This window comes from Gopherus evgoodei, chromosome 1 (genome assembly GCF_007399415.2).
Source record: "Gopherus evgoodei ecotype Sinaloan lineage chromosome 1, rGopEvg1_v1.p, whole genome shotgun sequence".
Taxonomy (NCBI): domain Eukaryota; kingdom Metazoa; phylum Chordata; order Testudines; family Testudinidae; genus Gopherus; species Gopherus evgoodei.
Window position 1 is genome coordinate 282,782,310 of NC_044322.1, and position 114,007 is coordinate 282,896,316.

At 41.7% G+C, this 114,007-nt stretch overlaps 2 protein-coding genes and 1 long non-coding RNA gene across 4 annotated transcripts; 2 read left to right on the forward strand and 1 right to left on the reverse strand.

The window, feature by feature from the left end:
- Window positions 1-1,205: 1,205 nt before the first annotated feature.
- On the forward strand, window positions 1,206-27,264 carry UBE2N (ubiquitin conjugating enzyme E2 N). Its single transcript, XM_030548556.1, has 4 exons — window positions 1,206-1,450; window positions 22,336-22,582; window positions 22,800-22,940; window positions 23,617-27,264. Exons 1-4 carry the CDS (start codon window positions 1,421-1,423, stop codon window positions 23,655-23,657), a joined length of 459 nt encoding a protein of 152 aa, XP_030404416.1. The 5' UTR covers window positions 1,206-1,420; the 3' UTR covers window positions 23,658-27,264.
- Window positions 27,265-31,182: 3,918 nt separating this feature from the next.
- NUDT4 (nudix hydrolase 4) lies at window positions 31,183-93,393 on the reverse strand. 2 transcript variants are annotated; one of them, XM_030548555.1, is made up of 5 exons: window positions 93,118-93,393; window positions 66,142-66,252; window positions 46,119-46,163; window positions 39,672-39,759; window positions 31,183-34,938 (listed from the first exon to the last, which is right to left on the reverse strand). In XM_030548555.1, the coding sequence occupies exons 1-5, from the start codon at window positions 93,214-93,216 to the stop codon at window positions 34,736-34,738; spliced, it is 546 nt and encodes a 181-aa protein (XP_030404415.1). In that variant the 5' UTR covers window positions 93,217-93,393; the 3' UTR covers window positions 31,183-34,735. The 2 variants fall into 2 exon arrangements, with proteins under 2 accessions (XP_030404415.1, XP_030404414.1); XM_030548554.1 differs by having other exon boundaries at window positions 39,672-39,756; window positions 93,118-93,275.
- Window positions 92,406-103,957, forward strand: LOC115644346. Its single transcript, XR_003998481.1, has 4 exons — window positions 92,406-92,808; window positions 98,292-98,403; window positions 102,851-102,934; window positions 103,875-103,957. It is a non-coding gene; the product is annotated as an uncharacterized LOC115644346 (long non-coding RNA).
- The last annotated feature ends 10,050 nt before the right edge of the window (window positions 103,958-114,007 follow it).

The following is a 114,007-nucleotide window of genomic DNA, read 5'->3' on the forward strand; positions in this document are numbered from 1 at the left end:
CAAACTCTAATAAGTTCTCAAGCAGCATTTTTTGTACTTTACCTATCTGTAAATTTTGATTATCAATGATGGAAATATTTTTTAATCAGTTTCTGTGTGTACAGGGAAATCAGCATTTACCAATAAGAGTCTAATCCTTTCAAGCTTACTTATAATGTGCTCTTTTTACTTAACATTACTGATAATAAATTCACCCACAGAACACGGTTGAAGCAAATTCAGTTAAATATTTAAATGATTATTTGTGGAAAATCTTTGTATCCTATGTAACAGAACTATACATTGCCACAATTCCCCTATCAATGTGAGACTAGGATGACATGGAGGTAGATAAGAAAGGCCTGGAATAACAAAGAAAACTGCAGGTTTCAGAGTGGTAGACGTGTTAGTCTCTTTCAGCAAAAACAACAAGGAATCATTGTGGCCCCTTAGAGACTAACAAATTTATTTGGGCATAAGCTTTTGTGGGCTAAAACCCACTTCAACAGATGCATGGAGTGGAAAATACAGTAGGCAGGTATAAATACAGAGCCATATATATAGAAGAACCTATAGCTGCATGGATGAGTCTGTGGTTGACTTGGTGTGTTGGGGGAACCTATAGCTTAGGGGCAGGAAGTCTTTTCTTGGGTGTTGCTGGTTGCCAGCATCTGTGGGTCTTGGTGTCTAGGTATAGCTATATGTGTGTGGATTGGGTGCGCCTGTGTGTATGCACAGCTGTTTGGCTGTGTTATGTATTGCTGGGTGTTGCCGTGCGTATGTGTCTGGGATCTGACTGGCATGGGGGCCTGGGCGCTGCAGGGTGTGTACAGCAGACAGTCAGGAGGCTGATGGAGTGTGGGGTGGGAGCTGGTTGCTGCAGGATGTGGTGGGAGCTGGGTGCTGAAGGGTGTGTATGGGGCGTGTGAGAGGGTTTCGGGGCTAGTGAGGGGGGCTGAGGACTATAGGTCGGTCTGGGGGCTTCAGACAGGTGGGTTTGGAGGCTGTAGGGTGTGGTGGGGGTCTAGGCACTGCGGTGAGGGGGAGAAGCGATAAGTCCGCGGATCTCACGGCAGTTACGCCCCACTCGCCCGGTTACGAGTCCTAGTGGCATGCAGCGGGGGTGGGCGGGCAAAGCCCGCCCACTTCTAAAGGGCCTTCCCCCAGCCTAAGGGGAGGACCCACAGGTCTGGGACACCAAGTAATTACAGGGGGACAACTAATGAAAAAACAGGATTGGGAGTGAGGTCATGGGGCTTTACGGCAGCGGTCCCTGAACCAGACTCACCTCTCGCTCCTCCCTGCTGCCGTGACTACATTTCCCAGAAGGCTGTAGGTAGTGGAGTGACGTCAACGGAAACAGATCACGCGTTCCTTCCGGTTGTGCGTGTGTACCGAGCGGAGCCGAGACCCAGCGGAGCCTGAATCCCGATAAGACAAGATGGCCGGGCTGCCCCGCAGGATCATCAAGGTAACCACTGCCCCCCCTCCCCCACTCAGCCGCTATCTGCCGCCATCCCCCCGCGCCGGGCGCAGAGCGCGGGGTTTCCGGTGCGCGGAGCTGGGTAGAGTGCGGGGAGGCGGGTTCAGCCGCTCCGTTGACCAGGAGAGCCACGGGCAGGCCCGGCGGGGCTGGGAGCGGCGCGGGAGCGGGTGGGGCCCGTGCCTGTGGAGCCGCCATTTCGCCCCCCCGCCCCCGGGCTGCGTGAGCGAGGATGGCGCCGCCGGAGGCCCCGTGTGGCGGCGGCGGCGAGAGGAGCGTTTGCGGGGCCCGGGCGGAGTCTTGGCGCCGCTGCTGCCGACGCGGCGCGGGGAATGAATGAGCAGGTGAGGCCGCGGCCTGTGCGCCGCCTCTGGGCCCTCTGTCCCTTGGCCCCGAAGTGGTGTTAGCCGCGGCTCCCCCGGCCAGCCCCACCCCGGACTCGGTGCCTCCGGTCCCCCTCGCGGCAGGAGACGCTCAGTTACTGCGCAGAGCGTCCTGGGCTTCTCAGCGGGGCAGGGCCCGGCAGTGGATTTCGCAGGGGGCTGCACCTTCTGTGACAGCGGCAACGAGGAAAATGCGGTACCAGGCTGAATGAAACAACGTGCTCCAGTGCGTCGTGCGCCAGCATCCTGCTCCCACCCGCGTTTCCTAAGGAAGACTGGGACACACACACACCCCATTGAAGCCCATCTTCAGCCTGGCAGTTAGGGCTTTCTGGTTTGCGCTAGTGGCGATTTGTTAATATTTGATGACTCAGGACTGACTGTCTGTCTGAGGAAATAAGGTTACACCAGTTAGGATGACTGCCCCAAATAGGAATTGTTAACGTGTTGTCTAGACTGTTCACAGTATCTGTGAAGTATGTGTGTTGCTTGAATTTTAACTGTAAAAGCTTTTTTAATAACCCCAGCAAATTAGCTCTTTCCGCATCTTTAACACTTAAGAGTAGGTCTGATATTGTTTTAATTGTAGGTGCGTCTTCCTAACTGGATGGTAATTTATAGGTAGTGAGCAAGATAATTCTAAAAGGAATTTCTCTAGGCATCTAGTGTAGTAAACAAGTAATCTTTAAACTGTATATGAATTTGAAACTCAGAACAATGAAGACCCCTTGAATTCCGGATATTTGGTTTGTGTGTACATCAAATTGTATATGGAATAAGGGCTTAAAATATTTTTGAATATTGTGGATATTGTAAGTAGAGTTCTTTTAGTAGTAGTTATCTAAACCAAGCAGTATGTTAATATCATCTGCCTCACTTCTCAATTTGTAACAATACATTCATGCAGTGCAATGTGAATCCAACAAATTTCTTGGATCACACTAATATGTTTGCTAAAATATGTAATCATGATTACTTCAGAACTACTCTGGTTAGTTCAAACCACTGAGTACTCTGAGTCTGATAAACTTCTTTGATATCAGCTTATATAAATATTACAGGAGATGGAAGTGAAATCACACAATAAAAATTCACGAATGTAGCACAGTATTGATCTGATATGGCTCTGTCCCCTCTTGTTAGTACAACATAAATATCCTTCTTACTACCTACATCTACAACTCCAACTTTTCAGAAGTGATGTAATGACTAGTTCTATAAAAGTAACAAGTTTATTCAAGTAACAAGGTCCATTTGATGGGAAATGACACTGTTTTTCCTATTTAATTGAATGAATGTTATACAAATAATTTATAATGCTGTATAGCTGTTCTTGGCTGAACACACTAAAAGTTTGCAACCATTGCAAACAGCAGAGAACAGGAAAATATGCACGTTAGATTGTCTTAAAATGAAAAGTTGCATAATAGCTGGGATAATGAAATTAGAATAGGAAAAAAACACACTAAAACTATGCAAGGGTATTATTAAGATTATAAAATTTATTAATTTCTTAATGTTGACAGGTCATGTTGAGAATTAAATCAAATTGTATTAATACAATTTTGTCCTTATCACTCATTCAGCCATCTCAATGAACAACAACCACTGGAAATGTTACTGAAATGTGTAAGGGTAGAATATTTAGGATTACAAAATAGTGGAAACAAGATTATTGGGGTTGATAAAAATCATTGATTTTGATGATGATTGGATTTTTATTTAAATAAACCTAATTAAAATTAAATATGAAATTGACAACCTGTTAAGGCCTAAACATATAATCGAGTACAATCCTATATACTATTTATTTTGTGATTAATTTATAGTTGCTATCATGTTTTTAAAGAAAGTCTAATCAATGAACTGGTGGAAGTTACTGGCAGAGCATCTAGAGTCAGAATTTGTTGAATGCTAAATCAGCTTTTGATAACACTAGCCTCTTCTGCAGGTGTAGAGATTATTTTCTTCACTTCTGTGTGTTCAGTTTAGTTAAATAACTAGTTCACTCAGAGTTAAGCAACTAATTGGGAATTGAGAAAGCAAGGAAGCTACTTTTTCTCTTTCAATATGTGAATGAAAACTAGGTGTGAGGGGATGAAATCTACTAGATCTAAAATCTTGAAGGAGATGGTAACCAGATACAATTGGTTCAACTCACTGACTAGAGTTAAACTGATTTAACTGAGTATTACATGCAGAACATGTTTTGATGAAGTTTGTTTCCAGCACATTTAAGATAGTTTTATTTAATCTAGAAAAGTTCACATTTAAATATATAAAATGTGTTTATTCATTTGTAATTGAATTTTCATCCAAATAAAACTAGGCACATCACAAATGTAGTAATTGTCTAGTAAAGAATGCAGTATTAATCATTGTCAAACAATAAAACATAAGAATCTGAATAAATGTAAGTTAAGCCATATAATTGCTTAAATAAATGTGTAGTTATAGTGTATCCTGGTTAACAAAAAGAATACAAGTTTGTATAAAAGCTTTATTTATTGGTAAATCAACATGTTTTAATTGTTACCAACCAATGAGAATCCATTTTTTCCTAAAGAAAAGGTTAAAGTACAAATACAAAACACAGAATTGAAGATTTAAGTAAGTCTCCTGCTTGCTGATTAAAATCCATGATTTTAATTGCTTGGCTTTAAATAAGCCCACACTGTTTGTTATGGAGAGCTGTAGCAAAAGCTCTATAGTTAAGCTGAATCTCCCATTATGTTTTAGGTGTCTTTGGATTCACCTCTTTATCGTCACCAAAAAATAATGAAACTGCCTCTAAGCTGGTAACAAGTTCCTCTCCCTGAGATGTTTTTGCTTTCTTTTCATGAGCTTTGAAGCAAATAACAATTTCTTTCCAAGGTATAGATGGAAGTGTGTCATCTAGAAAAGTATCCCAGTGCTTTTTTGCCCCTTGCAGCTTAAAACTAGACACTGGATATTTGTCTGATTTTTGGAGGTGTTGCTTGATCTTTTGGAAAGTGCTAATTTATTAAGAGAATAATGCATGCTTTAGGTTAAGTATATAGAGAAATATATTCTGATGCTTCCATAGACTCCAGAGCTTTTGAATTTTGGATTGGTTATTATGGATTGTAGTGGTCCATTTTGTAATGTTCATACTGTGCCTTAGAATGGGGGTGTCAGACATACAGCCTTTGGGTCACATTTGGCCTACATGACTAAAATTGCGCAGTCTGTTTATTTTTCTAAATGAAAGTTTCTATCCACCATGGCTGCAGAGAGATCCTTCCGAATCTAAACTGGTTGTGTCTGTCTGAGTCTGCAGACGTCTGAAACAAAAAGCTATAGTGAATTCCGAAAGCCAGTGATACTTGAATGTCAACATCAAATATTCCATTGCTGATTGTTTTGATGGCATAGGAAAGAGAGTGGGAGTGAAGCCCTTGGTGGTCAGATTTTGGAGTTGCAGGGAAGCAAATGCAGAGAAAATAATAGAGAGAAGACAGGTCAGAGGGAGAGAAACAGAAGGTTGGAAATAGTGGTGGCCTAAAAGAGAGTATATATTTTTTTACCAAATGTGAGTGTATGAATAAATAAAAGTTTAGTTACTAAATAAAGACTCTACTCTCCCTTTGATATCTTTGCAAGCCTTCCACTGATATCTGTGGGGGGTCTGCTCTGGATTGAGGAGAGTATGAAGTTCTAAATATATGTTCTGGCTGATGGGGCATATGGAATCCAGTCCTCTCTTCAGCAGGGGATTGACCACCTTCCTATTGGTCTGGTGTCTTCAGGTTGGCCAGGGCAAGGTCTCACTACTCTTCAGTCTGCTGCTTCATGATTTTGTACAGGCTGGGTCTCCTCCAAGAGGAGGGTAACCTGCCCCATGCCTCCTCAGCAGAGGACTCTACATGTATGTGGGACTTCGTGCTACTCCAGTAAAGGATTTTGGATGGTAGCATAAAATGATTTAATGGTACTACTGCCAAGTATTAATGTATTATAGGGGGTAAAATTAGTTGATTTGCTGTATGTATGTGTGCTCACCAGCATTAGCTGGGAGCACTGAGTTCAGGCAGCAGGAGAAACTGATCTGTTTGGGCCTACACAATGGGAGTTGGAGACAAGGCTAGATGTAGCTTGAGGCTAGTGTATTTCAGCTGGGCAGGTAATTTTTTCAAATCCTGAGCTGAAGACATGGTCTATTAGAGAAACGTGCACCAGAATAACTACATTGATGCAGTGTGTCTGCATTAGGGATTTCACACTGAATGTAAATGTGCCATTTACATTAATGATTTAATTCAGTGAATTTCATTGGAGTAGTGCATCTGCATTGGAGAAATTTACACCAGTATAACTACACCAGTGCAACCCATCCCCAGTGTAGAAAGGAACTCCGCTTCATTGTATAATACTTCTGGGGAATGGTCCTCTGTGTGGTCACTTTTGGTGAAGAGATGTAAAAGACTGTTTCCAGTAACACTGATCTTAAAGAACTGTTTTGCTACAGTGAGATGGCAGGTGTAGTCTAGCGCAATTGAGCAACTTTGCAATCTTCAGCATCACTGGTGTGGTGGTGATGAGCCTTAGGATAGAACTATCTTTTGGTTTTTGATGGTTTTGCAGGTGATGGTAGGTGCCTAATTTTGGATAGTTGACCTTCATTGTGTGCGTTCATACATACATTTCCATGCTGACATTTTCCTTTGAGAAAAGTACCACACTCTGTCCAGTGATTTTCTTAAAAGTAACTAATGGAAGTTTACAATCAACTCAGATGTTTTTTACTAAAATGTTTTTTAAAACTTGAGAATATGCCATATTGTATTAAGATCTTAGCAAATAAAATAAAACCAGTTTGGTTCATATCATACAGTGCTGGCTATGGCTACTTTGTTTTCTTCATGGGCCATTACTTATGCATCTGATAAACTCCTTTTCTAGACTTTGTGTGAAAATACAGAAGATAATGCACTGATATATGAAGTCAGTGAAATAGGTCCACAGTTGCATCTCCTCAGACCACAATTTTTGAGAAGTCGCCTGCTTCAGATATAAAATGTGCTATTTATTATGTATTTTGATGTGCTGAATTCAAATATGACAATTAAAACAACTGGCTACTGTTTCTAAAATATTTAAGTTTTTACATTTTATGTCTATGTATATTGTGTAGATAGTAGAGTTTTAATCATAAATTGTAAACCTAGGTCTTTTCATGTGTTTATGGTTGCTTTACATGATTTCACCTGTCCTGTTTATGTAACACTTTAAAAATCAGCAGAAGGGTTATATAACTAAAATTTATTATGAAACAAAAGGCAAAAAACTATTATGTACATAGTTTAGTCCTATTCAGTGTCTACTCGGCCCTTCTTGGCTTGTCTCTTGTATTCATTAAATGGAGCATCTCTTGTCCCTGTCCAGCAATAGTCTGCAAGCATTGATGGGCTCCATTTGCCCTGATAGCCTGCCAGGAGATTCCACTGCTGTAGTCTGGAGCCCAACAGCTCTGCCTTACTCTTGGGTAGTTCCAAATCCCTGACAAGGTCATTCAGTTCACCTTGTGTTATGAGGTGTGGTTCAGAGGAGGAGGATGGGAGAAAATGTGGGTCCTGTGGCATTGATGGTTCAGGACCAGAAGTTTCTTCCTCTTCCTCCTCTGACTCAAGTGAAAATGATTCTGGTGCATCAGGAACCGGCAGTCCTTCTCCGTGGGGTACTGGGCGTATAGCTGATGGAATGTTTGGATAATGCACAGTCCACTTTTTCTTTGACACACCTTTCCCAACTGGAGGCACCATGCAGAAGTAACAATTGCTGGTATGATGTGTTGGCTCTCTCCAAATCATTGGCACTGCAAAAGGCATAGATTTCCTTTTCCTGTTCAACCACTGGCCAAGATTTGTTGCACAAATGTTGCAGCATATGTGTGGGGCCTACCTCTTGTCCTGATATCCAATTTTGCAGCCAAAATAAAGGTGATAGGCTTTCTTAACCATAGTGATTATACTGCGCTTTTGTGATGCAAAAGTCACTTCACCACAAACATAGCAGAAGTTATCTGAACTGTTCACACAAGTACGAGGCATCTCTGCTCACTTTGGCTAAACAGAAATGTGTCCCTTTGCAAAATCAAACATTGACAAATAAGAGAGCACCACACTGGATGATTTCTAGAGCTGATATAGGGCAGTTTGTTCAGCAGAGTGATTGCATCATCCATGACTTCTAGGAATAACATGATGCAATTCATATCATGTATGATGCAATACCAGCTTCAGATTGCATCATTCATTGTTTTGCCTCAAAAGCAAGTACTGTCCAAACCCAGTCATAGATTTATTCATAGATCCAGTCAAAGATGTATTTTACTCATTTCTGGTTTAAATTGAGATTCCTTCCCTTTATAACTCACTCATCCTCCGCCATTCCCAAGCCAAGGGTCGTATATACTGACCCAATAGCATATCTTGAAAACTAGAGCCAATCAACAATTTTAAGCATCATTTTCGTTCTCAGTGACCCAGAATTAGTAAAGTTGGACTACATTTACTTCAGAAGCATTTTGGCTGTAGAGCAGTGTAATTAGATGAGGCTCTCCTTCAGCCCCTTCCCCCCCCCCAATTTACCTTTTTACATGGAGCCAATCTGCCCTGGAGAGGGAGAAAATCATTTTCCCACTCTGATAGGGTATGAAAAAATGAATGTTCACTCATGTCATGCAGCTGGCTGTAATGGCTTTTTTTTTTCTTGTCCACGTCATTATGCTGCTTAATTGTAACCCCAGCTGCTCTCTAAGCAGCTATAATTTTTATTCTGTATACTTCAGTTTAATTTTCCAACTGTGTGATCAGGACCGGCTTTAGGCCGATTCCCCTGATTCCTGTGAATCAGGCCCTCCAAGGTAAGGCCACGGAAGACAGCTGCTGCCGGGGAAGGACTGTCCGCCAAAGTGCCGCCAGAAACAGCAGCAACCAGTTGAGCCGCCGCTGAATTGCCACCGCTGTCTTCGGCGGCAGCTTAATCGCTGTCGCCAGCGGCATTTTGGTGGCCGCCCTTTTGAATTGAGCCCCACACGTCCTAAAGTCGGCCCTGTGTGTGATAGATAGATAGTGGTAGAACATCTTAATTTACTTTATTCCAGATTCTAACTAACCACAGGCAAATTTTTGATATAATACATTTGTTAGTTTTAATTCAAACAGGTCCTGGCAAAATACATGGTTTAATGTTAATATCTATGTTGTAATAAGATATGTAGATGAGTGATGATTACATTGTTTTACCAGTGTATTGACTAAGGTGAGGCAAGGAGAAATCCCTGGACATTTATGCTCAAGTCAGTCATGTGCACGTGGGAAGGAAATGGTGACATGCCAATACTGGGAAACAGGTCCATGACTTGCCTGAGCATAGCCAGGATGAAATAGGCCCGTGACTCAAACTGAAATTGCAGGGAGAAGAAGAATGGGTCTGACTCAATGCGGGAGTCAGTAGTTGAAGGCAGGGTAGAATAAAAGAAATGATTTGTCCTGCATGGTTGGTAGGTGAGTGATAATTTCAGGTTCTTTAAATGGTCACTTGACTAATCTCTGATTACTGGCTAAGACTTGCTGCTTCTATCTCCTTTAGCCATTTTTCTGGAGAGCAGGGATCACACCTATATCTCAGCTAGAGAGCAGATATTAAAGAAACAAACCAGTAGGCATTTTAAACTAAAAGCCATTTCTCTTCATTCTCATCATTCCTGCATTTTTACCCCAACTATTTGCATGGCATCCTCCAAGTACAAAATGTCATCCTTAGACTCTTGCAGAAAGTGAACTTGAAGAGAGCCAGTCTTGAGTCATAATATTTTCCATTTCAATTCAGTTGAATTTTGCAATAAACCTTTTTAAAAAATCATAATTTTCAATGGCAGTAGTCTCCAGAACCTGACACTTACATGTGCAACATTAATAATAGGCTTTTATGTATACTGGTTAATTATATTTGAAATTTATTTTGGTGATTTACACAGATCTAGTATCAGAGGGGTAGCTGTGTTAGTCTGGATCTGTGTAAAGCGACAGAGTCCTATGGCACCTTATAGACTAACAGAAGTATTGGAGCATAAGCTGTTCTATAAGGGACTCTTTGTTGCTTTACACAGATCTAGTTACTGCTAGCTTAGACCTGGTGTAAACACAGGTTGTACCATTTTAACTAAATCAGTGTCTAAACAGACTTAATATGGTGCAACCCCCTTTTCTGGGCACTCTGGTTTGAGTGCTTTATATTGACTGACTGTAACTTGTCTGTCTTTTACGCTATTTTAAGAGTGCCCATTTGAGGTTTACTGATGTAACTAAATCAATTCCTAAATTTGATTATATCAGAATTTTTGTGGGTAAACAAAGTCTTTTACTATAGATCTCTTTTACTCAGATGTGTGCTAGGGAGGGACGCATGCTGATAAATCTTGATCTGGAGTTTGTTTTAAACTTCTGCTAAAAAGTAGCACATCCATCTACCATTTAAAGTATTTTAATTGTGAACACTAATATAAACTGGAAACAAATCTAATAAGGAAGAAGTTTACAATATTCACGTATTTTTGGAAACTGGACTTATTGGATGGGTTGTGACAATTATTTTTGTGGAAGTTGTTGGAGCTATATTTTTTTGCCATAAGATCTCCCTTTGAATGACTGTAAAACAAAAAATATAATATCCCTTTCAAATTTGGGTGAGCCTTCTTGTCATAACTGCCACTCAATATGTAATGAAAGGAGGAAAAATGTAAAATGGCTCTCTAACCACCTGCTTTGTAGATGTTTTTGCTAACTACATAGTGGCTAAGTGACTATTCACCCATCAAAGCATAACATTAAACATAGTGAAACCCCTTTAAAATAGGTAATGAGGCTGAATAGAAGAGGTGAGATCGGTGTAGAGGTAGTGGCTTAAACGCTTGTGGGGGGGATGTCATAAACAGATAGTTAAGGGTTAATGTCTCTTTTACCTGTAAAGGGTTACAAGCAGTGAACCTGGACCACCTGACCAGAGGACCAATCAGAAGACAAGATACTTTCAAATCTCGGTGGAGGGAAGTCTTCGTGTGTTTTCTTTGTCTGTTGTTCTCTCTGGGTTCTAAGAGTGACCAGACATACCTACAGGCTCTCTAATTTTCTGTTCACATAGTAAGTACAAGTAGAAGGGCAGTTCAGTCTTTTTGATTGTTTTCTTTATTTGCAAATGTGTATTTTGCTGGAAGGATTTTAATTTGTATTTGTGCTGGGGGGAAGGCTTCTCTCTAGTGTCTATAAGCTAAAAGACCCTGTAACATTTACCATCTAAATTACAGAGACAACTTTTACTTTTTTTCTTTCTTTTATTAAAAGCTTTTCTTTTTTAAGACCTGATTGATTTTTTCCCCTTGTTGAGGCTCAAGGGAATTGAGTCTGTACTCACCAGAGAATTGGTGGGAGACAGGGAGAGAGAAGGGAGGGGGGAAGGTAGAATCCCTCTGTTTTAGATTCACGGAGCTTGAATCTGTATTACCTCTTAGGAGTGCACCTTGCCCCCTCCTCTTCCCTCCTCCCTATCTGTTTTAGATTCAAGGAGTTTGAATCACAGTGATCTTCCAGGGTAACCCAGGGAGGGAAAACTTGGGAGAGGCAACGGTGGGGGAAAGGGTTTACTTTCCTTGTGTAAGATCCAGGGGGTCTGGGTCTTGGGGCCCTCTGAGAAGGTTTTGGGGGGACCAGAGTGTACCAAGCACTGCAATTCCTGCTTGGTGGCAGCACTACAAGATCTAAGCTGGTAATTAAGCTTAGGGGGATTCATGCTGGCACCCCATCTTTTGGACGCTAAGGTTCATTGTGGGGATTTATACCATGACAGGGGATATATTCAGAGTGAGGAGAAAGGATCCAGGAAAGGAACCATGAGGAGAACCAGTAGATGAGGGTGAGGTGCCATTAAAGAATGAGCCAAAAGACAGAACCAGTAAAACACAAGCAAAAAAAGCCAAGAGAGGAGTGTATAGAAGATGAGTACAGTCAGTAGCTACAGAAACAGGCAGATTAAAGAATTCTTGTATTGTAACTCTACACTATTCCAGGTTTTCCTGAAGATGGGAAAACTTCACAGATAATAACTAGAGGTGTAGGATTTACAGCCACCAACCAATTCTTGCCTTTACACCTGCTGGTTTGCTAGTCATTCACAATAAGATCAAGCTGTTTGCATGTACAGTAGGTGGAGTTGATTTAACTTTCACCTTGATAGGTTTTAACAGAGTACATGTATACTTTTTTATAGTGTTTATCCTGTAAAGACTGGGAAGCTCAAATGGGAAAGCATAGAGTGTGTAAAAGGACTTCCATATTGGCTCTGCAGATCAGGGAAACAATTATAATCATTATAAAAGGCACTACGGAAATACATGTAATTATTGTGGCTCAGTTTCCCCTCTAAAATAAGAATACTTTCCCATCTTGGTCAAATGTTTTGGGATCCTTTGATGTAAGGTGCTTCAGCACTCTGCAATAATCTGTATATACCCTTGTGTATATTTTAGTAGCTTCAGCATGCTGTTGCTTAGTGGTATAAATAGGAGATACTGATCTTCTCTGATCTCATTTGTCATTCTCTAAACAATGAGAACAATGCTGTGGAGCTTAACCACACAGAATAAAATCTGTCCCACTTTGCTGAGTTTCACTTTCTATATGTTGGGAGAATCTTCTTTTCGCTCTGCTATCCTCCCTTTCTCCCAACCCAAAACAAAAAAGCCACACACCTCCATGGGGTGGAGTATTTCTTTTGGCTATAGCAGTTAACTGGATTAACTTAAAAAGAAACCAAACAAATCATGTACTCCTTGTTCTTAAAATAAAATAGTTGACCCTTTCTCCTTCCAACACCCTTTATCTAATCTAATCTAATCTATCTATCTAATCTTATTTTTTGCATGGCTTCCATCCCCATCCTGTTCCCTGTACATCTCTTCCCCTTCCCCATTAATCCCCCAGGTTCAATCGGTCCCTCTTCCTTTAGGGAGGTGATCCCAGTAAATTCCCCCAATCAGTGGGACTCTCATGATCAATGAAAGCTGGAATCCTTTGTTCCAGAGCCCATCATTGTGTTCAGCCAGCCTGGAGGATCAGAAAGCAAGATAAGGTGCCCTTTCTACAAGGGAGAATACTGCTCCTTTTGGCTTGAAGAGAAAAGGATCAAGCTGAAGTTTGTACTGTTTAATCACTGACCCCAAACCTACCTTCCTTTAGGAAGTTCCCTGTTTCTCTCCCTCTTTCTTCTCAGTGGACATCTTTCTGTTTCTTAGTCAGCCCTGCAGCAGGGAATTGTGAATCTTCTCCTGTTGTTGGTGAAACACTAGATGCATGAACATATACACCTCTACCCCAACATAACGCTGTTGTCAGGAGCCAAAAAATCTTACCATGTTATAAGTGAAACCGCGTTATACCGAACTTGATTTGATCCACTGGGGTGCGCAGCCGTGCCATCAGTTTACCCCCCCCCCCTTCCCGGAGCGCTGCTTTACCGCGTTATATCCGAATTTGTGTCATATTGGGGTAGAGGTGTATCCGGTTCTCTCCTAGTTTCAGAAATTCTTTGTGGGTAGAGAAGAGTGGGCTATTCAATCACCCATAGCATGTAAATACCTATGATTGTGTGAACATTCACAATTAGAAAAGCTCTGGCTTAGTCACACACAACTGGGGTACTTTTCTAAGTCTTGCAAAGTACTGGTGAATTTGGGAGGGGGGAAAATGGTTCTCATGCTTTTGTTTTTGCAGAGGTGCTAACCTTGTCCAGTGTGTGTGTTAGGGTTTTTTTTGCTGGATGGGAGGAGCTGTACTCTGGTGCTCCACTTACGAGAACGTGGTGAGGTGTTTTAACTGGCTTCTTGGCACAGAGGTTTTTTTGTTTGTTTTTTGTTTGTTTTAATCTCAGTAGCGCAGTGGAGTAGTCTCCTTTGTATGAACTAACGTGTCTCTTGAGTCTTGGCCAAAGGTGTTAGAATTTTAAGCCAGTAGAGCAGCCTGTCTAGTAGAATGCTCCATAGTGCATCTGGGAATCTTCAGTCAGGCAAATTGCTTGATTGGTTGAGATTTCTGTGTAGCAAGGCTTTCACTACTAGCAATTATGTATTTTGGTGAAGTCATTCTCTTGTGACTCTGGATTTTAAAGAAAAGGAAAAGTAACAGTTTAAAAAAAATACTCGGTGTTTCTAAAGTTTATAACTGAGTTGTAAAATTTTTTTCTTTTTGAGTTAGGGGGTGTTTCATTAATGTTCAAATTAACAGGCTGTGGAAATGTGAAAATTAATCACTTGTGTTGAGAGATTTTCAGCTGCTCAGATGATACTGCCACTTAGTACTGAGCTGATTCAGTACTTAAAACAAGGCAGAGGAAGAACTTTCAGAACACCACTCTCATTATATAGCATTAAATGACCTACAGCCAATAACATTAAATCGCATTTTCAAGGCCCATTCTTTCTGTGACTTAGTTTCCAGTAGGCCTCAGAGCCAAATTTTCTAGGTCTTGCTAAAATGTTTTGTTCCGAATTGCTAGATGCCATTTCTGGCTTTCAGTGATCAAAAAGCTAATTTTGTACAGACGTTTATATTGGGATTTAATGTGTTTTTTGCAGCCTGCCTGTAAAATGTTACACGTAAGACTTTCCTTAATTTGCAATATTGTGGATCCCACAATATTAGGCTTACACCATAATTTTGTCAGCTGTGCAGCGCTGGATAGGAGCCCTGGCTACGGGTCCTACACATTAATGACTGTAATATACTTGCAGCAAAATGTCTGGTCACCACAAATTTAGCGGGCATAACATAATACTTGAGTATTGTTCCAGCAAATTTTTCTTCTCTGGCTTTTCCAAATTACTACAATTAATAAGAGTCCATTATTACTTTTCTGCAACTTTGTGTGTCTTGTCTGCAACTCAGCTGCAATTATTTGACAATCATCCCATGATTCAAATAGGGCCATAGTTATATATTTTTGCAATAACAATGGAGAATACTGCATATTTTTTTCTGTCTTGTCTGAACTCCCTATTTTATACATAAAGTATTTATTTAGGCTGAGATTTTTAAAGATACTTGATTGGATTTAGACTCCTGACTGCATAAATACCTTTTGAAAATGACTTAGGCTCCTAAATCAGTTAAGCATTGTGATGCTGAGCACAGAGATGCCTAAATACCTGTAAAAAAAAATCTTGGTCTGAGTCTTATTTTTCTGTGAATAAGTCTGATATCCAATAAAATTTTGTGTTAATTGTAAATATAGGACTTTCTTAGGTCCTGATCCAGTAAAGTACATAAGTACATGCTCCAAGTTTTTGAGCAGTTCCATTGATTTTATTGGCACTACTCACGTGCTGAAGTGCTCTGGAGGGTCAGGGTCTTGTTGAGTTGAATTTAAAGGACACTGGCAAATACTTAAAGTGGGGGCAAATCAAATATCCTTATTTTCAAATGGCAAGGACAAGATGGGCTTTCAACATTTGTTTGATAACTTTATTTTCTAATATAATTAATCTAGGCAGCATTCTCTAAAAGATAATGGTTAATAACCTTTGTATTTTTAATGCCTGGCTTCATATTCCAACAAGCTTATGTGTTATAGTGCCTTGCTCAGGTGTGTTGTTCAAGTATGAGAGCCCAGAAATCGGAGTAACAAGGGACAAAATTTACTGTACTTAGATGCTGCATAATGTCCCAGTGTGGTGTCACTACTCCTGTGCCTATACCCAACATTTTGCTTCCCTTCAAGAAGTTTAAAAGCTCCACAAGGCAGAAAGCACTGTAATGGGAGCTCTGCTGCTGCAACAGCAAACATTGAGTTAACAAGCAGAGTCTGCAAGAAATATATGAAGTGCATAAAAGTTGTACTGATGTAGATAAAACAGTTATAACCCACCTCATGTGGGCATAGTTAGCACAGTTTTATTGTGTTTATACAACTATAGTTAATTCTAGAATGGGAAAGGGAGTAAGCTATCCTGGTGTAAGACATCTCTCTACTGGAGTAATTGTTTTCACATTAGGGATTGTACTAGTATTGATCTAAAAATAATCCCCACACCCTTAACCAAAGTAGCTATAGTGTTACAGCTCTCAAGTTCAGACCTGGGCAAAGACTACAGCCTGGTCTGCATCATACGGTTAGGTTGACATAGGCTGCCTTGCATCAACCTAGCTGTGAAAGTGTCTTCACTTAAATTTGGCTCTGCTGACATAAGTGCTTCTTTGTGCCAGTTTAGTAATACCACCTCCCTTAGAGGCAGAGTCATGGTCAATGCTGCATCAGTGTAGACATTGTGTTGCTTACATCAGCTGTTATTGGCTTTCAGGGGTTATCCCACACTGACAATACAAGCACTTCCAGTGAGGTTGTGCATCACTGACACAAGGAGACAAGTGTGTGCACGCAGAAGTGATTTAATAACTATGGTGGTTGTATGCCAGAGTAAGTTAGGTCAACATAATTTTGTAGTGTAGATATGGCCTAAGGATATGTCTTCACTGCTCTCCGCCTCCACCAATTGCGCGCACACACACGCAGTGTTTGGAGAGGGGGTTGGTTTTTTTTACATAAATAACTAATGCAGATTAGCTCTCTTGCTTTAAAATCCTAGCCGAGACCAGGCTATTTGATGTAGCTGGGTGAAGTCACCCTAGGTGGGGGTGTAGTATTGATCTTGCCTCGCTACCTCCTAAAACTAGCTGTCCCCTGTAAAATCCTGGTAGACATAGCATCATAACTAACATGAATTAGTTTTATTTCTGTTTAAAACAAAAAAAACACCTTTTTTGGTAGTGAATACATAGCCTTACACCAAATTTATGAAGCAGTCCATACTTTCAGTAGGTGAGGCCTGGCTTTTCTCCCCTACATCTGATTGGCAAAATTTTGTTAATGAAAGTTGGAAAAAAGCAAAATTTAATGAACACTTCTGTGAAAAGCTTCCCACCATTTATGCCTAGTTACTGTCACTCAGGGCTTTAATCTGGTGGATACACCAAAAAAAGTGTTTACTGTCTCTTCTAGAAAAAGACAATTACTACATTTGTTGATACAAAATAAGTAGTAGTCATACAACATATTTAGCCAAAAATTAAGGTCATAAGTGTTATATAACTTAGCAGGAGTTTTTATATATTTAATTAAGTAACGTGGTGGTGGTGGTGTGGACTGTCTGTGATCTATTCTCAATTCTATTTTCATTTAAGACTCAATTTATTTTTTCTCATTTTGTGGGTATTATCTGCTTAATCATAGCTGATTAAAAGTGGTTCTAACTGTGATCTTTGAATAAAACATTTGTATTATCTTTGTCTTTTATAATACAGCTTGTGGCAGATTTTTATTTGGCAAGTGCTTTACAGCTAATTACTGTATGAGATAAGTAAACTGATAGTACTCGCCTTTAATGATTGTGGTGCTTTACTTTCTTTGTGATCTGATGCTTTTCTATAAATGAGGTTTTTCTGCTCAAAGTAATGGTTGTCCTTTTGGCTCTGAGACACACCTGTGTCAAAATGGTAAATATAGCCTTTAAATATTATTAGTTTCCGTGTTAATTTAATAAGTGTATTTTATCTAAACAGTACTTTCATGTACTCCAGTGCAAAGAGGCACATCCATCTTGTTTTGTAATGTTGCTGATTTGCAGCTGTAGTAGTGCTTCAGTCTTTGGGGTTATGTTTTGTGGGCACCCAACATAAAATATTTTTATAAACATCATGTGTGCACTGCATAAGCTTTAATTCTTGTAGTTGTACAAGTTTTTACTTCTATAATTTTCTCTCCCTTATTGCTTTGTGAACGATTCAGAGGGGAAATAGTGAAACTGACTAGATAGAAGTAGTAAACACAAAGTAAAGGAGAGGGACAATAGACGTTTTTCTAGTAATCTTAAATATGGTAATAGTCACAGTTTCAGGGTTAACTACATCTTTGATCCTCTCTTGGGTAGAGTGCACTCGCTCGCGCACTCTTTTTCTTCTCTTGTCCTCTCCCCCTTCAGATCAAGGTCCCTCTGTACCTCACTGTGATTTTTTTCCCCCAGTAGATCTGAGCATGGTCCAGCATTTGTGGTTAACCTTTCTGCACCACTTATCAAGCAGTCTTCACAAAGTAAAATACACTTAGTTTTAGGATAAAAGCATTGCATTAAAAAATATACATAGGAACTTTCATTGTTTTCTGTATGTGCTAAAAGCTTACCAGAGGTCACGTTGTGCCCCCTGTCCAACATAAGGCTCTGGTATATATCAGTCCGTCAAATCCCTCAACTTGGTCTGCTCTCCTGGTTACCAGTTTGTGTCAGGTTTCGGACCCAGAACCCTTTGGATAGTATAACTGTTTCTTTATCAGTTTGATCTTTTGATCTCTGACCTCCTGTAGCAGGTAGTATAAGTCAGTGGTCCTTTCCTCCCCGGGAGAGTTTCAAAAGGCTGTTTTTGTTTTGTTTTCCTTTCCCACCTGCACTAATCGCCCCTTAGGGATTCTAGGTTCCACAGGTTTTCATGTTTTAAACATAAAATAAAGATGCTGCATGTGTTTGCAGTATCAGTAACAGAAGCAGATTAAAAATGCTTTAACATAAGGATGGGTTTCTCTTTAAATTGATAATACTGCATAAACATAAAGCTTTCTTTCAGTAATGCAGAAGAATGGAATTGTGCAAGTTCAGTCTGATAACTTAAATTTGGTTTATGGCTGTGAATACATTGCACGTTTGTTTTATTGAATCATTCTAAAGTCCTCTCCCTACTACATAGGAAAACTTGAACATTTGAAATAGCTCTTCCTTCTGATTCTTTGGCCTGGTCTACACTATGCATTTAAACCAAATTTAGCAGCGTTAAACCGATTTAATGCTGCACCCGTCCACACAATGAAGCCCTTTGTATCGCTATAAAGGGCTCTTTAAACTGATTTCTGTACTCGTCCCCAAGAAGGGGAGTAGTGCTGAAATCGGTACTGCCATGTCGGATTAGGGTTAGTGTGGCTGCAAATCGACGGTATTGGCCTCCGGGCGGTATCCCACAGTGCACCATTGTGACCACTCTGGAAAGCAATCCGAACTCGGATGCACTGGCCAGGTAAACAGGAAAAGCCCCGCAAACTTTTGAATTTCATTTCCTGTTTGCCCAGCGTGGAGCTCTGATCAGCACGAGTGGCAATGCAGTCCCAAATCCAAAAAGAGCTCCAGCATGGACCGTACGGGAGATACTGGATCAGATCGCTGTATGGGGAGACAGATCTGTTCTATCAGAGCTCTGTTACAGAAGACGAAATGCCAGAGCATTTGAAAAAATCTCCAGGCTATGATACAGAGTCCACAGCACAGTGCTGCGTGACAAGCGTAACGGAAAGCCAAAGAATCAAATGAATGCTCACGGAGGGAGGGAGGAAGGGAGGGTGTACTGAGAACTCCAGCTATTCCGCAGTCTCCGAAAAGTATTTGCATTCTTGACTGAACTCCCAGTGCCTGAAGGGTCAAAACCATTTTGCCTGGTGTTTCAGGGTATATGTTATCAATTTACACCCTCCCCTCTGCCCCCACAAAAGGAAAGTGGGGGAAAAAAATTTCTCGCCTTTTTTCAGTGTTGCCCTATGTCTACAGCATGCTGCTGGTAGATGGGGTGCTGCAGCACTGAACACCAGTATCCCTTTCCTGGTGGCAGATGGTGCAATATGACTGATATCCGTCTTCTTCATCAGCCCGTGAGTGCTCCTGGCTGGGCTCGGTAAAAATAGGAATGATTCCCGGCCGATGGTACAAAACGGCTGGTAACCGTCCTCATCTTAGCAACTGGAGACTGAGCTCCATCAGCCCCCGCCCCCTTCATGTCTAAAGAAAAGATTCTGTACTGCCTGGACTATCATAGCAGCTGGAGGCTTCCTCCCCCTCATTTTATCTCACTAAAAAGTCAGTGTTTCTTATTCCTGCATTCTTTATTCATCACACAAATGAGGGGACACTGTCACGGTAGCCCAGGAGCGTTGGGGGAGGAGGGAAGCAATGGGTGGGGTTGTTGCAGGGGCACCCCCTAGAATGGCATGCAGCTCATCATTTCTGCGGGATTTCTGGGGCTCTGACATGGAGCGGCTGTGCTCTCTGGTTCTCTAGTACACTTGCCCCGTATTCTAGGCAGGACTGACTCTATTTTTAGACAAAACGAAGGGAATGACCTGGGGAGTCATTCCCATTTTTGTCCATGCGCCCTTGGCCGACCTCAGCGAGGCCTGCCAGGAGCACCCATGACAGCAGCAGATGGTACAAAAGACTGAACTGTCATCTCATCACCAATTTACAATGGTAGATGGTGCAGTGGGGATGGTAACAGTCTCTGCTACCTTGCAAAGGCAAATGAATGCTGTTGTGTAGCACTGCAGTACCGAGTCTGTCAGCGGCATCCAGTACACATACAGTGACGAGGCAAAACGGGTTCCATGGTTGGCATGCTATGGCGTCTGCCAGGGCAATCCAGGGAAAAAGGGCGCGACATGATTGTCTGCTGTTGCTTTCATGGAGGAAGGATTGAGTGACAACATTTACCCAGAATCACCTGCGACACTATTTTTGCATTGGGCTCTCAACCCAGAATTCCAATGGGTGGGGGAGACTACGGGAACATGGGATAGCTACCCACAGTGCAACGCTTCGGAAATCGACGGTAGCCTCGGTACATGGACATACACTGCCGAATTAATGTGCTTAGTGTGGCAGCGTGCACTTGACTTTATACAATCTGTTTTTAAAAAAACGATTTATGTAAAATCAGAATAATCCCGTAGTGTAGACATATCCTTTGTTTGCTAGGCATTTTTATGTAGTGCACATTGGGAAGCACTTTCCTCAGCATAATGGTGGTGGGGTTTTCCTTGGAGAGTTCTCTGTAGTAATCCAGCTTGTTCATAGGTTCATCGCTTTTAAGGCTGGATGGGACTATTGTAATGATCACTGTGGATTTGATTTAAATCACTAGTCAGGAAGACTTGAATTAATCATGGTTTTTTACATAAAAGTGCATTCTTGTTGGTTGTTATAACCTTAATACATATTCTTCACAACTCACAGATAGATGTAGGCTTCATTTTCAGAAGGTACACACTATACATTTTTAAACAGTGATTTATTTTGGAAACTTTTCAGATTAGTTTTACAGCTATATCAGAAAATGACTGATTTGTTTGTTATTTCATTTACCAAAGGTAATTGAAGCAGATAGTTCACTTCCCAATGACTTCATAAATATCTCCAATTCAACAGGTTAATCATTAATATTTGGAGGATTTTTTTGCTATGCTGTATTAAGAGAACATCACCAGACAGACATTTACATTTTTAGTTAATTTAAACAACATTAAGTATTCTGTATCTTTTTCTTCAACAGCAAACCATATAATATTTTAACAAACCAAGCATATGTCCCTCGCTTCTCACCTTTATCTCCAGACTTCTTCTCCTTGTCCAGATCTATTCTGCTCCCAACAATCTTCTATTCATTGAACTTCTTGAGATTTTGCATTTGTAGAGAGAGGTAAGGGATTGACTCTGTGTACCCAAATTTGCAGAGGGACAATAGAGTTGAGGTCTGTTGTTTCTCACCTCTAAACATTTATTTAAAAACATTTTTGCTGTTAACAAACATGTTACCTCTGGAGACACAAATCCACAGTTTGAGAACTGCAAAACTAAGCATCTCTGATGGTATCTTCTAGACTGAGCACTTAGTCACATTGGGTAGATAGAAAGATTAACCTAAATAATATATACAGAAGCCTGTGGAACCCCATAAGATTGGGTCCCTAATCCATGAACTATTGGAACTCATTTACAAAACTTTTCTTAAACATTACATGGATATATTGTCTCATACTATAGAATTAGAATTTATAATCCGTATTCCATGATGAGATACATTATAGCTCAAAGATATCTTAATTAAAGATTAAACCATCTTTGGATAGGTTTTTCCTCAAAAAGCATTTTATCAAAAAAATCAGATTTAAATTAAAAAATGGTTTTTTAAAATTTTTTCTTAAAAAATCATTGATTTTTATCCACCCTGGTAATGATCTAGTATGACCTCTGTATAGCACAGTCCATAGCACTTTCCCAAAATAATTCCTAGAGCAGATCTTTTAGAAGAACGTTCAACCTTAATTTAGAAATTGTCAGTGATGGAGAATCCACCACGACGCTTGGTACATTGTTCCATTGATTGATTACTCTCATGCCTAATTTCCATTCTGAATTTGTCTCGCTCTTCCTATGTGATTTTTGTTTTTGTTTTTATACTTCACCTAATATGATACTTCACCATTTTCTATGGTTTTGCCTAAATCTACTTAAAATGAATATTTGGTATCCTGGTACAAATTTTGTCTAAATACATTTGCTGTGTTTTAAATAGCTTGTCTTTGTTACACCATGACTCTTTCTTCCTCCTCCAGGAAACTCAGCGCTTGCTGGCAGAACCAGTCCCTGGGATAAAAGCAGAGCCAGATGAGAGCAACGCACGTTATTTTCATGTGGTCATTGCAGGTCCACAGGATTCCCCCTTTGAGGGTGGGACATTTAAACTTGAACTATTCCTTCCAGAAGAATATCCAATGGCAGCTCCTAAAGTACGTTTCATGACCAAAATTTATCACCCTAATGTAGACAAGTTGGGAAGAATATGTTTAGATATTTTGAAAGGTAAGTGTCATCCTTTCCACTAAATACATTTCTCTTAAGTCATCTTAAGCAGGGAAAGCTGACAATTTAGATGTTAAAAGGATTACAAACTTTTTTTAATTTTAGCTTGCTCACAAGCCTGGTTTAAATGGCTTTAATCTGAGAGGAAAACACATTAAATCTGGGGGTGGTAATAAAGAATGTGGTATTTCATACTACTGTAAATCTGTTTCTTTAGATAAATGGTCCCCAGCTTTGCAGATCCGTACTGTTCTGCTATCAATCCAGGCTTTGCTAAGCGCTCCCAATCCAGATGATCCTTTAGCAAATGATGTAGCAGAGCAGTGGAAGACCAATGAAGCCCAAGCCATAGAAACAGGTAGTGTATCACACAAGTCATTACTTTTGTATTTGTGTGAAATTTTATGAAAACTAGATCACGAGTGTGTTTTCAATTTAAACTTAATTGTAAAACCTGACCTCCAGTTTTGTGCTTGTGACTTGCAAGAACAATAGTTTGCCTGTGCAGTTGATAGCCTTGAATGCAGGTGCAGAATCAGAGCCAGAGTGGAGGTCTGTTTTTCTTTTCTGAGGATCCACTTAGTTTGCACGTTTTACATTGACTGAACTCTTATTGAGAAAGAGAAACCATTACTTTCTGTACTTGTATCCATATCCTTATCAGTTCTTTAATAAATTGCAGTTTAGGTCCACAGAGCTCTGCAGCATCTCTAAATCTGCTTCTGGTGCAGGCTATAATAGAATGTAGTTTCCGTGGTAATAGAATAAATAGGCTGCATTACGCTTTCCCATTACGGGATCCTCTGCAGCCAGGCCATCTGTTTCGGTGAATCTTGTGGGCTTGGATTGTGACTAACATTCCACAGCTAACATGCTTATATTTGTGAAACAGTAACATAAAAATTAATTTAAAATACTCAGGTGCCTCTGCTTAACAAGCTCTTCTAATCAAAAGTTTGGGAAATGGAGTATATTGAAATGAATAAAATGAGATTTATTTCACTTTAAGAGTGTGCCTTTTTTTTTCTTTACAGCCAGAGCATGGACTAGGCTATATGCTATGAATAATATTTAAATTCGCTCTGAACATCAAGTGTGCATCACTTCTCCTATTCTGCCAAGACCTCTTCTGTTTTTTCTTTTGTTTGCATTTAATGGACACAGTCTTAGAAACATTACAGAATAAAAGCCCAGACATCTTCAGTCCTTTGGTGATTAAATGCACATTAGCAAATCTGTGTCTTGTCCTAATTCACTGGTGTAACGCATGAGCAGAGGCTAGAAATATCATCTGGATTGTTGTGAAATTGTTTAAAAGCAGCAGCACATCTCTGCTTTTAATAACTTTTTCCATCATGGTTCAAGTATAAGCACTGTGAATGAAGGTAGTCAAGGTTAGCTGCAGGGGTTTTTGTTTCAATTTTGTGAGCTCTTCCTCTTCCCTTTTTTTATGGCGATGCTAAACGCATTGGTTAAAGCAGCTAACCAGATACACTTTAGAATATGCTCTCTAGCCAAGTCTAACTTAGATGCTGTAGATGGACAGGCTTGATTGTTTGAACAAAAATGGGAACATTAAACATCCATCACCTTCACTAATAATATTGTGATTCTGCTGTCAAGTGTAGAAACCTCCTTTCAAGAAAAAGCTTGTGACCATTTTGTATGGCTTGTCTGGAAAATCTTCTGTAAATCTTATGTTTTAGTAAAATATTTTTTGTTATTCTACTTTGCCGTTGTACAGTTTATTTTTCTGTGGTTTTCACTTCTCTACTGTGACAATTGTATTTTAAAAAATTGAAACCAGAACAGAACAATTTGTCTTCTCCAGTCTGACAGATTAAATAGTAAAAGGAAGAATTTTCAAATTCCCTTACTTTTGTTGTTGCTGCTTTGTATTACTAGCTCATGCCACAGTGTGTTCTGAAATTGGCCAAGATAGTTCAAAATTATATTAGTAACTGATTCTTTCAAAATGAGCCTCTGATAAGTATAATTTATCACAGTTAGAAAGGTTTGACAATGCATTAACATGTATATACATAAGATGTTACGTATATACATCTCTAAAGCAGGAGGATAACACAGCAAATGACAGCAGTAACTGGGTAAATGTCACTTGTCTGTTTTGTGCTGATTATCAGGTATTACAGTATGCTCTTTAATTCTAACTCATGTCTCAAAAAAAGCATATAAAACACCAGTGTACAATACAGCTGTTACAGACCAGCTAATCAGTCAATTGATATTTGCTAAGCTACTTTCAGCTAGCCCCAACTGATCTTACCTATAAGCCTAAGTAAGCTGAATATCGCAAGAAAGGTTTGTTCATTTGGAGGAAGTAAATAATAGCTTCTTGCTTCCTTGCTATTACGTTTATAATTTTTTTTCATGTCTCTTGGAAGCCCATTTTAATTTCTTCTTCAGTTCGACTTCATATCCTTTTAAATACGTTTTTCCTTCCTAGTTGCCTCCACCCCCACCCTCTAGGAATGTTTTCTGATCTCTAAGCTTTCAGTGTGGCCAGTCTGAACTGTATAAATGACAGCCTACAATGGGAATGTATGTCTTGCAATTTACGGTGATGGCTATGTAGTCTGGTGGTATTCTCTGCCTCCCACACTCCTATTCTAGTATCATCTGGAGTTTCTATAGAATGTGGTGTATTTATTGTGCTCTTATGTAAGATGAAGATTATCTATTAAAGTTACATTTTCAACATACAAATGCTTTCAGTGACTGGTAACTGATATTGTCTCTCAAAGTGCACTGCATAGTAACATCACAGAACTTGGTTCAGAATAATTTAGTTCAGCACAAGATTTAAGGCACTTACAAAGCTGGGTTTAAAGTTTAGATTTCCTTACTGGATGTAGTTTCTCACATCTGTGGCTTGCAGCAGATCTTTAGTCTTATTCAGGTTGAGCAGGCCTCTTTACTGTAACTAACAAATCAGGTTTTTTGTTATTGAGATGAACATTTGTGCAGTTTAGTTGGTGGAAATTCTCTTGCATGTCATCATTTAGGTGACTAGTTAACTGAGCGTACATCTACCCTTAATTGTACAGTAACTGATAACACGGTAGATGGCTCTTCTGAATTCTTCTAAAATGAATCTAGCTAAAGATACACTTTAGTAGTATTAAAAGGTTGGTTTTTTTTTTTTACTGTTCACATTTATCAATGGATGCCTTTATTAGTATACTCTGAATATGTAACTGAATGGAAAAAGTACTCCTCCAGTCAAGCCATGGTAAAGGAATGGGAGTGCAGTAAATTTCATTGTGTGTGTATAGAGGCGCCAATGTATCCCCAGGCTTTTAAAGATTCTTAGTAAGTCTGGAATGTAGCTGAGAGATCTACTGGTTGAGTGTTGAATAGCTTCCCAACAATGTAAAGGTGTGGGGAAATAGCCTTGATGTGTCTACAGATTTAAGTTGTTTAGAAGGACATGCCTGTAAATGCTTATTTTAAAAACAATTGTAGTCTAAAAACTTCTCATGGCATAACTTCAATGATATCCACCATGATTTTAAGAATCCATAAGTATGGACTTCAAGGCCAAAACAAAGCAAAGTAGGATCTATGAAAATATAATTGTATATTGCAATAGTCACTTAACATCTGAATCTTGTGCTTTTAATTAAACTTAAAATGCAATGTCAGATATTTTCTGCATTGTGTCAAGTGATGCTTGCAGATATTTGACTTCCTGACTCGTATTTGAGAATGTTTTAAGTTCTTAGCTCATCTGTATAGTTGCCTGAATTATCTGAACCCAGATTAATGGAATTTATTTTTCAAATGGTGGTTAGAGATGCCCCACTATGTTTTGTTATCTAATGTTTCATTCCATGACCTCTAGAATTAAAATTTGCCACAAGTACAAGTGTGGTTGCCTTACCATAATGAGTACTAGTTAGAATTGTTAACCTTTACAGAAGAATTACAGTAAGTGTTTCCTTTTTATAGCTTTCCTTCAGTGCTATTGGTGCTAAGAGCTAACTGGCCTGAAAGCCTAAACAAGATTTGAAGCTGTATTTTAAATATTAGTTTATGGATGAAGTTTGTATAGGTAGAAGGCATGCATTGTAAACCAGACCCTACATTTTTATTTTTTTGCAATAACTAACTTTAGTCTAGGTCAAGGAAATACACTGGAAGGTCCTTTTGTTCTTGCATTTAAAAATGACAGTTCAGATTTCAGAATGTTAAACATTTAGCCATGATTTTACATGGAAATGAGATAGTGTATAAATCACTTAGAACTGATAGAATAAATGTCTTGGATATTAGGTGACTTCTGTAGCCTAAAAACAGTGGTGTTGCTTCTATAGCTTTCAAGAAAGCGTATTTCCCAACACATTATGGTTACTGTAAAACATCTTAATGGAATAGTAAAATCAAAAGTTGTGAAATTTCTCTCAATCTGTGTGTTCCGACTTGGAATTATTTTGAGGGTTACTTTAAAATAAAATGTCTGCGTTATAAACAACCTGTCGTGACTGTAATGTAATGGACACTTGAAATAAAAGGAAGCGTGATTATTCATTGCATATACACTGAGCATCATTTTTAAAAAGTGGTCCCTTTTTGTAGTATGATCATGGTATTGTTCAGTTTCACAGTGGTCTTTAAATGTCTGTGCAAAATAAGAAAATAAACTTTGTCAAATTTTTAAGCCCTCCATAACTCTTGTTTTCCATTTGCTGCTGCTTTGTAGTGGGAAGAAAAGTAAACCATTCTGTCCGAAAACTCTCGGACAAAGGTTAGACTCAGTTTCCTTGGTCTTGAAAAGTTATTTTCTGTTTCTTGCACAATACAGGAGTTTTTTAAATGCTTTGGAAGTGTAATTAAACTATCCAACCAACATTCCTAATTTACTGTGTAAAAAAAATTTATAACACCTGTAAAACACTGAGGGGTTAATACAGCTGCATGCATCCACCACAGGTAATGGACTTCAGACCAGAAATACAACTCATGTCATCAAAATATTCAAGATTTTCCTTGTGACCACTTAATTCTGAGGCACTGCAGTGTGTGTGAAGTGGCACACAGTATCTAAACTGCTTTATTGCTGTTTGATGCTGTAGTCAGTAGCAGCCTGGACTTGAATGGAAGGAGTAATGATGGCAAATGAGGGGTGATTTACTTTTTCCAAGCACTGAACAAACATGAACTACATGTCGTGACTGCAAAAGGTGGAGCAAAAGTCTAACTATTTTAGCAAAACATAATTACTCTGGTTACATGCACTAGTAAAGGAAAATGAGATAACTAAACTCATAAACCTGGCCAGCTGTCTGAGGGCAAGAAGCTGTCAATTTGACTAGCCACAGACCATCAGCTATGAGAGGAGGCATGTTCACAGTAAAGAGTTGAGGGATTAACTTATGTAAATTTGTATTTATAAAGCACCCTTTGCCAGAAGAAGTTAGCACATGACATGAAAACACAATGGGGGCGTGAGTGGGGATGTCTTAAATATAAAATAGACATCACTGGAAGATTGGTCACATATAGGTTTTTAGTTGTGGCTGCAACACCTGCAGAAGCATTCCTACTACAAAATTGTTCCAGAAGATGCATTTTATAACAAGTTTCTTGCCTCTAAGGTTGTGAAAAAACTGTAAAGTGATGTACATTCCTAGGGCTGCAGATAGTCTAAACAGTTAGGCTGACAGATGTAAACCACCATGCTGCTTGTTGCACTGGGTTAATTATAAAGCATATTGCAACATCTAAACTGGTATCATTGCTTTGCAGTGTAGTAACAGGCACATACCCAGCTAATTGCTTATCTTAATCAACCCCTTTCCCCTGCACCACTTCCTAGGTGTTGATCTTTTCCCTTGAATTCAGTCCAGTCTGTACAAATGTGGACTGGGCCATCTTGAAAATTGGAATATTAGGGCAAACAGTATAAAAAAGCCAAGAAATATTGAATGGGTTCCAGTGTGAACTCCCCTAGCTATCATAAAACCCTCACTACTGCAGATGGCAGCCTGCCATGTCTGAAGGTAGGTCTACCTTCCTATACTGTACTTGAGAGCCAACACTCCAGCAGCCTAGTGAGGGAGTGGACAGGGAGAAGCTAAATTAGATGGGAGCAACTGCTGCATCTCAGTGGGTGTATGTGAGGGGGAGGAACAGTCCCTATATCAAGGCTTGGTCCCTTAAAAGGGGGGGGTTCTGTGTAGCTAACCCCTGGGGCAAGACTTGAGATGGTGCTGACTATATTCTTACCCCTTATTGACTAACTGAAGGTGACAATGAATCTGGTATGAGGAAAAATGTTTGGGAACATTTACTACCCAGCACAGCTAGATGTAGGAGTTGAGCCAAGCCCCTTGGGGCAGTAGAAGCTGATTATACAACAGGTTTGTTCATTGCCCTTGAGTAGTTCATATCTTTGAATGAACTGCCTTGACCACTGGCAATGCCATTCTTGGATTCCATTTCTTTTGACAAACATTTCCCTTTTATGTAAAGATGGGGAAATTGTCCTAAAATGACAGTTCAGGTATAGCAAAAGTAGTTTAGATTGCAATAAGCAGGTTAATATGCTACCTGCAGCTTTCCAAGGGTGAGACACACTGTACCTGTCCTTTCATCCCTGAGAGGTACTGAACACAGCCTTTGTCCTTGAACAAATGTGGCAGAATGTCACCACTTGCCTCCCCAAAAATGCAGAAGATGGTAGTTGTTCCCCTTCCCCCTCCAGTAAGTACTTCCCCTCCACTCAGTAAGGGACTACACTGTGGAAATTTGGCTTTATGACACTGGTGAGGTAAGTAAGTTTCCTCCCTCTGTACAGACATTAAGACCTATTGGTGTCTCTCACCTCTAAGGTATGCCCAATTTCAATTGTGTTCCTGAAGCAGCCTTCAAAAGGGCAAGGCTGTAGTTTAGGGTCAGGGATGAGATGAAAACTACTGCTGGCCCACTGCTGTAGTTTGTATTTATCTCTATGCTGCTTTCTCATCAGGTGCTGAGGTTAGATAAGGGGTACATCAGACCAATTTATGCCTGCTGGGTTGCTGAGTGAAGCCACCTCTAGCAATACCACAGAGGCAAGCAGGAATGCTGAAATACCCATTCGCCTTTTCTACATTAGGAAGCAGACAGTCAAATACAAATGGAGGCCTCACCACCAGCACATACCAATTAAAAAATGCTACACCAGAGGACCAGCTGGCTAAACTGAAGTAATTCATCTTCATGTCTTAGGAGATATCTACTCAAAGATCACATGTATGGAGGGGTTGTACTTAAGCAGCAGCAACTGAAACAGGGTAGACTAGAATGCTCCCAGGCTTCCAATTTGCTTAATTACACATAACCAAGCAGACCAAAAAGGCACAATAGCTGCTTAAGACCACTCTGACTGGCTCTCTCTAAGTCAACCAGGATCAAGGTCCTGTGTCAGAGCTTCAAACCCACACAGCAGACAGATTACAATATACCTCTGCTACAATGCTTCCCCAGTTAACCCCATATGCACCCACTTTGTCAAAAAGTTCTCCAGCTTCAGTCTTGAGTGCAACAGGATTAACTGATCAGCTGGTAGTGGTTTGGTCTCAGGGGGAACAGTAGGGAGGTGAACATCACATAATACAGCCAGTCCTTGCCCTCTTTCATGCTCCCAACCTTGTCCATGAGATGAGAGAGAGAAAAGGTAGTTGTCAGGATGGGTTTTTTGAGAGCAGCACTTGGAAGGACAGTCAATACAGACTACCCTTGATCCCATCTTTCAGAATGGGACACAAACATGGTGCTTGAACCTCAGTCTCTGAAAATGGATGTGACCTTTCTAGGTTCTCTCCATCACTATTCCTTTTAGCCTAGGGCCATTCTGCACAACTTCCTGCAGAAAAAGAGTGAAATGTTTTGGTGCTAGCCTTCATGGCTCTTCTCAAAGATTTGCAAGCAGCATCAGTGTTTGCTAGGTGTCCTACATGAGACATTTATCACGTGGGAGAAAGAATGGAGTATGAAGTTAAGATCCCTTCTCCTATAGTGGAAACAAGTGCCAGGATGAGAGAGAGAAGCTGCCCTCCACAGTTGGCACTAAAAGACAAAAAGGAAGCTTTAAAACTGCTTTTCCTACAAAAAAAGCCGAACTAGTGCTACAGTTTAGGACTATCAACAATGTCTACATGGTAGACAGGGAGTAAGGAATGTGACTGATTTGGCTGGAGCAGAGAGGACTTGAACATTTACAAACCCTGGCAATTTAATAGGCAGCTCGAAGAATGAAAATAGCTCAACTCTGCCAAGTTCAGTTTAAAAAGGTTTGTGACTAGACAACTCTTACAGCACAGGGCTGTAGAAGCAGTTAAAAAAAAGTTCAACTGTATTTGCACCCACACTATTACTTGAACTATTCACAACACAACAGGAGCACGTGTGCATGACTGTCAGTTTTAGGCCACATTTACAATGATGTTTGAACTAGAGCACGGAGAGGGCTGACCATGGTGGTGGAGCTATATTTAAGCAGTCCTCAAATCCTTTTCAGATGAGGCACAAGCACTGTATATCAGCACTTTGCTACCAGTGGTAAAACTAGTGCCTACTGAAAGATGGCACACAGCACTAGTTCAGATTTTATTTTATCTCAAATATAAAAAGTCAAAATTCTTACATCAATCTTTAAAGAAAATCCATGCAAGCAGTTCAAAATGTTTACAATTTAAATTGGTGATTTTCCTTCAAATTTCTCTTCTCAGAACGAAGTTGATAAACAAACCAGCTAGGTTTTTCCCTTTTGATTTTCTCCAGTGACTTGTCAATACACCAACGTTGGGCAAAGTTAGTGTGCAGTACACCAACCTTGGGCAAAGTTAGTGTGCAGTAAGTCACCAAATTATGCTTTTCACTATTTCCATTGGCAATAACATATCACATTATTTTATCTTGGGTCATCATGATCCCAAACCATGGCTGCTACAGGAAAACCATTGATGCAAATCAGATTCCTTTTTCTGTTTACACAGCTAGGCAAGCCTCAGAGCCACAAGCAGCTCACTTGGGGGGGGCAGGGGGGAGGTTAAAAAGGTAAATTCTAGTCCTATTTGCACAAATGCACCACCGTAAGCCATAAAACCACCACTAGTTACTTTATAAATCAAACTGGAAACCTTTGTAAAAACATGAGGAAACTGCTGGCAGTAACATGGTTCTATAGATAATCTTGACAGCAGGAGCTGATGGAAAATTTTATCCTCCTTATCCCACGTTTTACACCATCCATTTCTGTAGAATTTAACTTTAGTGTTCACTTAGACTGTTAAAAGACTCAAACATACAAAAGGAATTTGCCAGAATGGTTTCCTGTAGCATACCTAAACCAGGAGCCTGCACAGTATTGCCAGTTTACCTTTACTGTCATATACTTGAAAGTTCTGTGAATAGAAAAGCATAGGAAATCAAATTGAACAATACAGGGCTTCATTTTGAAAGCTGCATAGAGACTGAAGAGATCTGTACAATGAATGGCATTTAAGAATTCATGTGGCACTATTAACAGTCAAAATGTGTGCAACCAAAATATTAAAATATTTATAGGCAATCAACAGTTTGTTAGCAACAGCAATTCTGTACATTTTTACACAGTTATCAAATACATAGAGAGCTACAAAATAAGACCATGCATTACCACTAATATCTTATACAAATATGGGTTCTCTTTTCATTTCAGGAGTCTGAAACTGTTTTGAGATAGAAGCAGTTATGAACTAGAAGCCAAGTAACTACTTTGGACTTTTGTATGTCGTTTCATGGATTATGTTGTACAATCAAAAGAAACTTCTCAAAAGGCTAACAGTTACGAGCTCAGTTTAATGTGTTAATGACTACTGCACAAAAATGAGTGAAAAGTTGAATGGTTCACTGTTTCAGAAAGACAGACTAGATCAACTTAAAAATCAGATGTTTCTATTACCATTAAACTATTCTGTCATACATGAGACATTCTTTTCAAAGCACCTGACTTCAGCTCTCTAGATGTTTTAGTTAGTAAGTCTCTTTTCAATTCTGTAAGCCCTTCAGTCAGGACAAAAGCTAGGCAATGGTGGTGGTGTTTAGATCAGAAGAATTAAAATGGATTTAACAATCTCATGAATTGTTGAGATTTTGGCCCTCAAATACCTGAAGTCTCATGAGATCAACTGTTCATGATGATTCCACCATTTTGTGGGGCATCTGAACTACATGTAGAAGACATGCCTGCTCTTCTGATTTTAGAAGTGACCTGGAACTAGAACCATAGGGCTAGTGCTGATCTGGGGATTTAAAAAACATCCCACCTCAAAGTTCAGGCAGCTTCTGTTTTTTGGCTCATGTTTAGGGCCATTTCTAATCAGTAGTTCTTTTGGCCTCTTCAAAGAGCAGTTTACATGAGGTGAAACCTCTAAAACATTACTATCCATGGTTTAAATGCATTTATATATGGCACAAAGATCTCATTTTTCAAAAAGGATCACTTGTGGCACCAATATTTTCCTAAAAAAGTGTAACAGCACGCAAAAGTTTAATTTATAGCAGCATTTTACACAATTTGTGCTAAAAAAAGTAGTTGTGTATTGAGTAACAAAATGTTTAAATTACATTTACTTTCCATTTTACACTCACTATTTACCAGGACTATTTACAAAGGGTTCGAATGCTATGTAAAAGAATGAGTTTACTCAAAACAGCCTTCACAAGACACACATTTACCCTAACCTCAGTTTTGGCTTTCTGCCCAGAAAGAAGAGGTGACTGAAATTAATATTTAGATTCCAAAAGTACCTGCATGAGCTAGATGGTATTCTTTGTAGAAAACTGTCTTAATGGCACAGTGGCGAGAACATATTTGGGACCAATGGTTAAGTTCAGTTTCTATCTTTTTTGGTTGACAGGTATAGGGGAAATAGTAATTATGACAGGACGCTGTCCCAAGTTTACGCCAGTTAGCTCTACTTTCACTTCAGAGAGCAAAAGCCGTTATTTTGAGCGGTCAAGACTATTTTTGAAGTATTACAACTTTAATTGGGATATCCAGCATAGTCATTAATAAGGTAACAAAAATTTTGGTAAATCTGAAATGTCAACACCAGCCCTTTCTGCTCCTAGTCCACAAAGTGCCATTTCCTCTTGATTACTAGTTTGCTAATGGACTTAGACCTAGCCATGTTGTTCCCTTATAGGCATAAATTTCTTCCAAACACTGTACTTTAGTCTTATATGCCACAGAAGCTACAAGAGACTCAAAACCGGAAGAAACTGATGCAATCCTAGGAAACTATGGGATTGCACCATCAGCAAAATGAATGCTAGGATTTCAGAGGAAGGCAACACTTAATGATCAGCGGGAGTGGGGGGGAGGAGAACGGGGACATGTTTTCAGTTTTCATGTACCTCTTTCTACAATTATGAATTTCTTGCATATTTGGCCAAGTCCTACAAAAAAAGTCTTTGAACAGCTTTTGGAATTGTAGCAACAAAACATCAATGGTTGAGCCTCTTTTCCGAATCTTTGCTCGAGCTGTCAACTACATTTTGTATGTTATGATTCCACAAGTCAAGGTAACAGAAGGAAAAATGTTGCTTGATGTTTGAATCCTTTGCTGTGATTGGCTGGATGTATTTAGTGCTTTATTGTAGTCATGCTTATGTATCTAAGGTGAATACTATGCTCAGTTTCCCAGATAGTGGTAGTATTTTAGAGGTCATCTACCACTTTAATTGTACATTTTGAGTGGAAGTTTACGAGAAACATTACTGCCATTTGTTCAAGAATTTTCCTGCTAAATAATTTTTTTTTTAAAGACTACCTGACTAAAAAAAATTATGCCAAAATCTGGAATAAGTTCCACTTAACCCAGATGTTTTTGTTATTTTTAGCAGATGTGTAAATTTATATATTGATTGTTTTTAAAAAATGGCCAGTTAAGGCATCTTAAAAAATTCCATATATGGCTTTAGTTTGCTGAAATACTATTTTACATTGTTAAAAGGGAAAAAAAAGTCAGTGTCTGAATGTTATGATGTATTCACACATTTTGCTGAGGACTGATAGTCAAAAGATGTCTACATGTGAACACAAATACATTCCCCCCTCCTCCACCTTGTCATGGTGCATGAGTAAAAAGGTAATCCCAATTTTTATCTCACAGTAGAGGGCAACCCAGAAGTCTGTGCAGAAGTGACATATAAGGAGTTGTTATCAGGAAGGTTGGGGACCACAGAATTCCCATTGGTTGGGGAGCAGCCCAGTTTCAGTTTTTCCAGGTATTCCGCATGAACAGGCTTATGACACTGAAGAACCTTGATAGCATCTTCTACTTTAAACCACTCTCTTTTCCTTCCTGAATGAGTAATTAACATCAAAGAAAAATAGGTTACAAACAAGTTTCAATAGCATTTCAGCTACAATAGCCAGTTCCAAAAACTCCAGGTCCAAAAACTTAAAGGTCAAGTGCAAAGCAAAAATACAAACTGAATTAAGATCAAGCATCCTTCCCCCAAGTGTAAGTGGGGGTGGCATGTAACACAGGAGTAACAGCTGAGCAGCAGAGGAAAAGTGGTCTTTGTGCCTCCCCTTCTTTGTGTAGAGAGTCCTAAAAAGTTTGTTTTCCCCTGTTTCTTTACATTGGAAATCCAGGTTGTCTGCGCTCTGGTAGACTGACAACTGGAGAATAGGGAAGTGACATCAAGAAAAGTTGGACAACAAAGATTTAGTCAAACTTATCTTGTTCATTGAAACTAAACAGATGCTAACAAAAAACATTTTAGATATAGAGTCTCTTTTGTAGAGGTCCTACACCTACTCTATCCAGTCCATCAGTTTATGCAGAATCCAAGCTCTTTAAAACAAAACACATCTAGTCCTAATGGCTGGGAACAGGAACAGATGGATTCATGGTTGGCTTCTTTATAGCACAGGGCATGTCGACACAAACTCCTCCTGAATGACTCCTTGTGTGGACACTTCTGAAAGCAGTGCCATTTTCCAAAGTAGCATAATCCACTCAAAGTGTTCATGCCTGAAGTTATCCTGGAATAGCTATTTCACTTTAAACATACCAGAGGGAACATATGCATTATTCATCTGCCATCTTCAAGATGATAGAGGGGGAGTAAATTTAACATCTGACATTTGGCAGAGGATAGATTAGTAGCAGAACTCCAGGCACTGGTAATTGATAAGGAAAAATAGGCAACTCCTGAGGAGTACCTCCAGCCAATGAGAACAGAGCAGCCAGGAAGTTTGCTGAAGCAACCTCTTTAAGCTGCTAAAACGCTCTTAAACCTCATGTCTCAGCTGATAAGACTAAATGAAGCCATCTAAGGCACAGCTACTAAGAAGTGTTTCCTTTTAAAAGTGTTACTGGCATGCGAAACCTTAGAGTGAATAAATGAAGACTTGGCACAGCACTTCTGAAAGGTTGCTGACCCCTGTTACAGTGTGATGTATAGAACTGAAAACACCTCTAAGTTCTGTGCTCAGTACACTGGACAGTTGCTGGACAAATGAACCCGCAATGTATGGTGACTGGAGGTGAGGGCTCCATATGTCAGCATCTGTGTTCTCACTGGTATATCTTGAAGTAAATTAAACTACCATATTTTATGTAACAAAATGTCCAGAATTTTAAAGCTTCATTTGAGTAGCCTACTATGAAAATGCAATAAATAAACTCCACCATTACATAATTTCTCCCCCCTCCCAGAGATGTCTTGCATATCCCCACGGGTACATGTATCACGGTTTGGGAACCCTTGCAATAAGGGTTTGTTTGGTTTTTTTTAAAGGAGTTATTTCTACACTGAAAACATGAAAAATTTGTTAATTCTATTTTCATTTTGCTGTACAACTTGCATTACATATATTGTGCTGCTATTGTAATTTTTAAAACATTCTTTTAAAGGGATACTGCCATGACTGACATACCACTTGATGGCAAAAAAACACAATTCTATAAATTTACAGTATTATGTTAAAGTATTAAAATTCTAGTTCCTGAAACAGGAAAGCCATCTGCTAACCGAGGATACTGTTTTAGTGCAGATTCCTGTGTGATCCATCCTGTGTGATCCATACTGTTCGATGAGTGCAACAAGTTAATATTTAGGTAAAACCACACGGAAGGCAGACTAACTTGTTAGGGATATTTGTAAGTGATTAAATTTAGCAAAAGGGTAGTCATGTGATACATTTAAAAAAATGCTTTTTAACTAGACTGATTACGTCACTGGTTCTCAACCTGCAGCCCATGGGCCACTTACTGCTCAATCAGCACACAGCTGTGGCCCATATGACATCCTCAGGGCCATACAGGGTACACATTGTCCACAACACAGAACTGCATATGCAGCCCACAATGGTAAATGGGTTGAGAACCACTGGACTAGATGCTATATGCATCTAAACCAGGGGTTGACAACCTTTCAGATGTTGTGTGCTGAGTCTTCATTTATTCACTCTGATTTAAAGTTTTGCGTGCCAGTAATACATTTTAACATTTTTTAGTAGGTCTCTGTCTATAACTAAACTATTGTCATATGTAAAGTAAACAAGGTTTTCCAAACGTTTAAGAAGCTTCATTTAAAATTAAATTAAAATGCTGATCTTATGCCGCTGGCCTGCTCAGTCCGCTGCCAGCCTGGGGTTCCGTTCACCTAGGCCAGTGGCAGGCTGAGTGGGACCGGTGGCCAGGACCCCGGCTGGCAAGGGGCCGGCAGCCAGAACCCCAGACTGGCAGCAGGCTGAGTGGGGCCAGCGGCCGGGACCCAAGACCGGAAGTGGGCTGAGCAGCTCAGCCCGCTGCCAGTCTGGGGTCCCAGCCCTGCCCACAGATTGGGTACTTACCTTCTCCCTGGTTCTGGCCCATTCTCTTCCTCTCTCTGCACTGAGCAGAGGGTGGGAGTGCACTGAGCACTGGGCTGGGGGTGAAGGGTCTGGCCAGGAGCTAGAATGAGGGAGGGGGCTCAGGGTTGGGGCAGGAGGTTTGGGTGTGGAGCGCTTACCTGGGCAGCTCCCATTTGGTGCGAGGGGTGCAGGCGGGAATGGGGAGGGGTGCAGGAGCTCCCATTTGGTGCTTAGGGTGGGAATGTGGGGGGTGCAAGAGTCAGGGCATGGGATGTGTGGGGGTGCAGGAATCAGGGCATGGGGCAGGGTGTGTGTGAGAGAGGTGTGCAGGGATCATGGCAGTGGCTTGGGGGAATGTGGGGAGGTGGTAGGGCAGGGAGCTGGAGGGGGCGGAGTTGGGACTTCTGGGTTCCGGGAAGGGGCTGGGGTCTGATGCTCAAGGGAGCAGTGCTGGGAGTGAGGCCTCTGGATTCCTAGGTTTCCAGCTGGGCTCTAGTTGTTCAAGGGTGTGGGGGGGCAGACGGAGACTAGGGCTCCAGACTCCTGGATTCTGCCCTCAATGCCAGAGGGGAGTGGGATCCAGTGACCTGGGGTGAGGAAAGAGGTGCGACCCAGCTGTTCCCAGAGTCCAGCAGGCAGCAAGCTGTAGCCCCGGGGCTCGGGTTCAGGCTGTGGGACGCAGCCTGCCCCAGTACAGAGCTGAGCTCATCCCGGCACCGGGACTGCAACCCCGGGGCAGCCTGCCTGAGTCCAGGGAGCAGGGCTGGCCGTACTCGGGACCCAGGACCCTTCCCCACGTACAGGCCTCATGGGTACTGCAACTCTGGTGGGGTCCCTCTTCCTGCCCCTGCCAGCGGGGTCGCTTCCAGGACTGCTCAGACTCTGCAGACACCAGGTAGTGGTATGGACATGCTAACCCAGAAACACAACCTCCTGCCAGAAGTGACAGAGGTCAGGAAAGCATGTGCAAATGCCAGCGGGAGGGGTGGAGAAGAGCAGGCCGGGCTGGGCCGGATTTTTAATGGCATGCTGCTGCCTGCTGCGGTCCTGGCTGAGCAGGGCCGGCGGCTGGGACCCCAGCAAGCAGCAGAGTGCCATAAAAATCGGCTCGTGTGCCGTCTTTGGCACGCGTGCCATAGGCTGCTGACCTCTGATCTAAACATAGCACAGGGTTTCTCAAACTTGGGGTCATGAGGTTATCATGTGGGGAGTCATAAGCTGTCAGCCTCCACCCCAAACCTCGCTTTGCCTCCAGCATTTATAATAGTGATATAAATTAAACACACTTTTTTTAAAAAAAATATTTAAAGGGGGGGGAGGTCACAGTCAGAGGCTTGCTGTGTGAAAGGGGTCACCAGTACAAAAGTCTGAGAATCACTGACATAGCAGGCTTTAGCCAGTGAACTTAACTTATGTGTAATGTTAAGATTTTTTCACGGTTATTTTTAGTAAAAGTCACGGACAGGTTGTAGGCAAACAAGAATTTACCGAAGCCTGCAACCTGTCCGTGACTTACTAAAAATGGTTGGGGAAGGGGTGAGAGACTGCAGTCCAAGCAGGGGGAAAGACAGCCCAAGCCCACTCTGGGAGATGGCTCCAGGTACTCCACTGCTGGCTGAGAGCTCTGGCCCTGCTGCTCTGAGGCTGATGCGGAAAATGTCACGGAGATCTCAAAGTTACGGAATCTGTGACTTTATGATCTAATCTTATCCTTGATAATGACTAATATTGGCATTGCTCGAGTGCTAGAAAAGTGATGAAGTATAAGTTTGACTCTAATCCAAGTTTTTCATTAAAGTTTGTTTGTCATTGTTTTTGTATGGAAATCAAAACCTTTTTGTTTTCTGGAAACAAAAATTGAAAGTTTTTCAACAAAAAGCAAAAATCTGCTAAAAATAGTTTTCTATAAAACATACCCATTTTCTAAACACTTGCAATTACGACTAGACTAATTATGACTAGCCAACTGGGAGTTCCAATTATGTCTAAAGTTACCGTTTATCCCATCTTATTGCTTTCAAAGGCCTACTTCATATATTGTGTTATTTCTATGTTGTATTTGAAGGTTAAGTTTTGTACAGTTAAGGAAAACATTTACAATCATTTCAGCTTTGCCACAGATTCGGGTTCTCTCCAGATTTAGAAAAGAATCCACTGTTGTAGGTTCTAGAAAATAAAATACACTTCATAATTAAAGTTAGCACAGAGCAAGGACAAAAACAAACTTGCCTATATTAACTGAATCCTCCCAGTCTTCCAATATTTCAGTCACTGTTAGAACATAAACGTAAGTCCTATGCTTCCGGTCTTGGTTCTGCTTGAATGTCAGAAATACACATTTTAATTCACAGTAATTTGGAAGTTATTTTTAAAGACATAATTTTTAAAATTCACATTCTTAAATTATTTACCTTAGATTAAGGTGTGCAATGTATCTGCTGACAAAACCAACTCTTTTATTGACTATATTCGATAGTTATAAAATCCTTCATAAGCCTTACTATTGCAGCACTAAACATAGGAGTATTTGAACTTCCATTTTTCCATTAAACAGGAAAGCCACCCTTAGTACTGAATAGAATCAAAATTGAAAGCATAGTGGATGCTATGGTGTGAAAACTGGATGATATTCATTTAGTTAACTCTCAAACATCTACACTTAAGAAAGAGTCCAGGAAGGACCATCATGCTCATCTAGTCTGACCACATGTATAATGGAGATTACAGAATTTCACTCAGTATAGGTGAAATAGACAAGGGATTCATGAATCCCATTCATGAGCAAAAGAGTGTACTCCTTAATACTGAATCTAGATCTACCAATAGTAAGTTATGACTGTCAATGTTCCCTCTAATTTTTTCCATCCATGTGTGGAATAAGTTTTATGTGCACCAAGGTAATGTGCGGATGTGTACCACCAGTAGAAACAAAAAACCTATATATATTTTTTAACGTTACCATAGGGATAATTACTTCAGCCAGCACAGGTTAAGCACTGTAGAACTCACTACCCAAAATAGTAAATTTAAGTGTAAGAAATAAAAATTATGAAAATGCATAGACCAGTCAAAACAGTAAAACACTTTGAAAGAATAAAATTACAGAGAATACAGGTGCATTGCAGGAAGTACCAAGTAGAAACCACAACAACTAGTATGCATTGGGATGTGAGTTAGACAGTGTGAGAGAGAGCGCGACACAGACGGAGTGTGTGCTAGCTGCTGGGGAAGTCTGAGACACGCCATGGGCAGTCTCTTTAAGGCACTCACTGAAAGCTCTCCTGCTCCTATCCTGAGCCATGTCCCCCCTCCCCTGCTCTGCAGAGATGGGGTATGGGGTGCGGGCAGCACCCGACATCAGCACCCCCCTTCCACACCCTGCACAGCCACCAGGAGGCTCCCAGGAGCAACGTGGCATGCAAAGGGGGGGGGGGAACGAGGGGGGCACCTGAACACAGCTACCGGATTGTGCACAGCTCTGCTAATCAAGTGCATGGCACTTAATCACTCCTGGGCAGCTGCCTGACCACATAGCTTAGAGGGAACACAGGTGACTACTACATAACAGAATGCTTCTTTCACTCTGGAGGTCTGACTGGTTAGCAGACCCCACTAACCTATTAGAGAGAGCCTCCTTCCTTCTTCCCTAGTCACCCAACAACTTACAGTTATGGGTAACTCATGGATGATAGCGAATTAAGTAACCTTAAAGGCTGCTCTTTGGGGCGCTCCAAAGCCAGTTTTAACAAGGTAGAACAGAGAAACAGATTGAACATCAGAGACAAGAGGATTTGTAGGGGAATTTAAGCTGGCTACTGGAACAAAACAACCATTAACTTGGTTTGTAGTGACATATGAGACTTCTGACTTATCTACACAGAATGTTACTGTGTGGCAAGCCAAGGTGTGAATCTACAGTGCATTAGATTGCCATGCAGTATTGTCTCGTGTAGACATGCCCTAATAGTGCATATGTAGGCTGTTTTAAATAATTTACTGTTTTGTTCTAATTCCTAAATAAAAGTTCTAAGAAGGTTGTTGGTCATCAATCCTTAAAACCCTGTTAGAGCTGCAGGCTGATAAGCAAGTAGTGTACCCAGATCCCAGTTTAAGGGTAGGAGAATTGAGAAATTCCACACAGACAGGTAAGGACAAGAAACCAAACACCTAAGGTGGGCACACTCAGACTAAAGGGGCAAAAAGGTGCAGTAACTGTAACAGTGATAGAGGGAACTTCTCCAATTCAGTCAACTTAGTCCTCACAGTGTAGGCATCTTTATTGCTTTACCACTGGAGTCCAGCATGCATGCCCAAAAACAACCTAACAAACTATTCAGATATGTAGCTTAACTCCTAGCTTTAACCTCTTCTCCTAAGAGAGGTATAGTGGCCAGTTCCTTACCTTCTAGCTTTGCTTTAGAGATGAGGCATTACAAATTGCCTCCAATTTAGAAAAAGTTAAATATATTAGCTGGTAAGGAGCTCCATCCAACATGCCCTAAAACTGAAGTCAGTTATCTAGGGGAGTGAAGCTGTTTAAGGTGCAGCCATGCCTCCAACTGAAGAGCCAGATAAGAGATGAGTAACTAGACAGATATGGTACAGCTGTTACCTAGTCCAAGGGCTTGTCTAGACCTGCATGCTAAATTAGTGCTGCTGTGATCGATGTAGCAGCACTGATTTAGCAGGTCTGGTGAAGATGCGATAAGTTCATGGCAGAGTGCTCTCCTGTTGACTTCAGTGCTCCAACTCCTCGAGAGGTGAAAGCTAAGTTGGAGGCAGAGCATCTCCTGCTTACATAATGCAGAGCAGACACCACACTAGGTCGAGATAAGCTACATTGCACAGTGACGTGATTTTTTCACATCCCTGAGCGACGCAGTAACTCACATCAACTTAAGCAGCAGCGTAGGCAGACCTAGGAGTCCTATAGTATTAGATGTAGCCTAAAAGAAATGCTAAGGCTACACTATGAAACAATCTGAGCAATAAAGTGAAAGCAACAAAGAACAGAGGTACCAAAGAATATTGTGAGTGTTCTCAGTTAAGGGGGGGCTCCAGAGGAACAGGCTGCCCGCAACTAGGCTAATCCAAATTTGATGACCTTTAGGGCATGCCACAAATCCTATCTGTGTAAGATTTTGTACCAAAAATGATAGTCTGTGTATATAAACTATACAAATTTAGGAACAAAAAAAAAGCACAGAAGATTCCAAAAAGTCTACCTATTAGCGATCTCATGCATATCTAGTTTACCTCTGAAATATTTGGATACTATGGTGACACTCGCGTGAACAGTGGCTGAACTTGGAGAAAATATTAACCAAGCAGCATTTTATTGGTTTCTGGAAACCTACAGCTAAAGTAGATATAGCAGATGCAGTAATCTCTCTGCCTCACTCCAGGTGACTTGGGCATCAATCCATCAGTTCCACAGTATCCTCCTCAAGAGGAAAGAGTATTGTACTGTTCAAGATGTTAGAGAAACAAGGTGGGTGAGGTAATATCTTTTATTGGTCCAACTTCTGTTGGTGGTATTTGACATGGAATGTGAAAGGGATATTTAAGTATGGGAGACAGATTTTTGCCATTTCCAAAGATGGACGTGTATCCCTGGGCCGTTTATGTCTTAGCTGATTCAAAGTTTGTCATTCAGCGTATAAGTAGGATAAAATGCCTTTTTTTTTTTTTTTAAAGTCTGTTCACTGGCAGGTTGCTGCTCTAGATAAACTCCACTTAATATTTGATTCTGAACTCTTGTAATGCGAGTGCCTCTCTCAATATATATTTCATACCACTACACAGAAAAATTGTATATCTCTACTCAGACTGCCATTTAAGATCCAAAGAAGGAAGAAAATTTGAAGCTATCTGGGTTTTCAAAGAAGAAAGAAAAAATTAGGAATGTGAGTACTTGGACATCATTTAGACATTGAAGCCATATTTTTATCTCCTATGGTATATGAAACCATATTTTTTAAACTCATGTCTTAAAACTAGATATCTGACAATCAAGTGAATTTGTTTTAATTTTAATTCTAGTTTTTATCTGTTGATGCTTCGTAACTGTCCAACAGTCATTGCAGTTCAACAGTCTGACAGCACACGACTGGAAATTTTGAAACAGGGTATCAGCCTATGGAACTGACTGCTGCACAATATGGAAAACAGACAAGAGCCAGATTAAAATAGAAGCACTTGTAGTTTAACTAGACTAAAAGTTACTCTGAACATCAGTACTATATATCCAAGCTTACTATCCGCTATCTCAAGGAATTTCTGCTCTCCATAATATAGCATATCGAAGTATGCAAGGTATATTATGTTTGTCTTCCTCTGAGGCAGTTATAGGTTTCTAAACACTTATTAGGACTTCAGTTCAGAACTTGTGAAACAGTTGGCATAACCACCATCTAAAATAAAGCTACATTCACTGCATTGCTTGATGTGTTATGTCATTAGCCAAGCTACTGTCTGAGAATCAGTCCTTGAGAGGCATGGTTTTGGGAGGTAAATAAGGTGGAAATTGAGAACTACTGTCAGAGTCTATGTAAAATAAGATTTGTAATTTTAAATCTGTTCTTTAACAATCTGTAATCCTAAACAGTAATTTCCTTTAAAGAAGCAAAATTATACTAAGACTATTTTCTTGTTGACAAATTTCATCTATTTTTATTTACTCCAATTTAGTTTAAGATCACCCCACTTATTTTTCATACTGGCAAGGCGTTCAAGTACATGTGGTAGATTTCAGTCATGAAATAATGGTAAAATTATTACATTAGAACCTTTTGTAGTAGATGTAATTCACTCTACCTTTCTTTATATAAAAGTTAATTTCCTGTGCCAGACAGCATCCATTTATATGTAACACCTTCGCCTAATAAATCTGTTTTCATACAATGGCCAGTCAATGCAATATGTTCAACATGCCTTTTTCAGTAGGCACCTTTTATTTTATATAGCATTCGTTTTCCAGGACAGCGTGGCATCATTTAATGGATCCCACCACACACTTAAGTGGCGCTTCAAGTGCATATTGTACTATGTATTAAAATTGAACCATATAACTATTTTAGTTATTTTGGCCTTGTTAATATAAGCTATTTATTTACAAGTACCCAGCAAGGCTTTTATATGGCAAATATAATTAACACATCTACTCAGCTTCGGTTTGATGGTGGAGCAGGGGAAGACTCCACTTGTCTTTGAAGCTATTGATCTGTTACTCTTTTAAAGGGATAAAGAACCTAATATGTTACTGTTGCAACCAATGTTTAAAGTAACTATAGCAAAAATTGGAGGTTTTAGTCTCCAATTCTTTGTGAGCATTTGACATTATTTTGTATCATCAGTTCCCCATTTGTGTGGGTCTGCCACAAAGCATCAGGGGAAACATTTTTAAAAAACAGGATAACAGTGACTGTCAAACTACAAAAATTGGAAGATACAGTTGTAGTACCAGAAGTTAAAAAGTAACTCAAGCTGACTAGATTGGGTCCCTTTGTCACCCACACTTCAAGGACAAAGGAATTTGTTATTTTTGGGATTTTTTGCTTTTGAGAAAGCCTGATTTTTAGAATTGAATTTTTAAATCTCCAATATACTAAGAATGTTCAATCTTGTCTTGCGTGAAACCAAAAGTAAAACCAAGGAAATGGACTGAAAGCTCTGAGAGACCTTAAAAGGACTAGGTATTGAATCTGAGTTGCCCCCACTGATATTTTGACCGATTTCTTTTTCGTCTTTCATATGAAGCACCAGAGATGGCCACAGCTGGAGAAGGGACATTGGATGGTATTGGCCAGTGGTCTAAAGTGGTATCAAGCATTCTCTCAAGTCTTGCTCACGTGCTCAACAACTAACTGATGCCCACATTCAGGATCAGGAAGGAATTCTTCCCTCCCGCCGGCCAGACTAGCAGTGACTAGGTTTTTTTGGTTTGTTTAAAAACACAAAAACAAACCACAAACCAAAAAACCCCCACCTTCCCTGCAGTTTGGAACTAGTCACTTGCTAGAAACATCTGGGTCTCATTCTCTGATTTCAGGGGCTTCAGGCACTGGTTCACCCTTATCTCTCCTGTTCTATGTGGCATACAACAGAGAAGTCTTACAAGGGCAGTAATACTTCGGTTTAATTCCAGTGGGCTTTTAGTGTGCAGGTGGCTGGGTAGTGTTCAGTGACCTGTGATATACTGGTGGTCAGACCAGATAATCTGGTGGTATTTTCTGGCTAAAGATCTATGGCTATTTTAGAAAGCTGGGTGCTGAAGAAAATCTTTAGTCTGAATTTAAAAGTCTGGTTTCACTTTTTTGGTTTCCAAGTGTCAAGCCTATTAATTCTTCAGATATCCATACATTTCTTCCAGGAAAATTGGGAAGAGAACACCTGGATTTCCAACATCTTGAAGACTTCCTACTTTCCAGGCCCTAAACATCAGAGAAGCAAAAAAGCACAAGCCCATTTCCCCACCTCCTTTTCTAACTTTTTTTTTCTTTTAACCACTTTAAATCTGCTTTGTAAGATCAAAACAAGTAACACTTGACTTTCTCAGAGAACTTCAAATCTGGTACTACTGCACAGATGTCGGTTTCACCAGCCTATCAACTTGCACAGTCGACACATCTGTTTTAGGTATGTGGGTTTGGGTTTCTTTGTTTTTAAATAGCTCACCTCAAATATCCCCAGCAGTCTGCCTAGTTTTCCTTTTACTCCAGCCTACAAAAGAAAAAGAATAAAGTGTTACCATGTCAGGTTTTTGTTTTTTTTTTTAGTTCAAAACTGAAGTCTGACTTGTGATTTTGTAAAGGAGTTGCTGTAATCCATTTTTATATTGCTTGCACAGTTTTATCAGCGGATACTGTAGAATATTTACCTAGACACCATTATATTACTTCAAAATGACCCCAAACTTTCTGGCGTCTGAATATGCTTGTGGGTCAAAAAATTTGTCTATTCAATAATTTGTGGACCGAATAGGAATAGGAAGATACATATCTGATCTTATTGACTTAAGGTTGTGTGCAAGAGCATATTAGCACCAAACTGCAGAGAACAAAGAATAGCTGAACTCCTATGCATCCAGACCTAAATGTTATTTTATTTGCCACATTCCTCGTAAGCTATTTACACATTAGAAAGAAACCAAACAGGGGACAAAGCGAGTTAAGGTAAGTAGAATGAAATAAATGGAAGCATTAGAGCCATACTTTACCAAGGCTAAGTAATAAATTCAAACTAAAGAACCAAGATAAACCCCTTTAACAGGTCAATAGTCATTCCATAAGAAGAAGTCGTCCAGCCAGTGATGCCTGAGAACACTGTCAACTGGGTAAATCAACAGGCAGGACTCTAATACCATTTTAGGATACCTGATATGCCAAGCAGAGTTGAGTGAGGGCAATTCATATAATCTGGACACAATACTTACATTGTACATGGTTCACAAATACAGATTTAAGTCATGCCCGAACCTATCTTCGGGATCCCCACACCTGTAGTTTACATCTCTATTTTTTGAGTTGGCAATGCTAAAATTCAGAGTTTTATTTTAGAAATAGCTTCTCGGCACACCTCCTATACAAGAGAAATCACTATCTACCTAGTTTTCTTCACTTTCATATCTACAAATAGTTTGAGATATTTCCAGTGAAGAGGCACTATTTTATGCTTTACACTTAGGTTTGGATTTGCAGTTTGTTCAGATTACTGATTTACAACTCAAGGGTAGCAAACCCATTTGCAGATGAGGCTATAACAAAGGGTTTTGTACACCTGAAATGTTACAGCAGCACTGCTGCAGCTGCAACACTTCAGCATAAATGCTACCTATGCCAATAGGAAGGGTTCTAGGTAATCCGCCTCCCTGAGAGGTGGTAGCTAGAGTGATGGAACATTGGTTGTTCAGTTGGCTTAACTAGGCCACTCAAGAGTTGTGGATTTTCACACCCCTAAGCGATGTATTTAAGCCAACTTAGTTTTCCACTGTATACCAGGCGTCAGTATGGCCTTTTGATATAATGTATATAATACATTAATTCCCAGTACTGTAAAATAATTTTCCAGCCTTCAATTCCTATTTCCTGTCCTAGCTAAAGAATCAGAATAATCGATGGCGTTTTATGCCTTTGAGATATTTAAGGAAGGAGATGGATTTTAATGAGAAGCTCAGACAGGAGACAAAAGCATGCAGAGGTTTTAACAAGCTGCTAAGCGACACTGTATATTGCTTTATAGTGAGCTCTCATTACCACTAAAGTGACCATTTTTTTATTTTATTTTATTTTAAACAAAGGCAGATGGCTGGTGTTCTTTATGAAGCATCTTTGGACGATTAGGACTGAGCTCAATCCTATTCCAGGCAATGGGAGTTTTGCCACTAATTTAGTAATAAGATTGGGCCTGAAGTTACTGCAGAATACACAGCCAGCTGCTTTGAATGCATAACAGCTTGCTAGAACTATTACTACACAGCTTTGAGCACAGTTTATAAAAAAAACATTTTTTGTAAACATCTGAAAATTAGGGTTGACCTACCTATATTGGTCACAGTTGGCAGTTTCACACCCTGTCTAATGGAGTTGGTTTACTAACCCCCACTTAGATGCAGCTAAGTTGATGGAAGAATTCGTCCGTTGACCTAGCTACTTACAAAATAATAGAAAAACTGTCGATGTAATAGGTGTCTATGCTACAGCACCACGTATGTCCTGCTCTGGCTGCTTTTAGTGTAGTCATACCCTCAATGCAGACAGCAGTGAGCCTTCTGTTGAGCATACTTACTAAATAATCCTTTGTATACCACTGAACAATACAGCTGAAACTCAGAATATTTACTGCCTTATGTAATTCATTAGAGGTCCCTGTGTCTACTGTAACTTCAGATGGAATTTCTCTCGTCGTTCTGCTCTGATGAAGTGCAGCTGCCCAGACATTCTTATTTGACCAGTCTACTCTCTCAGCATGCAAGCAAAACTTGGCAATTTAGTAAATTGCCTGAAATACAGAAACCTGTATTTTTTAACAATACCCTTTTTAGCATGTGGCAATTCTAAACTTTATTGTACAAGATTAGAAATTATTCATTTTTTATTATCTCCAGAAGAAGTGGTCTCTTCTTGCCACTCCAAGAATCTGAAGTCTGAAAGAACCAGCTATTCTGTAGTAAAAATGAGAGTTTACTGGAAGTAATGTTAATGGAGAGCGTGGCTACAGTTGCGGCAAACAGATTTTCTTCATAAAGGAACCCTGTTGGTTTGCGTCCAACAGTACCAAGACATTTGTCATTTGAGAAAGTCAGAAAAATGTTAAGAGTCATGCAGTTGGAATTCCATAGAATGGTTCAGTGAACTGAGAAAATTGTGCCATTCCAGAAGCTACCCAATTGACAACTTTTTTTTAGTATATAGTTAGGTTATGTTTCATCTGATCCAGAAAAGCTTTAAGTAAACTGAGATTTGTTTTGCTTGCTTGTTTTTCAACTCTCTCCCAACTCTAAGGCACCCTAGTCTGACAGACCATGTTAAATTGGGTTCCAGAAGTCTGGCAGAGTTAGATTAGCACACTTCACTACAAATATACGAGTATGGCTCCTCCCTACATCAAACGCCACAGGGACTTTCTTACAAAATCAGTTTGAATTGGTAAGAAGTATTTAACTGCTTAGAGCAGTGGTTCTCAAACTGTTACCTGGGCCACAGGTTAAAAACTACACAGACTCCTCCCCCACCCCCCGTGCCTCCAACCCAGAGATCCCTCCACAAAGTGGGGCCAGGAGTGGAGCCCTGGGTGCGGGGCCTGACAGCAGCCCCAACACTGAACCTGGCTATATGGGGCTGGGCATTAGCCCTACCGTGTGGGGCTGGCCGGTGACTCTGACTCACCCTGCCCGGCAGGGCAGCCCAGACGTCACAGCGCTGGGCGACCAGCCAGCTAGTAACCTGTACCTGCGAGGCCACGGCCTTTCGCACACAAGTGGGCTGCAGCTGTGTGCTAATTGGGCTGTGGGTTGCGAACTGCTGGCTTAGAGTAATAAGTTTTAAAAGAACATATTAGTCTAATCATTTAGCAGTTTTAGTCAAATCTTCCAGCAACTCAGGCTTTAGTCTGAAAATGACTTTTAGTCATTTTTAGTCATTTTAGGAAAGTTGCATTTTACACTGGAAAAAGCTTCAGAGGTGATCCAGGGAATTACAGATCAGTAAGTCTTACACTTGTACCTGGCAAATAGAACAACCCTATTTTTAATTAGTTCAAACATCTGGGAGATCATGACGCAACTGATCTAATCAGCATGGTTTCTACAAAGCAAAATCATCTCTCACCAATCTTAGAATTCTTTGATCATGTCAGTAAAGTAATGGATATAGAAGAGCCAGTTAAATTTAGACGTCCAAAAAGGTCCTGCCTGATTTTTAGTAGCCTCTTGTGCAAGTCCTGAGGCATAGGTAAAAGACTGGCTAGAAAATAAGACAGTAGAATTAAATGGTCAGTTTTCACCAGTGAAGGGTTAATAACAAGCAGGGTGCCTCCAGGAAATTCAAGCAAGTTGTGTGGTAGCAAAATTTGCAGATGACTCAGTTTAGATTAGTCAGGACCAGGGAGGACTGAGAGACTTAAGCAAACTTGGCAAACAGGCAACAGGATGAAAATTTAAATTCAGTGTTGATAATGCAAGATAATGCACATGGGAGGGGAAAAACTGAAGTGCTCATACTCTTTACAAGGTTTCTTTGCTATGTTAATTTAGAACCTAAGTGTCACTGTAGACAGCTCAAAGAAGACCTCTGCTCTAGGTGCAGTTGTAGGGGGAAAAAAAGGGTGTTAAAATGCATAAGGAATAGGATTGAGTGTAAGAAATTGTAATACCTTTTATATACTCGTGCAGTATTGGTCACCTCATCTCAAAAATATTGCAGAAATAGAGGGGATTCCAAAAAGCAGCAACAAGTATGAAGTGAAGGGGAAAAACTGGGATTATTTACTTTAGGAAATTAGTAAGAAGGGATGTGACAGAAGTATATAAAACAAATTGTTCAGAGAAATTAGATAGCTTCTGTTTTTCCTGTCTTGTAACAGGAGCGAGATCAGCTGGCAGGTCATCCTCTCCTGAGTCCAATGCCATCTTAGCAACCTCCTTGGAGCAAGTCTATTTAAAGCTCTAAGGCCAGCAGGTCCTAACTGAGGACTGACACTGAGCAGCAATCTAGAATATTCTTTCCCAGGAGCTGGGGGAAGAGAAAGACATGCGTACAGTATGTCAAACTAACAAGGCTTGAAGATAAAAAGGTTTTAGCTCCACCATAAAGCAGGAAGGGAGCCTTGGTACCCAGTTTTCAGCATGAGAAGAGAAAGTTGCTCACTTTGTGTAATAATGGTGGTTCTTTGAGATTATGTCCCTATGGTTGCTCCACTTCAGGTGTGTCTGCATCCCTGCCATTCTGGTCGGCGATCTTTGGTAGCAGTGTCTGTTTGGCCCACACGTGTGATGAGGCTAATTAGCGCTGCATGGGTAAACCACCCTCAGTTCCTTCTCTACTGCAATGTCTCCATTGAGAACTCTGAAGGAGGAGGAGGAGGAGGAGGAGGAGGAGGATCGGTTTTGGAGCACCCATAGGGACACACCTCAAAGAACCCTTGTTGCTGCACAAGGTGAATAACTTCCTCTTTGAGTAGTGTCCCTATGGGTGCTCCACTGTAGGTGACTCCCGAGCAGTATCTCTGATGGGAGGTTGGGGCTTCAGAGTAGAGTCTTTTATGGACGACACCACTGTGGAGCCGAAGATTGCTGGAGACTCTGTTTCCGATGCAATCGTATAGTGTTCTGCAAATATATGAGCATCAGATGCCCAAGTTGCTACCCTGCAAATTTATGAGATAGAAACATTCTTGAGGAAGGCAACATGCATGGAAAAACTGATCTCACGGAATGTGTATGGATTCCAGATGGAAATAATCTATTGCAAGCACGACAGCAATGGTTAATACAGTTCAAGATCCATTTGGAGAATTTCTGGGCTGATATCATAGAGCCTTTGGACTTTTCTGCAATGGAGAGGAAGAGCTTTGGTGATTTCTTAAAGGCTTTCATCCTGTCAAAATAGAAGGCCAAGGTCCTCCTAATGTTGAGTGTATGTAGTATAGCCTCGCTGTTGTCATGTAAAAAGTGACAGAGTCCTGTGGCACCTTATAGACTAACAGACATACTGGAGCATAAGCTTTCGTGCATGACTACCCACTTCGTCAGATGAATCTAGTGGAAATTTCCAGAACCAGGTATAAATATGCAGGCAAGAATCAGTCTAGAGATAATGAGGTTAGTTCAATCAGGGAGGATGAGGCCCTGTTCTAGCAGAAGAAGTGTGAATACCAAGGGAGGAGAAACTGCTTTTATAGTTGGCTAGCCATTCACAGACTGTTTAATCCTGAGCTGATGATGTCAAATTTGCAAATGAACTGAAGGTCAGCAGCTTCTCTTTGAAATCTGGTCCTGAAGTTTTTTTTGCTGCACGATGGCTACCTTTAAATCTGCTAGTGTGTGTCCAGGGAGGCTGAAGTGTTCTTCTACAGGTTTTTGTATATTGCCATTCCGAGTATCTGACTTGTGTCCATTTATCCTTTTACGTAGGGAATGTTGTCATGGTGAGGCTATGGGTAAAAGGTGGGGAGGTGAATGCGTTGGTTTATGTGACAAGATGAGGATGCCTTGGGGATGAACTTGAATATTGCCTAAGAGTGACCTAGTCTTTAAAGAATAACATGAAGGAGGGGCGGGGTGTCGTTAGTGCCGCAATCTCCCCTATTCTCCTTGCCAAGGTGATGGCCATTAGGAATGCCATCTTCACTGACAAGTAGGTAATCAAGCAGGTGGCCACAGGTTCAAAAGGCAGTCTAGTTAGGCTCTTTAAAACTAGATTTAGATCCTATGTTGGAATGGGGTATCTGGTTTGGAAAAATCTATTTGTAGCTGGGTGAGTGAAAACAGAGTATCCCTTTATCTGTTGATGGAAAGCCGTTATGGCCGAAAGGTGTACTTTGAGCAAACTGAGGGATAGCTCTGTCCTCTTGAGATCTAGTATGTAGTCCAACATCACAGGGAGGACAGAAGATGTCAGGGTGATTTGTTTGGACCAAACCTAAAACCTTGACCACTTTTGCAAGGTAAGTGAGATGAGCAGCTAATTTTCTGCTGTTTAGTAGCACTTCCTACACCTCCTCAGAGCAGTAGCTCTGTGTTGGAATCACGAAGGAGCCAAGCCTTGAGCCAGAGTATCGGCAGGTTGGATGGAGAGTTTATCCTGTGAGAGGAGGTAAGGAGTGGCTTGAAGATGGATTGATGGACACATCGCAAGCTGTGACAGGTACAGGTACCACATCTGTCTCAGCCAGGTAGGAGCAATCAGTATAACATTTGCTTTCTCTTTATCAGGACCATCTGCAGCAGAAGAAACAGGGAAAGGAGTATGGGAGGCCCTTGTCCCATGGGAGACGCAGAGAGTCTCCTAACAAGCATTTTCCAAGTCTGGCTATAGAGCAATATAGAGTGGGCATTTCCTGTTCAGATAAGCAGTGAATAAATTTATCAGTGGGGTCCTCCATTGATAGAATATGCTGTGGAGGACTGTTGGGTTCATTCCCCACTTGTGCTCATGTGAAAACTTGCAACAAACTGTCTGCTGTTATATTCTGTACTCCTTCCCAGATTTGGACCTTAGCGTCCAAAATATGGGTGTTAGCATGAAAACCTCCAAGCTTAGTTACCAGCTTGGACCTGGTAAAGCTGCCACCACCCAAAAAATTAGTGTTTTGGGGCACTCTGGTCCCCCCAAAAACCTTCCCTGGGGACTCCAAGACCCAAATTCCTTGAGTCTCAAAACAAAGGGGAATAAACCATTTCCCTTCCCCCCTCCAGGTGTTCCCTCCCTGGGTTCCTGGAGAGATACACAGAAGCAAGCTTCGTGAATCTAAACAGAGGGACTCCACCCTCTCCTATTTCCAGTCCTGGAAACACAAGCACTTCCCTCTTCACCCAGAGGGTATGCAAAGTCAGGCTAGTAAATCTAACACACACAGATTTCCCCGACTTCTTCCTCCCACCAATTCCCTGGTGAGCACAGACTCAATTCCCTGGAGTTCCCCACTAAAGAAAAACTCCAACAGGTCTTAAAAATTGTGGCAAATGCATCAATTCCATCCCTTTAGCGCTTCTGTGCACAGTGGGGATGACTTGGCACCCCTTTGGCAGTTTGAGTACATGCACACTGTTGTCTGTCATGATTTTATGTGTGCGTGTCCCTGAGCAGTGGGAGAAAGTGAGCACATGCATCTGACCACTGAATCCGAGTAGATTAATATGGAGAGTCACCTTCATGGGAGACCACTTGCCCTGAGCATTGAGGTTGTTCACATGTGCTTCCCAGCCTATCATGGATGTGTCCGTAGTCAGAAGCAACGTGTGTGTGGGGGGGTGTGAACGAGACCCTCACACAGACATTTGTTGGGTCTTTCCACCATTCCAGGGAGTGTGACCCTGAAGGGCATCGACAGAGGTTTGTAAGAGGGAGGCATAATTCAGCGGTTTGAGCATTGGCCTGGTAAACCCAGGGTTGTGAGTTCAATCCTTGAGGGGGCCATTTGGGGATTGGCCCTGCTTTGAGCAGGCGGTTGGACTAGATGACCGCCTGAGGTCCCTTCCAACCCTGATATTCTATGATAATCTGTCTGTGTTTGGTCTGTAGACAGATTTGAGTCATGGCTGCAGATATCTCCTGCCAGACTACAGAGGAGGTATTACTAACAAGCCTGCCTCCCCATGCCCAAGAAACTGGAGGCAATGTCAGAACTGTCTCAGAGTGGTCAGGCTGTGAAATCTGTGTTGGGGAGAGATTGGCCCCTATAAACACTAAGTGCTGTACTGGAGTTAAGGTTGATTTTTGGACATTGATTTGTAGACTCAACTTTGTGAATACATCCATAGTTCCCTGGATGGCCCATAGAGCATCTTTGAAGGAGAGGGTTCTGAGGAGACAGCTGCTTAAGTATGGGTAAATCATGATTCCCAGGGTGCATAGATAGGATACTCTGGAAGCTGATGAAAGGCCAAAAGGAAGTACTCTGTACTGGTAATGGTTCTGACCGAGGGTAAACCTCAGGGATCATCTGTTGGATGGTTGATCTGATATGTGGAAATAGGCATCCTGGAGGTAGAGGGCAAGATGCAAGTCTCCTTGTTCTACAGATTTAAAAAAAAAAAAATCACTGCTAGTGTGACCATCTTGAATTTATGCATTCACATATTTGTTCAATGCTATGAGATCCAGTATCGTCTCCAACTTCTTTTCTTGGCGATCAGGCTATATCAGAATAAAAGCCTTTACCTCAGAGGTGTACCAGAATGAGCTCTATAGCACTCAGGCAGAGCAGGTAACCTATTTCTCATCTTAAGTCACTCTTGAGAAGGTTCCCAGAAGAGGGATGGGGAGAGAAGGAGGTAAAATGGATACAGAATCTATTGGAGATAGACGTATCCTTGGAGGCTACACTGCCCACTCGATCAGCAAGTAGCGATCGATTTAGCATGTGTAGTATAGACACTATAAGTCTATCCCCTATCGCTCTCCTGTCAACTGCTGAACTCCAACTCAGTAAGAGGCAGAGGCAAAATCGACAGGGGAGCGGTGGCCGATCCTGTGCTGTGAGGACATGAAGTAAGTAATTCTCAGTTGATCTAAGATACGACGACTTCAGCTATACTATTCTCCTAGCTGAAGTTGCATATCTTAGATCAATTCCCGACCCCATAGGCCAGGCCCAGGACCCATCAGTCAGTTTTCCCAATTTTGGAGGAACAGAGCAAGCCAGCATTCAAAGGGACACAAATAGTTAGTGAGTTGCAGTTGTTGTAGGGAGTTGTCTCTCAGGGCCTTAAACAGAGCATCAAAATTGGTATTTTGAGGTGAAAGTCTGGGATGTTGAGACTTGAGAGTGTTTACACCTCTCAACTTTAGACTTTTGTTGTGGCTCATAGTAGCGCTGCAGCAGGTACTTGCCCTCTACCTCCAGGATGCCTATTTCCATATATCAGTTCAACCATCCAACAGATGATCCCGGAGGTTTACCCTCAGTCAGAACCATTACCAGTACAGAGTACTTCCTTTTGGCCTTTCATCAGCTTCCAGAGTATCTTATCTATGCCAGGATTTGTCAGAAGACTGAGGACTAAATTTTCTTTTTTGTCTCAGTATACAGATCCCCAAATCCTTCAGTGTGGGCCTAGAGTCTTTGAGAAAGTGAAGTGATGTGTCACTCTTACCTGCAAACAATTTGGAGCCCTCAAACATTGTCTGTACCTTCTTTGGCAGCCTCAAAAGGTGTGATGCAACAAGCATCATGGTTATGATTGCTGTGATACTGAGGGGGCGGCCATATCTGCAGCATCTAGTGCAGTTCTCTCCACTCACTGCCCTTCATGGATAATGGACTGTTCTCATTGTGCTTCTGGCAGGTAGTCAATAAAAACGTTACATTTGGCATAATTAATGTGGTCATATTTTACCATAAAGGCCTGGTAATTCACAATTCTGAAGTGCAAGGTTATTGAGAAGTATACTTCTTTGGAAGGCAAGCAAAGTCTTTTCCAGTGCCTATCTTATGGGAGTATTTAACGTGATGTTAGTGGCCATGGGAATTCACTCCATCCACAATGATGAAATTACACGGAGGGTGTGAAAAAAATTTGTATCCTTGGGCATGTATGTAGTTTTTACTCAGCCATTTGCATGTTGGGTGATATGGAAAACACCAGCCTCAGTATTACCTCAGCTGGACCCAAAAGCACCAAGTTAATTGGGAGGGTGATCCTCAAGGAGGACATGTGCAGTATGTCTAATGACTTATGGCAGGTGTCCTTCACCTCCATGAGAGGGATCTACAGTGTCCATCACCCTCTTTGTGATGTTCTGAAAGAGTTTGAAATAGTTTGCCATGGACAGTGGAGAAGCAACACCGCCTTGTCTGGGGAGTAAGATGAGATTTGTTTGTGGTGTGGCCTCCTCTCCTAGTCTGGTCTCCTTCTCCTCAAGTTTTCTCACCAGGTTCTAAGGCTCTGGATATAGAGGCTGAAAGACAGTGCCTCAGACTCCCAGTTGGTGACAACAGATACATGGAAACTATGGGGCCTGTAGACTACCCAAAGATCTCCATATGGCCGGTGGTGTGGTGGAACTCGTGGCTGGTTATACCACAGAAGTGGAGGCTCAGAGCAAAGATGTATCTGGGAAGTTGCCAATTTGTGGACAGAGGAACCATGGTGAGAATGCCAAGAAAGTGACCAGGTGGCCATCCTATCTGAGGATATGCTGGATACTCATGTAGCCGATAAGGAGAGTGGAAGTGAATACCTCGCTGATGCTGTTGATTCTGGGATTTGGGATGCAGTCAGTACCAGTACCGAGTAGGGGGGACTACTGGGATCTCAGATATAACAAGGCCCCTGGAAAAAACAAACTCCTGCAGGGCCATGATCAGTTCTACTAGGGCTTGTCAGTATTGACTTCTCAGTACTGAGAAAATTAGCAGTCTTACTCAACATGGACATTCTGACAAGAGTTGTTTAGAAGTTGTTGGTACAGAGGATTTATGCGCTGATGCAGTCTTTGTAGGGATAATATGGTTTGTGTTCTTGCCTCTGACAGGTGGTGCTGCTGTTTTGGAAACTGCTACTATACACTAGCAACTTAGTGTTTCCTAAGTTTTACAACCCATTATAAGTATACTTGGTTTCTTAAATTGATAGAGTTGTCATAGTTTTAAGATTTTCTGCTTAAATACGGTAGTGTACAGTATATAAAAAAGTCTCCCAAAATGGAAACATCACTAAAAGCAGTTTAGAAAGTTTCCTCCTTTTTCCCCATTTAAGCCACTTGTGTATGAAAACTGTACTTCTTTGTAAAGAATTCCATTTAAGTTATACAGAAGGGCAATCCACACGCCTTCAGTTTTGAGCTACTATTAGATAAGTCTTCACTATCAAGCAGGCTAGCTTCATCGTGCTACTCATGACATGAGGTTCCAGAGACTAAGAGCTGTTGCCCCAATACTGTATACAAAGGATGTGTTATTGCAACATCTATATAAATACTTGTTCTGTTTTCATATTTCAAAATCTCAGAAACTACTGAATCACATTTAAGAATTTACTGTAGTTTGCCTGGGCTTTAGGAGACTCTCCTGTTCATAACTTAAGTCTAAAAGCAGTCAGTCTTCTGGTTTGTCTGGCTTCTTTTACTAGAAGTTTTCTACAAAATGGCCCCGATGAAGGCAAATACCTCCAAAAAGTGATTCCATTTCAGTTAGAGGCAGCATTATAAAACCTTAATCTTAATTTAAAATTATGCACATTAAATATATTCTAGAAATAAATTGCAAAGTTTTGAACTGAGTTGGTATCAGGAATTTGAAGCCTATCCTAGTTCAGTGGTTCCAACTGGTTAACTTTAGAGATGGCTAGTTTCAAAAGGAGTAGATGTTTCCAGCTGTCTTTTTTTTTTTTTTTTAAAGTGATCAGAACTTTATGAAGTACCTTGAGCCCTGTTAAAATAGTTCCCACTGCAGATACTACTGCAAACATAGTAGTGGGGACTAGAACACCCCACCACAAGCAGAAGGATCAAGGTGGCTGGGCAGCACTTTTAGGGTGAAGGAAGTGCTAGGCCAGTCTTAAAAGGGTCAGTTGTGTCACCAAATTTGCTCATTACTGAATGCTTATCCATTACCTAGCATAAAGCCTTGTAAATGTGTTCTGCAAGTTATATTGTTCCAGTCCCAATCCCAATTCCACTGACAGTTTTTTTTTAAATCAGAAGTGTTCCTTAAAACTATTGTGCCACCCATGAAAGTCAAGTTCTCACAAAAATTAGTCACTTCTTTTGAAGTGCTTGTTTTGCTCAAAATGCCAGTTTAAAAAGACAGGAGCAAAATGATTCAATTTTATATTTGGCACTCTTCTGTGGTAGAAATAGAAGTTTTCCGCTCCTCCCCATTTCTTAACAAGAGGAGAAATTTTTAACTCATTAAAAAGTTCTTACTCAAGACAAATCAAGAGTTTTAGAATAGTTTTAGTGTTTATTCCTGGAATGTTTAATAAACAAAGAAAGTCTACAGCAGAATGTGGCTAGATTTGAAGTTCCAGGGCATTTACAAAACTCTCTTACCCAAAGGTTAGAAAAGAATGGTTATTTACCTTACAGTTACCATGGTTCTGAGTCGTGCACAAAGAGTAGAATCTGTGTGGACATGTGCCATATGCACACACGATTGGATTCTTTTGAATAGCAGTGTCTTGGAGCAGTGCTTGGGTCCTGGATACCCTCATGACCATCAGAGCTGAGGGCATAAGGGGTGGGGCAGCCTCAAACATGTTAGTTCTTTTGCCAATGAAGAATCCCAAGTTAGCAGGGAAAGAGATGGGTCATGGAATCTGTATGGTCAACACATCTTAAAGAATCAGTTACTGTAATGTAAATAAATTCTTTTGATTGTCCTCAGAGTATCCTGTTCCTGGAGGTGTGCAAAAGTCCTACTTATATAGATTGGAGGACCACCCTTCCGAAGCTTACATCTGATCTAGACACATGCGCTAAGGTATGGATGCAGGGTGGTAGAAGTGTGGAGTGAACTCCAAGTTGCTGCCCTATAAATCTCAGTCAAGGGGACATTGTTCAAGGTGGCACCAGCAGTCATCACCTGGGCTTGAGTTGAGTCAGACTTAATGTGTCCGAGGGAATTTCTTAGACAGCAGGCACTCGTGCAGTCCAAAACCCATTTAGACAGCATCTGCACAGCTACTAGTTTGTCCTCATCTTCTGCACATGACAAATAGCTTTGGCAAGATCCTAGGTAGGCAAAAGGACAATGCTCTAACCACACTGAACACATGAAGCTTTCAGTGAAGAACATTGTTTGGGAAGAGAAACTGGCAGAAGAATGGGCTGATCATTCTTAGGCAGGAATTTCAGATATTGCCTCACCATAACCTTTACTTGTTTAAGAAGGACCACTCCACATAAGGACCTGGATCTCCTATACTTCTGGAGAATGGGCATCAGGAGGGTAGACTTCATGGAGAGGTAGCCCTGGGCTCAAATGGAGGACCCATTAAGCCAGCTAGTGTGACAGATCTTACAGAACAGGGGAATCTGACTGGTTGAAAGGCATGGGTCAGTTCTTTAAGAAACCTCATTACAGCTTTTGTTTTAAAGAAACATTACACAGAATAGTCTTCAGATCCTTGTATTTGACAGGGTGTTACCATATGGGAAATGACTGCTTAGGAAGGAGTACTGTGGGGGTCATAGTGGATCACAAGCTAAATATAAGTCAGTAACACTTGCAAAAACAGCAAATATTCTGGGATGCTTCCAATACTCCTGCTAATACAAGACACAGGAAGTAATTCTTCCCCTCTACTCTGCGCTGATTAGGCTTCAACTGGATTATTGTGTCCAGTTCTGGGCATCACATTCAGGAAAGATGTGGAAAAGTTGGAGACAGACCACAGAAGAGTAACAAAAATGATTAAAGGTCTAGAAAACATGACCTATGAGGGAAGATTGAAAAAACTAGGTTTGTTTAGTCTGGAGAAAAGACAGGGGACGTAACAGTTTTCATTTACATAAAAGGTTGTTACAAGGAGGAGTGAGAAAAACTGCTCTTAACCTCTGAGGAGAGGACAAGAAGCAATGGGCTTAAATTGCAACAAGGGCAGTTTAGGTTGAACATTTGGAAAAACTTCCTGTCAGAGTGGAATAAATTGCCTAGGGAGGTTGTGCAATCTCCATCACTGGGGATTTTTAAGAGCAGGATGGACAAACACCAGTCAGGGATAGTCCAGATAATACTTACTCCTGCCTTGAGTGCAGAGGGACTGGACTAGATGACTTCTCATAGTCCCTTCCAGTTCTATGATTCTATATTAGAGTGAGCATGACATGTCAATTTAATAAAATCACTTAAAATGGGTGAAATCTCTACCTGTACACATTTTTAGTAGATCAGGCGTGTCTACCAAATATTAATATTCAAAGAAACTGGATAGATATACTTTTCTTGCAGGTGACTTTACTTAAGAGTATTAATAAAAGGTACCCAAATATCAAAGTACTTATCTGTCCTCTAGTCTATTTTGGAAGCCTGCTTTATGACATATGGTTTGACACTTCAAGAGATCCTAATAGAGTCAATGTTGATAGGAGCACTGTGGGAGTGGGGATGTGTAGACCAGCTTGATGGTGCCCTTCTGGACTCTGAAAAACTATGGGATTCCTTCCTCCATTGCATAACCAGATCCCACTGTGCAAGCCTCAGTGGAGATAGGTCATATTTCAATGAGGATGGTCTGCTGTGCTCCCTGGAGGCAAAAGTGGCAAAAATCCTCCTCCATAAGTGGGGCATGCCATTCAGATGTCTTGTTCTCAGATCTATAGCTGGTTCTGATCAGTACTGAGGGACCTGTCTATCTAATGATTGCCTCTAAATCTGTCCAGAATTGGAGACTCTGGTACTGTTCCCAGAACCAAGTCTGCTGGTGTGAAGAACTGTCAGTGCAGATAAGAGTGTTGGTACCAAACACACTGTCAGCGCCAAAGTCTTCCTCAGCACTGCATTCATCAGCACAGCATACCCAGAGCTAGTGCAGGATCGGCCACCTGAATGGTACCAGTAGCAGTGTGGCGTTTGTTATGGAAAGCTACCATCTTTTGTACCACTTTTGCCTTGGAGCTTGGGCAAGACTCAGCCCTGAAGCTCTGATGTGTGAGAGCTTTAGGAGGGGCTGGTCTTCTGGCTGAGAAGGGAAAGCTAGGTCCTTCCCTGATCCTTGGAGGGGTGCTCTTTACCTCTTTCCTCCTGTACCAATATCAGGGCATAGGAGTGATATTTCTGAATGTCCCTCAAATTTGGAGTGATATCATAGCTCACTGGACAAATGAGTGACATGAGAAAGTGGCCTCTTCAGTTGCCTATTGGGATCAGACGCTTGTGTGAATGTTTAAGAAATGAAGTTTCCATCTGACTTTTCTTGCCCTCAGGGTGTGTCTGAAGTTTTGCACACTGAACAGTGTTCAGCACATGTTCCTCTCCCAAGCATGAGGCACGTAAAGTGTGTTATGCATCTTGCAATACAGCAGTGCCTATTTAAAATCCTGTAGACTTGCTTTTGCCTATTTATATCTAGGTGCAGGGTGTCTAGCCCTTGCACGGAAGGTGGAGGATGTAAGAAAATCTATCTATACCTTGAACCTCAAAACTACAATGAACTTTACAAATGGGTCTAAACTAACTTATTTTAATAAGTAACAGTTCATAGATAAAAAGATCAAACTATACTGTCAACTACAGTGGCTGCAAAAGTTCTTGCATGGTCTCTTTTTAAAATTCTAGTTCATAGCAAATATTTCATGATTAAAAGCAGTGTGTTATGATCTCCTTGATATTTTAGTATAAACAGTGAGCAAAACCAAGTATTTAAGGGTACCTTTAGCTAATACATGAACTGTTCAAATATATAATTTTAACTGCAGGATCATGGCTTGTTCATTTCGCTATTCCCAAATCTAAGCTATAGAAGAATCCTAGAGAACTATTTAATGAAAAACAGCTTAGAAGTATATTTTAGTATGGATTTCATGTAAAACAGAAAGGAGTCCAATATGGTCTACACAGCCATATTTAAAAAGCTCTTTTGAAATACTCACTTACTGAACTATAAGATGCTTCAGAAGATGAGACTTCAGGTTGGGATTTTCAAATAAGCTTAAGGCCTTGTCTACAGTAGGAAAGGTTTTGCTGGTGTCACTTACACCAGTTCACCTTCCCCTAAACAAAACAGATTCTCTCAACCAAGTGAGCTTTTTGCTGGTATGCTGCATTTATACCAGGACTTTCATTAGGGGTTTTATTTCCCCCTGACATAACTATACCAGCAAACCTTGAGTAGACAAGGCTTGAGCATCTCTGCTATGGAAGATCATAAATTTGTGAGCCAGACTGAATTAATGAGTTTGAGTTGGGTATCATTTTGGCTGATCCAGAAGAGAAAGTCAAGATAAATCAGAGCTGGGAACAAGCATATCAACAGCTTTTGTGCTGACATGTTACTTAGGACAGTTTTATGGCAACTCTTCAGCATTAAGAAAGAGGGGAGAAGATTCATCTTAAGGGCCTGGTCACTGGTACTCTAATACACCACCACTGGCATCGAGCAACAGGCTTCAGTTAAGAATGTAGCATTGCTTATGCAGAACAATTTGGACTGATCAATATTGAATACCTTTATGCTTATGGGGTAAGCTTTTCCTATTAAATCCTAAACATTCTATAGGGTTTCTTGATTTCCGCTGAACAGTGTCTCAAACCACTATTTGCATAGTAGCTTAATATATTGTGTTAAGTAGCTACGAGTAGCTTCTTTGAAGAACTGAATTAAAGCGCATTTCCTCATTCTAATTTTGAGGAAAAGGACAGGAATATACACTAGCAGGTTCTAGTAAAATCCACTCCTTTAAGGGAGCTTCCATTTGAGCAACCAACCATGACTGGGCTAAGTAGGATAAGTGGTCAGAAGCCACCTACCGATTTTTATTTTTTGGTTATAGTCCATATCCAGAGCTCTTCTAGTTTGCCTAAAGAGAAGTGTAATTTTTGTTGGAAGCTGTCCACTAGTTACAACAGAAAAGGTGAGAATTAAGATGAATTGTTTGTGGTTTTCCTTGTAGAATTTTATTTGTACAGTTGCAATAGCAAGTTAGAGCCTTTATTCAGGTTTTGGGAGTCAAATAGTCAGTGTTAGCTTGTTACTCCTATGCAGGATAGGACTGTCAAGTCACTGCTTTGAAATACCTCTCTGCAGTTCTTTTGAAATGTTTCATGCAGGAAAGTGTTTAAGACATTCTTTTATCAGATTTTATGCATTCCCAAATATCGGTGGTCTTTAACATGCATCCAAATTGGAAGATATTCAGTTTTAGCCCGTAATCTTTCAGATCTAGGAGTCACAGGCCATCAGCTGATTTTTTTATATAAAATATTGCAGTGTCGGACAGCGCTGACAGTCTTACCTCCTGTTTCCTGTAGATGGAGCAACACCCATGCATTAGTTTAGTGAAGCAAACTTCTGTATATTTAATCACCCAGTTAAAAGCTTTGAAGTTTGATTGTGAGCTGAAATTAATATAGTATCCAAGTTTTGCCAGATTTATATCCCAAAGACACTCAATAACCAAGCAGTAATTTACTTTGATGTAACACTATTCTTGCACTTTTTTGCATGCTCACAAAGTAAAAATCCAATGAGTTTCTCCTGCAGGGAACATAATTGCTGCAAATGCAGAACTGTATTCAGATATACATAATGCAGAACACTTTTTAGGGAAAGTTTTTGTAGGCACTTATGTATCCCTCCATTACTTATGTTTTATTATTTTCCATGTATTTAAAGAACTACTGGAGTGAGTTTCCTAGTCTAAATTAATCCTCTATGATAAGTTCTCAGACATGGGACTAACAATACATTAAATTTCATTGCACCAGTGAAATGTAGCTGTTGCAGAAGGTAATGTTTGCAGAGAATATCTCCTTATATTCAATCTTCTACAACGCCAAGACTCACTTTGTTTCAGGCACTCTAATTTAAAAAGTTTGCTGAGAGACAGGGCCTGGTCCTTTCAGCTGGCCAATCCTTCACTAGTTTTGGAAACCCTTCCCTTTTGCAATCACAGCCTGTTTTATTTCTATCCTCCATACTTAAAGAATTAAACCCCTGATTAATAAAGTGAAACCCTTAATTAAGGGAGCGGCTTGCCAAGGCCTCTTCCTTAACCCATATTTTTTTAAGTGCTATTTAAGAGGTTTTGCATTCTGTTTTAAGTATACTCAGATGCCTCATTATATGGGTAGACGTACAAAGGATATACAAAGTTTCTTTTCTCTATTGTAGTTTGCATTTAGAGGACTCAAGGTGTCAAGGGATCTTAAATTGTTACTTGTGTTTGTCAGAAGATGAAGCCATCCTTTAAGGCTCGTTTTACACTATGAAAAACAGCAATAATTAAACCTGGAATAAGAGTATGATTTTAAATGCATATTAATTTAATTGAAGCTCAGATTAAATATTTGCTTGCAATACCTAAATATTTTACATCTGTGGCTTTTATGATTTTAAATAAAAGATTAAAAGAATACCAGTGCGAACTGCAGTCTTTCACATCTAGGCAGAAAGCTTATTAAAAACCAGCTAGCATCTACTACTTCTGTTCAAGAGACCACACGCAGCAAGGGTTAGGCTCATGTCAATATGCAGCAATACAGCTACCAGTACCTCTCAAACTGCTGTCTTGTTCTCTAGAATCTCAGCTTTCATTTAAAATAAAGCTAGTTACCATAGCTTATGCTTCTTCCAACTAACTAGTTTAACCAATAGAGAGATATTTTGGTGAGTCTACAGGGAGCTTGGAACAAAGGTTTGGAATTGTGAACGGCTCCTTTGTCCTCAGTGAGGTATGTTACTGTGCAGTTTGGATTTTTTTTGTTGTAGAAATATCTCCATTTCCTCCTGATTTGAGGATCTATAGAAATCCCTTACCAGGACAGCATCTCTATTTGTCCCCTTTTATTTTCAACCAGGGCCTTCACTGGTCATCGCCTTCTGAAGGTCAGAACAAATGCATATATTCATAAGTCTTAAGACCTCTAAAGTTGGCTTTAGAACAAAAATGTGAGTTGTTCCTGTCTTGCTTTATTGATGGATAATGGCCAGAAGCACTATTTTTACCGTTGAAATATCAAGTCTCTTCTTGAAGAATTACCATTATTGGTGTTCACCACATACTACTTGTAAATTCTGTTTAATTTACTGTATATGATCTTGAAGAAATTTTATGGTGCAATGCTTTTAGCAGCTGTGCATGTAGATGAAATATTCACTGCCAGAACCATTTACAGAAATTTTAGGTACTAAGCTACTGCCTATATGGCGTTCTCATACAAGTATATGAACACATTACTTGATGCCAGAACATTAGTTTTTATCTATTAGAACAGAAACTCAGCCCTCAAAATGAAGACACAGAGGTGAACTATTCAAACAAACATTCTCAATACTTTATCAGGAGTTTGAGTTACATTTTAAACTGAGGAACACACTAAGAATCCCTTTCCTTCCAACTACTCAGATCTCATTACTTGATTTAAGAGACCTGCTAGTCCTCCAGTAGTCCATAAAGTCTTACAGGTAAGACAGAAAAATCTGAAATTAAGGTAAAAATAAGCAGAAAGGGTGCCCCTCCACCCCCCCCCCCCCCAATCTTGCAGGCTTCTTTATAAACTCCCCCCCACACACACCCCTTTACCCTTTGCATGTCACATTCTAAGAATTTACTATGTCTGCAAAATCCAGGTTTCAGTCTAATATTGATCATAACCTACTTCCATAGCAATGTATTCTGATCATTTATTTTATGACTTATTTCACTTTTAATGCAAATTAAGTCCGTGAAATAGGATAAGCTATAAATTCTTTGGAGTTTGTGGATCATTTGAATTTCGGCAAATTATATTGTGAAAGAAGTCACTGAAGTTCTGATTTCTCTTTTTTCCTTTAAGATCCCTATCTGAATAGGAGTGGAACTGTTAAATCTAAGTTTACCTCTTCATAAACCTCTCGGACTGCAGCACCTCCTGGTTCCTCCTCTGGCTCCATTCCTCCACCTGGTACAATCCACTGATCTGGGTACCGGCTACTACTCACTAACAGCACCTGAAAGGTCAAAATACATGCATTTAAGCAGTCATTTGAAAATAATCTGATTTGAGAGTCTGAAGGCTACTAACCATTTTCCTACAGTGCACTTGTTCACGAAGTCAGCTGGATTATAGCTTTCAAAAATTTAAATCAGAAATAACCTGCAGCTACCAACTTTTAAAAAACCTTGAGATTAAAGAAGGTTATGAGTCAAGATCCTCAGTCCTATACTCAAACCCCTGCACATGTTTAAATAGGGCATTTTCTTGCATCACATTGTTGAGAACTCTGACTGTTGTCCCTCTAAATCAACTTGATATATTACATCATACATCTTTCTAGACTGATAGAATTGTCAAAAATATGAAGTTTAAGTTAGATATTTCCCTGCAATTTTTACAATATTGACATTGCATGATTTAATGATGCAACTTCAATATAACTTGTTGTTCAGGTTAGAGAAACACAAATAAACAAAAAGTTAGTTGTACCTTTTGAAAAATGTATTAATCCGTTATTAGTAAATTAGGAGATACTTATTTAAAATTTAAGACTTATTTTGTCTTCATGTTTAACTATTTTGCATTAAAGTTGGAAAGGACATATTGGGCAGATAGGTACAACAGACCTTTAATTAAAATTATCAGAGTGGGACTCCACTGTGCTAGGCATCGTACAAAGAGGACAAAGATGGCTTCTCCCCCAAGGAGCTCTTGTATAACTGTTGCTGCAATAGAATTTTAGCATTGTACAGTTCTCACCATTAGCCAGCAACTGCAATTTAAAATATTTTACCATCTATCCAAGATGGAACTGAAGTTAAAGGATAGTTTTATATAAAATTGAAATATAGCAAGGAAGACCATGAAAATGGAACTTTGATGGACAGAGCATCTGGAGTTAGTAAGATTACCTGTATTTGAGGCCATTTCCACTCTGACTAGTAGATTCTATCTATAGTAATTCAGTATGAAGCTTCTTGCAAGTTAGCACAAGATCTCTTATGTAAATCATTTTCCTTTTTAAAGACGGAAAGGAATACAAACATGTACTATAAGCAAGCTATTCTCAGATAATGAAGCCAATAAGTCCAAAAAACAAAATTATGTAGTGGATCGAATTTTCAATAGAACATATTGCTCAGTTTAGCTATACTAGATGTTTATATGATCACATTTGGCCTTACGGGGGGGGGGGGGGTAGGGAAGGTACAGCGACATTTTTTTTCTTCTGTAAAATCAAATTAAGGAGTTCTTAATTATAATACTCTACAACAGGGGTAGGCAACCTATGGCATGTGTGTCAAAGGCATCACACAACCTGATTTTCAGTAGCACTCACACTGCCCAGATCCTGGCCACTGGTCCGGGGGCTCTGCATTTTAATTTAAATGTTTCAAAAGCTTCATTTAAAATTAAAAGAAAGACCTTTTAAAAACATTAAAAGGTACAGTATTACTGGCACATGAATCCTTAAATTAGAATGAATAAATGAAGACTCGGCACACCACTTCTGAAAGGCTGCTGACACCTGCTCTAGAAAATATGCAGACTATATCCGATTCCAATAAAGTTAAACAGAACAATGTAACAACCTATGGCTGGAATTTGGGGCGTTTTGTACTCACAGGGGGAAGCTTGTTTGATTTTCACATACATACTAGTATTGCCACCACTGGATAACATATTTGCCCACTATCAAGTGATTTTTAGACAGCAGAACTGGTTTCTATTAATACTTTGTCAAAGATAAAGTCCTAATTTGTGGAGACAGTTGTCACAGCAGTATAATGCTCTGTAGTAACTCCTATGGTCCAGTTATTGGTGGTATAGAAGAACTAAGTTGGATTCTCTCAGAGCAGGGAAGGGAACTCACTATTCACTGGGCCTCTGAAGTGAACCCAGTCTCTTGTATAGAAGGCCAGAACACTGACCACAGGATTACCCCACATATTTTACAACCCATTTTTGTTAGTACAGTTGTTTAAAACCTAAAACTATTGGTAATAGGTAAATTAACTTACTATGACTCATGAAGTTGCCTATATGGATCTACACCGCTCATTCTTCCTATTGAGGCCTGGGCTACACTAGCTGGGGGCGAGGGGGAGCGGGTTTCAAACTAAGACACTTAGAGTTCAGCTACGCACCGAAGTATCTTAGTTCGACTTATCTGGCCGTCCTCACAGGGGTGAGTTGACTGGCACAGCTCACCCGTTGACTCCGCTTACTCCTCCTGCAGAGGTGGAGGACAGGCACCGATTAGCAGATCGATTTATCGCGTCCAGACAAGATGCGATAAATCGATCCAATACAAACACTACCCACACAGATCCAGCAGGTAGTACAGATGTACCCTAAGTCAAGTATCTATTGTAAGAGACTATAGGGAAGGAGATACATAACATACATAGGGAGTCTACAAAAACCAGTTACGGAAATTAAATGTAAGAGCATTAACTGCTAGGTTCCCAGACTAGATGATTACAAAGTAGTCTTTAACCCAGGGAGGAGAGTTTGAGAAGACCCACTGAACAATGATTGTGGAACTGCATTCCTACTCAAGCATTTGCTCTAGACGCTAATTACAAGGGCCAATGTTGTATAAAACATATCAATATAAATCCAGATAGCGATTTTGCCTCTCTGGGGAAAAATGTTTTTAAAAGACACTAAAATAGCTGTCCTAGCAAGACCAGTATTTACTTCAGGAGGAATTCTGCACACTATTTTAAAACACTGCATGTTTCATTTGTCAATAATATATCAATTTCAATTATTTTGGTAATCAGTTCCAAAATAAATGTAGGCAAGTACATCTGTAACAATAGAGACAACAAAAAAAGATCCCCCAGGAGTAAAGAACTAAAATACCCTGAACAACCTAGTTCCAATTCCTATTATGCTTTTTGTTGGGTGCTTCAGTCTGGGTGGGTCCCATGTACCAGCTGGGCAAATGTGTGTGGGGGGAAGAGAATCTGCCCCTGTGCTCTCAGACACCCACCCCCAGACCCTAAGCTTTGAGGCATTCCCTGGCCTCCTCTCCACACTCCCTCATCTCCAGAGCCCAGGGATCTCAAGAGCATGCAAGAGAGAAACAGCCTGATGTTGGGTCCTGAGCAATACAAAGCCACCTACTTCCTTCAGGACATGCTGTAAACCACAGCTGCCCGGAACTCTCCAGCTCCCTCTCCCTGACAGTGTCCTGTATTTGCAAGCTGGCGAACCAGGCTCTGCTGGGTCCAGCAGCTTCTAGTGGCAGCCAGCAGCTCTGCAGAACCAATTCTGCATGGAAAAATGAAATTCTGTGCAGAATATTAATTCTATGCAAATTCTTCATTGCACAGTGGCACACAATTCTCCCAGGAGTAAATCTTACTGAAATTGTTGAGGTTACCTTAGAGTAGATGGGGTAGGAACTGGAAAGGAGCAGTGGTAGATTACCAAGCTGCTCCTACAGCAGGGTAGCTCTGTGCTTTCATTAGTTAATGCTAAAGTTAACATGGAGATGGAACCATTCACAATATGAATCTTCAGGCTGTAGATTCAGGCAGACAGACAATCTGTTAGTTTACCACTATTCCATCAGGAATGTTCTGCAACCCCAAGAGCCACAAACAGAAATTCTCTCTAAGCACAAGATAGAGGCTTCCAGAAAAAGAGTAGCAGCCCAAGCTAGACAAGTTTTACCTCCTGGGTTTGTCTATGTGCTCAAGCAACCTAATGATACTAGGATCCTTGGTCTCTCAAGCAAGAAGAGAGTCTTCACTACTTAAGCCTGGTCTACACTACGCATTTAAACCGATTTTAGCAGCGTTAAACCAATTTAACGCTGCACCCGTCCACACTACAAGGCCCTTTATATCGATATAAAGGGCTCTTCAAATCGGTTTCTGTACTCCTCCCCGACGAGAGGAGTAGCACTAAAATCGGTATTAGCGTATTGGATTAGGGTTAGTGTGGCCGCAAATCGACGGTATTGGCCTCTGGGCGGTATGCCAGAGTGCACCACTGTGACCGCTCTGGACAGTGATCTGAATTTGGATGCACTGGCCAGGAAGACAGGAAAAGCCCCGCGAACTTTTGAATTTCATTTCCTGTTTGGCCACTGTGGAGCTCTGATCAGTACAGGTGACCACGCAGAGCTCATCAGCACAGGTAGCAATGCAGTCTCCTGAGAATAGAAAAAGAGCTCCAGCATGGACCGCATGGGAGGTACTGGATCTGATAGCTATAGGGGGAAAGGATTCAGTGCTAACAGAACTCTGTTCCAAAAGACAAAATGAAAAAATATTTGAAAAAATTTCCAAGGCTATGATGGAAAAAGGCCACACCAGGGACTCAGTGCAGTGCACAGTGAAAGTTAAGGAGCTCAGACAAGCCTACCAGAAAACCAAAGAAGCAAATGGAAGGTCCGGGGCATGGCCAAAATCATGCCGCTTCTACGCTGAGCTGCATGCAATTCTAGGGGGCTGCGCCACCACTACCCCACCCCTGTCCGTGGATTCCAAGGTGGGGGCGGTAATCTCAGCCATGGCTGAGAATTCTGTGGAGGGAGAGGAGGAGGAGGAGGACCTTGCAGAGCACACACAGCACTCCATTAGTCCCAACAGCCAGCAGCTTTTTGTGACCCAGACAGAATTACCCTCCCAGCCCTCCCAAGCCACTAGCCCAGATAGTGAAGCCATGGAAGCAACCTCTGGTGAGTGTACCTTTGTAAATATAAAACATGGTTTAAAAGCACATGTTTTTTAATGATTGATTTGCCATGAGGGCTTGGGATGCATTCGCGGCCAGTAAAGTTACTGGAAAAGTTTGTTAACATGTCTGGGGATGGAGTGGAAATCCTCCAAGGACATCTCCATGAAGCACTCCTGGAGGTACTCCAAAAGCCTTTGCAGAAGGTTTCTGGGCAAGGCAGCCTTGTTCCATCCACCATGATAGGACACTTTACCATGCCATGCATGTAGCAAGTAATCGGGTATCATTGCATGACAAAGCATAGCTGCGTATGGTCCCGGTGACTACTGGCATTCAAGAAACATCCGTTCTTTATCTCTCTGTGTTATCCTCAGGAGAGTGATATCGTTCATGGTAACCTGGCTGAAATTCAGGAATTTAATTAAGAGGACAGAGATGGCCATTCCTACTGGGCTGTTTGCCTGTTGCTTAAAAGAAATCCTTCCTTGCACGTAGCCAAGCAGGGGGAGGGAAATAGCACTGAGCTTTTTCGTGTTTGGCTATCAGGGATCTTCCATGATACCAACCATGTGGTGGGGGGGAGGGGTAAAGCGATCATCCCACAGAATTGGGGGGGGCTTCTGCTGCTGCATGTTAACAGGAAAGAAGCATCACTGAACAGGATTTGCTTGGTTTTTCGGAAAGGATGGCACTGTGTATATGAAGGCTGCAGAAGCTGAAAGACAATGGCTACCATGGACGCATGCAAGCTGAATTCTGATGCCCGGGCCTGCATCTGTGAGATCTGCAACACCAGAGCCGCAGGCACTCAATATTAAGATGCAAAATGCGACCTTGTAGTGAAATCACATGCGCTATGTAAGGTAAATAGTGGTGTTCACTGTGAAAGAGTATAACCATTGTTCTGTAAAATGTATCTTTTTAAATACTTCTCTCCTTTTTTACCTCCCTCAGGCAGCTGCACATTTTTCAAGCCTCCCTACTCCATCCCGAAGGCTATCTCGGATAAAGCGGAGGAAAAAAGACATGAGACGAAATGTTCTCAGAAATCATGGAAGTGACCTGCAATGAAAGAGCTCATCTGAATGAGTGGAAGGATGTGGTATCAAGTTACAGGAAAGATGCCAGTGAACGTGAGGACAGAAGGGACGCTCGAGATGAGAGATGGTGCCAGGAAGATCAGAGGTGTAGGCAGGAAGATATGCGGTGGCGGGATGCAACGCTGGGGCTGCTGCGTGATCAAACTGATATCCTCCGACGTCCGGTGGAGTTTCAGGAAGAGCAGCAGGGTCACAGAGTGCCGCTGCAGCCTGTGTAACCACCCTTACCACGTTCCATATCTTCGTCACCCAGATGTGTAAGAACGCATGCTGGAAGGCTTCGTGCACCCGCCCGCTCCACCCCCATGGACAGCCCAACCAAAAGGCTGTCATTACATTGAAATATTTTTAGTAGCCTTTTCCTTCCCTCCTATCCTCCTCCCAAACCACACCTGGGATACCTTGTCATTTCTCTCCCTCTTTTTATAATGACTTTTTAATAAAGAATACCTGTTTCTTTAAACAATAGTGACTATTTCCTTAAGCAAGCTGTAATTGAAGGGGGAGGGTGGGTTGCTTACAGGGAATGAGTCAATCAAGTGGGGGGGTTCATCAAGGGGAAAACAGTTACATTGTACCTGGCCCATGATGAAACTCATTTTCAAAGCTTCTCTGATGCGCACCACTTCCTAGTGTGCTCTTTTAATCACCCTGGTGTCTGGCTGCACGTAATCAGCGGCCAGGTGATTTGCCTCAGCCTCCCACCCCGCCATAAAGGTCTCCCCCTTACTCTCACACAGATTGTGGAGCACACAGCAAGCAGCAAAAACAAAGGAGACACTGGTTTGGCTGAGGTCTGAGTGAGTCAGTAATGTGCGCCAGCGCACCTTTAAACGGCCAAATGCACATTCTACCACCATTCTGCACTTGGCTCAGCCTGTAGTTGAACAACTCCTGACTACTGTCCAGGCTGCCTGTGTATGGCTTCATGAGCCATGGCATCAAGGGGTAGGCTGGGTCCCCCAGGATAACTACAGTCATTTCAACATCCCCAACTGTTATTTTCTGGTCTGGGAAGTAATTCCCTTGCTGCAGCCGTTTACACAGAGTAGTGTTCCTGAAGACACGAGCGTCATGAACCCTTCCTGGCCATCCCACGTGGATGTTGCTGAAACGTCCCTTGTGATCCACCTGTGCTTGCAGCACCATTGAAAAGTGCCCCTTGTGGTTTATGTAGTGGGTGCCCTGGTGCTCTGGTGCCAAGATAGGGATATGGCCCCCCCCACAGTTAGGGAATCCCATTGCTGCAAAGCCATCCACTATGACCTGCACGTTTCCCAGAGTCACCACCTTTCGTAGCAGCAGCTTAATAACTGCTTTAGCTACTTGCATCAGAGCAGCCTCCAGAGTAGATTTTCCCACTCCAAATTGATTCCCGACTGACTGGTAGCTGTCTGGCATTGCTAGCTTCCAGAGGGCTACTGCCATTCACTTCTCAACTGTGAGGGCTGCTCTCATCTTGGTATTCTGGCGTTTTAGGGCAGGGGAAAGCAAGTTACAAAGTTCCATGAAAGTGCCCTTACACATGCGAAAGTTTCGCAGCCACTGCGAATCGTCCCACACCTGCAAAACTATGCGGTCCCACCAGTCTGTGCTTGTTTCCTGGCCCAAAAATGGGCATTCAATAGCTAGAACCTGCCCCATTACCTGCAGGATCTCCAAAGCGCAGGGGCCCATGGTTTGAGAGAATTCTGTGTCCATATCCTCATCACTCATTGCCGCGCTGCTGTAGCCACCTCCTCCTCCTCACCTGGCTTTGCAGGTCCTGGTTCAGCATAGACTGCACAAGAATGCACGAGGTGTTTACAACGTCCACGATTGCGGTATTGATCTGAGCAGGGTCCATGCTTGCCATGGTATGGTGTCTGCACAGTTCATCCAGGAAAAAAGGTGCAAAATGGTTGTCTGCTGCTTTCAGGGAGGGGTGAGGCTGTACAATGATTTTTGCCCCATCAGGTACTGGGCTCCCAACCCAGAATTCCAAATGGTGAGGGAGACTGAATGAACTATGGGATAGCTACAGGATAGCTACCCACAGTGCAATGCTCTAGAAATCGACATTAGCCTCAGACCATGGACGCACACCGCCAAATTAATGTGCCCAGGGTGGCCGCATGCACTCAACTTTATACAATCTGTTTTACGAAACCGGTTTATGTAAAATCAGAATAATCCCGTAGTGTAGATGTACCCTCAGTGTCTAGGTGAAAGCCAGCTCACATCAAGTGCCACAAATCTAAGACTTTGGAAATATCATGCATTACAAAATGTCCTCTATATACTTTAATACTGCAGCTTCATCTCCCCTGGTCTCAAGTGGTGCTTGGGAGAAAGATACAGTAGAATTAGATTAATATAAAGAGGCTTTGCTAAGAGCTTTGAGAGGTCAGAGCAGCATCTTATCTTTATACAACACACTGATGGATCAGCATGGAGAATGGAAAGGGAGTATGCATCAGCTTGGAGAGTCTAATAGGAATGAAGACAAAAAAGGGATGTAAAAAAAAAAACATTCGTAAATGAGTGGGGCCACTGATTTGGTTTGCCCTACAAGTAAGCTCCAGGACAGGGACAACTCCTAAAATTGACAGATCTATACCTTTTGAAAGTTTCACCACTGTACCAAGGAAAGATTACAGAAGATTCCTATACTAGGGAAGCTGAAGACAGAAATTTGAAGCCAGGTGCACACTCAAGCTTAGGAAGAGAATAAACAGCAGCAAAGTAGGTAGTCCAGAATAAATGGAATGAATGGAAAACTGGACAGAATCCTATCCTTTATCTTTATCCAGATGAAGTAAAGTTTAATGGAAGGATTTTCCTGCTTTCTACCAGCATTTTCCGGACTTATACAGAAGAATTTTCCAGGTTGCTTAACTAGTCAGCAACCAGACTGTTGTGCTCTGGGACTTCTGGTTGGGATGCAGGATCTAGCTGAAGCAAGTCTCTCAGACTGCTTGAATTGAAGGATGCTGAAAAGCCAGAGATCTTTGTCATTACACAGATAATTCCTAAAGTTCAGCAAGTCACCTCTAAGAGTTCAAGGAAACTTGAAATCAGATGAAAAGACTAAGTCTGGGGACAACCCTCAGAAACTGAAGATGGGAACAGCCCTTCTCAATGCAGCTACTAGTTATTTAGAGAATGGACAACCTTTACAAAGGATACTTGAGATGAACACGTCCTTATGGAAGCTCAAAGAAAGATCTAACTGGAGGCAATGCTTTTGGGGCACTGGGGAATCTTTTGCTTTTCTGGACCCCAAACTGCTTAGACTGTATTGCCCAATCAGGTCAAGGAGCTTATAGTACCTCCATTTTGGAATCCAAGGGCTAACAAATCCTGTAAATGGCACATCTGTTTACCCAAACACAGGTGTACAGTATTGAGAGATCCTGGAATGAACATCAGACTCCATCATAATTAAGGGTGAGGTTGACTAATCCTCTGGGTCCTTCAGTCTGATCTTTGTGAACTAAATGGATTATGTATGGAAAGGGCAAATAAGAGTGCCCTCTCGAGGACAGTAGAGGAAGAAACTGCCATATGGAAAGACAATAAAAAGGCAGTCCCCACAGATGCCAGACAGTTTGAATCACTAGATCTGATGGTGTAGAAGCATCCAATAGTGAAAACTGCCTATCAAGATTATATCCAAAAGCAAGGCATCAGATTTCTGTCACTAAATGAGTCCCTCAACCCCCTTCCTCCCCAACACCAAGCTTTCAGTGTTGAAGCAGTTACTATGTTGGGGGAGGAAAAGAGGGGAAAAAAAATCACAAGACTCAAGACTTTTACCTCTTCTCTCTTGGTTTCAAAGAATAATGGTGTCAGAGAACAGCATCACTTGAAGGCACCTCATATTTGCTGTGAAGACTTACATGAATGCTGACACAGAAGAGATAAATGCTGCCATTGAGCACTAACAGCATTAACAGACAATTTGGGGAATGGGAAAGTTGTATCTGAGAATTCTCTAGAATATTTGTATGCACTGGAACTTGCTTTACAGGACCTTGAGACACCTGACATCAGGCTTCTCTGGCTGTAGAGTCCAACATCAGCAGTCAAGCACTCAACATCATGGTCTGTTCTGGTTCAGTGCCTTACATGTAGGCAATAGGGCCTACTTCCCACAAATTGTTCTTGAGAGCTATGCTCATGCGCCACATATGGATTTGGAGAAGCTCAGACACATGGAAAAATACAATTCCAAATTCTACTCCAAGGCAGAGGAAACACTAGGAGTATTCATCCTTCATGAGCATGATAATGCAGGGGGACATAGCCTGAAGATGGTCTCCACTGTCCCCTAAACAAGAAACCAGACCCACAATAAGTGGGCAACCATAAAGACTAAAACAAAACAGCCAAATGAGGCCCCAAACACAGAAGACCTTACTTACTAAGACTATCTTAACTGAAAGCCCAGAGTAGTTTCCTAGACAAAAACAGAGTTAAGCAATTGTCATCACCAAGATTCTCCTCAATGTTTATGAATTAAGGCTGATTCCCCTTATATCCTTTAGTATGGGTTTAAAGGGAGGGTGCATACATAAGTGGTGCTACTGAGAAAGTTCACCGCTTGTAACCTGATGGCATGTATATTTGCTTGAGTAGAGATCCACTTAAACAATGCTCAAAGAGCAACTTTAAAACCTTACAAGATGATTAAAGGTTAAGCACAGCTGACATTCCACATAACATGAACATTACACAACTTCATGCTGATCAAACTAGTGTTCACTGGAGTTACGTGAAAGCAATCAGTAATAGTGATGACTATTACATTAAATCATTCAGAGCTTAGTGGAATGGTTTTAATCAGCATTTATTGTTTAGTTAAGGACTGAAAGATCAGTTTTATAGTATGGGATAAATCAGAATGCTTGCCCTGACTAGAAGCTTCGCATAAAGCCATGCGTTTTTAACACAACTATATAAAATTTTACCATTGACCTGAGCAACAGTTACCACAAAGCTGTGTTTGTATGATGGATTGTTTATAGAGTGAACGTACACTTTGAGAAATGGACAAATGCATATTAAGATGACCAGATAGACTTTATAATGATAGGTACAGTAAGGAAACTCACAAGTGTGAAGGTCATTGGTTACAAGTCAGCAGTACTAAACAAGATTTCAACTCTAAGGAATGTAATGTGAGGCAATATTAACTAGAATATCAAAAAATATTAACACCCAAGAAAAATCTTAAGGCACAGATCTCATTCAGTTCACTTTAATTTTGCAACATATTACCATAAAAGTATCTTCATCCAAGAATTTGGTCCATTCATGGAAGAGGAAATCCTGCAAGCTTACTCTGATCCATACTCTATGTCTAGTGGAACGTTCAGGAATATCTGGGACTCCCTCCTAGAATTAATTAGCACCTTCTTTGCCTGGTTCAATTAGATTTCCTCCTTCAAAGGCATGGCCAACACTTATGAAATTATCACGTGCTACTCCGTGACCACATTTGTGAGCAAGCCAACAGAGATGCTAACAAAGTCATTTCTAATTTGTTAGCCAAAAAGGACCCAGAATATTTACAATTAGGTTTCAGACAGGACACAGGACAAACTGTATTTATTGTGCCGATGTATGACTTGATCTTTCAATGCACACACATACGGCTGGATTTCTCTTTTGATACGGTCAGTCACCAAATACATCTGTCCTTCCTCAGAGATGTAGCAGTATTGAATGAATGAGCACAAAAATCTGGAACCTTTTATACTCTGAACCCAGAGGATCAGTAAGATGAACTACACCACGCCTAGGAACCTCACTTGTGAAGTTCCACAACACAAAATACTCCCCCTTATCCTATTAAACATGAAGCCACTGGGACCCTATGGGATGTGTCAACAATTCACTGGCACCTAGCTCTTACTAATAAGAAAAGCACCATCTCCCAGCAGATTATTATCTGCACCAGGATAAATAACTGGCTGAAAATGAAGTGGGAGATAACAGGTTATGCTGATGGGGAGAAGGGAGTGCTTTGGAGATTCACCACATATACAATCTCCGTAGAGAGATTGCTTCCTCCAATTAAGGCAACATGCAATTTTGGACTCAACACCTCACTAGTTCTAGATATCAGACTAACTACAGCTAATAAAGACACCGGCCACCTACAGCTGGCTAGAAGACGCATCCCATCCTATCAGACAGATTTGGCCACAGCGATCCATGCATTTGTGACTTAAGAATGAAAGCACTGAAAAGCACCAACTGTTCAGAATACAGCAGCTCATGAACCCAGCAGCACAAGCTGCCAAGAACCCATTCCCCCACTGCTCTGCTCTTTAGAGAATCAAATTCCAGGTTGGGATAACCTGGCACAACCTGTGAAATGCGAGCCAAGGGCTTCTCTCTACACAATTATTACCATTACTGTTTTAGGTAAACAATGGAGCTGTCAGCTACAAATGCAGAGATGAATGCAAGCAAGAAAGCAAACTAACACAGGGCCTATGACTGTTTCTGGAGTTCTACATCAAAATCTCACTAGTTCAGAAAACAGTGCAACACTTATTTGACATGATCATAGCTTGAGGAATCTCTCTTGTCTATGAAGGAAGGCTCTCAAATTGCATAGTATAGCAAGAAATCTAATTCCTTGCTATACTATCACTTATTTGGGATTCCTGACCCAAATTTTGTCCCCTTCCCCAAAAGCCTGGGGAGGTTTTGCCTTTGATGACCAGACCCCTCTTCTTGGGGATTCTCTCTTATGTGAAATGAAGGTGATTTGGATAGGTTAGCTATCTACACCCACCTCTAAATTTAACTTCTCCCAGAAGCTGAGAGAAAGTTAATCTCTTCCACCTGCCACAGAAGTTAAGTGAGCCAGTGTGGTGCAGCTCAACTGAAGCAGGGAGGCAAAAGCTGGTCTCCCAATAGGTCTTACTGAGCAAGTTTTTACCCCTTATCTGAATTACAGAATTAGCTGTACCCTGCAGTCAAGGAGGAAGAGAAGCTGCTAGCAATCTCCTGGTTAGAAGCAGCAATTGGAAGCTGCCTAACCCAGCTGTGTGGCAAAACATGTGGCATCATGGGGCTTTTGTTATATAGAAAGCACTATTAGAAGAAAACAGGAGACTAAAAAACTCTGGGAAGAAACTCAAGGCACAGCTGTAAAAGTTTACTAGTCTTTAGTAATTGAAGGAAACATTGCATCTCTCTCTTGAACTCTTGATCTCTTTGCTTAAGATTTAACACCTCATGTTCTGGAATAATGTTATGTAATAAAGCTATGTACAACATTCAAAATCTACTTTAAAAATTGTAAGGTTGCAAAGTCACTCAAAGTTAGAAAAATGCCAAAATCAAAGTTGATTTGTGGATATTCTTGTACCTGAATTCTGGCTTAACCTAACTTTTGAGTGCTTGCCAGTGCTTGCCTTTGGAACCTTACCACTCAAGTTCCTTGGATACAGTTTTTAAAGGTTTAACAAAAAATCCAGTCTTGTAGAATCATATTACCCATCCCCAAATGGTGGAATCAGCAGAGTTGGGATCTTTAGATCCACAGCACAATCCTCTACCACTTGAGCTAACGGAATAACTGGCAGCAGACTGCTATTTTCTATGTTGTCTAGCCACTAGAGGGGGATGGAGACACTTCAAGTGCTATTTGCTAGACAAAGGAGTGTTTAGACTCAATATTTGTTCAGTTTCAGGTTCTTTAGGGGAATGCCGTAGTGATTAGAGACCCATCTGTATCCTCCTCCTTCACACCTCTCCTCCTGGGCAGCTCTTGCCCCGCAATTTCCCACATACACATGTCTATCCACCCTGTTCCTCAGTCTGCTGTCGCTTCCTCCTCACTGACTGCATGTCAGGAGGATTGTTGAAAGACAGGAGAGAGTTTCCCTTCTCTCAATTACAGTGTTTAATGCCAGAGTGACCCACAACAGCTAGCAAGAGCAATTGCAGTAGAGGTCCTTCTCAGCCCCTGCAGCCCTGGGAATGCTCAATTGCTCTATAGGGATGGCATGTGCAGTTTGGACAGGCAAGCTGGTCAATCTGAACATGATCAGACATTAAATATTCCTGCAAGAAAGTCCTAATGTAGGCAACAACTTGCCTTTTTGGTTGCATAATGGTGCCATCTGCTAGCAAGATGAATTAACGGAAAGTTGAGCACCTTAATTGGCTAGAATATTCTAGAACTAACACTATCTTTATTTGTATACTAGGCCATCAATGCACAGTAGAACCTCAGTTAGGAACATAAGGGTTATAAACTGACCAGTCAACCACATGCTGCATTTGGAACCAGAAGTACACAATCAGGTAGCAGCAAGAAAAAAAAACCAAATACGGTTCAGTACTGTGGTAAATGTAAATTACTAAAAAATAAAGGGAAACCACCACATTTTTCTTCATAGCAAACTTTCAAAGCTCTATTAAGTCAATGTTCAGCTGTAAACTTTTGAAAGAACCACATAACTTTTTGTTCACAATTACAAACATTTCAGAATTATGAACAAGGTGTTTGTAACTCAGATTCTACTGTATGTGGCAGTTTAGAAAGCACATTAAAAAAGGGATATAGTCCCTGCCCCGAAGAGTTTACAATGTAAATTGACTAGACAAACATACAGAAGTTAACTCAATGGAGTGTGGGGAGGGAAAAGAGTTCAGTCATTAAACTTCCTCCCCCAATAAAAAGAGAATAGGTGCATAACCATTAAGCTGCTTGAAAATGTGGCAGGCTACTTACCTATCCTAACAGCATTTAAAAATGTCTCATGGTTGCTATGTATTTGTTTAATTTCATACATCTTCTGAAATTGTTTAGTTTGAAAAACTTTAGCATTTAAGTGCTAACCTAACATTGCCAAAAAAGGAAGTTCTGAAAAAACAACCTATATTTCACTATCACATTTTTCTGAGTTAAAATAACTCGGTTAACTTGGTTTTTGGAATTAGGCCTAAGTATCTAAGGCTAAGCCTACGGGAAACCATAACATCTTGCTCTTTTATTACTATTATAGTGCTTTAAAATTTTACCATTTTTGATATTTGACAATATCTGACTTGTCAAATGCCTAACTCTACTCAGTGTAGACAGAATATTTGGAGAATTACTACTAACTAGCTGTTCAGAGTATCTCATAACTTGACCAAACTTGGTCAATTTTTCACAGGGCTGGCAAAAGGCATGTCCTTGATACCAAAGCAACCTCTACGCCAAATTTCAAGTTTCTGCTCCAAAGCTAGAGCCCCTCAACAAAATGGTTGTAATTTTTGTTTTAATATGGGCCAAACATTTTTCCCTAAGCTCAAAAACCAAGCAGCCACTTCAGACGAATTTTTTTTTTTTTTTTAATAAACTAAATCCTAGATGGATAATCATCATGGAAAATTTCAGCCTGTGTGGTTGAAGTTTATAATGGGAAGTATAGTGAAGCCTTAACTATAAGAGTCACTTATAATACACCCCATACCACGGAGCATAGAAAAGCTTGTGTTCTTGACTACATATCATGGTAGATGCTTTTACGGCTTCTGGTGGTATTTTGTTCAAGGGGTTTACATTTTCAAGAAGTGATGTATACGGGTTTTTGGACTAAAGAGTTCTGTTAAGCCTGCTTCTCTAGTTAAGATACTGTTACATAATTCCTTGATCTAAGAAACACTGTATAGTTTCTGTCATTCTAAAATAGTTTCTCAGTTTCTCTTCTGTAACTGAGCTTACCATGGGTCCATAATATTACCATTTCAGTTTGGACTCCAGAAACTGAAGTTGTCATAAACAGATAGCTACGAATTAATGTCTCTTAACCCTGGAAAGAAGTACCTGAAACACCTGACCAGAGGACTAATCAGGAAACCAGACTTTTTCAGATCTGGGTGGAGGGAAGTTTGTGTGAGAGTCCTTTGTTTTTTGGTCTTGTGCCTATCTCCCTCTCCGCTATGGGAAGGATTTCTCTATTTCCTGCTTTCTAATCTTCTGTTTCCCAGTTGTAAGTACAAAAGATCAGATAGTGATTTATATGTTTTTTTTGTATTTTACCTGTGTGTAGTTGCTGGAGTGCTTTGAATTGTATTCTTTTTGAATAAGGCTGTTTATTCATATTTCTTTAAGCAATTGACCCTGTATTTCTCACCTTGATACAGAGAGACCATTTTTATGTATTTTTCTCTGTTTTTAAGACCTGTTGGAGTTTTTCTTTAGTGGGGAACTCCAGGGAATTGAGTCTGTGCTCACCAGGGAATTGGTGGGAGGAAGAAGTCAGGGGGAAATCTGTGTGTGTTAGATTTACTAGCCTGACTTTGCATTCCCTCTGGGTGAGGGGGGAAGAGAGATTAGCTCTCGGTACTTCTGTTTTCCAAGGCTGGGAAAGGGGAGGGTGGAATCCCTCTGTTTAGATTCACGGAGCTTGCTTCTGAGAGTCTCTCCAGGAACACCTGGAGGGGGGGGAAGGGAAAAGGTTTATTTCCCTTTGTTGTGAAACTCAAGGGATTTGGGTCTTGGGGTCCCCAGGGAAGGTTTGGGGGGACCAGAGTGCCCCAAAACACTAATTTTTTGGGTGGTGGCAGCTTTACCAGGTCCAAGCTGGTAACTAAGCTTGGAGGTTTTCATGCTAACCCCCATATTTTGGACGCTAAGGTCCAAATCTGGGACTAGGTTATGATATGAGTGGCAGCGTTTGTGGGAAAGATAGAATCCAGAAGCCAGTAGGAATATTATATTTTTCTTTTCTCTGCTAGGGGCTTTTAAGCAGAGACAGTTTGATTTTAAAAGGAACTTTTGTACTTACAACTGGGAAACAGAAGATTAGAAAGCAGGAAATAGAGAAATCCTTCCCATAGCGGAGAGGGAGATAGGCACAAGACCAAAAAACAAAGGACTCACACACAAACTTCCCTCCACCCAGATCTGAAAAAGTCTGGTTTCCTGATTGGTCCTCTGGTCAGGTGTTTCAGGTACTTCTTTCCAGGTGTAAGAGACATTTACCCTTAGCTATCTGTTTATGACAGAAGTCTGAGGAAGACCGCAACAAAACTTTAAAACTGGAGCTTTTCCCAAAGACTGGGGAGGACCAATGCTACCAGGTTGTGCAGCTTTAAGTAGCATTTCACATGTATTGATGCCTCAGGAATTGTTTATATTGGGAATTTATTGGCATAGCTATGTAACTGCTAAAGTTATCAGTAACTTCATGTCAACACATTGTTCCAGAGTGCCTTTTTCCACTTTGCCACAAACTAAACTGGAAAAAGGTACTCTTATTCTGCAATAACTGTCCATACAGGGAGTTATACTGATAATTACAACAGTATAGTATAGGCATATAGGCAAGCCCTAAGACTGGTTCTCAACCAGGGTACATGTACCCCTGGGGGTATGCAGCAGTCTTCCAGGGAGTACATCAGCTCATCTAGATATTTGCCTAGTTTTACAACAGGCTACATAAAAAGCACTAGTGAAGTCAATACAAGCTAAAATTTCATACAGAGAAAGTAAGCACTTTTTCAGTAATCGTGTGCTGTGACACTTTTGTATTTCTAGGTCTGATTTTGTAAGCAAGTAGTTTAAGTGAGGTGAAACTTGGGAGTACGCAAAACAAATCAGACTCCTGAAAGTCCTGTAGTGTGAGAAGTAGTATGTGAAATGCTACTTAATAAAACCTTATGGTACATCTACACTACGGGATTATTCTGATTTTACATAAACCGGTTTTGTAAAACAGATTGTATAAAGTCGAGTGCACGCAGCCACACTAAGCACAATAATTTGGTGGTGTGCGTCCATGTACCAAGGCTAGCATTGATTTCTGGAGCATTGCACTGTGGGTAGCTCTCTCGTAGCTATCCTATAGTTCCTGCAATCTCCCCCGCCCATTGGAATTCTGGGTTGAGACCCCAATGCATGATGGTGCAAAAACAGTGTTGCGGGTGATTCTGGGTAAATGTTGTCACTCATTCCTTCCTCCGTGAAAGCAACGGCAGACAATCATTTCGTGCCCTTTTTCCCTGAATTGCACTGGCAGATGCCATAGCATGGCAACCAGGGAGCCCGTTTTGCCTTTTGTCATTGTCACCATATGTGTACTGGATGCCGCTGACAGAGGCGGTACTGCAGTGCTACACAGCAGCATTCATTTGCCATTGCAAGGCAGAGACAGTTATCAATCGTTCTGTACCATTGGCTGCTGTCATGGGTGCTCCTGGCTGGCCTTAGCTGAGGTCGACCGGGAGTGCAAAGACAAAAATGGGAATGATTCCCCAAGTCAATCTCTCCTTTATGGTTTATCTAAAAATAGAGTCAATCCTGCCTAGAATATGGGGCAAGTGTACTAGAGAACCAGTGTGCCAGAGAACCAGAGAGCACAGCCGCTCCATGTCAGATCCTGCAGAAATTATTAGCTGCATGCCATTCTAGGGGGTGCCCCTGCAACAACCCCACCCGTTGCTTCCCTCCTCTCCCAATCTTCCTGGGCTACCGTGGCAGTGTCCCCCCATTTGTGTGATGAAGTAATAAAGAATGCAGGAATAAGAAACACTGACTTTTTAGTGAGAAAATGAGAGGAGGCAGCCTCCAGCTGCTATGATAGTCCAGGCAGTACAGAATCTTTTCTTTAGACATGAAAGGAGGGGGCTGATGGAACTCAGCCCCCAGTTGCTATGATGAGGACGGTTACCAGCTGTTCTGTACCATCTACTGGGAATGACTGGGAGTCATTCCTATTTTTACCCAGGCGCCCCCGGCCGACCTCACCAGATGCCAGCCAGGAGCACTCACAGGATGATGAGGACAGCTATCAGTCCTTTTGTACAGTACCGTTTGCCAGCGGGGAGGGGAGGAGAGGGGAGGGGAGAGGATGCTGCTATTCATTGCCGCAGCACTGCGTCTACCAGCAGCATGCAGTAGACATAGGGTGACATAAAAAAGTCAAGAAACGATTTTTTCCCCTTTTCTTTCATGGGGGGAGGGGTGGTAAATTGACAGCATATACCCTGAACCACCCCAGACAATGTGTTTGACCCTACAGCCATTGGGAGCTCAGCCAAGAATGCAAATTCTTTTCGGAGACTGTGGGATAGCTGGAGGCCTCAGTACCCGCTCCCTCCCTCCATGAGCGTCCATTTGATTCTTTGGCTTTCCGTTACACTTGTCATACAGCACTGTGCTGTGGACTCTGTATCATAGCCTGGAGATTTTTTCAAATGCTTTGTCATTTTGTCTTCTGTAACGGAGCTCTGATAGAACAGATTTGTCTCCCCATACAGCGATCAGATCCAGTATCTCCCGTATGGCCCATGCTGGAGCTTTTTTTGGATTTGGGACTGCATTGCCACCCGTGCTGATCAGAACTCCACGATAGGCAAACAGGAAATGAAATTCAAAAGTTTGCGGGGCTTTTCCTGTCTACCTGGCCAGTGCATCTGAGTTTGGATTGCTGTCCAAAGCGCTCACAATGGTGCACTGTGGGATACTGCCTGGAGGCCAATACCGTTAATTTGCAGCCACGCTAACCCTAATCCAATATAGTAATACCGATTTCAGCCCTACTCCTCTCGTCGGGGAGGAGTACAGAAACTGGTTTAAACAGCCCTTTATATCGATATAAAGGGCCTCTGTGTGGACAAGTGCAGCATTAAATTGGTTTAATGCTGCTAAAATCGGTCTAAACGCATAGTGCAGACCAGGCCTTAGATGCACAACCTGATAGTACTGATCTTCCCCATTTTTCAGGGAAAACTTCTTGTTTGCTAGTGCCTAAGAAGGTAAGATACTTTAAGTTTTACCTAAAAATTTGGGGGAATTGTTTTCTTCAGTTCTGTGTGAAGTGCCAGAGTGGTTGCCATGCTAAATTCATAATCATGTTAATAAGACAGAAGGGCAAAGCAGTCTTTTTGGCTGATGTGATTTGACATGAAATGCTAAAAGGTGACTCAGACTCTAAGACTGGAAGGGACCTCGAGAGGTCATCTAGTCCAGTCTCCTGCCCTCATGGCAGGACCTAATACTGTCTAGACCATCCCTAATAGACATTTATCTAACCTACTCTTAAATATCTCCAGAGATGGAGATTCCACAACTTCCCTAGGCAATCTATTCCAGTGTTTAACTACCCTGACAGTTAGGAACTTTTTCCTAATGTCCAACCTAAATCTCCCTTGCTGCAGTTTAAGCCGATTGCTTCTTGTTCTATCATTGGAGGCTAAGATGAACAAGTTTTCTCCCTCCTCCTGATGACACTCTTTTAGATACCTGAAAACTGCTATCATGTCCCCTCTCAGTCTTCTCTTTTCCAAACTAAACAAACCCAATTCCTTCAGCCTTCCTTCATAGGTCATGTTCTCAAGACCTTTAATCATTCTTGTTGCTCTTCTCTGGACCCTCTCCAGTTTCTCCACATCTTTCTTGAAATGCAGTGCCCAGAACTGGACACAATACTCCAGTTGAGGCCTAACCAGCGCAGAGTAAAGCGGAAGAATGACTTCTCGTGTCTTGTTTACAACACACCTGTTAATGCATCCCAGAATCACATTTGCTTTTTTTGCAACAGTATCATATTGTTAACTCATATTAAGCTTGTGGTCCACTATGACCCCTAGATCTCTTTCTGCCATACTCCTTCCTAGACAGTCTCTTCCCATTCTGTATGTGTGAAACTGATTGTTCCTTCCTAAGTGGACCACTTTGCATTTGTCTTTATTGAACTTCATCCTGTTTACCTCAGACCATTTCTCCAATTTGTTCAGATCATTCTGAATTTTGAGCCTGTCCTCCAAAGCAGTTGCAATCCCTCCCAGTTTGGTATCGTCCGCAAACTTAATAAACGTACTTTCTATGCCAACATCTAAATCGTTGATGAAGATATTGAACAGAGCAGGTCCCAAAACAGACCCCTGTGGAACCCCACTTGTTATACCTTTCCAGCAGGATTGGGAGCCATTAATAACTACTCTGAGTACGGTTATCCAGCCAATTATGCACCCACCTTATAGTAGCCCCATCTAAATTGTACTTTCCTAGTTTATCTATAAGAATATCATGCAAGACTGTATCAAACGCCTTACTAAAGTCTAGGTATATCACATCCACTGCTTCTCCCTTATCCACAAGGCTCGTTATCCTATCAGATTAGTTTGACACGATTTGTTCTTTACAAATCCATGCTGGCTATTCCCTATCACCTTACCACCTTCCAAGTGTTTGCAGATGATTTCTTAACTCAGACAACATTAAGCAGCTGTATTGTGAGTGGGCTAAAAAGGTCAGTTTTTTACAAACATTTCATTAAGTTTGTAATTTCATTAGCTACATTTACAGTAGTAAACTTTCAATTTGAAGTTCTGATTATTATACCTGCATTTTACACAGTACTAAAGTTAGATTAAACAGTGTGGAGTAATCAGCATTCAGCTGCTGCATTTGAAAGGTGACCTCAAAAAAAAAAGAGGAGTTTGCCTTATGTTGTATGAAGGCCAGAAAGGTCTCCAACTCTTCTGGTTGCACCCCATTCCCCTTTTTTCCCTTTATACACACTCCCACACCCTTGGAAACAAAACATGGAACTTTGTTGGAGGTCTCAAATTGGGAAGTTGCTCTCTCCTTAACTGATGATTCAGGAATGTTGACTAACAGACACGTTCCCAATTATTTGTAAAGCATTTAAGTTAAATGACTGTTCACTAAAAAATATCCTTCCATTTAATCACTTTCAGTATCTTTGTACCTGTGATCACATGATCCTACAAGTCCCTCAGTTGTACACTGAGCTGTACCCTAGTTGCCCAAATTTCATTATAGTCTTAAATCCATGCAGAGTACAAACTGTTGCAACCAGGTTCCCTAATTATTATTTTTTTAATTGTAGTGTTGAAAGGACCATAACAGGGTGGTGGAGCCAACATTACTTACAAGTGACCTGAACTCAAGTCCCTTTACATATATTAATACCCAAGAGCTTGAACAGGACAGTCTTTGTATGGTTAAGCTAGACAGACCTATACTCTACTGAAAATTAATTAAATGACAAAGACTTGGCCCACTATGCAAACATCTCCCTCACCTTAAATGCACACCACAGCCATATCAAATGGGATCTCACTTCAGCTTGAATCTGAGCCCAAATTGCAGCAGAATGTGTTTTTTACTGGTAAAACTTCAGTATCTCAATCACTTTGGGCTTCTTGCAAGAGCCATTTCTCTCTTGGTGTTGTGCTTTCCCCATTAATTGCAAGTAGCCATAAGTGTGATTTAAGAATCAGCAGGTCAATAGTTCATTTGCCAAAGTAGGACAAAGTTCATACCTTTGAGAATCATTCAGTTGTAAGGAGGACCAATTAAATATCACTGACTTGTCTTGGCATTAAGATACCTAGAAAAACACTACATCTTTGCAGAGGAGAGATTCTGCTTCTAGGTATTTGATTTTGTTAGTATTTAAATTTACATAATGGCTCCAAAATTCTTTAGGTCCAAAGAAACCAACACTTAACAGATTAATGTTATTTGGGTAGTTAAACACTACAAAACCAAGACCATCCTCTCTCAAGCCAGCACTAACAGAAAACTACACTGAACAAAACCTTTGCAATATACCTGTGAACAAACTCTACTCTGACAGTTAAGTGAAAAGAATATGTTCCAGTCAAAAGCCCTGTGCCCCCAAATTTAGGCATTATACAGTGCCTAAAGCGTGTTTCAGATACTCAGGACTTGTATTTATGGGGGGAAATGGTGCTTTTTAAAAAAAATAAAATATTCACTGTTTCTTAAAAATTAAGTTAACAAACATGACATCTTCATGAAACAAGGTGGGTGAGGAAGTATCTTACTGGACCTTGTGTTGCTAATATCCTGAGACCAACATGGATGGAACACTGCATATGATACCTTAATGTTTAACTTTTAAGAACACTCTTCCATAATCAAGACAAGGTATGTGGCCATGTTTTCTAGGCAAAAGAAAACATTCTGAACACGTATTAGCTAAACGTTAAAATCTTAGGGTATGGCTACATTTGGAATTTCAAAGCGCTGCCCTGGCAGCGCTTTGAAGCGTGAGTGTAGTCAGAGCGGCAGTGCTGGGAGAGAGTTCTCCCAGCGCTGCATGTAAACCACATCCCTTACAGGTGTAGCGTGCAGCGCTGGGAGCTATGCTCCCAGCGCTGTTGCCCTGATTACACTGACGCTTTACAGCGCTGTATCTTGCAGCGCTCAGGGGGGTGTTTTTTCACACCCCAGTTGCAGCGCTGTAAAGTGTGAGTGTAGCCAAAGCCTTAGTGTACAGAAGACATGTGGTTTTTAAACACAGCTGAGGTAAATACTAATTCAATCAGCTAGCTTGTTAAAACTACACCTTTTTTCCTAGTGCAGATATAGCCTAAATGGCTGAAGTCTGTAGGTATGCAACATGAACACAACTGGTCTCTCAAATGGACAGGAGCCAGACAGCTTTTTACATCAAAAGGTAATCATCTGGAAAGTTCATTCAATCTAGGCCCATACATAAGAAAAAGTGATCCTATTAATAGAGAGACATTGTTTGAAACAACTCAGTGGCAAAATCTGGCAGGAGATCCTTCTACTTTAATTCTCCCTCCCAAAAAAATATGCAGAGATCAATAAGGACCAAGGAGCTACAATACAAAAGGAGGCAAACATTCACTACACGTACATGCCATTTGCTTCTTGGAGCTTTTATATTCTCCTATACAGTAAATGCTTTTATTATGATGCTTCTTTAAAGCACTGTTGTTGCCCATGTAATATTACATTCAACATAATTAAGTCAAAATAGATAACCTGTCATCTTTAGACACTTCTGGTTTTGGGAGTTTGCCAGCCTTGACTATGGTACATAACAGATTTCATTCATAATCTGACTGCATCACATTTAAGAAGTGTACACTCTCAGGGTGTCTTGGACAGTATCAAAAAAGAGGTTAATGAACGCTAAATGCAGAAATGGATGAATTCTAATTACAGCAGCCAAGTATTTAGAATTTACTGCAGCACCTGGCAAGCCCCATCTCAATCAAAAAACTGGGGAGGCTATACTAGAGAGTACACCACAGGTGCTGCTGAAAGTACTAGACTAAGTAATATGAACAAGTGATGAACATACATCAGGAGCCTAACAAGAGGTTTGAGGACCACAAAATGAAATTAAGAATTTTAAGTAACTACTTTTTCATATCTTCTGTGGAGGTTACATAATGATATAGCTCATGTGACTTGAGTTAACTCAACAAGTGACTGGCTGTTCAAGGAAGTCATCTGGAAAGGAGTATGTGAATGTAAAGTAACAATATATTTCTAAACACCTAAATTAAGGCCATGCCTACACCAGCACTTATGTCAGCAAAAGTTTTGTTCTTCTGGGATGTGAAAAAACAGGACAAGTCTACACTGCAGCTGGCTCAGATCAGCTGATTGAATGAGACAAGAAAGCTGTAACACTGTTGAAGTGCTGGACAAAACAGGTGTTTGAGCACCAAGAAAAGCAAAAACCAGCACTTCTTGAGTATTGAGATAGGCACTCAAATTTGGGAAAAAATAATGCAAAAGAACTGAAGTGTGCCAGAACACCTGAGGCACTCCTGGGATCCAAAGGAAAGGTGGTGCAATAGCTGAAGAGACATGGGGCTTGTCTATACCTACACCACCACCGAGGCACTTAGGCCTGGGCTACACGGGGGGGCGGGGGGGGGGGGGGAGAAAGAAGAGCTGGAACTAAGGTACGCAACTACAGCTATGCAATAGCGTAGCTGAAGTTCAGGTATCTGAGGGCTTGGCTACACTCACACTTTACAGCGCTGCAACTGGGGTGTGAAAAAACACCCCCCTGAGCGCTGCAAGATACAGCACTGTAAAGCATCAGTGTAATCAGGGCAGCAGCGCTGGGAGGACAGCTCCCAGCGCTGCATGCTACACCTGTAAGGGATGTGGTTTACATGCAGCGCTGGGAGAACTCTCTCCCAGCGCTGCCGCTCTGACTACACTCACACTTCAAAGCGCTGCCACGGCAGCGCTTTGAAATTCCAAATTAGCCATACCCTTAGTTCAACTTACCTGGCCGTCCTCATGGCTGCGAATGGAGCACTGTCTCTCTCGTTGACTCCGCTTACTCCTCCTGCTGAGGTGGAGTACAGGCATCGATTCGGAAACTGATTTATCATGTCTAGACAAGACATGATTAAACAATCCCCAATACATCAAACACTAGACATACCCTTAGTGAAGATGCCACCCACCAAAGAAAGCACTAGCACTATCTACACCAGGAGTTTGGTTAGTATAACTGCATCGCTCAGGGGTGTAGATTTTTCACACCCTTGAGCAACAGTTATACTGATAAGTTTGCAGTGCAGACCAGAGCATAGTCTCTTGCAGGTTGCTCCTTTGCAGACCATGGTAAAGGAGGAATTGAGTGCAATGTCCAGAAGTTAGGATAGTCTCCACAGCTATTGCAGACCTCAAGGGTCAATACTCTGATAGAGGGCTTCTTCAGTCTCACACTAAGGTGCCATATTCTAGGAATAAGAAACCTGAAAGATGGTATCTTTTGAAAGAATACTTCTTCCCATATGCAGATGAGGGGGGAAAACTCAAGTCTTAAAATTTCTGGTAGATAAATAACTAAAATGGTAATGAAACTTAAGAACATTAACAACTCAAGTTTCTAGCATTTGTTTCCAAATCACAGATAATGTCTGATTACATTGTTCAATGCAACCATCAAAAAAGTTCTTAATGACTGCCTGTGCAATTGACCTTGATTAAGGGTACACAACTTTGTTACCTCCTATATTTGCTGCAATGTAAGACCCCGCTCACATCTATATTCACCATTTCAGCTTTCCTCTAAAATTCAGTGCAATGTAGAAAGTGTCTATACAATATTTTTAAACTGTGAAGTGTTCAGTCTCCACAAAACTGTGCTAAAGACTTAATTGAGTGAAATGTAAATAGAGTAAAATCCAAGACAGCTATGCAAATTCACTAGTAGGGCACAGTCAGGTTTATCTCAAGTTCATCCTAACACAGTCATCACATACCAAGTATACCTCATCTTCCAATATATGCAGTATTATCTGTTAAATTACAAGTTGCTTTACCAAACATTTGGTAAAAAATGCAAACCATGAATATACACACTTAATTAAGAGAAAAAGTCAGCATTTAAGAAGTTACTGTAAGCTAATCATGTTCTGGTTAACGTCAGCACCAAGGCTGCTGTACAATCCAGTCATAATTCTAAATACGCTACAAACTAAAAAGACAATAGATTCAGAGACACTGTTTTCGCTCACTATAACGATTCTGGCCATAAATCAGAGCTGGTGCCGCCTATCTGTCAGCACTCCGCTTTACACGCTGGGTTTGTTGATTATAAAATGGTGACAGTCCCAAATATCTTAGTCTCCAGCAATAACGAAGTTGAAATACAAGAAAGAAAGTAATCGAAGTGATGTTTCGCTAGGTTATACTCCTAGAGAGACATCTATGATCTGTTCGACTGATGGAGCTCCACGGGTGCGTAAGCGGAACGAGACGCCCGGCAGGGCGATGCGCACAAGTCATGCCGAGATGATGCCGCTTTCGCCACATGCGCGGAACCAGGGCTCCGAACAGACAGCTGTTAGCTCCAATTCACGGTACAAAAGCCGAGAAGTCTGAGACCCTCGCAACTTTCCTCCTTCTTCACAGAGTCACCGTGACATTTTCTGTCTGAAACCCGGAGCTGCCCACCCCCACCCCGCGCTCGCCGGGGCGAAGCGCAGCGGTAGGATCAGCGCCCCGGCCCGCAAAGCGATCCGATCGGGCCTTAGGCAAGCGCCACGGAGCCTGGGTGGGGAGGAGAGCGTCTCGCACCCAGCCATGCGGCTGCTGCTACCCTGCCCTGGGGCGAGGGAAGGGGAGAGAGAGCGGGACTCGCCCCGACACAGCCCCTTCCCCCGACACCCCTCGCGGCCCAAAGGAACCGGCGGCGACACGCGATAGGAGCCCCCCCCCCAGCCTGGCTCCGGCGCGGGGAACCATCCCCTGGCCTCTCCCCCGCACCCAGCTCACAGCCCTGCCCCGGCGCGCTCACCTCGTCCTCCCGCTCGCTGCGGAAGCACAAACACGCCGCCCGCTTCTTGTAGCCCTCCCGGTCGTAGGTCCGCGTCTGGTTCGGCTTCAGCTTCATCATAGAGGCGGAGGTGCCCGGCCGCCGGCCTCCGCCGCCCGCCCCAAGCCCCGGCGCGCCCAGCAGACGTGGCCCCGCTCCGGCCGGCACCGGCCAAGCTCCGCTCGGTCCCGGCGGGGAAGCGTCTCTCACAGGAGCGAGGCGCTGCCGCCCAGGGAACCGCGCCACGCCATGGAGCGAGCCCGCCCGCCCGTCCCCTGCCCAGCGGCTCCCGCTCCCCAGCCGCTGCCGCTGCCGCTGCCGCTGCCGCCTCCCTGCGCTGCCCGGCTCCAAGCGCCGCGGCGGCCGCTCCTGCGCCCACTATTTAACCGTAACGCACATTCCTGCGCCCGCACGGCCCCCCACGCGCCGCCGCCGCCTCCCCGCCGCACTGCGCAGGCGCCACTTGCCCGGGGAGGGGCGGGGGAGTGGAGCGCGCTCGAGAGAAAGAGGCGTGGGGGAGGGAGGTCATAGGCGGGCGGGGCTGGCGAGGCAGCTGGAGGGGCGGGGGAAGGCGATCAGAGCTGCAGCGCAGGGAGAGGGCAGGGTGGGTGGCTGCTGGAGGTGGAGGCTAGTCCCTTACTGGATGATGTCCTGAGTGCAGAGCAGGGATTGAGGCATTGGTGAACGTGGTCCATCCTATTCTCTGTTTAGTCACCCATTAGGTGTGGTCTGCTTAGTGGATTAGCTGTAGCGTAAGTGCTGGAAGTAGGGATGCTGCTGCACCCCTAGGCTTGAAGTGGTTTCCATCATATACATAGTTTACAGTTTGGTTCAATGGCTCTCAGCTGTAGATTCACTTCTGTGCAAATTCCTAGCATAGCTGTGCTGGGGAGAGGGCTCTTTTTACCAATATAGCTTTGTGGGTGCTAGGGCTTTTGCTAGCAGAGTTGTGTTGATTGGGTTTGATCATGCTTGACTGTTTTAGCTATGCTGGCAAAAGTTTTAAGCATGGACCAGGCCTGAAAAACATAAGCCTGGCAAACTGATGTCAGGCTGCCCACTTAAGGGTTTGCACTGGTATAACTAAGGGCTTCTCTCTGCAATGTTTTTCCAGTTATTCTAGTAGTTAAGCTACTATGCTGGTATAACTCTCCCATGTGAACACTCTTACTCTGGAATAAGCATGGCTTTTTTGGCTAAGTCCGTGTCTACACTACCTGCCGGATCGGCAGGTAGTAATTGATCTATCGGGGATCGATTTATCATGTCTCATCTAGATACAATAAATTGATCCCTGAATCGATACCCGTACTCCACCTTGGCAGGAGGAATAAGCAGAGTCGACTGGGGAGCCACAGCAGTCAACTTGCCGCTGTGAGGATAGCCAAGTAAGTCAAACTAAGATACTTCGACTTCAGCTATGCAAATAGCATAGCTGAAGTTGTGTATCTTAGATTGATTCCCCTGCTGCCCCCCCCCCCAGTGTAGACCAGCCCTAAGGCCTGGTCTACACTAAGAAATTAAGTCAATATAACTATGTTGTACACAGGTGTGAAAGATCCACACCCAAGTGATGCTAAACTGGTCTAGCCCCAGGCATACATAGTGCTAGGTCGACAGGAAAGTTCACTGAAGTGCTAAAGTGGTGCAGCTGCAACATTTTAAGTGTAGACAAGCCCAGTTTAAAACGCTTTCAAAGTGACATAAGGTAAACTGAAAAAGGCACTAGACCTAAGCTATGTGTGCACTAGCACTTTTGTCAGTCAGGGGCGTGAAAAAAATCCCCCTGATTGACAAAAGTTTCACTGACAAAAGAGCCGGTGTGGATAGCACTATGTCAGCGGGAGATGCTCTACTGCCAACCAGTGCTGGGTTTACAATGTCTCCAGTGGCTCCATGGAGCTGGGCCCATGCTCAGAAGAGGCCCTGGCCTGCTCTGTTTGCACTGTGTCCTGACACCCCGCTGGCTCCCCCTGCCCACCACTTGCTCCTCTTGGCCTATCCCCTGGCCAGTCGAGGGCTCTTCTCTGCCCCCTGGCCCTACCCCCCTGCTCCTCTCAGTCCCCTGGCCGGAGCCCAGTGGACTTACGGCTCTGGGCACTCTCTGCTTCCTATCACGTGAGGAGCCCCACCTATCTCCCCGGAGCTGAGCCACCTGGGACTGGTGCAGAAACCTGTCCAATCTCAGCCAGGTGGAGGGGGAGACAGTGTGGAGGGCTTGACTGGGCCCCTTCAGGCAAGTGTGTCTTGAGGGACCCTGGCCGGGGCAGGTCCTGGCCTGGCTGATCGCGCCACTCCCAAGGGGCCAGAGCAGTTCCCGGCCCTGGGATCGGCTCTGGCTGCACTGCCAACTCAGCCTGGCAGACACAGTTACCTCCCAGCAGGCCAGTGAGTGTGGCCGGATGGCAGGGTATGGGGGAGTGGGTCTCTTGGAGGATTGGGGGAGGGGCTGAGCTGTGAGAGGGTGGGGAAGGTGTGTGGGGGCACTAAAAAGTGTGAGTTTGGAGGGGGTGCTTGGCAGTTGTGGTGGGGCTGTGGGCAGGGATGGTGTTGTGCAGGGCACTGTGCATTTGTATGTGGGTCTCGGGGGGCACTGGGCATAGTTGGTCCAGGGGGGTTCTGGACACAGAGAGTCAGGGGGTGTTGGGCAGCGGGGGCTGTGTGGCACGGCATAGGCCACCCCCGAGGGGAAGGAGCATGCTGGCAACACGGGGCGGGAAGGCCACTGTGTGTCTAGAAACTGCTGGTTTGTAAATAGTGCCTTCACATTGGGTGGATCAGGGCCCCCCCCGTGCCATGCCATGCCCCATTGCCTCTGGCTGGCCCCTCGCTCCAGGGACTGACCTCCCTGTGCCAGGGCTGGCTCCAGGCACCAGCGAAGGAAACTGGTGCCTGGGGCGGCCAATAGAAAGGGACAGCACATCCAGGTCTTCGTCAGCACTTCGGCGGCAGCTCATGCGCTCCGCTTTAGTCTTCGGCGGCAATTCGGAGGTGGGTTCTTCACTCTGTCTCTTCCTTTTTGGCGGCACTCAATTGGTTGTTTTTTTTTAATTGTTTTTTTCCTTCACCTCTTGGGGTGGCAAAAAAGCTGGAGCCGGCCTTGCCCCGTGCCATGCTCCATTGCCTCCATGGGGCCCACAAATATGTTTGGCACCAGGCCCCAAAAGATTAATCTGGCCCTGCTGCCAACATAACTACCACTGCTTGTTAGAGGTGGTTTAATTTTACCTGCAGGAGAGCTTTTTCCTGCTGGCATAGAGTAGCTACATAGGAGACCTTACAGCAACACAGCTGTAGCAGTACAGCCGTACTGTTGTAAGGTCCATAGTATAGCCATAGCCTGATTCCAGGATGAGTGTTCAGGCAGGGAGATATATCAGTGTAACTATAGAGCTTTAAATTCATACCCTACCTTATGCCAGTATAACTTCCCCATGTAGACAAGCCCTAAATCAATTTGAAATCTGATTTTAGTTAAACTAGGGCAAGTTCTGGCTGTAGATCAACCTCAATTATTACAGTTCTGCAAACTCAGAGACATCATGCCATTGGTTGTATCTAAGGCCTGATCTATTCTATAAACTTTGGCCAGTAATGTCTCTTATGGTTTGTGTTTTTTACAACATATTTATACCGACAAAAGCCCGTGTGTAGATGCAGTTATACCAGCCAAATGCTTTTGCCAGTATGTTTTCTTTGGGGAACTGGTATAGCCCATGCATCTACACAAGGAGGAGTTACCAATATAGCTATACAGGCAAACCCTTTCTAGTGCAGACAAGGCCTTAAAGAATATTTTGCTGATTTAATAATTCTTCAGAGAAGTGTGAACTGGCCAGTCATCTGGATGTGTGTTAGTATAGATGCCTATTAATGGTAATTTAAATGTCAGCATTAACTATTTCACTTTGATTAGATCTTCCCACTTCTTTCTACATATTTTGAACAATTTGCTGTGAGTGGCACAGTATTGTCAATCTCAAGTATTCAAAAATCCTGAATCAGCTACTAAAAATCATCAGGTTCACTTGATTTGAAGCAAGACTATCACTGCCTAACCCAAGGATGTTCTTTACACAGTCATCTGCAAAACAGCTTCATGATGCTCTCTCTATACATTTACATAGCATTACTATTAGGATTTGGCCTTACAGATGCGTTCTTCTGGTCCAGTGAAGATCACAAAGCCCAGGATGAAGCATGTGAGAACTCAGAACAAAACATTATTGATCAAAGCAATCTGGCTATGGACTGAATTTGCAGAGTCAATCAGGCAGTCCAGATTGACTATCTTCATGAAATGTTGCAAAACCTTTATCTTTGAAAAAGTCACCATAAGAATTTTACACTCACTATACTGACACCTCCTTCTACTCCATAATCCCTAAAAGCAAGCAAACAAAAACCAAAAAATTTACCTGAAATAGAGGGTTTTACCCCCAAAATGGAAAAGAACTAGCAATTTATGTGGAAGGTTTGGATACTACAGTGATGGGCAGAAGTGTAAAACAGTAAAATAGTCTTGGTTCCATTAGAGCCATTTTACATCTCTTAGTGCAAAGTAGCTAGATACACATACCCCTAGTCTGCTCCAGTGGCAGGGGCATGAAGAGGATAACAGCCTATTACTACTATCAGTTACTCTGTTAGCTCCCTTGGCAGAAATCTATGCTCTGAATCTAAAGGGCCAAAACCTGCTGATGACTTAAGTTTGGGATCAATAGGGTTCCACATAATCAAATTTCTGTTTTTTCAGTTTGTTTTCTAATCAACTTAGGAAAGTACACCCAAAATAAACAAACAAAACATTAAAATAAGATTACGTTTGCAAAGTCAAACACTCAAAAGTTGGAAAAAACAGCATTAAGGTTACTTGTGCCACATGCACTATGATTCAGTATTTAATTACATGATTGCATGCTATTTTTTGCACATTCAGTGCACAGGATGGACCTACGCTGGGTATGAATCAGGATTGTCTAGTGAATAAGGTTGTTGACTCTAGTACCCCTGTATCATTTGTTGCAAAAGCTTCTGAATGCGACCCTGGAGAATTGGACAGTATCCCTGTCTCTGCCACAGAGTTCCTGTGAGAATGCTACTCTTAACCAGTTGAGCCAAAATTTAGCCACTAATTGTGTGTTCCTCATTTTCAGAGTGTTGAACATGAAACACCTAAGGTTAGATATGCAGAAGTGCTGAGCACTCTCAACTTCACCTTAAGTCAATGGAAGCTGTATTTTGAGCGTGTAATGTCCAATTAAAATGGTAAGTACTCTGGAAAATCACAGCCTTAGATGTCTCAAGCTGTTATCCAAGTTAATGCATCCTTTTGAAAATGTTTGGCCTCAATCTCTTTGTGTCTCCATTCTCCCACTGTCAAAGGGATGGGTGGGTGTTAAAACCACCTCACCCTACAAGGGCATTGTGAAGATAAATTCATCAATATTTGTGAAGTACTCAGATACTGTAGTGAAAGCACCTTAGAAACTCCCATGGGGTAATTAATTTTGTATTCAATGCAAGGTTTGGCCGTATGTGGTAAATAAGGGCTGGGTCTGCCCTGCTAAGTTTTGCCAGCATAGCTATGTCAGCTAGGAGTGTGAGAAAAATTCACCCCCCCCACAAGCAACATCTATGCCAACAAAACCCCTAGTGAAGACACACAACTGTACTGACAGAAGAGTGCCTTTGTTTGCATAGCTAATGTTGGTCATCACTGACAATTTTAAAATCAAGATGGGATGTTTTTCTAAAAGATCTACTGTAGGAATTATGTTGGGGAAGTTCTATGTCCTGTGTTATACAGGAGGTCAGACTAGATAATCACAATAATCCTTCTGGCCTTGGCATCCATGAAGTGGTATAGCTACATGGGCAGAAGAACTCCTTTTGCATCTCCATCAGGAGGCTTTGCTGGCCTAGTTGTACCCCAAAGAATCTGTAGTAGACTAGCCCCAGGCCTGTTGAATGAGGAGAATAAAAATAAATATTGAGTAACTAAACATTATGTTCTCTTAACATAGTTTTTTAATGTAATATAGATAAACATAGTGTGTATATATTCTCTTTCTGTGTATATGTAAAAAGTTTTCCTGTATGTACTGTTAGCATGGGCCAGGTTGTTCTTTCTCATAGCAGTTATGCTCACATTTTCTTTTGGCACATCCGTTCAGCTCCAGGAGTGAGAAATCCTCCTCAGATGGTAACTTTAGAGAAGAGGGACATGCTTTTATCCCCTAGCCCAATTCAGTAAAGTATTTAACTTCAGATACATGAGTAGTCCCATTGTGTTCAATGTAATTACTCAGGTAATTAACGGACCATATCATGTAATTCTGCTTTTGTAAAAAGATAATCTTGCAGGATTCTTAGGCCTAGTCTACACCTAAAATTTAGGTCAACCTAGCTATATTGCTCAGTAGTGGGAAAAATTCACACCCGAGAGATGTAGTTAAGATGACCTAGCTCCGGTATAGATACTGCTAGGTTGATGGAAGAATTCTTCCACTGACCTAGCTACCACCTCTTGGGGAGCTGCGTTACCTATGCCAACAGGAGAACTCCCTGCCCTTCAGAATCAAAACACTTTAAGAACTAGGTAGTTCCATTAATCTTGTATTGATAAGAGAAGAGCCAGGAATAAGAATTCTGCAAGATGATACATTAAGAGAAGCAGAATAACAATGTGTGTAATTCCATTTAAACTTTAAATTCATAATAGCTAGAGATGGAAAAGACCTATTACCTCATCTAGTCCATATCCTTTCTAACGCAGCAACAGTATATTCATCTGTGTTTTGTCCAGTCAGTGTTGCCAATTCTTATGATTTAATCATGAGTCTTGTAGTTTTTGTATTTTCCCAGAAGCCTTAGTTCCAAGAGGCATGTGATTAGGCTTTCATTTAAAAGTTTCTAACCCTTCTGGTTTTGGAAAAAAGCTTGAAAATGTGACCCAAATGTAAAATAAAGACTCAAAAAACAGAAGGGAAATAAGAACACATTTATTTTTAAAAATTATACAGTTTAGAGGAGCCTGAGTCATAATTTTTGAACATCTGGGGTAAATATTACTATGGTCTAGTTTTAAATGTCTGGAGTGATGTGGCTTCCATTACAGATGGAAATCTGAAATTATTATAGATTTTGTAATCTTTAAAGATTATTTTTTTAAAAGTTACAAGTTTTGACCATTTTATGTTCTTATAATTGTAAAAAGGCCATGTTATTTAGAATTACATATAATTAAACTTTAGAATTTTAAACTGTTAGCAGTAACGTGGAGACCTTGTGGAATATTTGAAAAGAAATAAAGTAAATAATGGTTATAGATTTTATATTACCATGCAGTCACAGTATCTGTTATGTATATCAAGTTTGTAATGATTTCCTATTACTGATTGATATACCCTGTTATATGATACCTTGTATTCATATGATGGTCCATTAGGAATGCATAAATTATACTATTTAAAGGAGCTGCTATGGTATTAGGTCAAAGGTCCATTTCACTATGACATTAATGATTCAAAATAATATTTTATTACAGTGTCTCTCCGTTTGGAGCTCATACAATAGCAATAATGATTTGATTATAAAGTAAAGCTGGACACCTTGGATTCCAATTTATTTAGAACTAGTTTGCACAATGTAATATGTAATGATGATGTAACAAAGGTTCAAAAAGCCTTGGTAATCAAACAAAAATAGATCTCCAACTAGTTTTAACTCAAAGTTTACCTTGGTGTGACTCTGAGCAAACTTTTTCTTCCTTGAGATTGAAGAAATGGTTTAAAAATTTACAGACATAGGTTTTCAGATTTCCTTGACCTACATTTATTACCCAGATTAGAAACTGCAGGATTTAATAACTGTGTTCTGGGAATTGATACCAGAAAAAAATATGTTTTGCACTCATGTAGTTTATCATGATTAATAAAAATAAGACTTTTGTGTTGGAGGTGCTTTAGTCATTTGTTTACCATTTATCCTGAAAACAGAGAAAGCCAAACTTTGTTCTCAAATCAGTGAGTCAGATTAATAGATCTGTGTTAATAGATCTCATTGTTTTTAACTGTCTTCATGCTAAACTGCTATTTGTTCCTTCATGATTCTACCCCTTTTTGGTATGTCACCAGTTACACTGCCACAGAAATGCTATAGTCCAGAGGTAAACAATCTCTTTCGAGCACACTGAATGCCTCAGAGAACACTATATCCTAATTCAACTGCATCACAACCCAGTAAAGTGGCTGCCCTGTAATCATATCAACAAAATTTACCAAGCATTGTAGAGACCAGGAATGGAAAAGTCAACTAGACAGTCATATTGGGGACCTTTTATCTCCTTTACTATACCAGGACACAGCCTTAATTGTATTTTTTTTTTAATCTTAAAAAAAAGGTTCAGAGTGAGGGAAGAGCAAAGATTCATTAGGTAGGTTCTTATTTTAACACAGTTCACCTTTCCCAAGTTACAAATGAAACAGGTGGTGTTTCTTCTGAGATTTAATAATGCCACCCTGTGTTAGCTCTGAGGTTATCAAGAGCAATGCCAATTTATTTTCACTGTAAATAGAGAATCTCTATGATGCTTTCACCAGTTATGAATGTTGCAACATTAGACTTACAACCTTTGTAAATGCCACTGCCATCAAAGAAGCTTATCAAGAAACACATACGTGCTTCTTTAAATAACATGAAACACAGAAAACTAGAAAATATTTATTTCCAACTCTTACTCTCCATTAAAGAAGTTTTTAATACTACGGCCTATGTTCTCTAGCCCCAGATCTGCATCCTGTTTTCTTGAATCTAATATTCCCCGCTATCTTGATATAACGCCACCCGATATAACACAAATTTGGATATAACGCGGTAAAGCAGTGCTCCAGGGGCGCGGGGCTGTGCACTCTGGTGAATCAAATTCAATATAACACGATTTCACCTATAATGTGTTAAGATTTTTTGGCTCCCAAGAACAGTGTTATATCAAGGTAGAAGTGTACTAGAAAAATATTTTTTTAAAATTCAAATGTACCCGTTTACCAGATATGTGGATTAAACTTCCAATATGCATATCATCACTTTTATTCAGGATGAACCTTTGTAGTTGTTAATAATCATATCTCCAGGCAATTTGTTATTGAGAGGCAGGTCAAACAGCCTGGGTGATAGTTCTGTGATTCTGTTACTGAAAATTATGATCACTGTGCCCCTGTGAAGATAGCTACTCTCTTAAAAATGCCACAAGCTTCAGAGTGGACTTTTAGCCATAAAATAAATGGATGAATACTGAAAAATATTTTGTTGAGTAATGGGCTTCATTGTTAGTTCCTTTATGGCCCCTTTGTACTCTTCTGATATCATAAATGGGCCTTGAAAGGGGAGAAACAGTCCCCAGAGATATCCCCTGTACAGGAGGCATCCCATGCTGGTGTAGAGCTGATGTAATAGCTTTGTCCAACCCCTAGCATAGGCAGCATGTTGGGCGTGGATCAGCGGTGGGAAACAGGTGTTTTCGGTTTATTGTATTACTAATTTAGCAACATTTCCTGATATGAATCCAGTATTTTGAAGATTTATGTTCAGTCTGAAAAAACATTTGTACCATTGTAGCAGCTCAGTGGAGGCTACACTCCATCCCACAGTGTGACCCATGATGCAGGTAGTTCACACCGGAGATTAATTTTATGCCCTTTACTCTCCTATGCAGGTGCATAGAATAAGGGATAATCCTGCTATAAACAGGGTTGCTAAAGAGACTATACCTCAAAATATGGAAATTTAGAAGATGCTGGTATGTATATAATCCTTTTGGGCAGGACACAATGTCGAAAAACTTATATGATTGTGCTCCAGTGATCAAATGGATCAGACAGGGAAATTAGTCATCTTTTTGGTGAAAATTGTCCCTCATGCTCCAGAGCATCAATCTCCTACACTAATTTGCACTAGTAATGCACTCATAGTTTGGATTTCCAGAATTTTGCACAATGTAGTATGATTTAGAACAGTAACCAATCAGTGAACTGGGCACCAAATGTGCTGCTTCTAATGAAACCAGTCTTGTGTCTAGCATTAGCTATTGCGTTTTTGACATCCTCCCATAGATATATAATACCAAGCAGAACCATGAGGGATGCAGATGAGTCTCTGGGCCAGACTGTACCCCTGTACAAGAAAACTTGGAGGAGGAAGCACCATTACAAGAAAATTCTTCTGGTGGGGTGAATGAACCCTACCTTGGATCAGGGCAGGAAGAGATTAATGGTCTGTCTTAGAGGCAGGGGCTGAAGCCAACCTTTCTCTGTAAAACCTGCAAGCAATATCAAAATAAAGACCTACCCCTTCCAGGTGGGGCCCCCAGTTGCAGAGACCTTCCCTGTTGAGCTTCCTTCCCTGGAAGGTCATTGGTAGAAGATCATTCTGGCTAGAAAGGCAGTGGTGCTATTATTATTAATAGAGGAGCTTACAAAGGATATACAGAGCAGTGAAAAAAGGTTGCTTGAGCAAACTTCTTTCCTTCTCTCTAGGAAGCTTGGAGAATCTACTTGGCTAGACCTGACCATCAAGTCCTACATGTTAGGTTGTTTTGATTATTTGTTATATTTATGTTGGTATGTTTGTGTAACCAGGCAATGGGCAGGGTATTTGAACTTCTCTCTGATATGAGATTATAGAAATCTAATATGTGAGTTTTTTTCCTAACAGAGTGACTCTTTCTTTTGTTTAAGCAGAAGAGCCCGTGTTATTTATGGTATGGAAATGTACTGGGCGGTTGACTACAATACACTGGATAAAGATTCAAACTAAACATGAGTAAAATTATATTCTGTCTCCATGAGTACAGAGAAGAAAATCACTAAGGTGGATCAAATGATCCTGTGCATTGATCTAGGAATTTTTTTCTTGAGTACTTTCATCCAAAGAATCTCCAGATTTTTGCAAACTTCAGACACCTTGCTGCAAAATGTTGGAGTGCCAGAATCATTGAAATGCAACCATCTTTACAGTGGAAAGCAGCAGTCCTTTAACAGTTGATGGGAACTCTATACAGTAGATCAGGAAAAGTAGTGATGAACCATATTATACCCAATGGAACTTGTGAAGCAAACCTTAGTAGATAGAATATAATGATGAACTCTCCTAAATAAATGCATCTCTTGCGTCACCTCATAATGTTTTGCAGGATTGTTATGTTTTAAATGTCAACCAGATTATTGGAAAAAATTATTAATGTGGGATGAGGTGGCAGAGAAAGCAATAAAAAATTAATTGACCTAATTTCTTTGCTGTTTTCATCAGAAAGCTTCTCTTCAAAATGTTGACTTTTGACCCCCGCTTTGTTTAGTCAGGTCTAACCTTTCTCCTACAAAAGACTCTTTTGAAAGCTTATACATCAGTCTGAGAAGACTCATCACATCTGCCCTGTCAGCTGTTTATGGAATTTTGTCATAACAAGCTGTACTACAAAAGGATACAGCTTTGATAGTCTCAGATCATTGTGAGAGATCTGGAAGTAGGTAGGCACACACATTAGCTTGTTGCTGCCTTTTCAAGCAGCAGAGCTGGCAGGTGATGTTTGAATATGTTCCAAATTCTGATGCCAAATCGCTGGATGGCCTGATACCATCACTTTTATTTCAGCACTTTGTTTCATACAGTGATTTATCGTCTTTTTGCACATACAGTCAAATTCTGCTTGGAGCGGAGGGCCAGCACAAGAAACTACTAAAGCTCAGCCTAGGAGTTTTATAGAATGAAGTTAACTGAGTGGTCATGGATGGATTCCTGTGTACCCTGGCACACCACAGAGCTGGTCTTTCTGCCAACCTACACGGGACTGACATGAAAAAGCAGGTTTTGGGCACTCTAGAGCAGTGGTTCTCAACCAGAAGTGTGTACCCCGAGGGGTACGTGTACACAGCAGTCTTCCAGGGGGTACATCAACTCATCTGAATATTTGCCTGGTTTTACAACAGGCTGTTGACAGATGTTTGGCTGCATGTGTGTCTCTCAGGCTCTCTTCTTACTACACAGGCTACATAAATAGCACTAGTGAAGTCAGTACAAACTAAAATTTTATACAGACAATGACTTATTTATACACCTCTATATACTATACACTGAAATGTAAGGACAATATTTATATTCCAATTGATGTATTTTATAATTATATGGTAAAAATTAAAAAGTAAGCAGTTTTCCAGTAATAGTGTGCTGTGACATGTTTGTATTTTTAGGTCTGATTTTGTAAGCAAGTCATTTTTAAGTGAGGTGAAACTTGGGGGTACGCAAGACAAATCAGACTCCTAAAACGGGTACAGTAGTCTGGAAAGGTTGAGAGCCACTGATCTAGAGACTAGGCCTGGAGGGAGGTTTCAGACCTATCTGTGTGCATGTGGCTGTAGTACCCCACACAGCTGCATTGGCTGGTTTAGTAGCTGTGGGAAATGGCTGCACCACTTTATGAAAATGATTCTGTGCATCTTTGTGATGGGAAACACTGGTTGCAAACAGCAGTGGTGTCACAAGATGTTGCCCCAAAGACATATGAGGTTGTCACCCTAGATGGATACATGTAATCAGAGAAATGTAAGTCTGGAAGGACCTCCAGAAGTCATCTAGTTCAGCCCCCTGCACTGAGGCAGGATCATGCATATTTAGACCATTTCTGACAGGTGTTTGTTTAACCTGTTCTTTAAAACATCCAATGTCAGGGATTCTACAGCCTCCCCTGAATCCTATTCCAGTGCTTAATTACCTTATAATTAGAAAGCTTTTCCTAATATTTAATGTAGATCTCACTTGTCCTACCTTCAGTAGACATGGAGAACAACTGATTCCTATCCTCTTTATAGCACCACTTAAGATATTTGGAGAATGTTATCAAGTCCCTACTCAGTCTTCTTTTCCCAAGACTAAATGTGCCCAGTTTTTTTAAACCTTTCCTCATAGGTTAGGTTTTCTAAACGTTTTATTACTTTTGTTGCTCTTCTCTACCTCCTCTTCCCACCACCACCTCTGCCGCATGAAGGCAGAGGAAGAGCTAACAGTAGTGTTGGCAACATGTCTTTTTTCTCCTATTGCAGGTTCTTCCAAGTACCTGCAAATTAAGGGAAAAATCCCTGCCTGCTTTCCTCTGCTAGCAAACTACCTTAGGCTATGTCTACACTACCTGCCGAATGAGCGGGTAGCGATCAATCTATCAGGGATCGATTTATCGTGTATAGTGTAGACACGATAAATCGATGCCTTATCGCTCTCCCGTCGACTGCTGAACTCCAGCTCGGTGAGAGGCAGAAGCAAAGTCGAGGGGAGAGTGGCCGCCATCGATCCTGCGCCTCCAGGACGTGAAGTAAGTAATTTTAATTCGATCTAAGATACGTCAACTTCAGCTATGCTATTCTGAAGTTGCGTATCTTAGATTGATCCCCCTCCCCAGTGTAGACTGGGCCTTAGTGTCCTAGCACATATCTTACCAGCCACTGGGAGCCTGTGTGTTTCTTAAAGCCTGGACCCCACTCCCAGCTGGAATGGGTAATTCAACCATCTCAGCTGCCTCTAATCTCTGGCCTATTCACTGCTCTCACTTTAAAGAGCCCTGCTAGAAATCAGGTCCCCATCTAACTTCATGGCAATCTAGCCCAGATGGTTGGCAATTTAGCCCAGACGGTTGAGCAGCCAAGCCTAGATTTCAAACAGCAAACCAGTAAACAAGCCCAGAGTCCTACCAAACTTGATGACAAGTTCCCAGCACAGAAAAGTGCACCTTCCTCCCCCCGCCCAGTTAATCAATAGGAATAAGACAGATGTGCTCAAGAGATATTCAACAGCTGGGTAATTCCCTTAGTCTCCCAGTTGACATCATCTCACCAGCCTATGGAGGAATAGATGACATCTTCTCAAAATCACAGAAGGAAGGGACACTGAGTCTACCATTTTGCCCCACACTTTGGCCCTGGATTTCATGTTCTTGTTTCCACCTCTCTAGAGCCACAAAACATAACCTTCATGCATGTGGCACGAATTTTACCTATAGAGGCACAAGACCATGGCATCTAATAGCATTAGTATATACAGGAGTTGAGAGGGGAGGGGGGAACTGCATTATGGCCTGTTTTAGAAGCTTTTTGCACTATCTGTATAATGAGACTGAATTTTGCAAAGTCATAGGGCAAAATTTTGCTTTTCCACGTTCACATGATAGATCTCAACACAAGTAGTCTAACATTTCTGATGTACATGCATAAATCTCCCAGTGACATCTCTGTTAGGTAGAGGTATACCTTATACATCAGAAAGCAAAAGTTTGTCCTTAATTCAGATCACAGAGTAAGATCTCTTTGGTACTTTCTGCGTGTGTGTGTATAAGTTACTATCCCCATTTAAACTTCAAATGACTCAGAAATATTCGCTCATTCCTTCAATGGCACTGGGAGAGAATCTGAATTAACTTAGAATCATGGAAGTTGGAGATGAAAATGACCTATTGTATCAAGTTTGTCCTCTCCCCACTTTGCAAGATCAGGTTGCTGTTAGAAGATGGAAAACATGTTAAATAAGCCAGTAACTTTGTTAGTATAGTCCAGGGTCGGCAACCGATGGCACGCAAGCCAACTTTTAATGGCACGCGGCTGCCTGCTGGGACTCCGTGTGCCATTAAAAATCCTGCCAACGCGGCAAGCTGCGGGGAGCGCGGTCTGAGGCCGGAATGCTGGCCGAGCGCAGCAAGCCCTCGCCTTTCCCTCGAGCCCTGCCGCCGCACGCGCAGCTCTCTGGGCGCTGGGGCTAGGCACTCCCGCGGGGCAGCGTTTGGCTTCGTGGGGAGGGAAAGATGCTGCCTGCTCATCCGGAGCCCTGCTGCCGCGCACATAGTGCTCTGAGGGGCAGGGCAGGGCAGGGCTACGCAAGCGGGGGTGGCAGGGCTCTGGATGAGCGGGGAGCCTCATGGGAAGGGAGCCAGGTCCGGGGCCGGCGGGAGGGGTTGCTGCAGTCAAGGGACAGGGAACAGGGTGGGTGGGATCCCGGGGGGTGGTTAGGGGTAGAGGGGTCTATGGAGGGGGCAGTCAGGGAGCAGGGGGGTTGGATGGGGCATGGGAGTCCCGGGGTCTGTTTGAGGGGTGGATAGGGGTCAGGGCAGTCAGGGGACAGGGAGCAAGGAGGGTCCTGGGGGAGCAGTTAGGGTGTAGGGGGTAGGGTGGTCAGGAGACAAGGAGCTGTGGGGGGTTGGATGAGTTGGGAGTTCGGGGGTGGCTGTCAGGAGGCAGGGGTGTGGAGAGGGGTTGGGGCAGGCAGGGAGCCGTGGGGGGTTGTATGGGTCAAGAGTTCTGGGGGTCCTGTCAGGGGGCGGGGAGTGGTTAGATAGGAGGTCTGTCTGGGTGCAGGTTGGGGCAGTCAGGGGATAGGTAGGGGGTAGGGTCCGAGGGGTGCAGTCAGGGGATAAGGGGCGGGGGTCCCAGGAGGGGGTAGTCAGGACAAGGACCCCAGCCCTGACTGGCACCCACACACATACCCAGCCCCCCTACCCTGACACCTGCACCCCCCTCACATGCCCCAAGCTCTCTGCCCTGACTCTTGCACCCCCACATCCCCAGCCCCCCCATCCCATGCACCCCACACATCCCCATCCCCACCCCCACCCTGAGCACCAAATGGGAGCCCCTGCACCACCACTCACATTCCCACCTGCACCCCTTACACCAAATGGGAGCTGCCCAGGTGAGTGCCCCCACACCCAAACCTCCTGCCCCAAGCCTGAGCTCCCTCCTTCATTCTAGCTCCTGGTCAGACCCTTCACCCCCAGCCCTGTGCTCAGTCCACTCCCATTCTCAGCTCAGTGCAGAGAGAGGAAGAGAATGGGCCAGAACCAGGGAAAAGGTAGGTACTCACTGTATGTGGGCAGGGCTGGAACACCAGACTGGCACCAGGCTGAGCGGCTCCGGCACCTGGGATCCTGGCAGGCAGGAGCCGGAGGATGGAACCCCTGAGCGGCAGTAGGCTGAGCTACTCAGCCCACTGCCGGTCTGGGGTCCCGGCTGCTGGCCCTGCACAGCCCGCTTCTGGTCTGGGGTTCTGGCTGCCAGACCCTTCCGAGCTGGGGGTCCTGGCCGCAGGCCTCACTCAGCCCACTGCCAGCCTAGGTGAACAGAACCCCAGACCAGCAGCGGGGTGAGCGGGCAGGTGACGTAAGATCAACATTTTAATTTAATTTTAAATTAAGCTTCTTAAACATTTTGAAAACCTTGTTTATTTTATAATACAACACTAGTTTAGTTATATAATATATAGACTTGTAGAGAGAGACCTTCTAAAAAACATTAAAATGTATGACCGGCACGCGAAACCTTAGATTAGAGTGAATAAATGAAGACTCGGCACACCACTTCGGAAAGGTTGCCAACCCCTGGTACAGTCCAACTTCAGGGACCTTTGTTATTGGTACATTTTAAGCCTGTGTCTGCAACATATTTACTGCAAACCCCAGGCTGATAGGACATATAGTGATCCTTCTATGAGTACTGAAGAAATTTCCCTCTTGGGTTTTACAACTGTGAAATCTTATGTATTTTTTTTTTTTTACTATGATTTTGTTTTCCCCATTATAGCCCAACTGGGAGCAGGCCCACTTTACATCCATATATTCTTTGAAAAGTATTAATTAGTCCCATATTTATTCTGAATTCTAATGCACATTTTAAGTAGCTCTGCTAGGTCTTGGATGCCCCTGGCATAAATGAAAAATACAATTGCCTAGAAAAAAATTAAGTTAGTAGCTGCTCCTTCCTCTGAAACCCAAAAATAAGCCAGCCATTGTTCCCTTATCACAAATACCACCCACTTCCCAAAAGTCTGAGTCAGTAAGCTTTGGAGTGTGCCCTGATGGCCAATAAATATGGGCAATTTCAGATCAAGGGTGGGGGAATGAGGTCTGAAGTTAAGTTCCTCATGGAAATCTCTACCAGCAGTTTCCCTTCCCTTATTTTAATGGGGCTCCAGCTTTAGTGCCTCTGATGATGACAACTCTGGCAATATTGTCTATAGTCTGAGGTGGTCTCTAGCATAAGCTCTGTATAAGTGAAGGCCTTATTCACAGTTACTGTTTGTAAAGCTAAACCACAAATAAACTTCTTAATAATTATTTGTGTGGTGATACTGATCACAGTTGTCAGGCTAACTGCACCTCTGACCCTTCCTAGGATCTCTGAGGACACCCCCCCAAGGCATTATGCTGTCACCTTTCTTGGATGAAATCATATTCTCCCATTCTCAAACTGGGCCCTGGCTGCAGTCACCTGGTACTAACTATGATTACCTCAGCTGGTGTGACCTATGATCCATACCTGTACTCTTGGAGCAGTGGCAGTGGTAATCAGTGACTAAGCAGCCTTCTTGATGCAATGTATAATTTATTTAAACAAAAAATTTCAGAGATAATACATCTTAAAACAATAGACAGTCTACATGCTTGCCTGTCTTTCCTTAAAGTTTTGCCATTCCCTGGATCTGGGGAAAGATCCAACTCTTTCAGACTCCTCTGCACAGCCTCTCTCAGTTAACCTGTCCTCAAGACAGATCCTGACAACTGACCCCTCCTTCTTCCCCAAAAGGGCTTTTTAACAGATTAGTGTACTCTACTTTTGATTTCTTTGTTTTCAGCATTGTCAGAAGAGCTGTGTCACTTCAGCCTGAGGCCTGGAAATATGCCATTGTCCAGTAATTGTCTCCCCAATTGTTTGTTTGGGGGTTGCTTATCAAGCACCATTGTGTTATTTCCGTGCATGTTTTTCCAGAAGTCCTATTCTGAGTTAGATCAATACATTCATACAGGGAATTATAATAACCCACCAGAGTTGTACAGTAACTTGCCCACACTGGCCAAGTCACAGTGTTCATAAAAAAAATTACATCTCAGTATTGATAAGTAGCAATTGCACATTCATCATAAGACTTTCTAAAATATTGTCTTGGGTCCCAAGCTGCAGCCCCCTTGAAGTCAGTGGAAACAGGAGCAGGCCTTTTAAACTGTTCTAGACTGATTCTGCAAGGTGCTAAGCGTGCTCCACTGCCAGTAAAACTACTGGGACATTAGGGCATTTATCAGGTGCTCTTCATCTTGCAGAATCAAGCTCTCAGTGCTAAAATGTGATTTATAAAAACCTTTGCTTTTCAATATATGTTTGGATTCTGATTCTTGCTTCCACCGGTGTAAATCAGGAGTATTTCTAATGTAGTCAGTGGACATCAGAATCAATTCCTCTGTATGGATTTATAATACTTTCTTCCAAGAGTGAGGTGATTAATATGATAGACATGTTTTTTTAACAATGATGACAACAGCCAATATATCTTAGTTCTCAAACTCCATTTATATAGTTTTCCATGCAGTACAGATAGGAAGACATAATCCTAGTGAGAAATTTCTTAGCTTAAGAAATACCTTATTTCTCATTTGTTTCTGAAGATATTTTTCAAATTTCTGGCAGTATAGTAGAGGATATAGACAAGCTGTAGAAAAATACAACTTCTGTTGATTTTACACTCTTTCCTGAGACTGTTCTTACTAATAAAGGAATTAATGAACAGATTTAGTGCAGTTAGGAGTCTACAGAAAACATCTTTTTACATCAGAAATATCTTGACAAGAACAATGCAGACATAAAATTAGCCATTAGCAGTGTCTTTGTTTTTTAAAAAGATACGATGTGGGGCCGGGGAGGGACAGACCTGAGCTTTACCCACTGTTCATTGTTTGTTGCATTGCTTTGCTATTTGCACAGTGAAGACTCCTTACAGGGAGAGACTGGTAAAGCTATGCTGCTTCAACATAATATATCCATTTTGTTTTTACTAGCATTTCCCTCTGAATTTCCTGCTAAGCCTACCTTTTGCAGAGTGCTCTGCAGGTGTATCGTACAAAGTTTGATATTAGTTGTAAAAGAAAGAGTTGATACTATATTAAAGATGAGCCAAATAAATGATATTTTAAACCAAAAATTTAGGTTTAGAATAGGGGTTGGCACTTAGACTGAAACTGAGTAAAGATTAGGTGGATGGATGATGCAGAAATTTTATCAGCTGTTATTACCAAATTTCATACCCTAATTATAGAAATGTAAAAAGATCCTGCAAAATTACCACTACTCTGAATGTTGGAAATCTTGTGAAATCAGTTATTAGGATAAGTTTTCTGCTGTCTTGGACTGTGGCTGAACTAGATCTGGAAATAGGATATTTGCTATGTGGTGTAGAGGGTTTCTGTTTCTCTTGGAACCAAAACTGGTGAATGGTATTACTGTATCAATACAGCACAAATTTAGAGGAGCATTTACAGAGGTTTACCCAGGGCCTGCTCCAGGCACCAGCCCAGCGAGCAGATCCTTGGGGCAGCCAACGCAGAGGGGCGGCACCATCTGGCTCTTCAGCAACAATTCGGAAGCAGGTCCCTCACTCCCTCTCAGAGAGAAGGACCAGCTGCCAAATTGCTGCCAAAGACTGAAGCGGTGGTGGTAGAGCTGATTGTCATTGTGTGTTTGGGTGGTTTTTTGGTTTTTTTGGCCGCTCAGGGTGGCAAAAGCCCTGGAGCCGGCCCTGGGTTTACCATGGGATGGTCCCAGGGAAATCTAATAAAATAAATGATCCTGAATACCGTAAATAAAATTTAACAACCTAGAAGCTGTGCATTTCTTGTAGCTTTTACTTTTCTCTTTCTCTGTACTCATTTTCTTATTCCATGTCTGATTCATTCTGGACATCTGCATGCAATTTTCTCTTTTCTTTCATCTTTTCTCTTTGAAAAGTAGCATACCCTCATCATTTCCTCTCCTCTCCTCTACACATACACGCTACTGTCTGGACCTGGCTCTCTCCCATGTTATTCTCTCTTTCTCATCCTTACTCACCTACTTCTGAGCTCTCACATGTCTGCTCCAGTCTCACTTCTCTGTTACTGTTGCTTCTACCTGTATTCCATTGTGTCTCAAGGTGCTGCTTCTTTCTCTTTCTCTGATACTAATTACTAGCATTTATATAGCACTCTACAAACATAGACAACAGTCCTGTAATTTAGATCTTGCAGGTGGACCTTTGCACTACTGAAGTCAATGGGGCTCCATGGAAGTGCAAATATTTTCCTGCCCTGATCCAGTTGCAGAATCAGGAGTATGCTTAATATTATCAGTGACAACAGCATTGTGAGGTGGCTAGTAGGTAAGTAGTATCCCAGTATAAAAGATCATCAGTAGACCTGGACAAATAATGGATTTTTGGTTTGCTAGAAATTCCAAAAAAGGGTTTTAAAAAAGTTTTTTGTTTAATGTAAAATCAAAAATGAAAAATTTCAAAAAAAATTGATGAATCGAAAAGTCAAAAAAGATTGAGTCAGGTCAAAATAAACCAAATTAAGAATGTTTCAATTTGGGGCATTTTGACGAAAGGTGAACGAGATTAACTAAATGATGAGGACAGTGGAAGAGGTGGCCTCCCTTATAACCTTTAGCCCAGTGGTTAGGGAACTCATCCAGGATATAGGATTTGGGTTCAGTTTCCCCCTCTTCTTTTCACATGGGTCTCACAAAGTGCAGAAGAGTGCTCTACCACTAGGCTTTAGAAGTTGATCCAGTAAAAGATATTACTCCATCCAACTTGTTGCTCTATTAGACTATAGAGTCATTCTCACTTTTTTCTCTGTCCCAATGACTATTGCCATTATGAATGACAATGAATAGTGACTGAGTCCAGGAAAAAGTATGATAATGACTCTAGCGCCTGATACTCAGGGCACTCACATCACAGAGGATGTAGGAGACCCATATTCAAGTCCCTACTCCAGTGATGATTTATAAGAATTGGAACAGCTTCAACAGGAGAG

What these genes read in the sequence shown, in the direction of transcription:
- UBE2N (XM_030548556.1), top strand. Translation starts at nt 1,421, where the DNA reads ATGGCCGGGCTGCCCCGCAGGATCATCAAG. An exon ending in ATGTTTAGATATTTTGAAAG is followed by an intron (nt 22,583 to 22,799) that starts GTAAGTGTCATC and finishes CTGTTTCTTTAG; the next exon opens with ATAAATGGTCCCCAGCTTTG. An exon ending in AGCCCAAGCCATAGAAACAG is followed by an intron (nt 22,941 to 23,616) that starts GTAGTGTATCAC and finishes TTTTCTTTACAG; the next exon opens with CCAGAGCATGGACTAGGCTA.
- NUDT4 (XM_030548555.1), bottom strand. Translation starts at nt 93,216, where the DNA reads ATGATGAAGCTGAAGCCGAACCAGACGCGGACCTACGACCGGGAGGGC. An exon ending in TCCGAGAGGTTTATGAAGAG is followed by an intron (nt 46,164 to 66,141) that starts GTAAACTTAGAT and finishes TTTCTTTTGTAG; the next exon opens with GCTGGAGTAAAAGGAAAACT. An exon ending in GGAGGATTCAGTTAATATAG is followed by an intron (nt 34,939 to 39,671) that starts GCAAGTTTGTTT and finishes TTACTCATTCAG; the next exon opens with GAAGGAAAAGAGAGTGGTTT.